The sequence below is a fragment of the Cibotium barometz genome, chromosome 10, assembly GCF_041138505.1.
Source record: "Cibotium barometz isolate CiBa-2024 chromosome 10, ASM4113850v1, whole genome shotgun sequence".
NCBI lineage: Eukaryota > Viridiplantae > Streptophyta > Polypodiopsida > Cyatheales > Cibotiaceae > Cibotium > Cibotium barometz.
Window position 1 is genome coordinate 26694516 of NC_141055.1, and position 144179 is coordinate 26838694.

Here is a 144179-nt window from a genome sequence, read left to right on the forward strand (position 1 = left end):
ATTGAATTAAATTCAAATCCTATGCCTTGATGAAAAGGCCACCCCCTTCTCTTCTTTACATTCCACCCTTTCTTAATCCTAAAAAGATTAACTAAAGGATTAATTATACTCTTCTTATTGTTTACTCTCTTGAATTTAGAAAATTATGTAGATTAGAGTTCTATGAATGTAATTTGGGTTGATTTAAGTTAAAAATAGATTAGAGTTCTATGAATGTAATTTGGGTTGATTTAAGTTAAAAATAGAATCATAAAAATGAGAAATGGTCAGCCATACAAAGAAGGTTATGGCAAAATTGTCCAAAATTTTGTGGAAAAGAAAGATTGTTTTTATGTTATTCCAAAAGAGTAATTCCCACCATTTTTGCATCTAAAAGAAATATTGTTATTACTCCATGTACATATTCACCTATGAATATGCATGGATATCACTGATATTAATTATTAAAATTGATTTTTATGCATAGAAAGATGTATAAAGGAATTATTTTTATTTTAAAAGTGTTATTCTCATTAAAATTAATTTTTATGCATAAAAAGATGCATAAAGAAATTATTTTTATTTCAAAAGCGTTAATCTCATTAAATTGATTTTTGTGCATAGAAAGATGTATAAAGGAATTATTTTTATTTCAAAAGTGTTATTCTCATTAAAATTGATTTTTGTGCATAGAAAGATGCATAAAGGAATTATTTTTACTTCAAAAGTGTTATTCTCATTAAAATTGATTTTTGTGCATAGAAAGATGCATAAAGGAATTATTTTAATTTCAAAAGTGTTATTCTCATTAAAATTGATTTTTGTGCATAGAAAGATGCATAAAGGAATTATTTTTATTTCAAAAGTGTTACTCCCATTAAAATTGATTTTCATGCATAAAAAGATACATAAAGAATTTTTATATCAAAATTAGAATTCTCTTAAATTCTATATTTAAATTCTATGAATAGATGTGATGAGATGTGATGTGAATCAAATAGATGTGAATGGATGGGCGGATGTGATGTGAATAGAGGTGATGAGATGTGAGGTGAATAGATGTGATGAGATGTGATGTGAATAAGATAGATGTGAATGAATGGATGGATGGATGTGATGTGAATAGAGGTGATGACATAAGAGAGGTGAATAGATGTGATGAGATGTGGTGTGAATCAGATAGATGTGGATGGATGGATGGATGTGATGTGAATAGAGGTGATGAGATGTGAGGTGAATAGATGTGATGAGAATCAGATGGATGTGAATGAATGGATGGATGGATGTGATGTGAATAGAGGTGATGAGACGTGAGGTGAATAGATGTGATGTGAATCAAATAGATGTCAATGAATGGATGGATGGATGGATGTGATGTGAATAGAGGTGATGAGACATGAGGTGAATAGCTGTGATGAGATGTAATGTGAATCAGATAGATGTGAATGAATGGATGGATGTGATGTGAATAGAGGTGATGAGAGGTGAGGTGAATAGATGTGATGAGATGTGATGTGAATCAAATAGATGTGAATGAATGGATGGATGGATGTGATGTGAATAGAGGTGATGAGATGTGAGGTGAATAGATGTGATGATATGTGATGTGAATCCGATGTATGTGAATAAATAGATGGATGGATGTGAATAAATGGATGGATGGATGTGATGTGAATAGAGGTGATGAGATGTGAGGTGAATAGATGTGATGCGATGTGATGTGAATCAGATAGATGTTAATAAATGGATGAGATGTTATGTCATGTGAGCCAGGATGTAAATGAATGATATGGGATGTGAGTGGATGTATGTGAAAGAATGGATGTGAATGTGTATGTGAAGAATGGATGTGAATGAGTATGTGTGAAAGAATGGATGTGAATGTATGTGATGAAAATGGATGTGAATATGTATGTGAAGAATGGATGTGAATGAGTATGTGAAAGAATGGATGTGAATGTGTATGTGAAGAATGGATGTGAATGTGTATGTGAAGAATGTATGTGAATGAGTATGTGAAAGAATGGATGTGGATGTATGTGAAAGAATGGATATAGATGTGTATATGAAAGAATGTGATGTGATGTGACATGAATATATGTGGATGTGAAGTGATAGATATGAATGTATGGATAGATGTGAGAAGTCGTACATGTGAAAACGATTGGATGGATGTGGATGAATGAGATGAGATTTGTGTGAATGATATATGATGTGGATAGAAGTGATGTGATATAATGTGGATAGAATGTATGTGATGGGATGGTTATGAGAATGTATGTGGTAGATATGAACGAATGAATGTGATGGATATAAATGAATGTGATGTGATGTAAATGGAGATAGATGTGATGTGTGATGTGAACGAATATGATGTGATGAGATGTGGATATGGGTAGATGCGAGTGGATGAGATCTGATGCAGATAAATGAGAAAAGATGTGATGAGATAGAAAATGATGTGATGAGAATGGGAATACATATGAAATAAATGAGAATTGATGTGGAACAATATGGAAAGACGAGAGTTCGTTATAGAAACTGTATTTATGACACGTTTTTAAATGATTGTTTTATGTCAAGAATGCTGGGAAAGCATCTTGACCGTCTTGTGAATGAGGTCGTGGAGACCTAATCTGATAAAGTTGCAACAACTGACGGAGAGTCAATGGAGGATGTCTTGGGTAGCAAGGTCGGTCGAGGTCTTGACCAGCCTCGGTTTGATTTAAATAGTGAGCTTCTGGTGCGGTGGATGAGGGACCAAGGAAGCGGCCTATGAGTGAAACGCTAGGTGACCTGCAAAGGATCCTAGAGGGTGCTAACCATACGGTGCTCAGGCTCTAGGTCACCGAAGATACCCACACGTACGTCGTGGAAGATATTGGAACAAGGAGTAAGAGTTGTTTTTTGAATTCGGGCATGGATCTGGTTGATTAACCTTGTTGGTCCTCAACGGATGTGTCCATGGCTCCTTTATATGGATCTATTGGTTGATCTTACTGATCTTCAACGGAGATTCCATTTTGTTTTATATAAGTGAATATATTGCCAGGTACTATGAGCTAGGAACTATCGAAAAGGCCCCTGAGTGGACAGGTGGTGAGCGTTCTGGTTGGCCAATGATGCCATAGGTACACTGATGAAGGAAAAAATAGAAATTAGGATTCAACCGGATAATTTTGGAGGATTATGATGAGTGATACTATAGTTTCATTAAAATATTGTTTTAAAGATAGCTGAATCTGTGAAAAAGGCAATTTCATATTGGGTGTGTAAGTGGTGTGCCTAGTTTTAAGTTTACATGAATATCCGGCTAGGGGGCCTAGGAACTCTTTTCCCTGGTACCCGGGACAAAACCTAACCAAATTCTTAAATGGATCCCATCACTACAGTGGTTGGGTGGTTGGCTAACCCACAGGACTGGATGGGGTTAGGTTGGAGTGATGGATCCCTAAAATGAGACTCAATTCTGTTATGGTACGATAGATGAAGTAAATCCCGGATAAAAATTATTCTATGGAAAAGAATCAACAGCTGTGCCTCTCAATGAGAAAAAAAGCATTGGTCTCTACCTATGATCCAAGTGTAATCTTTTCCTTGATCTGACTATGGGACTTACAAGTTCGGTCAGATCAGTTCAGTTAGTTAAGGCTTTTGACTACATTAGAGTAAAATTATCCTGGAGGAATCGTCGTGCTTTCCAAGCGAGGAAAGTTTTTTCGGGTTCGGTTTTGGAAGAACCGAGGGATTAGTCTCTTGTCTGGATATCCGTGGGCAAGGCCCCGAGTGAGGGACCCTGCCCCACCGAAGAAGTGCTACTTCCGCTCTAGCACCCCTGAATTCATTGTGCGGTGGGGACAAGGATCTTTCATGTACCTTTTTTTTCTTGTGTGGGTTTTATGGATACCTTTTGTTCTTTCTGTTTTGCTTTTGTGGGTTTTATGGGTACCTTGTTTTTTGTGTAGGTTTTATGTGTACCTTTTCTTTCTTTCTTTCTTATTCATAATGTTTTTTGTTTGTTTGTGTTTTTTAAATTAATGTGTGTGTGTGTGTGTGTGTGTGTGTGTGTGTGTGTGTGTGTGAGAGAGAGAGAGAGAGAGAGAGAGAGAGAGAGAGAGAGGGGTTTATAGCTTCATGTGTGTAAGGTTTTTTTTTTAAATTAAGTGTATATATGTTTCTATGCGGTGTACCTTGTGGGTGGGTGGGTTGGTGGATTATTGTGTGTGGGGGGGGGGGGGTCGGTGGGTGGGTTACTTTGTGTGTATGTGGATGTGTGTGTGTGGGGGGGGGGTCGGTGGGTGGGTTACTTTGTGTGTATGTGGATGTGTGTCATGTTAATACGTGGGTGTGTTTGGATTTATGTGTATACGACTAACTAACTATGTGGGGTGTGTCATGTGGGAAAGGGGACTAAGGGGAGTGGGTTGAAAGGGAAGTAATTATGTTTGGATTTATGTGTACAAATGACTAACTATGTGAGATGTGTTATGTGGGAAAAGGCACTAGGAAGGGAGTGGGTGGAAAGGGAAGTAATTGTGTTTGGATTTATGTTTACAACACAAGCTCGATAAGTGGACAATATATATAGGTGGAACTATTGCCACTAATGAGGATGGACAAAGGGATCACGACTACTCTTAGTGTCAATCACGACTACTCTTAGTGTCGATCACCTCGCGGTCTTTTGCTAAAACGGCACCATTGCTACTTTACAAGGATGGACAAAGGGATCACGAAAAAAAGGTCTTCAAATGGCAAGGTGTTTGGGAATTAGGCAAGCATTGAATATAGAGCATGGTGGGCAACATCCTTGAAGAGTGGACATGTATACATAGCAAGTCAAGCAGCATCCTTGAAGAGTCGATAGACATGGTTACCTAATCCTATGTAAGTCTTCAAAATAATATGGACCAAAGTTAATACACATAGGTAGCATCCTCGAAGAGTAGACATGGATACCAACATCCTTGTGTTGGAATGGGAAGGGAGGGATACATGCATATGCCAATGCAATTGTTTTTAAGTACAAACTTGAAATGGAGGTGAGGTACACATGGAGAGGGGACCACCGTGACGTCCCACACTAGAGAGAGGACTTGATGAAGAGGTTAGAATATAAACCTCCCAAGGAGGAAGTAAGGGAAGAAGGGGTGCTTAAGGACAAGGTTAACAAATGGTACACATAAGCAGGTGATAAACAATTTGAAGAATATCGCCCAAGGAGGTGATTGGTAGTATAATAGGAATAAAGCCACCCAAGGAGGTGGAAATCAACTTTTTGAACAAGGTTTTCTAAAGAAAATCCAAGCCAAGATTAGGGAACCAAAGGCCCTTTTTGAACAAGGTTTTCTAAAGAGAATCCAAGCCAAGATTAGGGAACCAAGGCCGGATTGTAGGATCGAGATCATGGTGGAAGGAGAAGGGTAGATGAAGTTGACAAGAAGGTGTTTCTCCCTTTTCCCTAGCCGAGGTTCCTTGTGGTGGAAGGGAGTTACCTCTTTTTCCTCCACAAGGGTGTGTTTTTTTAAACATGAATGATAAAATTAGGGAGTAGCTTGAATAGGAACACCTTGAGATATTGAGCTCAACTAGTGCGGATATGAGTGATAGGCCAACCTGATAGCTCCCCACTTATGCCAATGGCATTGTTGTTTGATAAGATGATGGGTGATATGTTACTAATTGTTTACAGATTGTGTGATAGCCACTTTGGTGTACTAAAGTTATGTCATAGGTATAGTGCCAGCTCAAGTAGTCGAGTTCACACTATGGACTAACCTTTGTATGTTACAATAGGAGAGTACTTTCCCTTACAGTATGTACTCTTATCTTTATGTTATGGTTGTAGAGAAGAGAAGAGAATAGAAGAAAATTCAACCGTCCATCTCTCTTGTGTGTGCTTACCTACTCTTATGTGCTTGTCAACTCTTGTGTGTGTGTTTGCTTGTCTCCTCTTATGTATGTGTTTACCTACTCTTATGTGTGTATGTGCTTGTCTACTCTTATGTGCTAAGATCCATTTTTTCACTGAGGATGCAACACAAGTAAAGCAAATCACAATTAAATTAAATAAAAACACACTTTTAACCTTGATATGTGGCTCTAGCTCAAAGAGGTTTCCCTTGTAGTCTAGCTTGTAGTTGTCGGTCGCTACCATCACAACGTGCTCTTGCCATTGTTGTGCTGATGCCACTTGCAACTGAGGCGTTTCCCTTGTAGTCTAGCTTGTAGTTGTGGCTACCATCACAACGTGCTCTTGCCATTGTTGTGTTGATGCCACTTGCAACTGTGGCCTTCAGCACAATAGTTACAAGTGGCATCAACACAACAATGGCAAGAGCATTGAAGGCCACATTTGCAAGTGGCATCAACACAACAATGGCAAGAGCACATTGTGATGGTAGTGACAACTACAAGCTAGACTACAAGGGAACCCCCCCCAGTTGCACGTGGCATCAACACAACAATGGCAAGAGCACGTTGTGATGGTAGCGACAACTACAAGCTAGACTACAAGGGAAACCTCTTTGAGCTAGAGCCACATATCAAGGTTAAAAGTGTGTTTTTATTTAATTTAACTGTGATTTGCTTTACTTGTGTTGCAGCCTTAGTGAAAAAATGGATCTTAGCACCAGTGTCAAAAATAAACTGTTTTTCTAACCAATGAAAAAAAGGATGGCATTCAGGTCTAACCGGTTTTATTGAAAAATATATAGATTAATCGGATTTATAACTAAAACTTCAAAATTTTGAATCTTTAAATTCAAGACTAAGCAAAATTGTAACCTTTTTTAAATCTTTAAATTCAACGTTAGACAAAATTATAACCTAACTGATTTTCCTCAATTTAAGCTGTGAAAATTACACTAAAGGATGGTTTTTTTGTGAAGCTTAAATTTAAGCTGTGAAAATTACACTAAAGGATGGTTTTTTTGTGAAGCTTACTGCTTAGCACCAACCCGTCCTTGAGCAAATGGTGTGACCCACCTCCTCCGGACGGGTAGCTCGAGAATAAAACAACTTTGTCGTCCAACGAGACAAAAGTTTTGTGTAAAAAGTAAAGTGGCGGCTATTCTCTGGTGGCGACAGCCGCGAAGGGCGGCGCTGCTGGGTAGCGGTGGTTGCTAATGGGCGGTTTGAGAGAGAAGGTCTAGGCGGTGAGGGCGACCACCAGGAGGCAACTTTTGCGGCGGCAGTGCTGGCGAGGGCGGGGAGACGGCAACGCGGAGTCATCGACGACCAACATTCCACACTACAAGACAAATTGGTCCCGCCCAACTGGAGGACAAGTATGAACCGAGAAAGGATGAATCGTGTTGTGCATGTAAAAAATGTGGAGGAATAAATACTAACACCACAAGCTCGATAAGTGGACAATATATATAGGTGGAACTGTTGCCACTTACGAGGATGGACAAAGGGATCACGAGTGTCAATCACCTCGCGGTCTTTGCCAAAACAGCACCATTGCTACTTACAAGGATGGACAAAGGGATCACGAAAAAAAGGTCTTGAAATGGCAAGGTGTTTGGGAATTAGGCAAGCATTGAATATAGAGCATGGCGGGCAACATCCTTGAAGAGTGGACATGGATACAGAGCAAGTGCAGCATCCTTGAAGAGTAGATAGACACGGTTACGTAATCCTATGTAAGTCTTCGAAATAATATGGACCAAAGTTGATACACATAGGTAGCATCCTCGAAGAGTAGACATGGATACCAACATCCTTGTGTTGGAATGGGAAGGGAGGGATACATGTATATGCCAATGCAGTTGTTTTTAAGTACAAACTTGAAAAGTAATGGAGGTGAGGTACACATGGAGAGAGGGGACCACCGTGACGTCCCACACTAGAGAGAGGACTTGATGAAGAGGTTAGAATATAAACCTCCCAAGGAGGAAGTAAGGGAAGAAGGGGTTCTTAAGGACAAGGTTAACAAACGGTACAGATAAGCAGGTGATAAACAATTTGAAGAATCACCCAAGGAGGTGATTGGTAGTATAATAGGAATAAAGCCACCCAAGGAGGTGGAAATCAACTTTTTGAACACGGTTCTCTAAAGAGAATCCAAGCCAAGATTAGGGAACCAAGGCCGGATCATAGGACCGAGATCGTGGTGGAAGGAGAAGGGTAGATGAAGCTGACAAGAAGGTGTTTCCCCCTTTTCCCTAGCCGAGGTTCCTTGTGGTGGAAGGGAGTTACCTCTTTTTCCTCCACAAGGGTGTGTTTTTTTAAACATGAATGATAAAATTAGGGAGTAGCTTGAATAGGAACACCTTGAGATATTGAGCTCAACTAGTGCGGATATGAGTGACAGGCCAAGATGATAGCTCCGCACTTACGCCAATGACATTGTTGATAAGATGATGGGTGATATGTTACTAATTGTTTACAGATTGTGTGATAGCCACTTTGGTGTACTAAAGTTATGTCATAGGTATAGTGCCAGCTCAAGTAGTCGAGTTCACATTATGGACTAACCTTTGCATGTTACAATAGGGGAGTACTTTCCCTTATAGTATGTACTCTTATCTTTATGTTATGGTTGTAGAGAAGAGAAGAGAATAGAAGAAAATTCAGCCATCCATCTCTCTTGTGTGTGCTTACCTTCTCTTATGTGCTTGTCGACTCTTGTGTGTGTGTGTGTTTGCTTGGCTACTCTTATGTATGTGTTTACCTACTCTTATGTGCTTGTCTACTCTTATGTGTGTATTTGCTTGTCTACTCGTGTATGTGTTTTTTTTTTATGGAGCTCAAGCTCACCCTCTCCCCCACATGCTTTGTATGGTATCAAAGTGTCGGTTAATGTAAAAAGCCCAAGAGATAAGTAAGAGGACAGAAAAGGAAGCAGTACACCATAGGTAAAGGTAACTCAATCTTTTATACTGTAATTTAGAAGCAATCTCTACACGTAGCTGTAGAGATTCACTAGGCAAGTGCAGTAGGCAAGCACAACAGCAATAACATGCAATGTCACATCTTGAGCTGCCCTTCGCGTGATTTTAAAATTTGGATTAGAGGCCATTTTAGGCCCTATTTTAGCTCTATAATTTTTTCCGTAGGCACTCTATAAAAGTCTTGATTTTGATTATGTATGCCCAACTTCTAGATCGGTGTAAAGTTGCTTTACATAGAGAGTTTGAGATTTGGAGGTTGTTGGTGGATGTATGTTCATGTGATTGGTTCATGTATATAACACGTTTATAAAAGGTGAATGTGTTGGAGATTAGCTATGTGTAGAAGTTTCTACAAGCACTATTTAGTAAGTTGCTATAGGGAATCATGTCTGATAGTCTATTCCAGATTGTGAGCAAGAAACTGGGCAAGAATAACTTCTAAGCATGGAAGTTGAGCATGAGAAACTTCCTTATGGGAAAAGGATACTTGGAGTTTATTTTAGGTAAGGGAAGAAGAGGGGAAGAAGCCGAAGCTTCTAGAAGAAAATGTCTTGGCATGAGAGAGCAAGAAAAGTGATTTACTGGTTGTCTATTAGGGTGTCGATGCTATGATTGGTTATATACAAGAAGCATCGATGCATGAGATACCTAGGTTAAACTATATAGCATAAGGAAAGAAAGATGCAGCAGTTAAAAAAGACTTACATATTGTGCAAAGGAATAATATCATTGAAAGCTAAAGGACTTACAAATGCCCTCAGCATCATTGAAAGTTAAAGGACTTACAAATGCCCTCAGCTCTATTGGAGCTCCTATATATATTGATGATGATGACTTGGTGTCAGTCACATTGAATGGGCTTGGCAAAGACTATGATCAGCCTTGAACATCTATCCAAACTTGGGAAAACTTTCCAAATGTCAATGATCTTATAGCCCTTCTTATCAACTGAGGAGATAAACGTTGGAAGTAAATCATCTTATAGCCCTTCTTATCACTGAGGAGATAAATGTTGGGAGTAAATCATCTTTAACAACAAAATTTGATAGAACTAGAGAAGTAGAAATCTAGTGTAGTATATCTAGAAATTTTTATTCAAATTCATAAAGCTTCTAAACATATAAACCGCCAAATAAAAAACATGGTTTTTGACTTATGTCTTGATGACAAAGCAAGTAAATGGTTTTAATCACTCAATTCCATTGAAAAGAGTGACTACCATCCACCTAAGTCCACTTTTACTAATGGTGCTCCAAGTGGAGAAAGATGAAGCCCAATTTCATGTATAAAATTGATGACCATTCACTTAAATCCACTTTTACTAATGGTGCTCTAAGTAGAGAAAGATGAAGCTCAATTGCTCGGCTTTACAACCTTACATAAAAAGTAAATGATAAATTACCTTATATGTAAATGGCTACTATTCAAATGGCCAAATTACTTTATATATAATTGGCTTCAAATGGCTAAATTACCTTATAACAAATGGCTAGTGTTCAAATGGCTAAATTACCTTATAACAAATGGCTAGTGTTCAAATGGATAAATTACCTTATATATAAATGGCTAGTGTTCACCCTCCCTAATCTATCCTAGGTAAAGGCTACCTAAGGTTAAGCTAATTCTAAAGCTACGCAAGGTCAAGGTTAATGATGCAGTGCTCTTAATGCCTAAAGTTTATAGAGAGCTACTAATCCATGCAATTGCTTATGCGCCTCAATGCAATCATGAATCCCTACAACTAATGCAATGCTAATCGTAATGCAACCAAACAAAATATAGACACTCAATGCAATTAAATTACAAAAATCCACTTCTTTTCCAACCATTAATCCACAAATCAAATCCTCTTATCAACAACCTACCTATGGATCTCTCACCATAGGGCACGAAGTGAAACCCTTGTTGGTGTGGCTAGAATCAACCATAATGGGCAAAAGCTATCCCCGATAGGTGGCACCAATGGAAAGATAAGATTCATACTTGCAAGCATGCATAGAGACATAAATCTTACCTCTCTTTTGTAATGGGGTTCAAGCTCTCACCAACCATGCATAAACATCCTTGTGGGTAGCTAGTTGCTAAAAACCACATTGCATCATCACCATGGAGCACCCAAAGAAGAGTTGGTCCTCTTTACTCCAATCTGGTTCAAGGAACCTCCAAGACAGCAACACTCCACATGGGATATCTCACAAACAATGACTCCTCATGAGAGGCTAGTAAACTCACACACACTAAACCACCAAAGAGAGAGAGCAAGAGAGTGGAGAGCTAAAGCACAAGGACTCCTCACACTGGCACTAAGCCACCAAAGAGAGAGAGAAAGAGAGTGAAGAGCTAAAGCACAAGAGAGCAAGAGAACAAGCACAAAAAACTAGACCCATACATGCCACTTATTGGCCTCAGGCATCCATACTTAATAATAAGTCGGGTTCCCATCACTTAATTAAAAGTGAACCAATGTGAAATAATGAATGATATTTTATGAAGTGCATGAGATACCGGCATTTACATGGCCATTCCATCCCTTTGGGTACTTCATGAAGTACATTTATGTGGGCTAAGACTAATATGTCCCCGCCCCCCACAAGGGTGGACAATCCCAATCCTGTATGATCGAAGCATGTTCCTTTGGTTCTGTGGTGACCACGTCGTTAAGACCATTGGTGTCTCACTTCCTTATGGTGCTCATAAGCCAGATATCTATGTGTAGTATAGTCTTTACTGTGTCCAATGTGTAGCTATATTTAGTAGTGATGTGTGTGAACACACTAGGGCCAACCGGGACACTTTTTCCCTCTTTAGAAGGTTTTTTCCCCCATGCTAGTATACACCCATCTTGGGGTATACTTACCATCTTTGTAAAACAACATTCATTATCTATCTATCATCTCATTGTGTGCTCCCTTGAGCTTCTCCCCTGCATGTGTGTGTGTGTGTGTGTGTGTGTGTGTGTGTGTGTGTGTGTGTGTGTGCATTCTTGCAACCCTATTTCTAACGTTTGGTATCAAAGCATACGCTCCTCACCTCTATGCTATAGTCTACTCTTCACTCCGAGTCGCATGTCTTCTTGAATCAGATCAAGAAGCCCTTCTAGGAGAAGAAAGAGGACTTTGAAGTGTGTAGTACTTTGTACTGCAATTTTCTTGTCAGATTTTAGTTTCGAGCGCATTTTGGGGGCATCCACACAGTTTTTAGTTTTTTGCAGACATCTTCAAGGATTGGATTTGCATTGTTCTTCATCAAATTCTAGAGTAGTATAATTAGATCTACTACAGACGGGTGTGCAGATACACGAGAAATTACCACGCCGGATCTTGTCTACGAGCTGCACTTCAGCAACATCGATCTCTACGTCTTACGAGTAAAATTTCTACTGACTTTACTCTGCATTTCCTTCATACACCTTGTAGGTCTCCATTGTTAGTGGTCTTATTAGCAGCCACCTTTGTTGCATCTCCACTGAGGGACCAACTACCCGTTATGGTCCTAAATGATGCAGCATGTATTGGTAGCCAAAGTGCTATAGAATGTTGTGGTTGGTACTAAGAAACGTCTTGATTCCTTTGATGAACATGATGCAAAAGAAGGCACATCACGGACTCAATTTCACATGGCACATTACCACAGGATAGCATACCTCCTATGCAAAAGCAAACAAAGTGGGAGAGAAGAGATGCGCGGGCATATGCATTGCTTGCTTTGTTAGTCAATAGGAGTATCATTCCTCACATTCGTTCATGCAAGATTGCTAAACATACTTAGGATGCACTTACGTCATTATACCAGGTACATAATAAAGCACGTGTTGCTTATCTATGCAAGCAATTAGAGTTAGAGCATATGAATGAGAGAGACTCCATGGACAATTTCCTTATAAAAATCAAGGATTTTAAGGAGCAGTTGGCCCATGTTGATGAAGTATATTATGATAATTCATTGGTGCCCTACTGTCTTGAATACATTGCCAAACTCATATCAAAGTTTCGCTTCTACCATCAGACTCATGATGAAAGGAAATCCAAATGCCTTGAAATTTGAGGAGTTAGTTTCTATTCTATTGTAAGAAGAGCACAGAAGAGCAATCCAAGAAAAACAGAGAAGAGCAATCTAAGAAAAATAGATTTATCATGTGTACAGGAGATCCGGCTTTTGTTGCTAGTCAACAAAGAGGCAAACGTAAATCCTTTCCTCAGGGTAGCCGAAATCAGAGTCTTCGGGTAAGCCTACAGACAAGGAAGACGACAAGCCAAAGAAAAAGGAAAAATGCAACTATTACAAGAAACCTAGTCTCACTACATTAAATGAGTGTAAGAAATGGCTAGAGAAAGAGAAAAAGAAAGACTCAGGTATGGCTATAGAAAAGAAATACTCGGGTATGGTTGTAGTAGTAGCTGATGCATCAGCATCTAATGCGAAAAACAAAAAATCTGCAAACTGTGCACATGATGATTGGGCCTTCATTGTGCAATGTAGTTTTCACCTTTGCATAAGGATGTATGCATGGCTTTTACAGATGTACATGTCTGGTATTTTGACAGTGGTGCTAGTAAGCACATTACTTCTCATCGCAGTTTATTCTCATCACTTGAATCTGCTCCATAGGGAAACACTATTACATGAGCAAACAACTCCTCATATCATGTAAAAGGAGTTGGTAAAAATTTTCTCACTACTGCAAATGATGGGATAATCACACTCTCATATGTATTATTTGTACGAAAGACCAAGAAGAACTTGTTATTTGTCTCTGCCATTACTAAGGTTGGCTTAGTGGTTTAGTTTGTGGATGCCAACAAATGTATTGTTCATGATCATAGTGATGGCAATACAATTGCTACTTCTGGTACTTTATCTCATGGCCTTTATAGGCTAGATGCATATGAAAGACAAAAGCATGTTATATGTACAATTTTGCCACAAAGATATGGCATGCATGCTTTGGTCACTTGAACTTTGGCAGTTTGTTGTGTTTGCATAAGCATGACATGGTATATGAGCTATATTCTTGGAAAAATGCAGCAGGCATCATTTCCCAAAGATGGTTCAACTAGAGCTGTCCAAAAATTATAGCTTATACACAGTGATGTATGTGGTCCTATAAGGACACCATCTATTGGGGCTGCCTCTATTTTATCACATTCATTAATGATTATTCCAGACATACCTAGGTATATCCACTCAAACAGAAATCAGGTTTTTATGTGCTTTAAGCACTTCGTTGCTATGGTGGTTGAAAATGTTTATGCATGTAAGATTGCTAACCTATGTACTGATCAAGGGGGGGAGTATATGTCTAAGGAGTTCATGCATACATGGTTGATCATGGGATAAAACACCACAATGTATTGTGCCCTATACACCTCATCAAAATAGTGTAGTTGAACGTAATCTCTCATGGAGATGGCACATTGTATGGTCAAAAGTTGAGTTACCTCATGGTTTCTCGCTAGAAGTAGTCAAGTATGCAACATATGTTTTGAACAAGTGTCCTACAAAGGCTTTGTATAGAATTATGCCTTTGAAGCTTGGAATGGTAGAAAGCCCTGGTGGTGGTTGTCTTGCTTATGTACGTGTGCCTAAACAAATTTGCAGAAAGCTTAATGATGAGGCTGTTAAATGTATTTTCATGGGGTATAGCTTGAAAAATAAAGGTTACCGTCTCTATCATCCTACTCGACATAGACCCCCAACTCTCCACTCTTTTTTAGGAGACCACTATGATTGGGTAAAACCCATTCAGTGTGTTTGATTTCATAAATGAATCCAACTGTTGAAAGCTTGTGTTTGATTTCATAAATGAATCCAACTATTGAGAGCTTATCGATCTCTCTCCGCATGAGTTTGCCATACTTGGGATTCATTTCCCTTGGCCTTGATCAAACAGGCTAGGATCCCACAGATGGGGATGGTGTGCATTACCATAGAAGGAGGTACACCTTTCATTTCTTCATAGGTCCAAGCGAATACATCTTTATATTCCTTGAGGAAGGCTATCAATTCTTGCTTCTCATCCTCAGAGAGGTCTAGTATAATGTTTACCGGTTTTTGTTCCTCTCTCGTCCACAACACGATCTATCTCCTTAGTCTTTGCAAGTCCGTCAAGACTTTGGTCAAGATCACTTCTTTTGCTAGTGATCCAGAATTATCACTACTTTTTGCCTTTTCAAGCTTAATGACTTGTTTGCCTATCAAAGTTATTTCTAAATTATTAAGCACCTAGTGAGGGTTACCATCGTCGTCGTTTCCTTGGCAAAAGCCTTGTCCTAGGCTTTTGCTTCATGTTCCCTTTCATCCAACTCTTTGTTACATCATCTTCATGTAGAGAAACTTAGTTTTTTAGACTGGGGTTATCCATAAAAGAAACGGTTGCCTTAACCTTAGCCACCAGTAAAACTATGTTAAGCTAATCTCTCCCCTCCCTAGAGGTTTCCCACTTGCAAAAGTCATCCTAAGATTGGCATACACCTAAGTAACATAACTAATTGTGGTCATCCTCGACTACAAGAGCTCCTTCTCCTTAAACTCTTAAAGGTTTAAGAGCCAAAGTTGGGGCTTCCTTTGATTGTTCCCCAGGTTCCCACTCAACATATCTCAATTTGAGCTCCAAATTGAGATACAATAGAGTCTCTATTTCTATCTTCAAGGTCTTTTTAGTACATGCTTCCAAGACACAAATTAGTGTAATCAAGTCTTCATCACAGAAGCAAGTTTCACTCGTCTTTGGTCTAGTATTAATGGTGGCAAAGCAAGTGCAACCACTTTTCATCAAAGCCTTTTACAGGTAGATTCTCATCTAAATGTCAGTTTGATGGAAGAAGTCTCTGATTTCATCCCTTCTACCGAGAAGACACTAAGAGAATCAGGCTCCGTGCTACACTCTATAGTGTTAGATTCTTCATCGCGTCAAATAGGATGTTTTAACACAGGGTGATGAAATTGCCTTTAACACACCAAATTTAATTTATGCATTTTCTAATTAAAGTACGATAAAAATTCCTCTTTTAAATAATAAAAATACCCATGTTTTGAAATATGCCAAGAGATCCTCTTTTAATATTTAAATTATTTGTATCTAGAATATTACGGGAATTCCTCTTTTGCATCTAAATTTTAATTTTCTTGCATGAAAAAATAATTATAACAAAAATTCCTATTTTCTCTATTTAAACAATTATGCATAAATACTATAAAAGTATTTTCCATAAATATGACAAAAATCATTCTTTTAGCATAAAAATATCTATGCCTAGAATATGATGGGAATTCCTCTTTTCTCTATTTAAACAAATATGCATAAATACTATAAAAGTATTTTTCATAAATATAACAAAAATCATTCTTTTAGCATAAAAATATATATGCCTAGAATATGATGGGAATTCCTCTTTTCTCTATTTAAACAAATATGCATAAATACTATAAAAGTATTTTTCATAAATGTAACAAAAATCATTCTTTTAGCATAAAAATATCTATGCCTAGAATATGATGGGAATTCCTCTTTTCTCTATTTAAACAAATATGCATAAATTCTATAAAAGTATTTTTCATAAATGTAACAAAAATCATTCTTTTAGCATAAAAATGTTTATGCCTAGAATACAATGGGAATTCCTCTTTTTGTATTAACAAAATTATGCATAAAAGTAAACTCATTTTTTAAAAAAAATTTACCATAGTTTTGCTGTATTTTTTGAGATTTCTCAAAATTCTACTTTTTAAAAAATACCCATAATTATGAAATGTGATAGGAACTCCTCTTTTAAACTAAAATTTTATTATGCATACATAGCATAATTATAAACATAATTATATTTAAACCTTTTGATTATTCTTAAAGTATCCATTCATCATTAGTATATGAAAATACTTACAAAAATATTAGCATAACTCTCTTTAAATCTTAAAATGAATTAATATGATTTTTCTTAATCATAAACAAGCTTAAAAGAATTAATCATCATTTTTAACTAGATTAAAATCATAAAAATATTTAATTTTCTTCTCTAACTTATCAAGCCTAGAGTTTTGATTAAGATAATGAGATTATCATTAAGATCCATCCTTATAACAAGGATCTATATCATTAAGATCCATCCTTATAACAAGGATCTAACCATAAAGATTATTAATCTTTCAAAAGGAGAGATTTACTAATTAAAAAATGTTATAATCAAGCATAAAGATTAGCATTAAACCATTTAAACATTATGAATCTTGATTTTAAAAAAAACCATTGATTAAAAGCTTCCCAAGCATTAGAGGGGTTGGGAAGAATATTATCATTGAGAAAGATAGAAAAACACCATGGATTAAGGCTTACCCTTGATTTTTGGCTTGATTCTTTCAAAAAGAAGTGAAACCTACAAAGCAAGCTTGGCCACCAAGATGGGGAGGGTAATCTCCAAGAGAGGATGGAGATTTGTGAAGCTCCAAAGCTTCCCAAAGTAGAGGCAAAATAGAGGGATAATAGAATTACACTAAAATGAAGATAATACTGGCATGTAAATACACAAAGATGAAAATAAAAAGAAACGAGGGTCTATTTATAGGTGAAGGAGGCCACTAACCAAGTCCAACTGGGTTCTAGAGGCTTTCAGCTTCAGTTTGACCCAATTTGGACAAGATTTGGACCAGTTTGGCTCACTTTTTGATCTAGTTTGCAGGAGGAGAGAGAAGAGATAAAAATATCTCATTTTTTTGAATTAAAAATGCAAGGTAATGATGAAAAAAATGTACCTCCTTCATGAGCCCTCTCCCTCCTTACTGAGGTGTCAAATTTTGATTTTTTTACTAATAAACCTTAATTTTTAACTAATAAACCCAATACTTGGTCAACTCTTCATCTTATGTGAGCATTTACTCATTTTTGGGGTATTTTATTTTATTCTTTGTATTTTAATTATCCCAACACTTGGATTAATCCTATTGTCCCTTTAGAACCTTATTTGGACCTTAGTCAAAAATTTCTAAAAATGTGGACCCTTAGGCTAAGGTCTTTAATACACATATTCAATTAATTTCTAATGCACATTGGAAAATTCTTTTTGAACTTCTATTTTAGGAGAATTCATCTTAGATATTAGGAAAAACTTTGTATCCAAAAATATCTCAAAATTGAATTATCTCTTTCTAGAATATTTTCTCTCTCTAGGCCAAAAACAAGGGAAAACAATGTTTTCTTGCATTCTGAAATAAGGAGAGCTTATACATATTTTAGGGCTAAGGAGGAACCTTACATTAATCACATCCCAATCAGGGCAGTGCGTCACTTGTTTATGTGCCATGTCTAGGATCTCATCTTTTAGGAATTTACCTTGGTTACTCCATCATACTCCTTGATGCACTCCAGGTCCTAAAAAGAGGATTTTGTTTACTTTCTGAGTTTCCTTACCTTGGATAGTTTTGTAAAATTTGTGATGCCTTGTTTGCATCCTTGGGACTGTGGTTTTTTGTGGCTTTTACTTGGGCTCTTATCAAGGCCAAGACCTCTATCATCTTAAGGATAGCAACTGTGCCCCTTGCACATAAAGCACTTATTATGCTTAGCGGTGCGACTAGCTGTTATCCCCTCTTGAAGTCATGGGCTTACTCGATCAATTTGCAATCATATGCTCAATCCCACAACGTAAATCGCATAGCCTAGGCACCATCTCTATAGAGAAGCAACACCTCTACTAAGGTCACCAGCCTCTACTAGATGGGGGCACTCCTTTTCAAGTGTGAACCACACCACACATGTAACAAGATGCTCGTGCAAGCCTATAGATAGGAGCCGTGGAATAGTCAATGGGGGTGGTAGAGGCACCAAGTGGTATTCCAGTGTTGGGGTGTAGTTTACATGTTTTAGCTCTAGGACAAGGATTAGGTTGCCATAAGGGTTTCTTGGCAAACTTGCATAGGGTCTCCTTGATCTAGTGGGCTACACATACATGTCTGTTACATCTTCAATGATTGAGTGATACAACCTCTAGTTGCTTAATAGGTGCATCTCTAGGAATGGGTGGAGGGCCCTCTATTCTCATCATGCCACGAGGAATAAGAGCACCAAGTCCCATAGGGGGCCCATTTCCCATTCCAAGAGGAGCGGGTAGGGCCATAATCGGCAAGGCAGAGGGTTATACAATTTTGTTAGTAGGATTGTACCAACGTGCCCTTATGACATGGTTAGTGTATCTTTTGTAGTGGCCACACTAAGGCATAGTTCTTCCCCATGCATACAAGTAATCTTTTGCTAAGTGGCCATACCACCACAATAAGGACACACCTTCCTGGATTCTCAAGGAGATCCTCTCCACTTTGCCTCCATATGTTCGATCACTTTGTTTGCCACCTCACCCATGGTTTTCTTACCATCCTTCTTGGAAGATATACTGGGGGTGTAATGGAAGAAGCATCCGAGCGTGAATAGTTTTGATCCTAGAGTTCCTTTCATGTTATCATCAAAGTCAATGGTGTTTAGACAACACTCTTTGAATGTATAGCTTTTTTGCATATACAAGTAATGATTAAACATTTTTGCCTTTAAGCAATCAAGGAAGAGTGCAATTAGCCTTTGCGAGCTCAACTTCTCCTTGTCTGAACACTGGGAGAAATAATATATATCTTGTAAATGTACTCTCATAAAGTTTCAGATAAGCTTTGGGAGACATTATTCAACAAGTGGAGAAAACTCCATTTATCTCCAACCTTTGAAAATTCCACTTGAAACGTGGTGAGAATAGCCTCATATGTAGACTTTGTAAATTGATTCAAGAGTATTGAACCATCATCTAGTTGTTTCCCCCAGGATTAGACCCAAAGCAAGGATCTTAGTTAGGTCATTAGTGATTCCCAAGCCTTTAGAGATCTGCTCAAATACTTCTAGGTGATCTAGGGCATCATGGTTTTCATCATATCTGTTCATTATCTTCTAGAATTGATGAGCTAGATCTAGATTGAGACTAGTTTCTCATATCCCTCACAAGAATTATTGGCACACTTATTTGCATTCCTCTACCCATAACTTCTGTAAAGGCTCGCACCTCTCTAGGTAATTCTTGGAGGCAGACATGCACGACTGAGGTCGGAGCCATAGGGACATGTGGTGGTACTTGTGTTGGCATAAAAGGGGATTTGTTTTGTCCAAGGAGGTATTGTTATTGAGATGTTGAGCTTACCTAGTGCTATGCTTTGATGACTACCTAGGTGATACCTTCTACACTTATGCCACTAGCATGATTAGTGAGTGGTTAACATGTTGTAAACAACCATATTTGGAGTACTAGAGTATGGTATAGTTATAGTGCCAGCTTATATACTCGAGTTCACACTATGGGATTTCCATTATATATTATAGTAGGAGGGTACTTTTCCCTATAGTGTGTACTCTTATCTAGAGGTGTGTGTGTGTTTTTGCTTTTGCAAGAAGGAACACGAGTAGATGATGATGATGATATATTGTTGGTGACCTTAAATGATCTTGGTAAGGAATATAGCCAGTTTTAGACCTCCATTAGAGTTCGAGAGAACTTTCCTAATTTTCAAGAACTAAATGTTTTCCTCATTTATAAGGAGATTAATATTGGGGAGGGAGGTTCATCCTCTAGAAATTCACATAAGTAGCTCTTCTACTCAAATACAGGTGAGGTAGAAGTAGATCATCATCTAGAGACCAAGATGAAGGCTATTTTGGAAATAGAAATCACGAGTAGCAAAAATAACAACAAGAATCTAATGTACAAACAAGTGGAAGAGACCACTCTAATGCAAATAGTATAGAGTGCTATTACTATATGGAAAACTAGGGCACACAGTAAAGGACTACTATAAAAAGTAGAATGATATCCAAAAAGGAAAGTTACAGCAAGGTAACTATGTATATCATCAAGTAGACATGGTGAAAGAAACAGAAGTGAGCAGCTGTTTATGATGACAGAAGCAAGGCAAAACATGCTCAGTTCTACGATAAGAGACATGTAAGGATAAAAAGATATTTAGTATATGGATTCTGGCACCTCTAACCATATGACCAGCCATGGTGTGAGTGGTTTAGAGATATGTAAAAAATGAAAAAACTAGGGGATATGTGGAAACAAGTGATGATAGTGCGTATCCCATTACGCATGTTAGTGAAGTGCCATTGCCTATATAGGATTGAAAAATAAAGTACTTGGCAGATATACTTCACATTTTAAGTATTACAAAGAACATGATTTCTATTGTACAGATGGTTGAGGAGGGTCTACAAGTGAGGTTCAATCCTCAAGGGTGTTTTGTGTAAGACTTCAAAAATCAGTGCCGCTTGGTTGCAAAGGGTAACAGAAATGGTAAGAAATTTACTTTGGATATTCATATACCTGAGGTAAAGGTTACCATGTTTGCACATATGGGACATATGTCTTTTTTACAGATATTAACATATGGCACAAGCGCATTGGTCATGTAAATATACAGCACGCAAGGGTATATTTTATACACGCCCAAAATATTATTGCACTTTGTCGAAGTTTAAAGTTGATAGTATGTAAAGCATATCACCTTCGTAAGTAGGCCCAACATGCTTTCCCACATGAAAAGCACATCAATGCAAGGCCATTGGATGTTATACATTCGGATATATGGAGACCGACCAGGACTACAATAATTACAAGTTACAAGTATTATGTTATATTTATTGATGAGATCAGACTAGGAAAGTGAGTTTATTTTATAAAGGAGAAATATGAGATGTTTGCTCACTTTTAGAGATTAAAATCAAATTCTTGGTCAAGAAGAAAAAAGGTATGCAAATAATATGACTAATATCATATGGTGGGAAATAGTATTTTTCTAATGAGTCCTTACTGATTTAGAAGTGGCATGTGCCTTAATGTCTGAAAAGAATATGCCCAATTACTTTTAGGTAGATGCAACAACAAACAACTACTGTGTTTACATTATGAACAGGACCCCCACCACTGCAGCTATTCATGGTATGATTCCTGAATAGAAGTTTACTTGCATAAAACTAGATATGTCTCACTTAAAAGTATTTGGGTGTATTACATATGTGCATGTTCCCAATGAAGTGAGAACGACGTTAGATCCAAAGGTAGATAAATGTATCTTCATTAGTTATGCTTTGGAGAAGAAAGGTCATAAATGTTATAACCCTACCACGTGAGGTGTGAATAAGCAGAGATGTTTTTCATGAGATGTGTAGCTAATATGCACCAGTGAAGATAAAAGAAGATGCATATGTAAAAATTTATAATGCTACCCCATATGTAGAGTAGCAATCACACAGGTGCTTAGTGGGACCTATAGAGTCCTCTAGCAATGGATCCAATGTTAGTCCATGGTTCAAGTAGGTTGACAACAAATGTAGGTACCAATGTATCATGTAAAGGGAAGAAAAAGGTAGATTAAAATTTTATGTAGTTCACTCATATGTGGATGGTGACTCTAGTGTCTCCAAGCACAACCTTGATGAGGAGCTTGGCATTTTGTTAGTGGGTTACTCCTAGTGTAAGGAGAATTGGAGCTATTTTAAGGACACTTGGCAATGATCCAGGTGTACATAGGTCTATGAGAGTTAGATACCCTATTGATAGATTAAAATATGATGGATATATAACCCATCACTATGCTTACATGGTTAAAGAAATACAGGAGTCGGAGCCCACTTGTTTTGAGTAAGCACTTAGAAATAAAAAATAAGAAGACGCCATAGATGAGGAGATGGCAGCATTTGATGCAAATGCAAACATGGGAGTTAGTGCCATTGCCTAAAGAAAAGAAGACAATTAGATGTAAGTGAAGCATAATTTAGATGGATTACTAAGCAGGTTGTTTAAGGTAAGATTGGTTGTGCCAAGCATTATACATAGATTAATGGCATTAACACATTGGGCCAGGTTATGAGAATGTTGCATGAGAGCTTTCATTGCTATAGCAATAGGGAAGGGTTAGACTTTACGTTAGATGGATGTAAAGAATGCTTTCTTGCATGGTGATTTATAAGAAGAAGTATACAAGATGCAATCATCGGCGGGTTATGAGAGTAATGCACACCCAAATTTTGTATGCAAGTTATGCAAAGCCTTATATGGCTTGAAACAGGCACATAGAGCATGGTCAAACAAGATCATGACGTATCTTATTACCATTGGATTTTAGATATCCTAAGGATTTTTCACTTTATGTGAAAAAGACAGATAGAGGAATCATGCTATTAGTTAATTATGTGGATGACTTAATTATCACTGGTGATAGTGATGCTAACATACATGATGTCAAGTTACTTTTAAAGCAAAAGTTTGAGATCAAGGATTTAGGTGAGCTGTGATATTTCTTGGGTATAGAGGTGATAAGATCACATGTTGTTATAGAGATAGTATAGCTTGGACATGGTGTGTCCAAGTATGGTATAATAGGCTATAAGCCTATTTCAAAAGCTACCTCACTATGTATAAGTACATAGTGGGTAGCTTGATCTACTTGACCATTACTAAGCCAGATTTAAGCTATGTTATTGGACTTGTGAGTTAGTTTATGTAGGCCTCTAAGAAGCCACACTTGGATGTGGCTAAATGGATTCTCAGGTACATAAAGTCCACGATTGATTATGGAATTTTCTATGAGGCTGGCATAGAGATATAGCCACATGGGTATGTAGGTGCCGATTAGGTTAGTCATGTCACATAAAAGAGATCTACTAGTGGCTTCATGTTTTCTTTTGAGAGTGTTATTGTGAGTTGAAGCAGCAAGACACTTGCCTTATAGAGTACAAAGGCATTATTATGGTAACTTGTGAGGTAGCTTAGTTCCAAAAGCTACTTGTAGATATGAATGAGCCCATGGATAGGGTCCTAGTCATTTATTATGATAACACAAGTAGCATATAGCTGGCGAGTAATCGAGTCTATCATGTTAAGACAAAGAAAATTGAGGTGCATTATCACTTTGTGAGGGAGAAGGTTCTACCAAGTAATGTAGATCTGGTATATGTTAGCACAAAGGATTAGGTAGCTAACATCTTCACGAAGGCACTTGGTACAGAGAAACTCCACAAGTTTAGAAGCTTACTTGGAGTACAGTGTGTGGGGTTGAGCTCGAGGGGGAGTGTTGAGATATCGAGCTCAACTAGTGCTAACCCATTTGGGTGATAGCTTCACAGGTTTAGGAGCTTACTTACTGTGTAAGGCACTTGGTACATAGAGAAGCTCCATAGGTTTAGGAGCTTACTTGGTGTATGTGCACTCTTGCCGCACGTGTCAGAGCTAGGAACTTGCCAAGCACCATGTGTGAGCCACAAATGGTTGCAAGCACACAACCAGGAAACCAGCAAGCTCAAAACAGGGAGCAATGGTGTGTCACTCACCGCTCAGACCACCGTCGTGAAGGATTCTCACGCCGCGATGAAGAAGGAACCGCCGTCGCTCGCTGCTCTACCGCCTCGCCGCCGCCGTGCCGCCTCGCAATGCTCGATCACTACACTCTCTCTCTCTCTCTCTCTCTCTCTCTCTCTCTCTCTCTCTCTCTCTCTCTCACACACACACACACACACACACACACACACACACACACACACACACACACACATGCTGTGGAGAAGGAGATGGAGAAGATGAAGCAAGAGCACTACTTGTATTCAACACTCAGATAATGAGAGGTTTTAGGTTACATTTGACTTTTATATGTGACCTGGTCGTTCACACATGGGCGCCCACACATGGCTGGTCGATCCTGACCCTTATCCTGATGAAATTCGAGGTGCGCCTCTCATCGACGATCACCCAATCCCCTTACCCTTTACATGTGGTGCCGACAAGCCCGGCCCATGACTCAAAATACGTAATTATATGACATAAAAAGTAATACGTCTCAATGTCCACCACTATAGGTTAACATGCCCCCCTTCCTGATGTAGATTCCATCCTCGAAAGCTATGGTATGGTGAGCTCAACAGGGTTTGTTGTGGTAGATTGTATCTGCAAAATAGGGAAGTAGAGTGAAAGCATGCTTGGTCTTCAAAAGATATAGAGTGTATCAAAAATAAAATCAAGCATGTAAGACCACAATGGAAGTATTCCATGAGAACCTAGTTTAAGAGGTCACATTAAGGAGCTAGCGTAGCAAATCAATAGGAGTTTAAAACTATTGAAAGTAATTCAAGAGTTAGTAAGGTGTCGAAGGTTAATTAAGGTCTACAATCCAAGCTTAATAAATAAACAGATGACCACAATGTGTCTATTCTAAGAACAAGCTAATCCCAAGAGCCTAAGGACACAAGAAACATCAGAGTCATAGGAGTCATAGGAGTCTTTTGCCTTTATTTCTTTTATGCACGTGACAATTTTTACAAACAATGGCGACCTCCCTAAAGCAAAACTAGCATCGACCCTGGTGCCATGTTTACCACAAGGCCTTCTCCAAGAATCTACTAGCTCACCTTAGGCAAGGCTACCCCCTACCAACCCAGGGCATCGGTCTGGAGTGGAATACTCTTCGCCTACCAAGTGTCAATAGGGCGATAGGCCGACATGAAAGCACATAATAGACATACATTGCCATTTTTTGTAGGTCTTTCTTTTTATTTTTTATTTATCTCTTTGGATTTTTGCTCCCAAATTATCATGTGTTCTTACATCCTTTCGACAAAGGGGTAGAAGCTATGTCTTAGAGGTCAACACACACGGCCAGGTTGTTCAAGCATTAAGATGGTTTAACCCTAGACCTAAGACAACCATATTCCAAGGTTAACTAAAGACATCATGCATTCCCAAGAATTTCTAAAATAAGGTTAAACTCAATTAATGATTTACACAAACACCTTAGGCAACTTCAAAAACTAAGTAGTGCTTGACAAATTCCATGTGGTCATGCATTATAGTTCATGCAATTAATTGAATAGTAAAAAGGAAAGAGAGGGTGGGCATGGAAGAATTACAGCTGTATTTTGGATATCTCCTTGATTCGATGAGAAATGCTCGCAATTTGATGTAGATATCCATGTATGAACATTGTGGCAGTCCCAGGACTATGAAAGCGAACCCACCTCAAACTTTTCAACCTGTACAATTAACTAACAAGCACTATACCTCGAGAGGCAGATTAATGGGAAAAAATAAGGACTCGTTTAAGGACACAAAACTAGAAACAACTTGAAAACACTAACCTACCTCTACCAGTCACCACACTAATACTGAGGATCAAGGTAAGAGGATGTTGCAGAGTTCTAGCTATAGCCCTAAGGCTAAGCCTCTATCCGCATCATCCAAATAAATAAAATCAGCCTCGGTAGTGCAATGAGTCTCATCCGTCCATTCATCATCAGATATATCTTCTTCATCCTCCCATCCACATAGACTCGTCAAGAATGTAACTATGCGAGGATAGTCATCCTGTGGAAAAGTAAAGACTTGGGCTATCGGAGATACATCCTCTATGGAGTAGGGGTCAGTCGCGGTCAATAGGTGAATTAGCCATTCTAATTTCTCAACATTTCTCTCGCTGGCTAGTACATCTATATGACCCAATTTGGTTTTAATTACACGATAGCACATGTGAAATATCTGAGAAAGGTACAGATGATACCTCTCACCAAAGGTGGGAGTGGATGAAGTGTGTGATGCTCGTGCATCTGCCATATCTACAAACACAGATATAGCATCAGTAGGTTCATGAAGATAGGTCAATCTTGTTTCTAGTTGTGTGCGGATAACTCTCCTCTTAATATGCTCTTGCTCTTTTTACTATTTTTCTTTTCTTTTTTGTGTATGAAGCTATATATATACATTCCCTTGAATTTGGGAGTTACATGGTTAGGGGAGAAGGTTAGGGAGGAAGCAATAGAATGTCGAACGTGAGTACATGCTCCCCCCTTCCTTGGGTAGATCATTTTTTTTGCAACAATGATGTGGTCGCCCCCCCTTGGAACCAATTTGTCCAGTGGGTTATAGGTGGTGATGTGGGCATATAGCTTTTTACGACCCTTATGGCCACATCAAGTTGCAAAGATGGTGGTGTACGCTCCCATGAACGAACGGAGAATATGGCTTCCGACGATACATTTACAAGGGGAGACGTAGACTCATTGGTTTCTTGGTGGGTATTGACAAGGATAGGTGTAGAGCATGCAGAAACTTCTATATCAACGTGTGAATGGCATGAGGAGCTAGAAGCTTCCTGTGACTCCCCCCTTCCTGAGCTAGTAGGTGGTATCGATCGATATCGTTTAGAAATCCAAACTAGCTCTGGAAGAAGTGGTGTGGAGTACTCTGTTACCTTTCCCTTACCACGGTCTTGAATTGTCGTTGGGGTGGCAACATTTGGCTTACAAGATTTTACAAGCGACGCAGAGGAATTCAGCTTATGTTTAGGGACCCAAATCTGGTCATTCCCTTCGTAGTATCCTTGGGCTGCTAATAATATTTTAGAAATCCAACGTGATGTAACCTTGCCTTTTCTAGGGCGGGTAGCTGCTTTCCTACTATGAGGCTTCTTGTTTGAACGAGATTGAGCAATAGAGGTAGCCGTTAACAAAGCTTTTGGGACCCATTTGTATGTACGGATAATAAGGAGTAGATTTATAATGGGATATCATGAAATTTGTTGTGAGCTCCTTAATCACTTCATTTATAAAATGCGTACCATTGTCGCCCACAAGTTCAAAAGGACAATCGAAGCGTGTGATTATATTTTCAAAGAGGAACTTGGCTATTGTCCTCGCATCTGCCTTACGTGTCTCTTTCGCTTCAGCCCATTTGGTCACATAATCAGTGGGCCACAATAATATAGCGAGATTGTGTTATGGGCCGCTGGGCTAATTGGACCTACAAAGCCTAAACCCCACTTTTCAAACGGTTGGTTTACTTTAATTGGATGTAGGGGCATCTAATCTTTCCGCTGGGGTTTCTTGTAGCATTGGCATTCATCATCACAACCCTTCACAAAAAGTGATGCATCTTGGAACATAGTGGGCCACCAATACCCTGATTGCAATATCTTTTGCGTAGTTAAGTCTCCTGAAAAGTGACCACCAGCTATGCCCATATGTGCCTCTTGCAAAATATATAGATACTCATCCTCTCGGGCACAACGCCTAAGAATGTCATCCTTTCCTCTTTTATAAAGAGTCCCGACCATTAGGCAATAGGGTTCACATTCCTTGATCAACTTTTGAGCTAGATCTTTACGAAGCTCTTTGTGTGGAAAACCATTAACCAAGAAGTTAACAATCTTCTCACTCCATTCAGGCATTGTCTCCACCATGAACAAGGAAGTGTCAGGTAATTCATCAACTCTCGTAGGAGCTTCACCATTAGGTATGCAAGACAAATGATCAGCCCCATGACATGTTTTTTGCCAGGTCTCACAACAAGAGTGAAATCAAACTCAAGAAGAATCAACAACCATCATATGATTCTTCTTGTGGAGCGTGGTTTGTTCACCAGATACAACAATCCTTGATGATCCACATAGAAAACAAACTTGGTGGCAAGAAGGTAATAACAAAATTTCTTTACTGCATATATCATTGCCAACCCTTCTCGCTCCGTAGTCGTGTAGTTCATTTTAGCATCGTTCAACTGGCGACTGGCAAAGCTAATGGGATAGTCTAGTTTATGTTCTCCAGGTTTTAGTACACACCAAATAGCAAAGTTTGATGCATCAATATGCACATGGAAGATTAAATCCTAGTTAGGCATTCGCAAGATTGGAGCACTTGCTAGGGTCTTCTTTAATAACTCATATGCACATGGAAGATTAAATCCCAGTTAGGCATTCGCAAGATTGGAGCACTCGCCAGGGCCTTCTTTAATAACTCATATGCACGGTCACAATCTTCGGTCCAAATAAACTCGATGAGAAGCTTGTACAATGGTCGAGCTATCTCAGTGAAGAATAAAATTTACCTTCGATAATAACCAACATGCCCCATAAAGCACTGGACTCCCCTAGAGCAGAATGACCTTGATTTTACTTTCGTCGGTGGAAATTCCATTTTTGGACACTATATGCCCTAGAATAACTCCGTGTTTAACCTAGAATTAGCATTTGAAAGGATGAGATGCGATATAATCTACACCTTTCAAATACTTTTCGTAAACACATCAAGTGCTTGTCCCAAGAGGAATGAACACAAAGATCATCTAAGAAGGCTTCACAAAAGTCCCTTAGATATTCCTTAAAGGTTGTGTTTATCAATCGTTGGAATGTTACAGGTGCATTGGTTAAGCCAAAGGCCATGACGCGAAAGGCAAACACTCCAAACTCCATTATAAAAGCTGTTTTAGCTTGGTCCTCTACTACAATTGTGATCTGATTATAACCAAAGTACTCGTCTAAAAAGCTATAAGCCTCCTTTCCCTACAACTCTTTCAAGCACATGTTCTGAATACAGCAAGGGGTAATGATCTCTTCTGGTGGGTGGCTGCATTAACCTTTTTGAGATCAACGCATACTCTGAGTTTTCCATTCTTCTTTGGTACAATGACTATCAGAGAAACCCATTCTGAGTGCTCAATAGGGTATATGAATCCACATTTTATAAGCTTTTCAATTTCCTCATGTACAATCTTTGCATACTTAGGATTCATTGGGTAGGGACGTTGCTGGATTGGTTTAGCAGTGCTAAACCAATCTTTGCATACTTAGGATTCATTGGGTAGGGACGTTGCTGGATTGGTTTAGCAGTGCTAATCATTGGAATTGTGTGTTTCACCACATTGGGTGGAACACCCTTCATATCATGGTATGTCCAAGTAAATGTGTCCTTGAATTCTTTAAGAAGCATCTTAAATGTAGCTTCTTCCGTCTTGGTGAGGTCTTGAGTAATAAAAACTGGTTTATACTCCTCACCTGGATCTGCTAGTTCTATCTCCTTAACTACCGTCGGGCCATCATAGACACCGCTACTCCCATTGGTAGTTGGGCTTTTGTGTGGATGACTTTACGTTGGTGGTAAAAGATTTGAAATGCTCGGGTGCGGGGTGTAAGTCTACCAATTCTTGTTGTGCCGTGCTTTTTTCTTTAAATTCTGCTTCCTTTTGTTACTGAGCTAACTCTCGATTTTGACGCCTTCTCGCAGTACAACTTAGTTTCGACTTCTCTTCGATTTCTAATTGGGCGATGTCATGAGGTTGCGGACTACACCACACGACACTTTGGAGGTATTCTCCCCAATTATCCACTAACTTCCGCATCATATGCTCCTACATAACTAAGCCATTCTGCAGTGGATCTCTCTTTATTTATTCTAGCTCGTACCTTAGCTCGATAGCATTGTCGCTTATGTCTCGTCTTCTTCTTACCTAGTTTCTGATTTTTGTTTATATCAGATTCAGACTCACTTGATCGATCTTCACTTGTGTCCCCCTCACTCTCGGATGAACTACAAGAGGTTACTATCGTAGGTCTTGAGCACATGGCTTTCACACTTGGGTGAATATTCAATTCATACCCCCTATCAGGCTCAGAGTCAGTTTCTTCTTGAGATTCAGACTCGGAGTCGCATTGGTCGGAGTCTTTGCTACTTTCAGTGTCAAGGGAGTTTACCACTTTCTTGCCATCAGAAGTCAAGTGCATAACACCTATCATGTTTACTGGCACTAATGGTGGCATATCTTGCCCCAACTTGTGCCTCTATTTTCCCATGTGTCTATGGTTGCTGCTAGGTGTATCCAATCTACGTTATCTGACTCAGTCACGCCCGGTAGGACATCCATATAAGGAGAATCTTCCTCATCATTGGTCTCTTTTTTACATGTATAGCAATACTTTAATGGGGTTGAGTGAATAGTGGTATCCGATCGATTATCAATGATAACCTTGCTTCCTAAAGGATGCACGCGACCATTCTCAAGATCAACTCAAATGACAAAGTCCTAGAATTGTAAGTAGATGGTTTTTCGACCAGTCATGCACCATTTGTGCTTCCCTCATGAAAGGACATCCTAAGATCATTTGATATGACATAGGATGCTTAGAGAAATCCATTACAATGAAGGTATGCCCTACCTTATATCCCAAAACCTTGATCTTAAGGTCCCTTAGCATTCCAATAGGTTTAGCTATAGTTCCGTTTGCCATCTTAACCACTATGTTTGTGACTTCTAGGTGAGGTCTTCCCATAGATTCCCAGCAGTTTTTAGTCACAATGCTCACTCGAGCGCCACCATCAAGGATTCCCTTTAGAGTTAATCCCTTGGTAGTAAATGGGAGGGTTGCATTAGATTCGTCACCTTCAAAGTACTGTCCCAACTTGTTAAAAGGTATTTCAATGACCGAGTCTTCATCTAGGTTGGGCTGTAGATCCAAATGTTCCTCCACATCTTGAAGCATGTCGGGTCTATCCATATTTGCAAATTGTGGTAACCCCACCTTCAGTTCTCCATTGAGAAATGCCCGAAGAGCTAAGAATAGCTCAGGATCTCCGTATAACTTGGATATGATCATGGTTCTGATTTCAAGGGACATGAAATCCATTAGTTTGGACACATTCAACGGTACTTTTTGAGATATCGGCCCTTAACTAGGGACTGCTGAGGATGGAATCACTTCCTCTTCGATGGATTGGTGAGGATGGAATCACTTCCTCTTCGATGGGGTCAGGCATTCCCTCACTAAACATTCTTTCAAGCAAGAAGGGTGTCTGCCCACTTCCTGATGTCCTATCCTCACTTCCTTCCCGAATGATACTAGGTATAGCTAACGGTTTATGGCTCCTGTGAGGCTGAACTCGTGTAGGAAACATTGTGTCTGAGATCTTGATTTTTCTAGGTTCTGGCTCCAGTTCTCTTTGTGTTCTTCCACCCAACCCCTTAAGTGTTGCACTCGTTCAATATCCTCTATTGGGTAAGTCCCAATCTTTTTCTTGAGGGTTTTTGGCCCACGTGGCTTGTCTTTGAGAGTCTCAGTCAGTCTAGGTAGCCGAGAGGGCATTAGCTGACTTGGTTGTTGTGGGGCTGCAGAAGGAGTTTCCTTTTGTTTCCCCCAATTTATGTCTTTGCTTGATTCTCCTTCGTTGCGCTCTCGAGTGGGTTCCTCCCTTAAAGTAGTGGCTTTGGTCTCCAGGGTTTCTATTGAAATAGAATCATCTTCAGGATCATTTATATACACAGGGTCGTCTCTTGTCCCTATATTAGTCTTTGAACTAGGTTTGAAGCTTGTGGCATTAAGCAAATCTCTTCCATCATTTATATACACAGGGTCGTCTCTTGTCCCTATATTAGTCTTTGAACTAGGTTTGAAGCTTGTGGCATTAAGCAATCTCTTCCATCACGTTTTCTTTTTCTTTGCTCAAGCAAATGATGTAGTATCCCTCTCTTCAAGAATATAGTTTTGATTTTGAAGCATTGACCGTGTGACTACATTTGCAGGTACAACAGGTGTGGTTCCTAGTGCCTCATTGGTGACCTCAACCAAATTCAATGGCGTAATCTTGGGTGCACTTGGATTATGTGGACATTGAGCAATCAAATGATCTATGCCACAAAACGATTACATGTAAGTACCCGCATTCTCAACGTGCTCCCTTGATTTGGTTGCATTTGAGTAGTAATCTTCTATAGCCTATTAGGGCACTCTGCTACACGATGCGGTCCACCACAATCGTAGCATTAAAGAGGTGGTCTCCTGGAAACCACTCAAGGTTAAGCCTAAGGCTTGACACTTATGTAGCTCATTGTGCTCTTCCAAGGAATCACACACATGTTCAAAAACTTCAACATGCTTCCTAACATCTTCGTTACCCACCCACTGAAGTTCTGAGTGAGCTTGGCAACTTGTACCGCCTTGCTTCTAAGCTCTCTCTCAGATATGCCATGCATGTTTTTCGCAATAGATCGTCCGATCGTTTGAGCAAACACTACTAGATCACCTAAGTGAGCAAGCATAGCTGGTGGAGGCACTTTTGGGATGGCTTGGTTGACAAGAGTTGGCATTGGTCTTGGTATGTATACAGCTGATGCGGGATATGATATGTGACTAGGCATAGCTCCTCTTGGATAAGGTTTCTGATAAGGCACTAGTACTACGCACTGTTGTAGGTACTGTACCACTAGGTAGCGGTGTTTTACTAACTACATTGGTAACGGATGCACTTTCCATCATGCTCATCATCGGAGTAGGCATTGTGGATTCCCTAATGGAAAGTTGAGCCAAAGTTGGAAAGCTAAAGTTACTGCTCGTGGGCTCAACCTGCTTTGAGACTCCAGGCAAAACAACATACAAAGGATCTACGGGACTCACCGTGGGAGTCTCCAATTGTGACAGGGTTGGTTGTTTAGCCTTGACCGTATCTAAAAATCTCATAGGGCCAGTTGAAACTAGGTTCACTCCCCTATTCTGCCTCTTGAATTGGATAATTTTATGGATAACTTCATATATCATTTGTTGTTGTTCATCTAGATTGGTGGCACTAGATGTAGATCATATGACTTCTAACCAACCCACATGGTATGTGTAACTCGTGTATAGGTCAGTCAGAGTCTCCGTGTGTAGGTCATATTCCCAATTTTCAATGAGAAATATCCCATCTAAACTTGACGTGCCAAAAGGTTCTCTCGAAGTGGACGCAATGTCACTTCTTGTGGTTTGACTTCTAGAGGCCTCTACTTTAGGAAGAGCGTCAGAAGGTGGTAGCTCAGTAGGGCCTTCATTACATGAAGTGGGTAGAATATCCACATGGACACTCTTTGGGAGGGCAGGGTCTACATGAGATGTGAATGGCGAATCTACTTCCCCACCTCCTTTGTTTACTTCACTTGTCCCTCGCAGGTTCAGAGCACGTAGCTCTACTAAAAGTGTGGGACTCAAGCAGGGTTCATGGTTCGTACTCGACCACTTACTCTAACACTACCTTTAATTCGACCTTTACCTTCCTCACAAGCTCTTGGGATTGTTTCATTCTCTCTTTCTCCAACATGGGGTTGGGGTATTCCTTGAGTTTCTTTGGAATGTTTTCATAGTCTATGGGTGTCTTTTCTTTGGTAAGATCAAGTTTAAGCGGGAGATTGTCACTAGCTATCTCCACAAGGGAGGTAACTTTGGAGCTCTTTTCCAAACCACTTTCGATGGTCATGATATGATTTCCCTTGACAAAATGATCATGCATTACGTTTACGCATGCTCTTCAAGGTCTTGTTTCATGTTTTGATCAACATTCCATACATTATTACCCTTTTCTTCTTATATTATACTCTTTGTCTTAACCATTCTATTGATGTCTATCTCCTTCTTGGAACAACATCCCATCACTCATAACATTCTCGTAACCTCGGTGTATACCTTACTCCAAATTTAAAAATCTAAGGGCTCATTGACATGTATGCATTCGACAACCTTGATTTTGTGGCTAATGCTCAAGCAGAACAACAAAAGTTTGGCATGGGTTGAAGGTCTGTTATGACTCACCCTAACCCCCCTTGAAACACAAACTCCTTGAGAAGCAATTCCACCGTGTCTCCCACGAACGTTGTCACACCGCCGCCTTGCACTACGTATATTCATCCCTCCTCTCACCTCACTTCACTCACACACACTCACTAGAATGCATTGGAGAGAGAGAGATTAGCAAGAGGATTAGCAAGAGTAAGACTATATTGCACAATGGGAGAGTCCCTTGTATTATGAGAGATATTCACTTCTATACATGACCATAAGTGTTCACACTCACTAAACTGTGGCCTACCGGGCACTTTAAGGTCATAAGAGGCCTAATACTATTACAATGACCACTCTCATAATATATCCATGAAGAACACCACTTGGTACCTTCATCCTAACTTACTACCACATGCTCTTAAAGTAGAAATCACCATAAGTATTCCATAGGACCATTACATACGCCCGTCCATTAAAGTAGAAATCACCATAAGTATTCCATAGGACCATTACATACGCCCGTCCAAGTTGTAGATTTGGACACCATTACTTCATATCTTGAATGTATGACCTTTTAGGGTATCTACCTTGACTCCTTGATATAAGATAATGGTAGTAGCTCTTGTTAACCCTAGGAATGAGTTAATATTCCCCATTCCTGATGCCGATTGTGTCCTAGTTGAATGGCATTCAATGGTCTTTGTTCCTACAGAAGGAATAAGAAAGGCTAGTTAGTAAATGAAAAGGTTAGAGACTAGCATAAATTCCTAATGAGAATGGAGGATGGGGGTTTTTGTGAGTGATTACATTTTTATATTTTTGTGAGCTTTTTTTTTTAAATATTTTTTGCTCATGTTTTTTAGCAATCATAAGCAGGGTTACATGGGATTTGTGTTAGTTGAAAAACTAAGAGATGTTAATAATGGGGGAGAAGAGAAGGAGGATCCGAAGGAACATAGACAAAATCATCAGAACGAGATTGTGATTCTTAGTTCCTCATCTGATTCATTGAAGCGACATTCATCATTTAAAGAAATTGGCCTTCAACGATGTCCCTTTTTGTGGCAACATTCTTACCAAATGTTGTTGAGTAAGACATGTTCCTGAATGCTTCTTTCCATGTGTTTTTAATGCTTTTATGTATATTTAAGTGCTCTTCTGAAACAAATATACATGAAGTACAAGAATTGAGTCACATAGACTCTTATTGAGCTGCTGCTTGTTGAAGTAGTAGCCACTTATTGGCGAAGCATTAAAGAAGTACGTCGACTTGCGAGGCTAATTTATATATCTTCACCAAGGATTTAATGTGTTTGTGAAGACATGTGTTTAGAGAGGTTTGCAATTCGAAGGAAAGTTCCAGGCGATGGGTTGTACCATTGACCAAGCTTTCGCCCACCATGGCCCCCCCCATCTAGAGATGTACTTGGAAAGTTGTATGATAAGGCCTTGGTGCAAATGTCCTCCAATGCATGAGTATGGATTTAATTCATGGAACAGCTGCTACATTAACTTAGCCAAAAGAATGTGCAGTATGGTATTGTCAACTTTGTGTCGTTAACCATCATGATGACCTTATCGCTCGCTAGCAAAGCACAGTGGTGCTTGGGTAGCAATAGTCCAATATCAAATCTGCTTCCAACACATACTCAACCACAAAAAACTTGCAAGAAGTAAGGGGGGTAGTTTCAATATACATTGTATGTTCAAAGTACCCTAAACATGTCATGTTCAAGTCTTTTGTGAATGGAATTCTATCAGGATGAGCCGTGAGTGTTGGTTGACCTAACAAATCCATAACTCGAGGGTCATGAGATTGTGCTCTCGTGTTGGATAAAGTTATGCTTGAATTGTGGTGAGTTCAGTGGAAAGTTCTAATCCAACTATAATTCTTGGGATATTCTCAGTAAGATATGTTAGAAGTTTGAGCTCCTCTAAGGTCTCTTCCTCCCGTAAGCAATTGCATAATGCCTACAGGAGTGTTCAAGGTGACTGTTTGAATGGATTCATCAATTGAATACAATGAGTCACGTATCTACAGGATGACATCATACTCAAGGAAATCTAGGGTAACATGGAATCTAAATTCCACATTTCTACCGATTGTTTGAGTAGCATAGCTAAAGTAACCTGGAACTTCAATGTTTTGTCCATTGGCACCTTTTGCCAGACCATTGTCTTTAGGGAAGATTTAAGGTTGTCCCAATGACACCCAAGTGCCTATTGTCATGATGTTATGACTAGCTCAAGGGCTAATCAACGCGCGTTTGTGCTTAACATCATTACCCGTAGGGAAATCCAACCATACCATGATAGAATCTTCAAGAGGAACTATGGATGTTTCAATTTCTGTTTCAGCTTTAGATCCCGTTTCGGTTTCATATTCCCATTCACTTTTATCCTCTTCTTGGCTTTCAGCTTTTTCAAGAGTACCCAATGTGTACAATGGCACACCCGGTCCTCTGACACAATTTTAATTGAGGTCTGTTTGGAAACTTATGAATACTCACAGTCTTGTTCTATGTAGCACTTTATGTCTTGGTATAACTCATGTTTAGCCTTTAAAAGTATAAGTGCCAATGCTATACTGGCTTCACCACCACGAGAGAAGAGCACTCCTCCCCAAACAAGGATTTGAGAGAGTGCTTTAATTTTGTAAGGGAATTATTGAATTCCTCACATGCTTTTTCAACTGCATAATTCGTGCAATTTGCCTCTAATGACTCTTATGTAAAGAGTACGACTTCCTCTTGAAAGGGGAAGCGATACTCCTCTAGTTTTTATATTTTGGTTGCTTTTTTAGAATTGGCATTATGAGATTCAATCACAACCAATGATCCTGTATAACACTCAACAATGCTAAGCATGCTCTCTTGAGCTTACTTTTTATGTTCCACATATGTCGTGTGATCATGATTTTCAATTTGGGGTGGTTGGGCAGGTTCTAGTTTCTTGATTAGTCTATGTTATGCACCTAGTAACGAATTAGAACTTGGTTCATCCACACAAAGTGACGTACTAGAACTTATATCATCTTCTAACTTTCCTTAGATCGTCAAGTTTTCATTAGGTTTGCCTATGCGATAAGAATGAACTTTCTTTTGTGTTTTTTTGTTCTCTGTCTTACTCATGGGTTTTGTGGTTTGAGTGGTAGCCTTTAAGGTGGATGCTTTTGCATCATGTATAGCTTTTGGCTCTTTTGGGTTTATGTCCTCCACAGGCTCTTCTTCCTTGTCCTTTATTTCAACCTTGGTTTCGACAGTTTGGTTGCCCTTGTTTTTTCTTGAGTTTAGAAGGTTTTGCTTTCTCTTTTGGTTCTTCTACCCATTTTGAAGTATTTTCTTTTGCATTCTTTTTTACCGTATCCCATGCCTTAGCTTGTAAGCGTGTAAGCACATTCAAGGGTACCATAGACAATTGCCTATTTTGTACACTCAAGATGTTAAGAGTTGTATTCTGTGAGACAGGTTGTAGGGAAGCAACTCGCCTTGGGAAATCTTGGAATATGTGATCGATTCCACATCGTTCACACATGGGTTACAAAGCGTCACTGATTGTGGGCATGGAAGTATTCCAAACTGTGCAGTCTGCTACTTTGTGCGATCCACGACAATAGAAACATTGAAGTGTTCATTGAACTGTTTCTTGAGCAGTTTCGACCCTTTGAACTATGTTTGTTTGGGACACGGGATATGGAGGTTTTGAGTTAAATGTAGGTGAATTGTGACATTGGGGTGTGTCATGACGAAAGGTTTTGAGTTAAATGTAGGTGAATTGTGACATTGGGGTGCGTCATGACCAAAGGTTTTGTAATAAATGCAGTACAGAAAGATAGGCGCGTTGTATGCACAATGGCGATTAGGATGGACATAGTGATTACATTGAACGCAAGGCATCTCGCCCATCACTTGGAGAGGCATTAAGGATAATTGGTTTCGGGGGGGCTCATCCTTTCTTGGATATTCTGATTCAAGCCTTTTAAGCAATGCTACGTAGGATTCAGGGAATGACAATTTCAAAATTAAATTTTCTTTAGCCATTGCTTCACTTGGTTTAGATGAGGGACATCTCATATCATGATCATCCTCCATCATGTTGTCATCTAAACGTATTGCTTCTTTACAACATTGATCGAAGATCTCTGGATTAGATACAATGATAAAGTTGTGTAAGCTATTATTCTTTAAGCCCATCATGAAACATCTCTTCAATTGAGCATCATTTAGTTTCTCCCATATCTCACATCATGAGTCCAAGATTTTTATCCGAAGGATAAAATCTCTAATGGTTTCGTTTTGTTTCCGCTCAATTGAATAGAGTTCTTTCGTTGCACTCCACCGATCACCTTGTCTTGAAAAGCCATGGGTAAAGGCTGTTCTCAAGGTCCTGAAATTTGTTTTAATTGCTGGCATCAATGTGATGAACCATCGACTAGCCTTTTCCACTAAGCATAGGTTCAATGCATATACCTTGGTGGAGCAGTTTGGATTTCCAAAGGCTTCACATCGTTGTTCAAACATTTGTAGGAATTGAACAGGATCAGTTGTTCCATCATATTTGCCCATGATTTTAGAAATCTGTATGGTTGTGTTTTTGTATGAGTTATTGAGGCCCCGTGTGAGTGCTAATGTGGGTAGGGACTCACTTAGTCCTTCGGCAACCCCCCTTCCTAGATTAGTCAATATGTCCACGGTGTGGGAATCTAAGGGTTGGTACCTAGCATGTCTAAAGGCTTAGGACTTGTGATAATGCTAGGCAAGGGGCCAAATCTTGGAGAGATTGATGTGACAGGGGGTGTAAAACCCGATGATACACTTGTTGTAGGCATGGCAAATAGTATTGGGAGATGCCTTTGGGGCATGGATTTCAATGGCTCGAAGATTACAGCCATTGAGTCTGGGTGTGAGCCCACGTAATCCCTCTATTGTTGCCATATCTTTGACGTTGTCAATAGCTCTTTAATGGGCAAGCACATGTTTCTTTTTCTGCTTTTTAGGTTTTCTTATAGCTCGTTTATAGCCTCAGGAGGCCTAGCGTACCCTTCACTGAGTCATACAGGTGTCTGTTTGCCCTAATTAGCTTAGGCGCTACACGCACGTGACGACCTCTTAGATATATTTTTCTGAAAAAAGTGCATGGCAGTATATGGAAGAGGAGGTCTTAAAACCTATTTTCCATCACTATCTCAAGATGATTTTTTTTCCTAGAAAGATTTTTCCTATTTTGTAGCTCATTTTTTAACATGTTCCAAAAGGAATTTGGAAAAACTTTGTATGAGAGAGTTGTAGCATTTTTGGAGTAATACAACTTTGTCTCTCTAAGTTTTTTGTGATTTCGTCGTCTAAACACTCAAAAAGTAGCTTAAATATGGTTTGCAATCATTTTCGCCCCATTTTGGGCGATTTTTAGTGTCATTTTTTGCCTCAATTTTTGGGTCGAATTTTGAGGTTGTTGGTCGAAGACCAAAATGATGAATTTTGCCCTCGGACACACACCAATTTTGAAGAGCTCGATATTCGCTTTAAGCACTAGAAAGTGTTCATTGGATTCACAATTTAGGAGATATGAGCCTCCAAATAGGGTTGTTTTCCTGTTTTTTTTTCTCGACGAACCCCTTTCACGATGTGAAACAACAGGGTGCGGTTCACGGCGTGAAACAGACTTCATAAATTTTATTAAATTTGATTTTTTTGGGCATGAACCGCTAAATTCATGAAATGCTTAAGGCATGAACCACTTAACGCGTGAGACACGTGTCTCACGGATTTTTATTTTTATTTTTGGCCGCAGGAGCTGTTTCATGACAGCAGGTACGGTTCACGGAGTGAACTGGGTGGTTCACGATTTTATTTTTATTTTTTAAAGGCGTGAGACATGTGTCTCACGGAAATATATTTTTTGGCATGAGACCTTAAGGCATGAACCGCTTAACCTGTGTGAGAAGAGGGAAATTCGAATTTTCTTGTTTGGGGAGAATATTTTTTAAATTTTAAATTGGATAGATATGTGCATTTGCCCAAAAAGGTAAGTGGAATAAAAAAAAGTCAACCCTTTTATGACATACCCTTACACCCTTCATAAATGAGCCCCAAAATGGACAATTTGACAACTCATTGGAATCTTTTCATTCAAAGCTCATTAGCCTTAATGAGTTATGTAAAAAAGTGCTTAGAAATTAATCAAAGATTAATCTTACCAATAATCTTTCTCCATTTTAGACTAATCAAGGACTCTAATTAACCACTAATCTCACTAATTATTTCACACCATCGAACACATCATTGGATAGAGCATGAAATTGCTAAGCTATGTGTATCAAACATGTAAATTAATCTATAATTGGAGGGCCAATCAATTGACACACAAGATGTGAATGTCTAATTGACTAATCAAAAAGATATCAAGAGTAGCACAAGTTTCTCAACCACTTGTAATGGTTATTTGAGGGAGAAACATAGAGAACTAGCTTTGTCAAATCTAGTTAATGATCCACAATGGTGAGAATTTTCAAGACTATACAACTTTGTAATTGTTCAACATAAGATTAGATAACTTTGTAATTTTAAGGTTAGACAACTTTGTAATTGTTCAACGTAAGATTTGTGTAGATTACAAATCGACTATTATGTTAATGGATTTGTGTATTGAAGTTCTCATTGAATGTCAGAATGTGTATAACATGAGATAGAATCTTCAAGCACATTTATGATGCAACTTTTGTGTTAGTCTAGAAAGATAACACTGAAAGACCTAAAAGTGTCCTTTTATAGATCATCTCTCCTAGAAAAGAAGTGCACTCATAAATTCCTTTTCTAGGATAGACCTAGATGACCAAGAAATCATGGAAAAAATATAAAAGTGAGTAAACAAAAACATTCATGATGGTGAGCCATCCCAAATAGAAGTATGTATAGTATTACAAGCACGACAGGATCAGAACTTGCAATTTCTTGTCCTATACACAAGAAAAAAGTGCTTCTAACATGCCAATATTTTTCTATGAAACTTTAATATCATACAGGCATGGGATGAATAGTGCACATGTAATAAAAATCTATACTCTAGAATTTTAGATCACCAGGTAAGGCATATTAGAAATCTTTTATGGATGGAAATTTTACAACATATGCTTGACATGTTACTACATATTCATACCATGGTCCAAATTGCATGATCATATTTCTACCATAATAGTAGCTCAGAATAACATTAAAAAATTCAAAGAACTCACAATGTAATAGTCTTAAGCTCTAAACCCATCTACATAATAAAGCTGCCTATGGATCAACTTGCATATATTTGGAGCTCCCAATTGAATATTCATATAAATCCTTCTAATTTACATTAGACTCATCCCTTTATCACTTGAACATGCATATATGTATCATTAAAATGTTTTAATATGTCCAAAATAGTGCCTAATGCTCTACTTTACCCAGCCCACACTAAAGAAAAAGGTTTCAAAATGGAGTCGTAGACATGATTGGTTTTCTTAAAACTTAGAAATGATATGCACCATCCTATAAAGACTATGTGCAATGTGTCGCATAAAGGAAATGCTGAGGGCATATCCGTAGAGCTCAAGTGAGCTAGTCTTTGAAAGCTATGTCTAGAGAGTCTATGTGTTAGTGGACCAAGAGGGTCAAGAGGACCTAAAAAGCACACATGTGTAGGTCAAGAAGACTTTAGTAGGTCAAGCATGCCTCAGATAAAGGCTGAGTAGACCTATGATGTTTGTGTGAAGTGATGATAGGCCATTATGCTTGACAATGGGAAGTCTAAATAAAAGCAATGTGCTTGAGGATAGGAAGTCTAAAGGAGAGAAATAATACCCAGAGCACCATGAGATATGTGTATCATCACCATCACAAGTGTGAACGTTAGGCTGTGGTTGGAGGCCTAAGGAAGGCCAAATGAAGATCAAGTTTATAGGCTATGACAAGTAGGCAAACGAAGGTCTATTGGTATATACACATCGGGGACCAATTGATAGGCCAAAGGAAGATTACGTTTATAGGCTAAACTAAGTAGGCAAAAGAATGTCTATTGACATGTACACATTGGGGACCAATTGATAGGTAAAAGATAGAGAGCAGGCACAATTGTTCACATTTTGGCTGCTCAAAGGTTGATAATGAATGGTTGGGTGGTTAATGTGTTTCGTGCCATGCTATTTTCTCTTTAGCTAATGACACTACATGAATGTGCATGATGAGGGCAACATTCTTCTTCTCAAATTTCTTGCATGAATGCTTGGTTAAGATTAGGGTTAGTAATTAAGGGTATGATAAGTGATTAGGAACTTAATGTTAGAACAAGTATTTAAAAAAAATAAACTTTTAAAAGAGTATAAATAAACATGAAAAAACATAAGTAAATTGAAGTCTAGTTAAGAAATCCCTAAAAAATGATCAACTCATCATTTGATTAAAGTGTCATTACTGAGCATCTCTACAAAATATTTACCATGCCAAAAAGTTAAAAAAAATAAAAAATGCTAATAAAATATAGAAGATGTAATAAATGGGAAAAAAGGAAAGAGAAACCTAATCAACAGGGAATGGAAAGAAAATAATAAACTCCCAATATCCTTTTCCCATGAGAAAGTTTGTCATCTTGAACTTCCATACTTCAAAGTTGTTTTTCTCCAACTTCTTACCCATAATCTAGGATAAACTATGAGACATTGCTACATGCAATAACTCTCACATGCACTAAATATGGTATACTATGTAGGCCAAACAAAACTTGGAGTAGCTTTTGCACGAACACAAATCTTGCAATCTCCAATAATATATCACGCACATACTACATATAAACTTTACCAATGGGTACTCTAAACCTATTATGCAGCCACTTTATGTGAACTAATCAGATAAACTTTACCAATGGGTACTCTAAACCTATTATGTAGCCACTTTATGTGAACAAGTCACATCAACACGCATCTACCATACATGTGTCGATCCCAAGATCTTTGTAGACACTTCAAATCAACCATTGTGTATAATAGTCTATGTGAAACATAGACTACATGCAGCATAGAAGCACTACATGTCTAGAAACTATCATTATCGACAAATCAACCACTGTGTATATTATGCGAAACATGCAACAAAGAAGCACTACATAACTAGGAACCATCATTATCGACACTTCTGTAGAGCATTTGCAAAAACCTCTCACAAGAGTCTACACAAAAGCATTGCACAGCTAAAAATTAACATTATTGATGCTTCTATAGAATGTCTGTAAAAATTTGTAGGATGGCCAAAATAACACTAGACACGTCCTTTGGGTGCTCCAAACACAGTATACACTCACTTTTACTTCATTAAAGAGGGCTTATTATCACTTATTGTCCTATTGTGCCTATTATCACTTATTGTCCTCCTTGACTTCCAAAATAACACTAGACACGTCCTTCGGGTGCTCCAAACACAGTATACACTCACTTTTGCTTCATTGAAGAGGGCTTATTATCACTTATTGTCCTGTTGTGCCTATTATCACTTATTGTCCTCCTTGACTTCCAAAGGTTTGCTTTTGAATCAAAGGGATGGCCAAAATAATGCTAGACACGTCCTTTGGGTGCTCCAAACACAATATACACTCACTTTTACTTCATCAAAGAGGGTTTCCTAAGATATGTCCACTCCTGTTGTGTGTATTATCACTTATTGTCCTCCTTGACTTCCAAAGGTTTGCTTTTGAATCAAAGGGAAAGATATGGTTTAGTTACCTTTACCCGTGTACTGCTTGCCAATTGAGCTTGATGGAGTTACCCTTACATGTGTACCACTTCCTTTGCTTTCCTCTTGCTTGCCATTTGAGCGTGATGGAGTTACCCTTACATGTCTACCTGTTCCTTTGCTTTCCTCTTAATCTCATTATGCAATGAGAAGAATAAGGGGGAGAGGTTGGGCTTGTGCTCCTTGTAAGTAAACTTCTTCACACAGACAAACAACAACAAGAACAATAACAACAACAAAAAAGCACACAAGAGAGAGATGGATGGCTGAATTTCGTTTTTTCTTCTTAACTTCTCTACAACCATAACATAAAGATAAGAGTACATATAACAAGGGAAAGTATTCTACTAATATAACATACAAGGTCCATAGTGTAAACCCGACTATATGAGCTAGTGCTATAACTATACCATAACTTTAAAAATTAAACCTATAAGGCAATGGCAACATATCAACCATAATCTCACCAACTATACCAATGGCATAAGAGTAGAGGTGTCATCTTGGCATGTCATCCATACCCCATACTAGTTGAACTTGATATCTAAATAAACCATCGATTAACAACCATACATCTCTGGATGGGGTGGTATTAACGCGAGGTTGACTAGGGACCTTCTTACCTAGTTTGACTCCTCCTTGTCACATTATGGTTGGCATTGACATACAGTAGAAGATAGCCAATAAAATCTATACTACACACAAATATCTAGTTTTTACAAGAGCCAAAAGGGAGCAAGACACCAATGGTCTTAAGGACGCGGTCACAAAACCAAAAGAACATGCATTAGTCACCTAGGATCAGGATTGTCCACCCTTGCAGGGTGCGAACATATCAGTCTTAGCCTATAAAAATATACTTCATGATTGTTGCCATATACATAGGCAGTGATGTGTGTGAACACACTTAGGACCGCCGGGGCACTTTTTTCCTCTTTAGGAGGTTTTTTCCCCCGGCCTGTATATACGCCCATCCTTCTAGGGCTATCTCATCTTTTGTACATTGACACAATCTAATACACTTTGTGTTGTGTGCATTCTTGCTTCTTCTTCTCCAAGCTTTGTGTGCTTTCCTGCAACCCTAATTCCAACAATTGGTATCAGAGCAGGCATCGGCTCCCAGGGCTACGCCGCCAGCACCCTCCGACTCACGTTCTCCGATTGAGGTGAGTTTTCACGAGCGCTTGCAGGTCCCTATACTCTGCAAATAAGCTCGAAGGGCTTTGCGTTCTCAGAATTTGCATCTGAGGTCGTTTCGGGCTCCGTTTTTGCATTTCAAGTTCTGCACAGGTGTTTTCGTCATTTTCTGCAGAAATTTCGACAGTGCAGTTTTCTGCAAAACAGGCATACATACTCCATTGTGGACCGTGCTACATAGCACGAGTTGTTTTCTGTTCAGTCTTTGCTTCATTACAGGTAGCTTTTGCATCAGTTTCAGTCAGTGGCCATGGCTGATAACAGCAATGATGTATTTCGCATGTTGTCTGCTGAAGACAAACTGGATGGAGACAGCAACTACCCACTTTGGGCATACATGATGCAGCATGTTTTGGTTGCAAAAGGAGTGTGGAACATTGTGCAGGGTATGGATGTACGTCTAGGTTCTGTGGATGTAGGATCTGTTGAGGATGTTGCAGGTTCTAGCAGCTCTACTGTTGCTGCTGTTTTACCCACTGCTGAACAAGCTCGTTGGGATGGTAAAGATGCGTAGGCTCATGCCTTGATTGCACTTTCTGTCAAGCGTAACATCACCCCACATATTCGTTCAGCTAAAACAGCAAAACAGGCTTGGGATATTCTAGCTGGTTTGTATGCAGGTCGTAACGAGGCAAAAATCGCTTACCTGCGTAAAGAGCTAGAATTGAAGATTATGCAGGAAGATGATGACATGAATGTTTTTCTTGCTGAGATTAAAGATCTCAAAGAACAGTTGATTTCTGCAGGTGAGATTATTCCTGATCATTCTCTTGTGCAGACTGTTCTTGATGCTTTACCTGAGACATATCAGACTTTTGCTTCCACGTGGAGACTTCTTAATGAGGACAGACCTGATGCTGTCAAGTATGATACTTTAGTCAACAAGCTCTTACAAGAAGCGCAGTCCAGGCAAAACAGGGCCAGGCAGCGTGCAGTTGATCAAGCATTTATGGCTGCCCCAGCAGAGAAGAAGTGGTAAGGCAGCCCCTTCCACTGTTTCTTCTCCTATTAGTAGGTCTGCAACTTCTTCTACTTCCATAGGTAGCAACAATAAGTCTGAGAAGGCTCTTGATAAAGGCAAGAAAAAGACCAGGTGCAACTATTGTAAGGCAAATGATCATGTCATTAAGAATTGCCCTAAGCTAAAGGCTAAAGAGGCAAAGAAGAAAGAGTCAAATGCAGCCACAATAGCGGATGCTTCTACAAATGCAGATTCTGCAAATGTTGTGCAGGATACAGAATGGGCGTTTAGCGTGTATTGCCAGTATGACCCATCTGTACATGATGCATGTTTGGCAGTTTCTGTTGACTCTCATGTTTGGTATTTTGACAGTGGTGCTACAAAGCACATTACCTCGCATTGTGATATGTTCACTTCTCTTGAGGCTGTCCCTAATGGGAATACTGTCACATGTGCCAATAATGCTTCTTACCCAGTGAAGGGCGTTGGTAAAATTATGCTTACGGCTGCAAATGGCAGCGCTTTCATACTTTCAGATGCCTTGTATGTGCCAGGGATAAAGAAGAATCTATTGTCTGTCTCTGCGCTTGCTAGACTTGGATTTGTAATCAAATTTGTGGATGACAGATGTACTGTTCATGATTTGACTTCTGGTGATACGATTATTGTATCTGGCACCTTGTTTCGTGGGCTGTATAGGCTCAATTCTTATGACAAGTGTGTGGAAGATTCAGCAAATGCAGTTTCTGATGAAAAGGCAGTTTCAGATGCAAAACTATGGCATGCTCGTTTTGGTCATCTGAACTTTGCTAGTTTGCTGCGTTTGCAGAAATTTGATATGGTTGCTTCATTGCCCCCTCTTGAGGCACCATTGAAACATGTTTGTGAAGGCTGTATTTTGGGCAAAATGCAGCGTTCTGCGTTTCCAAAGGATGGTTCTGTGCGGGCCACTCGCAAATTGCAGCTTGTACATAGTGATGTATGTGGGCCTATGCAAACTCCATCATTTGGTAAACACTTGTACTTCGTGACTTTCATTGATGATTACTCAAGGCATGCATGGGTATATCCACTGAAGGCAAAGTCCGAAGTGTTATTGTGCTTCAAACAGTTTTTTCTTATGGTTGAAAATGTATCCAATTGTACTGTGGGCACCCTCCGTACTGATCGAGGGGGGGAGTACATGTCTAAAGAGTTTGATGCATTTCTGGCTAGTCGTGGGATAAAACACCAATGTACAGTGCCGTATACCCCTCAGCAAAATGGTGTTGCTGAGAGGAAGAACAGGTCACTTATGGAGATGGCACGATGTATGGTCAAGAGCCAAGCTTTGCCACATGCATTTTGGCTTGAGGCTGTCATGTGTGCTGCATATGTACTCAACAGGTGTCCCACTAAGGCCTTGCAGTCTATTACTCCATACGAAGCTTGGCATGGCAGGAAGCCTTCTATTGGTCACTTGCGTGTCTTTGGTTGCTTGGCCTATGCTTTAGTGCCTGTGCAACAACGCAGAAAATTGGATGATAAGGCTGTTAAATGCATTTTTGTTGGTTACAGTGCTGAGAGCAAGGGTTACAGATTGTATCATCCGCAGTCAAAGCGTATCTTGATTAGTCGAGATGTTGTTTTTGTGGAAGATGCTGTGCAGCCCTTGTTATCATGTACCAAAGAGACAGGTGTGAGCTCACGGGATGTATTTGATACGTTGTTGCCTCTCTTTACAGGTGGGAATTCAAATGTAAGTCCTAATGAGGCAAATATTCAGCCTACGCAGATTTCAAATGACATCATAGATCAGCCTATTTCTGATGCAGATTTACAGGATGTAATTCATGAGGATAGGGCTGAAAATGAGCAGGCTAGAGGTATGCCTAAATGGCTGGTGCAAACCTTGCGTGATAGTAAGATTGATGCACCTATGACTAGTCGTACTCGTTCAGGTTTTCAGCATGCCTCTTATACATCAGATTGTTATGCTTTGGCTGTGTCTAGTATGTGTGAAGAGGAAGAACCTCTTTCATTTGATGAGGCACAAAATTCAGAAAATTGGTTGGCTGCAATGCAAAGTGAATATGATGCTATAATGAAGAATGGTACATGGTCTTTGTGTGATTTGCCTATTGGTAAAAAGGCCATTGGATGTAAGTGGGTTTTTAAGTTAAAACGAAAGCCAGATGGCAGTGTTGATCGCTATAAAGCTAGACTTGTTGCAAAGGGTTATGCTCAAGAAAAGGGCATTGATTTTGATGAGACCTTTGCTCCCACTTGTCGTATGACTACCATTCGTAGCATTTGTGCATTGGCAGCTCATAATGGTTGGAATGTACATCAGTTGGACATAAAGACTGCGTTCTTGAATGGAGATTTGCATGAGGAAGTGTATGTATCGCAGCCTCGTGGTTTTGTTCAAAGAGGGCAGGAAAACAAAGTGTGCAGGTTGAAAAAGGCTTTATATGGTTTAAAGCAAGCTCCACGAGCTTGGTATGAAAAGATACATGCATATTTGACTGCACATGGGTTTCAGAATAGTCCAACAGAAAGCACTTTGTATGTTAAATGTGTGGATGGTGTACATCTAATCATTGCTCTCTATGTCGATGACATGCTGCTCACAGGACCAAATGAGAGTCATATTGCTGATTTTAAGGCTGATTTGAATGCCTCTTTTGAGATGTCAGATTTGGGGCATTTGCATCATTATTTGGGAATACAATTTAAGCAGTGTGATGGAGGTATTGCTTTGTGTCAGACAAAGTATATTGAGACATTGTTGCGGAGATTTGGCCTTGAAGACTGCAAGCCTATTGCTACTCCAATGGAGACAGGTTTGAAGTTGAGTCTTCATGATGCTGGAGATCACTTTGATGTCTCACTCTATCAGACAGCTGTTGGTTGCCTCATTTATGTATGCATTACGAGGCCGGACATTCAGTTTGCAGTCTCACAGGTGAGCAGGTTTATGCATAGCCCAGGGTCTCAGCATTGGAAGGCAGTTAAGCGCATCTTTCGCTACTTGAGTGGCACCATACATCTTGGGTTGTTTTATCCCAAGGGGGGATCATTGCCGCCAGATTTACATGCTTTTTCAGACTCAGATTGGGCTGGTTGCTATGACACAAGAGTGTCCACAAGTGGTTTTTGTTTCATGCTCGGTAGCTCATGCATATCTTGGTTGAGCAAGAAGCAACCTACTGTGGCCACTTCTAGTTGTGAAGCTGAGTACAGGGCAGCTTTCACAGCTACGGTTGAGTGTGTGTGGCTCAGACGGCTTATGGCTGACTTGGGTGTTGGACAGGAGTCTACCACCTCTATCTTCACTGACAGTCAGAGCGCATTGGCAGTTGCGAGAAACCCAGTTTTTCATGCTCGCACAAAGCACATTGAGGTGCATTATCACTATGTCAGGGAGAGACTCTCAGCAGGAGAGATCAGCTTGGCCTATGTGCCAACACAGGACAACCTCGCCGATCTTTTCACAAAGGCGCTTCCTCGTGAGAAGTTCGAAGCTTTCCGCAAAGCTTTGGGCTTGCTCCCCTTTGTGGATTGATCTACTTCGGGCATGGCACTCCCCTATACATGAGTGCCAGCTCTCGTTCACACCATCACTCCCAGGGGGGATTTGTTGCCATATACATAGGCAGTGATGTGTGTGAACACACTTAGGACCGCCGGGGCACTTTTTCCCTCTTTAGGAGGTTTTTTCCCCCGGCTTGTATATACGCCCATCCTTCTAGGGCTATCTCATCTTTTGTACATTGACACAATCTAATACACTTTGTGTTGTGTGCATTCTTGCTTCTTCTTCTCCAAGCTTTGTGTGCTTTCCTGCAACCCTAATTCCAACAATGATGTACCCAAGGGATGGCAAGACCATATAAATGCCAACATCCCATGCACTTCATAAACATCATCAACTATTTCTCATTAATTCACTTTAAAGTGATGGGCGCACCCAACTTATTATTAAGTGTGGACACTCGAGGCCAAAGAGTGGCATGTATATAAGTGACTTTCACTAATGAGAAAGGGTCATTCTCTTGGGTCTAGTTTTTTGTCCTTGTGCTCTTGGTATCTTGTGCTTTAGCTCTCCACTCTCTTGCTCTCTCTCTTTAGTGGTTTAGTGTGTGTGTGATTTTACTAGCCTCTCATGTGCCTAGTGCGAGTGAGGAGTCATTGTGAGAGATATTGTGTGGAGTGTTGCTGACTTGGAGCTTCCTTGGACTAGATTGGAGTAAAGAGGACCAACTCTTCTCTTTGGGTGCTCTATGGCAACAATGGAGTAAAGGTTTTCATCCACTAGAAGTTGCCTCCACAAGGATGTTGCTCCATGGTTGGCGAGAGATTAAACCCCATGATAAAAGATAGGTAAGATTTATGTTTCTATGCATTGCTAGTGTGCTTGCGAGTATGAATCTTGGCTTTCCATTGGCACCATTATCGAGGATAGCTTTTGCCATTGTGGTTGATGCTAGCCACCACTTGAGAAGGGCTTCACTTTGTACCCTATTGTGAGAGATCTGTTGTTGATTAAGATGATTTGATTTTTAGATTAATGGTTAGCAAAGAAGTGGGTTTTCATGATTTAATTGCATTGAGTGTCTACATGGTTTGTTTGGTTACATTAAGATTAGCATTGCATTAGTTGTAGGGGATTCAGGATTGCATTGAGGCATATAGGCAATTGCATGGATTAGTAGCTCTCTGTAAACATTAGGCATTAAGAGCATTGCATAATAAACCTTGACCTTGAGTAGCTTTAGAATTAACTTAAACTTAGGTAGCCTTTACCTAGGATAGATTTGGGAGGGTGCTTGGGAGAGGAGGCTTAAAGAAAAGCTTTATGCAAAAGCTTATTAAGCGTTAAGCTTTTGGAGAGAGAGAGAGAGAGCTTGGGATTAACCAGTAGGTTAGAGAGAAGGAGATCAAGCAAATTGATTTTGTTAGGTAAGTGTAATATCTCTTCCTTAATCTTGTTGTTAATCAAGTTCGATGAATGGTAAATAATCTCGTGCTAAGCTTGTCTATTGAGTGGTGGAAAAGCACATGAAGGTCACATTTAATGATAAAAAGTTGTGTGCTTAAGTGGGCTACTAGTGTTGATTTTGATAAATTGCCTACTTAATTTTTGTTACACTAAGACTGCGTTACATGCTTGATTAAGCTGTGCTTAATTCAAGTCTATGTTAGGTGTGATGCACGTAGATCTGCTAATCACGCTCGCTTGCTTACTCACTAGCCCCTCTTGGCATGCTCTCATCCACACACTTTCCCACCCACACACTTGGCCATCTCACACATGGCACAACCCATGGAGCTTGCTCCTCACACATGGCCACATCTTAGCAAGAAGTGGTGCATCATCATCGTGATACCATGTTAACATTACAATAGCTAAGTTAGCATCGGGATAGCCACATCAGCATCATGATACCGTGTTAGCAAGAGGTGCCACATTAACATCACGATACCACGTTAACATTGCGATATAGCCAAGTCAGCATCATGATAGCTGTGTCAACATCATTGTTAGCCACGTTAATATCATGATAGCCATGTCAGGAAGAAGTGCCACGTCATGAGTCATGATGTTTGAGGCCTTAGAGGCAATGTGAGATCCTATTTGTTGAGTTTGAAGCATCTCAACTTGTTTTAGATGCTCTCTTCCAAATAGCTACTCACTTACATCATCTATAGACACTAGACTGAGACTAACTCACAAGGTTGGCACTTGAGTCCTCCAATGCATAGGAGGGATGTAGGAGATCATGATACTCTTGCACCACTAGATGGCTCACCTTGAGGTATATCTAGATGGATTGTTTCCCTAGTCTAGAGTCTCCCTTTTTGGATCTAACAAACTTAGCAAGAGATCAACTGCACAATCCGACTAGTTTTGACATGAGTTGGACTAGTCCAATCCCATTTAAGCTTCCTATAAGGCTTTTTTAGAGTATTTGAAAGTAATAAGGGACGATTATGTGAGAAACTCGTATATCTCTAAAGATATATGTCTTATGGCATGAGGATTGCTATCGGTCAAATGAGAGTATTGTCCCATTATCTTGAGCGGAGGGCATACCATGAGAAGCACGAGCATGCAAGGTATGCACTAATGAAGAGATAAGGCAAAGGAACACTACTTTTTACATGCTCAGTTTATTATGAGAAACGAGGATGATTGAGGGATTTGGCCCCCTTTTATGGGTGATGCACTACAAAGATAAAAGAAGTTTGGGTATGTATCGATAGAGCTATGTTGAGCATAGAGATGCCTTCATGCGACTACACTCAAAGAGGTAGGATGAGTTGGAATTCTATTACAAATTTATTTAGCTTTTTTATCAAGAGACCACGGCTAGAGAGAGATAACAAGTCACGGGGCAATTCATCAGATCTCTATATTGCACTAACCTTTGGCCTAGTGCTATTACCACTCACTAGAGCCATGATTTCACTAGAGAGCGAGCACTATTTCTCCATATGGAGCTAGCAGTTATTCCATGTGAGATTTGGATCCTTATCTTGTGAGCTCTAGAGCAAGGACATACTCCAATTACACAAAGATTCATTGACCCCATAGGTGGATATCATGGCTATCTACTCCAAGTACACAAAGATTCATTAACCCAATAGGTGGATATCATAGCTATCTACTCCAAGTACACAAAGATTCATCAACCCAATAGGTGGATATCATAGCTATCTACTCCAAGTACACAAAGATTCATCAACCCAATAGGTGGATAATCGTGGCTATCTACTCTACTTATGATGAGGATGACACATAATTCCCTTTTCCCTTTGAATAGATTTTTTGAGTAGATTATTGTCATTTGTACTTGTCGGGTTCGTGTAGTGTGCAAACCCTCTTTTTATTTCTCCTCTTGGTCTCATAGGCCCTTTGGGTCTTTCATAGATCTCTCTCTCTCTCTCTCTCTCTCTCTCTCTCTCTTTGTGCTTTTTTTCCATCCCTTTGTCTTCTTGATCACACACGATGCACATTACTCTTCATAAAAAATCATCTAAGTCTAGTCAAATTCTTCATAAAAAACATCTTGCTCTAATGCTAAATCCATAATATTTTTTCTCTCTTTCCTTGTCCATCGGTAAGCCAATGTGTATATACTTGTTGACCCCGGCTCGAAAAAAAAAACAAAAACAAAAAATGTATACACTTGTTTAAGCAAGCTTCTCTATTCTCTCTTTCTCTCACACGCACACATAATAACACACTTGGTGACACGAGGAGACGCTAGGTCTCGGCTCTCTTTGCTTAAACAGAAGGCCTGAATCAAGCTTGCCCGCCTGCGTCTCATTATTATTTTGGCTTGTCTCTAGACGAATTCTGATTATCCATTTCTTGCAGATTTTCAACATGGGAAAGGACTCCAAGGCGAAGGAGAGTGCAAAAGGCAAGGGAAAGCAAGCTAGTAGTAGCGCTGCCGATGAAGGAGCTTCCAAAGGAAAAGGCAAAGGGGGAAAGGCAGCTGATGGGCTTGGCACATGCACATATGTGAAAGGTAATCTTGCTGGGTACAATCTCCCTCGAGGAAGTTCTGTTGTTTACTAATGTCTAGCGCTTATCATTATACCTTCAAATTGTGCGAAGATCCATAACGCTGTGCTAAATATTTACAGGTTTGGGTAGTGTCCCCAGTTTTAATACCCAAAGCTTTTGTGAGGTAGTATGTGAAAAGTCTTGTATTCTGTGGGAAAGGGTATCCATATCCATATTGATGATTGATAGTCTTTATATGTTCTTATGTCTTTGCATTTTTGTGAAAGTAGAGCTACACCATTTGAATCCAGCTGAGTTTGGTAGGATACATGTATCGAGAGAGAGAGAGAGAGAGAGAGAGAGAGAGAGAGAGAGAGAGAGAGAGAGAAGAGGCCAAATTCCAATTGATTGGCTGGTTTGCCTATATCGATATTGAGCATATGACTCTTGGCAACACTTTAGAACGGGTATCAACCGGGATTTTCCTGTGAATTTAGAGCATGAAGGTATAGAGCTATGTGCAGCAGGCCTTGGGAAAGGGTTGACCTACTCCTGGGGCTGATCTACTTTAGAGCCATTGAACTGTAATGCAGTAACAGATGTAATCGATAGAAGGATGTTAGCTTGCTTTAGAGGGATTTTATTAATGGTGTTCTAGCTGAATATAGTCTTGATATAAGTGTTCTTCTAGGGATTATAGGATGTGAGTGCTTGTGTATCTTTATGGATACTTTTGGATTGAGATACCCGATAGTTCTATGATTCTTTGATAGGGAAGTATTTTTTGCTTTCCCATAGGTACGACAAATTACCCAATCATGATGTGGATAGGTAGAATGATGTGACTAGTGTCGACACTTAGCCTCCGTGATTTCAGGTTGTCAAATTCCGTGCGGGTTGGATTGAGGAGTTGTGGTGTTCCTCATGACCTTGATTTGGTTCTAATTTTGTCTTTTGTTCAACCAAGATACTCTTGTAGGAACAATGGCTTGGAGTTAAGCTGGTTCTTGTACGTACCCGATGCTAACCACAGGGTTAGTCGGCCTAACCTTGGGTTAGGGGATCGTGAAAATTAGTGCAATTGGTTGATAATATGGGCCAAGGTGTTAATTAGTCATGGCTAAATGGGTCAAAGCTATTTATAGTGGGATGAGTCTATTGAGATTTTACCTCGTGCTCTCGGATGACATAGGCACGTGTTAGGCTTGGGACATGTCCACTCCAAGCTTTAGCCCTTGTGCTTGGGGGGTAGTCTACCGATGTAGACCTACGGTTGGGTGGTGAGCTAGCGTGCACCTGTTAGAAGTCATCTCTTGTCTAGTTTTATACACGAGGGCCTTTGTTGTGGGTGTGCCCGCCCTTATGAGGTGTTTTATCATTTTTCCCCACTCTCCGCATTTTCCCCCTATTTTTCCCATTTTTTCTTTGGCTTGGGAGGCAGCCCTGTAGTGGCAGGGGGACCCCGAGCCTGGCCGACTGCACCTCATGAGTCGTGGGACTCTTCTGCTGCTGGCCGACCCATCTTGATGGTGGCCGATTGTGTTTATCCAGTCGTGAGGATCCTTGTGTCCAGTCGGCTGTCTACAGCAGGTCGACTGCGCATATGGGGGCATATAAATAGGCCCCCAGCCCCCTTGCCACTTGTGTACCAACACCGGGATTTTCTTGTGTATATAGAGCAGAGTTAACACGCCTATTTCTCTCTCTCTCTCGTGCTGTATTTTTTCTGCATGCGTTTTGCTCTTGTGTTCCCAGATCTGGTCATCATCTCCGCTGCGTATTCTGACATGGTATTAGAGCCCTAGGCTCTAGATAGGTCTTGGGATTTGTGTGAGCAAGAGGGGGCTGTTTTGTGGCTGATTGGTGGACTGTTTTGGACTATTCGGGAAGAGGAGAAGCAAGAGGACGGCGGGCTGATTTGCTGGACAGCCACTTGTAGGTATCAATTCTTCTTTGTTCCCACCCACCCACCCTTTTCAGAGTACATCCCCGCAATGGCAGATCTGTTAGAGATGGCCGACAGGCACGTGAAGATCCCGACACTCCCCACGTTCCCGGTGGACCGTCAGTTGGACGGGAGCAACTACGGCATATGGAAGGTTATGATGGAATCTGTTTTGGAGTCTTACGACCTCGTTGATTTCGTCATTGTTGGTGTTCCACGGCCGGAAGTTGAGGAAGGGGAGTTACCGTCAACCCGAAAGGACCGGGAGGCTCAGACACAGATGTGGGATCGTGTCAACGCCAGGCTCCGTTCGTTTATCTTTCTCAACTGCACACCGCAGGTAATCAACCATGTAAAGCATATGACGCTGGCCAGAGGTATATGGCAGCATTTGGCCTCTCTTTACAACAGGGTATCGCCCATGAAGAGGATTTCCTTGGAAGTACAGATGCGGGTTATGAACCCTGCAAAGTCAACGACCCATGCGGGAGCATATTAACAAGCTGCAGGCTCTTCAGTAGGAAGTTCTTCAGGCTGGGAAGGAGATATCGTCAGAGGACATGGCCATCACGTTTCTGTCACATTTGCCCTCTTCGTACTCAGCATTTTACTCGTCTTTGATTACCAGTGGCAAGCTCAGCACCATCACGTGGGAGGAGCTTGTGCCCATGGTCCTGGACCAGGAGGAACGATTCACGAACCGTCCTCAAGGTGGAGGTTCGGAGGCCTTAACTGGCCAACGGTCGAAAGGCCGAAACTCCGGCAAAGGGAAGGCTTCATCGGAGAAGTCTTTTGAGAAGAAGTCCGACGCTGACCGCGAGAAACTGAAGGCAGAGAGGACCTGTAATGATCGTGGTGAGAAAGGCCACTACTGGAGGCAGTGTCCCAAGCGGAAGACCGAGAAGGGTGAAGATTCCTCAGCAGCAATCATGAAGACTCCGGCTTTTGTGCACCTGGAGGTAGTGGACACCGATGTTTCATTTTCTTCAGGCAGGGAGGAGATTGGAGGACTTTCCCCAATGGATACTCGGGAGTGGATTCTCGATAGTGGTGCTTCCAGGCACATGACTCCTTCCCGTTCCGGTTTACAGGATCTCTGCAGGCTTTCTTGTCATATTCTTACTGGGTATACGTCCACTATCCTAGTTCACAGTGAGGGCAGGATGGAGATAGTTCCCGATGGCAGAGGGGGGAAGCATTCCTCCTAGGTGTTGTATGTTCTGGCACTTGGTTTTCATATATTGTCAGTGCATCAGGTTTGCAAGACTGGCGTACGGGTGGAGTTTGATGAGCATTTTGTTGCTCTCCGAGACAAAGCAACAGGCCAAGTGGTTTGGGAAGGCGGAGTGGAGAATGGAGTTTACAAGCTTTCAGCACTCTCTCTCCGAGGTCCTCAGGTTTGTGATGAGTGGCAGTCTGGTAATGGCCACTTAAGTGTGGATATGCTGCAGGTGCGGGCTTTCCGGGACCAGATGGAGGATAGCTTGCCAGTAGATGGCAGCAGTTGGCAGGAACTTTCCAGTACTGATGTTGGTGGTTCTTGTGTTTGTCAGTCAGAGGAAACTGAACAGGTCACTTATGCTCTGATGTCTCGTCGTGTTCGGGAAAAAGAACCTCTAGTAGATGAGGATGTTCTTTCCACGGGGACCTTTTGGAAAGCCAGGCAGGTGGCAAGTGATTACTTGCAGAAGGAGGTGGTTTCTCCAAGCTTTGTGGTTCCGGATTCAGAGGGGGTGGTTGACAGGTTTCAGAAGGCCTTGTGTGGTCTTCAACAGGTTTCCAGGACTTGTTTTTGCACCGTAACAGGTGTTGATCCTTGTGAGCAGTGTGATGCCTCTTTGACTCAGAAGCGGAATGGTTCATTGATCTGGTTGATGGACACTAGATTGGACGGGAGCTTCCTGATGAGGCAGTTGAGCTCATGGTTGCGGATTACTCTTTGGGAGGCAGGATTGCGTTTCCTGTGGTTTCTGCGGCATGCGAAGGATCATGGACTCTTGTACACAGGAGGGGGATTGTTGGATGGAGTCCGACTCCACGGTTGGAGTGACTCAGTTTGGGGAGAAGATCTGGACACAAGGGAATCTACTTCAGGCCCAGGAGCAGTTTTATGGAGCAGTAAGAGGCAGTCATCTTTTGCCTTGTTGAGGACAGAGGCAGAGTACCGGGCTGCTTGTGATGCTGCTTGTGAGGTGGTGAGGATGCAGAGGTTGCATTGCAGGTTTGGGCTTCCATTGGAGGAACCCATGGTCATCCAGAGGCATTTTGTTTGTGAATAGATCGTTGCTAATGACATCTTGCTAGAGTTCTGTTCGACGGAGGACAGTACGGTGGACCTCTTCACGAAGTCACTCTCTCAGGATTTGCTCAGGCGGCACCCTAGCTCCCAGTGGTTGGAGCCAGGAGCTGAGAGGGGGTGTTAGAAGTCATCTCCTGTCCAGTTTTATACACCAGGGCCTTTGTTGTGGGTGTGCCTGCCCTTATGAGGTGTTTTATCATTTTTTCCCACTCTCCGCATTTTTCCCCTATTTTTCCCATTTTTTCTTTGGCTTGGGAGGCAGCCCTGTAGTGGCAGGAGGACCCTGAGCCTGGCCGACTGCACCTCATGAGTCGTGGGACTCTTCTGCTGTGCTGGCCGACCCATCTTGATGCTGGCCGAGTGTGTTTATCCAGTCGTGAGGATCCTTGTGTCCAGTCGGCTGCCTACAGCAGGCCAACTGCTCATATGGGGGCATATAAATAGGCCCCCAGCCCCCTTGCCACTTGTGTACCAACACCGGGATTTTCTTGTGTATATAGAGTAGAGTTACATGCCTATTTCTCTCTCTCTCTTGTGCTGTATTTTTTCTGCATGCGTTTTGCTCTCGTGTTCCCAGATCTGGTCATCATCTCCGCTGCGTATTCTGACAGCACCGTCCTGTGTTCAGAAGATCTGCGGGCATTACACATAGGTCCTTTGGTCACATTAATATGTATGCGCGCACCTGTGCAGATGACAGTGTTCTGATTTTAGCCTATGCAGAGGGATTGTAGAGAAACTTGGATTCATTGCAAAGGTTTTGTGATGAGAGAGACTTTCTTTGATTACTCTATTAAGTTCTTGTCTTGTTAACGCATGGGGTTGTCCAAGGTATTAAAGTGGTGGCAAAGAATCTATAGAAAGATCATTTTTGTTATTTTTGGCATTGTTCAGGCATACCAACAATTGTCAACCCCTTGTGATGCAAGATGTGTGCATGCGGATTGGGCTAGCCTTGGGAGTCGTTTTCTTTTCTGGTGGTTTCAATCTCATGTATTCTATGTATGCAAGTAACTAGTCGAAATGAGGTATCTATGTGGGGAGGGTGGACTGCAAACTCTGCCAAATTGTTGTGATGTAGAATGGAGGGTTTTCTGATTATGTGTTGTGAGAGCATTATGATTGGTAGTCTCTCTATCAACTTGTAATATGAGCATAAACCAAGGAAATTGTGAACAATGGCTTCGATCTTTGTAGGATCCATTCGCACGCTATCACTATGTGTCCAAGATAGTGAATCTCCGAGAGGAAGAATTCACTCTTTTTGCCATTAATCATGAGCTCATGTTTTCTCGGTTCATTAAAGAAGCTTTTCTTATTCTTTGAAAACACCAAAATGTCATCGAAAAAACACTTGTAAATGCTCTATGATTTCTGAAAATTCGATTCATCATTCGCTTAAAGGTAGCTAGAGTATTTGTAAATACTCATAGAGACCAAAGATGCGTGAAATTTTACCTTGTGTACTTCCTGAGGCATCACTCTTACTTGATGGTAACCACTCTTGAGATCAATGCGACTAAAATATGATGAACCATCCTATTTGTCCAATCCTTGGAATCGAAAAACTGATTCTGAATGGTTGTCTTTTCAAGTGCTCTGTAATCCATGCACATGCGAAATGAACCATCATTCTTCATACGAAATGAACCATCATTCTTCATACTTCTAGACAAGAAGAACGGGTGAACAAAATGATGAAGAGCTGGTCGCACTAAACCATCCTTTTAAGAGTTCACCAACTTGCTTCATAATCTCCTCTTGTTGGGGCAAGCACTCATAGGATATGCTGGCCTATTAGGATTACTTGGCACCAAATCAATACTATTATCCTTTGGTAGTGGGGAGGCATTTCACTCAGCAATGCCTCTATAAAGCAATCTTTATATTCATATAGGAAACTTAGCCTATCACGAGTAAGAGAATCTACATGCACATTGCTATGTTCCACATCATCATGTACAAGAACCAAGTATGGAGAAACACTCTTTTTCATCGCTTTATTGATTTTTACATGAGATACAACAGGGATAGTTGTAACATGCGGAAGCTTATAGACAAGACTATACTTTGATAATGAATATTCAGCACCTTGGTTCTTGACGATTGCACAATGTAGTGGAGATAAGAGTGCAAGAGAGAGGGGGAGAGAGAGAGAGAGGAACAATAAAGACAAGGTACACCCGATTGGGTCCCAAATACCCTCTGAAGGGTCCCCACCAAGGATTGGTGTATTTGCTTTATTGAATGATGAAAAAGTGGAGATCTTCCTTGGTGTAATCCTGCAGCTTGAAGATGACCCGATTCTTGATCTTCAAGTTCACTGTTGTGTTAGGCTCCCTTTGTTGTCTTGGCTGTTGGAGTTTTTCAGCACTTCGTGAATAATACCTTTGGCTAACCCATGCATATATACTCTTCCGTATGTTGGTTGATGGGCTAAAAGAGGCTATAGGCCCATGACTTGTTTTCATACCCATAAAAGGGAGCTTTTCCCATGATGGTCACCGCCTTGAATCTGATGTTGGCTGCCTTGCTGCCTGGCTGCCCAGAGGCTGGCCGATTGCTGTGCAGGCCCCTTCTAAGGGCTGGTGGACTGGTTGTGAAGCTCCTTTGGCTGGCTGCCCTGCTGCCCAAGCTTGGTAGGGCTGGCCGACAGCTAGTCCATGCCCCTATGGACTGGCCGACTGGGTCTATGTCCTATAAAGGCTGGCCACTATATGTTATGTGGCTTTATGGGCCAAAGCCATGGCCCATGGGCTGCCCCACATGGCCCAAGTGTTGGTTACCACCCTACACTCTATGCAAATCTACATGCATCTACATGCTTTCTCAGGTGCCTTGCATCTGGCTACAAGCCTATCAATGCTTGGAACACGTGTCATCATTTCTCAGGTGACTCACAGTACGGATTGGCACTGCTTCATGTGCAGGACTTACACACCTAACCAAGACCATGTACGGGGCTTATACACTTGACCCTAGACGCTTAGAGTGGAATCTTGGTTGACTCATCCCAGACTGGGGTCCCTTGGTCTTGAAACTTCATGAGCAATTGTCTTTCTTTTCGGTTGGAGCCGTGCTTGAAACGATGCAAGATGATCTGTTCTAGAACCATAACTTAAGCGTCGTCCACTATGTCTGGTTCTTGTTCATCGTGGACATCGGAGAGAGGAGGTCTGATATAAGGCTTTGACCAACTCGCATGGAACACATCATGCATGGTCCGACTGGGAGGTAGCTTTAGCTTAATAGAAACATTTTTGGTCTTATTTAGAATGGGAAAGGGTGTGAAGCTCCGACATGATAACTTTGGGCATCGCTTGCTGACCTGTTTCAACCTTTGCTTGATTATCGTGAGATATACTAAATCTCCTTTTGAGAAGATCACATCTATTCTATCCTTTTAAAAGCCCATTTTGTGTTTAGATCATTTTAGCTTTTAGTTGTTATTTATCATTGGTTCTAGTCTTGCTAATCATTGCTTTAATAGGGAAGTTATTATTTTGCTAGTCTTGTTGTAAGTGCTAGCCTTCATCATGGCTAAGTCTGCCCTTCATCTTCGGAGAAGTGATAGAAACTTTGCTCGTTGGTCTCTGAATAAAAATTGTGTCCTCTTGGTTAGGACAAAATTTTTATAGGTAAACGTGCACCTACTCTTGGACACTGATGACATGAGTAGGGATGTCGTAGTACCTAGTCCATGCTATGCATGATGGACTTGATGATCTTATACTTCATGATTGGACAATCTTTGAGGTAAAGTTCATACTTTTTGTATTCTTGTCTTTGCTTGTTTTGTTTTAGTGAATTAGTCATTTAAAGTTTGTTTTGTCGTTGCTAATTAGTCATTCAAAATTTGTTTAGCTTGTTTGTTAGAAATTCTTTTGATGTGGTTCAATAAAGAATTTGTGTGTGTATGTGGGTGTGTGTGATTTAGTTATGTATTTGTCTAGTTCATAGTTGTCACGGTGCGAAAATACGATACATGGTATGATATGAAATTTTGTGATACCTTACGATAAAATACGATTAAAAAAAAAAAAAAAAGAACACTTACAAACATAGACATTTTCAACTTGGAAGGATAGAATCTAGAGAAGTTGTTTCAAACCAAAATTTCATTAAAAACAAGTTTGAAGTGAAACAAAAGTACATAAGCCATAGAGGCTATGATGTGTGCTAGGCACGAGAAAAAAGTGAGTGCAAAAAGAGGGTCCAGGGCCCAAGGATAGACTAGAGAAAGGCATCACTATCAGAGCTCTTGTTGAAATCATCCTCATAAGAAGAGGACACATGGGTGGCCTCATTGGAGTCACCATCGCTAAGGAGGTTGCCTTCATCATCGAACTCAAGCTCTCTATGCTCATGTGAGAAGCCAAAGGGAGCATCCTCATGTGCAACAGCAGGTGTGGAGCTACTTGAACCACGTCGCACATAGGTATGCACAATGTCCCTCGAAGCGCGACGAATCGTGCATCAACGGCTTCCTACTTGCACTCCTCTGCCACTACCTCCATGCCCATGACGAGTGCGAGTAGGTCGTCGATCAAACGACTGGAGCTCTCAATAGATCTCTGCATAGAGCCTCTCCTTCTCCTCATCTTGCTCTTTGTTAACACTCTCAAGAGTGCCCCCTCTGAGCTTGAATGCATCCACATTCACCTACATTGTACAATGATCAAGTGACAAGCAATGTATTAGAATTTAGTTTCAATAAACATTGAAGTTTGAAATTTGAATGCTTATAACTTATACCTGTCTCGCAGATTCCATCTTTTGCATCGCACGCAAGTTAGTGCAGCAATATACTAGCCGCCCTAACTGTTGCGTGCTCAAGCGATTGCGTAACTTTGTGTGAACATACTACTACAAGCAAGGTAGGACCAAAACGTACGTACGGATCCAATCCGTACCGTACATCCGTACAATACGGGGATCCGTACATACGGATCGATCCGTACGTGAATTTTTTTTTAAATTTTTTTGTGGGGTTTTCGTTGTTCACCTGTGATAAACGTTTTTTTTTTGGGGGTTTCGCATTTTTTTGGGTTTCGCCGATAGCGTTGGACTCCGTACTGCCGCCAGCAATAGCACCTGGACTCCGTACAGCCGCCGCCAGCGCACACCTTCCGGTACAATCTCTCCGTCTCTCTCTCTCTCCCCCCCCCCCGCTACTGTTGCCACCGCCTTTCCTTTGCTAAACCGGTACAATCTCTCTCTCTCTCTCTCTCTCTCTCTCTCTCTCTCTCCCCCCCCCCCCGCTACTGTTGCCACCGCCTTCCCTTTGCTTCGCCATCTCCTGTGTTGTTGGGCTGTCGGTGCCCTTTACCCACCCACCCTTGCTCAGGCCCCCAAGGCAGCAACATAACTCTCTCTCTCTCTCTCAGATTGTGGAGTATACAGATGCATATACATATCTTGGGGTAGTATTCAGTGGGCCAGTGTTTTCGATGAGGAGAGCAGCAGAGACTAGATTGACTAGAGCACATGCAGCCCTGGGTGGTTTGGAGAGGATGTGTTCGCAGGTTCAGTTTCAGGAACCTCGAACGAAACTCTGGCTTTTTGACACTCTAGTGACATCAGCTATGCTTTATGGAGTGCAGATATGGGGACCTTCAGTGGGCCATCACAGCGCAGGCGGGTGGAGAGGTATGGAGAGGCCTTTGGTATCTATGATTGCTAGGCTTATTAGAGCCAAGGCTGTGGTACCTCATGAGATTATTCGAGCAGAGCTGGCGGCTGCCCCTCTGGTGATTGAGGCTCTTACGAGATCAGTCTCCTACATACATGGCTTGTGGGATCTCCCCCGAGACAGATATGCACGCCTCGCCCTGGAGTCCTCCCGACAGTTGGCTTTACAGGGAGACACGGCTTGTTGGTATGGACAGATGACATCTTGGTTCCAGGCACATGGTTTTAGCATGGACAGATTGCCTCCCTTCCAGTATTCTCTAGAGGCACCCTCTCTCACTCTTACACGGACAGAGATTACCAGACTCATCCGTCAGGATTTAGTTCAGCTGGACATTAGGAGGACATGGATACAGCCGACTGAGGAGCTGGGCACGAAGATGGCTTTCTACAGAGAGCATTTTCTTCAGCTCACAGCAGATGGTTTTGTGATCAGACCCAGTTACATGGATGTACACTTGTCTCATGCAGTACGATGTGCTATTGGTCAGATTCGCACATCCTCACACCAGCTTGAGATTGAGATTGGCCGATATAGAGGTATACCAGCTGAGGCCAGGATATGCCGAGTATGCCATGGGGAGCCAGAGACAGAGCTGCATTATATATGCCATTGTACTGCATACTATGAGATACGTGGTCGTTTCCACTGTTTATTCAGAGAGGGTTTTGGACCACTTTCCAGAGTCATGGGGTACCAGGACCAGAGGTGTTTGGGATTGTTCTTGCTTGAGTTGCGGAGACATAGAGATAGCCTGCTTAGGCGCACAGAGAGCCAGACTCAGAGGCACATTACAGACTTCTTTAGACCGACCATCACTGCGCCAGATGGACCACAGCAGCAGCAGGACATGGATACCGCCCACACCAGGGGTACACTGATTGATCGTGCGATTGAGCTTGGGTGGTCCAGACGCCCACGACTACGGAGGAGGGCATCCCAGCATAGACGGAGGTTGCAGCGGCAGATTCGGATTATTCTTGCGAGGCATGCGAGACACCCAGTCAGGGTGCTGACCACAGAGGATATTGAGGAGATCCGCCAGTGTCCGATGCGGCACATATTATGAGATGGAGGTACCTCCATAGTGTACCTTCCAGTTCCAGTTTCATTTTCTAGGTGCCAGTAGTATCATCTTTATTTTTCATTTTTTGGGTTTTTTTATCCAGACATTGTATCAGATCCACCATGATGTAACTTTTGGTCTCATAGGTCATTATGGCCTTTTGAAGACGTTAATATAACATTTCATTTCATTTCATTTCTCTCTCTCTCTCTCTCTCTCTCTCTCTCTCTCTCTCTCTCTCTCAGCCTTAGGCCACCATCTGTGGACCATGCACTTAGCTCTCAGCCCCTCTCTCACTCTCACTCTCACTCTCACTCTCACTCTCAGCTGAGCTGCCCACTAAATATTATGCATTGCATGATTGCTGAATCCTGATTGAAATTGTATGGCATTGTGCATTGAATTTGTCAGAGCAATCATGCTGAAGCGAGAGAACCCATACTGGAAGGAGCCAAGGTTGATTCCGTACGTACGTACGGATCCGTACAGTACGGTACAGCGGTACGGTACGGTACAGTACCGTACTGTACGGATCCGTACGGTTTTTTTTTAAAAAAAATAATAAGTGGCGTGGCGTGGCGAATCGTGTGTGGCGACCATGCGCTTGCGGATAAGCGACCAGATTTTGGGCATTAAGCCAAAAAAATTTGGGTCCATGTGAATACTTGCACAATCGTGTGTACCTGCAAAACTCTGCAGAGTAGCTTCTTCGCTCTTCTTCGCTCTCTCTCACGCCCAGGCTTCATCATGCCGCGCAAGACTAACCCGAACTGGGCAATCCACACCAATGTCCTGAGGGTTGTTAACACCCCTTCTCAGCAAGGATCAGGTACTCGGCTATGGGCATGCAAGTATTGCGGGGAGCAGTACACTAGCACCATAACTCGCGTCATCAAGCACATGACAGGTATCGGGTGCACCAATCAATGTGGTCCATGTGATAAAATACCACAAGCTGTGAGGGACCAATTGATTGCGGAGAATTGTCCTGCAATGGGTGGTGCAAGCAGTGTTAGAGGTGGTTAAAGTACGCAAGATGCTCTCCATGATGCTTTTATTGGAGATGTTACAGGTTCAGGTACAGTAGATGAGGGTGAAAGTCTTTCGGCTTCAGCCCAATCCACCACAGGCAGGAAGAGGGCACGTATTGCTGATGATGAGGACCTCCTGCCACAAGATGCGAGAGGTACAGGGGAGGCATCAAAGCAATCCACTCTGCGTTCTTGTATCTCATCACAAGCTTGGGTAAAAGAGCGGCAAAGGGTGGCAGAAATGGAGATTTTGTCGCACTCTTATTGAGTGTAATATATCCTTCAATGTGTTAAGGACAGACCAATGGAAAAGAATGGTGAAAGCAATTGGACAGGTCTTCAGTATACGAAGATGCGTACATCCATGTTGGATGAGCAGAAGGCCTTGATAGACAAGGCGCTCACACCTGTGAAAGCAGGTTGGCAGGAGTTTGGATGCACTATTATTTCAGATGGGTGGGCAGACATTCGCAAGAGGCACATAATCAATATCCTTGTGTCATCTTGCTTGGGCACCTATTTCTTGCGTGCCGTGGATGCAGGGAGAGCAGGCGACAGGATCACAGGGGAGTTCATTTATGGCCACATTCGACAGGCTATCCTTGAGGTTGGGGAGGACAATGTTGTGCAGGTGGTGACCGACAACGCCTCTAACTGCAAGGCAATGGGTCAAATGGTCGAGGCAGAGTTTCCACATATAGTGTGGACTCCATGTGCTGCCCATTGTCTTGATTTACTTATGGAAGACATTGGGAAGCTTGTTTGGGTGCAGCCCATTGTTGCAGATGCTGTAAAGATCACCACCTTCTTCCGCAAGAAGCATCAGGCTCTTGCCATCTTTCGGAGCCATAGTCCTTTGGATATGGTGAGACCATCCAAGACCAGGTTTGCCTACATGTTCTTGGTCTTGGATAGGCTCTACAAGATAAGAGATTCACTATCATCAACAGTTGTGGATCCAAGGTGGCGACAGATGCATAATTCAGAGGATGAGCGTACAAAATACTTGCAGAGGCGGATCCTGGATGATGATTTTTGGCAGCAAGTTCATAGCCTTTCAGTTGCACTTAAGCCCGTGTATGTCCTTCTCCGACTTACAGACATGGAGGGCTCAACTTTGGGGCTGGTCTTTCATTTGTTTATGCAAATGAAAGACCATGTTGCTCAGTGCTCCATGATGACTGCTCAACGGTAAGCAATAGTTCTAATTTCTTCCTCTTTCTTTGATTTTTATGACTTCTCGATTCTCGATTCTCTTAGCACTATAACCTAAGACATGTATGTTCAATCTCTCATTTTCAGCCGAGGTGAGATCCTGGACATTGTAGACAAACGGTGGACATTCATGAGCCGTCCCATCCATGCGATGGCTGCCATGCTCCATCCTCTCTATAGGTCGCCAGAGCTATGGAATAATACTGCTTTGAGCATGAAGCAGTCAGAGTATGTGGGAAGGATGTTCTCAGAGGAGGAGCAACTTCAGATTGATAGAGAGTTCACCACTTACATGAGTGGTATTGGTGCTTCATTTGCGAGACCTGTGTCATTGAGGAAGGAAGCCATGAAATTCCCTTTGACATGGTGGCACTCTTATGGAAGGGTTGGTCTTCCAAACCTTTCACGAGTTGCTCTTCGTGTTCTATCTCAGGTAACTTGTAATTAATCTCTAAAGTATAATCTTCGGAAATGAAGATTGATGTTTTAGCATTGAAAGATTTACAAATTTGCTCGCATTGCACTCATTTTTGCACAGGATTGCTCAGCTGGAGCATGTGAGCGGAACTGGAGCTCATACTCCCTTATACACACTAAGATTCGGAATCGCCTTAGTACTTCTCAATTAGAGAAGTTGGTGTATTGCAGAGCTAACATGAGGCTCGTGCGAAGCTACCATGCTTTGGGGTCACCGAAGCAGGTATACATTGAAATTTGGACTCAATAAGAACTTAGAAGTAGAAATTTTTTTGTAGTTCAATGGATGTCCATTGTCCAATATGCAATTTGTGGCATGTTTAAACAGGTTGATCCAACACTACTCAAAATGGTAGATGAACCCAGCCCGGAGCTTGTGGATCGGCAGATTAGAGATGAGCAAGAGGAGATTTTGAGAGCTTTACATAGAGAGCTTGAGAGCGTGGATCGTTGTGTGACCCGCTCACGTGCACGATCTCTCAGCATTCCTCTACGCCCGGCAGCTCCAGATCCAGGCTCTGCGAGACGAGAGAGCATTCGCAGGGGAAAGCTTCCAGTTCGTCGCACCCAGCAGAGGCGTGCAAATGAGGCTGTCGAACTCATTCACACTCAGATTCCCGAGGCACATGATGAGGATGCACTGGAGCTTGTTGCTACTGAGCCAGAGTTCGATGAAGAGGGCAATGGTATCAATGATGGAGGCATGCTCTCTTCAGAAGACTCGTCATCTTCATCTGATGATGAGATTTGAGACTCTTGCGTCTAGACTCTAGAGTCTAGACAACTGTGTAGTGTTTCATTGTTTTGCTTTTTGCACTTGTGGACCAGGACATGTGCTGGCAGCTGTAGACATGATATTTGTACTCTCTTTTATTATCTATGACTTTCATGGTTCTTGCTTATATCACTATGACTGTTTAATGTTAACATGAGGTATTGTGTAATGGGCTTGGTAACTGATAATTGATTTAAACTTTAAGTAATGAGGTTCAGTCTCTTTATTTTAAGTATTTTGGTTGCTATGTCTACAAAATATTCAGGTTTCTAGGACTGTTTACAAATGGTACGTACTGTTTACGTACCTTAAAATTTGTTCCGTACAGAAGTACGTTCCGTACGTACTGATAGCGTACCGTACACTACGTACCTTACCACCTTGGAAGGAGCACACAAACGTCATTCGCATTGTGACTACTCCAGGGCAGGCAGGTAGTGGCACTCGACAATGGCAATGCAAGTACTGCAATTTCACCCTCACGAGTACAATTACTCGTGTCATCAAGCACCTCACAGGCATTGGCACCACCAACAATTGTGCAGGGTGCAAGAGAGTGCCAGAAGCATTGAGAGATCAGTTGATTGCTGAAAATTTCCCTGCAATGGGGGCAGCTGCAAGAGGAAGAGGCACACAAGAGACACAGGATGCGCTTCATGATGCTCTTCTTGGGGACTTGGCCGGTCCATCCACGCAGGTTGATGAATCTCAGCCTGCCTCTTCTGATGAGCAGGCATCGTCTGCCAGAAAGAGGCCTTCTGTCATGCAAGATGAGAATGAGGGTGATACACGTACGGACAGGCAAACCACCTTGCCTTCTCGTGTGCATGCACAATCTTGGGTCAAAGAAAGGCAAAAGGTGGCTGAGATGGAGATTGCTCGCACTCTCATAGAGTGCAATATCTCCTTCAATGTTTTGAGGACTAACCAATGGAAGAGGATGGTCAGAGCTATAGCCCAGGTTGGACACACGAAGTCATGGTCAGGGCTTGAGTACAAAAAGATGCGCACCACGATGCTTGATGAGCAAAAGGCCTTGATAGACAAGGCTTTGGTGCCAGTGAAAGCAGGTTGGCAACAATTTGGTTGCACTATCATTTCGGATGGCTGGAGTGACACACGGCGACGACACATCATCAATATTCTTGTCTCTTCATGTCTTGGTACGTATTTCTTACGCGCTGTGGATGCTGGGAAGGCAAGCGAACGCATCACTGCTGAGAGTATCTACGAGCATATTCGCCAGGCAATTGTTGAGGTTGGTTCAGAGAATGTGGTGCAGGTTGTAACAGACAATGCTGCTAATTGCAAGGCAATGGGAGACATGGTGGAGGCGGAGTTTCCTCGCATTGTGTGGACTCCATGTGCAGCCCATTGCCTTGATTTGCTTATGGAGGACATAGGCAAGCTGAGTTGGGTGCAACCCACAGTTTCTGATGCCACGAAGATCACTACATTCTTCAGAAAGAAGCAGCAGGAATTGGCTATCTTTAGGAGCCACAGCAACCTAGATATGGTGCGGCCATCCAAGACAAGATTTGCCTATATGTATTTGGTGCTACACAGGCTTTTCAAATTGAGAGATCCACTATTACTACAGACAGTTGTGGATCCAAAGTGGAGAGATATGTATCATTCACAGACAGAGCCCACCAAATACATACAGAGACGGATACTTGATGAGACCCTCTGGACGGATGTGCAAACTCTCTTAGTGGCTTTGCAGCCAGTATTTGTACTTCTGCGAGTCACATACATGGAGGGCTCCACTTTGGGCTTAGTGTACCACCTCTTCATGCAGATGAAGAGTCATATTGCAGCCTGTACGTCCCTCACACAGAATTGGTAAGTAAAATCTTGATTCTTGATGGCCGATTACAGAATCTTGATTCTTGAGTCTTGACTTACTAATTGCTCTACTTCTCTGTTTATTTTACTCTTGCAGCCGAGATGATATATTGGCTATTGTGGATTATCGATGGGGGTGTATGAGTCGCCCCATTCATGGGATGGCTGCATTCCTTCATCCTTTCTACAAGATGCCACTTCTCTTTCATGATAGGGAGCTGCTCACCTTATGAGATAGGTACATTAATAGTATGTATGATGTGGAGCAGCAATTGGAGATTGATGCGGAGCTCTGCAGCTGGGTCAACAACTTGGGACCCTCATTTGCTAGAGTTGTTGCTCTTAGACCAGAGGCCACCAAACTTCCTCTTACTTGGTGGCAAAGCTATGGAAGACAGGGTCTTCCACAGCTTACAGATATAGCTCTGCGAGTGCTATCTCAGGTATGTATGTCATGTATGTACTATGCCATTTGAACTAGTCTTGTGAAGCTTGTTGGGAATTGCCGAGCTCACATGAATGAAGCACTTTTTTTGAATTTTGGAGTGCAGGATTGTTCAGCAGGTGCTTGTGAGCGCAACTGGAGCGCTTACTCGCTCATACATACAAAGATACGTAATCGTTTGAGCACCTCTCAACTAGAGAGACTGGTCTATTGTAGGGCCAACATGAAGCTCGTACGAGCTTATCATGCTTTGGGCACCCCAAAACAGGTGAGTTTATCCTATTCATTCTCTTATGGGAATTGACCTCCCATTTACATAGCTTTTATACTAGTAACTATAGTATACAAAAAGTTGAGTCGTTGACACTCCACGTTCTCTTTGGTTTTACGTTGAATAGGTGGATCCAACATGTGTCAAGCTGGTCCCAGATCCTACCACCATTGATGAGGCAGAGCAACGGTTGAGAGATGAGCAGGACGAGATTCTTTGCCTCCTGCATAGAGAGCTGGAGAGTGTAGACAGGCGGGTGACGAGATCGAGAGCCCGGGCTTATAAAATTCAGCTACATGAGGGACCTGCAGATGCAGAGAGTTCTGGCCGGAGAGGCCCCCGGAGAGGGAAGCTGCCTATTCAGACTCCTCGAGCACGTGCGAATGAGGCCGTTCGCCTCATTCACACTACCCAGCAGGATGATGCAGAGGCAGGGACAGGGACATTTGAGGCAGCCCACCCACCTGTGCCCATGATGATAGGGCCTGAGTATGATGACGAGGGCAATGTCATCACGGAGGGTTATATGCTTGATTCTCCAGGGTCATCATCCTCATCGGATGATGAGTTTTGATTTGGATTACCTTAGTTTTGATTTGGTGTTGTATGGACATGGCACATTTTGTCATTATTCATAGACTCATTTTCAAATTTCATCATTTTTTGATGTGAATTGCGAGTTGTCACGACTCACTTGTGACAATGTGACTTGTCCTAAGTAATAAGTATTAAGTATTAAGTACGATTAACTTAAGTATGATTGACGACTTTGTGATTCTAATTTCTCACTTTTGAATTAGTAGGTTTTTGACCTTGTTGTGTCTCTATTTCGAAAGTTTTATAAAATTATATGTCAATGTGGATATGGACTGAAATTTTATGTAGGTGGCTGAAATTTCTGAGATTTTATGTATTTTTATGTATTTTTACCAATGGTACGTATTTTTACGTACCTAGCCAATCACAATCCGCATGGCATGGGACATGTGAACACTCAAGTAGCCCGACTGCTGGATGAATCCATCCTTAGTGAGTGTGAGGAAGTGATATCTGTAGAAGTGCATCTTCGTGGGGAGCTCCGGAGGTGTGATCCATGTGCAATGTGTGTAGAGGTTGAGAAGATCTGATCAAATAACCCGGTTGGTATCCTTGTGAGACAGCCGGAGAAAAGGGGAGTCCAAACTGTAGTGAAGGGGGGGGGTAGGCGGTCCATGCAGAACCCATATATGATATACTGAGAACTAAGTGGAAACTAGAGAGAGAGAGAGAGAGAGAGAGAGAGAGAGAGAGAGAGAGAGAGATTATTAACGTCTTCCAAAAGACTGAACTCGGCCTATGAGACAAATCGGAGTACCTGTATGAGGTATCCTCTATCATCCCAACAAAATGAAAAAGTACTGAACTAAAAAAAGCTGAATCTGGGTGTGCAATAAGTACAATGAGTGGTGAAGGGGATGGAGCTCTACTACTAGGAGAATGCCAAGCTATATGCATGGAGTATACAATCATGATATGCAACCTAGCTAGCTCCATCTTGTACCATACTGGGGGTATAAAATGGTATACATCAGTGAAGGGGGTGTCCACAGCTCCCTGAAGAACATGCTTGGGTGTGCTCTGAAGCGAGCCAGTCGCTCCGCACCCTCTCTGTGAAACTGAGCTCTGATCTTTGTCATCTCTCTCTGGTATAGGCGTGGTGTCCGAAAGCCAGGTGTCCTCTGTCTCCTGCGGGCTCTAAGTGTCTTTGCTCTCTGGAGAGTAATTCCCTGCCGTGTAGGGGCTAGGAGGGGGATGGATCTCTGAAAAAATGTAGTAATCTGTGTCTGTCGCCCCCCCTCTGGAGCTGTCTGAGCCTGTAATAATGTCTCTCTGTGGCGCTGTATGTCTAGAATGAATCTCCCCAGTATGCGTTGGTCTGCTGCCTCAAAGATCTGGCGTAGGGAATGTGGCTCTCTGAATAAAATGGGATATCTCTCTCTGATGGCTGTATATGCTCTGCATCTGCATACATAATGCTCCTCACTCTCCACCTCCTCTCTGCACAATCTGCATACCCTCTCCTCTGGGGGGATCCGTGCTGCTCTGCCAGTCTCAATCTCCAATCGGTGTGATGAAACTCTAAGCTGACCAATAGCCACTCGGGAGCCGTGTGGTAAAAAGCCCTCCATGTATCTAGGCCTCTCTATAAATCCATCATCAGTGATACTCATGAAGTGATCTCTGTAGTATAGCATCTTCAGTGGAAGAGGCTGTGTAGGCGATATCCATGTCTCTCGTGTATAGAGCTGCCATAGGTCCTGTCTCAATACTTTGTTCCTCTCACTATGAGAGAGACGGATATGTGGTGCATCCCTGTCATACTGGAATGGTGGTAGATGATCCATGTCTAGGCCATGCTGTGAGAACCAATGTGTGACCTGTGCATACCATGATCCTCTGTCTCCTGCCTCAGCCAGCTGTCTAGATGCCTCAAAAGCTCTGTATGACAATTTGTCCTATGGCATCTCTCTGAATCTGTCTAGCAGGCATATAGTCTGAAATATGGCCTCGACCATCATAGGAGACGCAACAAACTCTGCTCGGATAATGTCATGAGGTACTGACGGTTTGCTGCGTATCATGCGTGCCATCATGAGGGCCTGTGGTCTCTCTATCTGTGTCCACCAATAGGTAGCAAGGCTTGGCGCCCATACCGCTGCTCCATACATCAATGCCGATGTGACTAATGTGTCAAATAGCCACCCCTTCGTCCGGGGCTCCTGAAAATGCGCCTGGTGGCACTGTCTCTCTAGCATAGCCAATGCTGCATATCCCCGTGTCAATCTAGCTCTGGCTGCTGAACCCATGGTGAAGCGTGTGGCTGCTGCAGAGAAGGTAACCCCTAGGTACACGTATGATGTCACCACCTCCACCTGGCGTCCTGCGAGAGTGAATGTCAGCTGACTCCTACCCTGTCTCGATGTATGAAAGACCATAACCTTGGTTTTCCCAAGGTTCACAGTAAGACCTGAAGGGAGTTGAGAGTTAGGGTTTCATGTGGGAGACATACACAGAGAGAAGAAGGGAGAGAGAGAGAGAGAGTTGTGGGGATAAGTCAACTCATCAAGTGTGAGTGTGTGACTCCCCTATCACACATGTATATTTGCTCTAGTACACATAGTGCACTTAGTACATTAAAAGTACTAAGTGTACTATGTACTATAACTTATGGGCTTGTACACACTACAAGGGTGGGCATAATGCCTTTACCCCAACAACCTCCCACTTAAAGGCAAAGTGCCCTTAAATGAAGGAAAAGAAAAATCAGCATGTACATGATAATATACAAGGCCATATCAAGGCTGAAACTGGCCTCATCCAATGCCCATCAAGTGTCTGTAGTGAGCAAACCGCTCTGGAGGCAAACTCTTTGTCAACAGATGAGCCGGGTTGTCATCCGTATGAGTCTTGACAAGCTGAATCTGCTTGTTCTCTATCACCTCTCTGATGAAGTGATACTTCACATCCACATGCTTTGTCTTTGCATGAAAGTTGCCAACTGGATGGCACTCTGACTGTCACAATGCAACAATGGAATATCCCCTGTATAACCCAAATCAACCACTAACCGAGATAGCCATAATGCCTCCTTGCAAGCCTCTGTGGCTGCAATATACTCGGCCTCTGTAGTAGATAAGGCAGTGCACTTCTGCATCCTGGATATCCATGACACAGCACCTCCTGTGAATGTAAACACATAACCGGTAGTAGACTTCCGGTTATTTGGATGACCGGCATAATCCGAATCCGTGTAACCATGCACTAATGCATCCTGTTTGCCAAAGCATATGCACATATCCTGTGTGCCCTTCAGGTATCTCATGACACCTTTCACTGCTTCCCAATGCTTCTTGCCAAGGTTGGCCATGTATCTAGAAACCACTCCCACTGCAAATGCAATGTCCGGCCTGGTAGCAACCATGGCATACATGAGACTGCCACAAGCTGAAGCATACGGAATCTTGGCCATATCAGCCCTGCCACTATCTGACTGTGGGCTGTCCATAGCACTGAGTTTCACATATGGAGGCAAAGGAGTACTAGTCTTCTTTCCCCCGTCCATATTGAACCTCTGCAAAACTTTGCCAATGTATTCCTTCTGAGACAAATACAACACATGCTGATTTGTGTCCCGAAGTATCCGCATACCCAAAATGTGATTTGCATCACCCAAATCCTTCATATCAAAGGTCTGATGCAGCCTCTTCTTCAAGGCATCCATCTCTTTACGAGATTTCCCGGCAATCAACATATCATCAACATACAAGATGAGGATCAATAGATTGCCATCCAAAGCTTTCTTGGTGTATAAGCAGTGATCTATGTCACTCCTCCTGAAATCTTGGGATTTCATGAATGTATCAAATTTATGATACTATTCCCTTGGTGCCTGTTTGAGCCCATAAAGACTCTTTTTCAGCTTGCATACAAGCTTCTCCTTTCCATTCACTGCATAACCCTCTTGCTGATGCATATATATCTCCTCATGGAGATCACCGTGAAGAAAAGCAGTCTTCACATCCATCTGAATCAAATCCAGATCATCATGAGCAACCAAAGCTAATACAGCTCTAAGTGTGGTCATTTTGACCACTGGAGAGAAGATCTTATCAAAGTCCACACCATATTCCTGCTTGAAGCCCTTAGCCGCTAACCTGGCTTTGTATCTTGGCTTTGCATCAGGTGCAACTTTGAGCCTGTAAACCCACTTGCATGGCAAAACCTTCTTGCCTGTAGGCAAATGCACCAACTTCCATGTTCCATTTTTGTGCAGAGAATCCATCTCTGACTTCATAGCACGCTCCCAAAGAGCCTTGTCTGCCCTCTGTAAAGCCTCCTTATAACATGAGGGGACACTATTGTGGACATAAACTACTGTGGACACTACTGTGGACATAAACTACTATAGACACTACTGTGGACAGCTCCCCACAGTCAGTAAGCATCAAGTAGTCAACCCTTGGAACAAACCTGTCAGGGGGTCTGGAGGGTCTTGTGGACCTCCGTACCCAATGACCATCATTTGCAGGTTGCTGTCCAGCCTGCATATCACCTATTGGTGGCTCCTGTTCCATGCCATAAGGTTGAAAGATCATGCCCGGTATCTCCTCTAACTGTGGGATATCCATAGGGATATCTTCTGCCATCTCTGGCTGGCCATTTGGACCATTTTCAGCACCATTTAAGGGCTGGTTTTGATGCTGTAATGGCTGATTTACAGCCCTTGGTTGTTGTCCATGATGTCTCAAAGATGACTCTGCCAGGCTCTTGTTGCCTTGCAGGCTCCTTATACATGCATGTTTCATCAAATATGACATCATTGCTGCATATAATCTTTCTATTCACTGGATCCCAAAGTCTATATCCCATTTCACCTCTGTCACCATATCCTAGGAATATGCATTTGTGAGACTTAGGATCAAGTTTGGTGCGCATTTCCCTGCGTATGTGCATGTACGCAACGCAACCAAACACTCTCAAGTGCTTGTATGACGGAGGCTTCCCTATCCATACTTCCTCAGGCACTTACCCACCAAGCCTCGTGTTAGGTGACGTGTTTATAAGATGAACGGCTGTCATAACAGCTTCAGCCCAAAAACCATGAGGTAATGCAGCATGTGACAACATAGAACGGACCTTCTCCTGAATGGTCCTGTTCATTCTCTCTGCTGTCCCGTTTTGTGGAGGATCATAAGGAGTAGAGAGCTCCCTCTTGATGCCTTTAGCATCACAAAAGTCCTGAAACTGTTTGGACATATACTCTCCACCATTGTCGGAACGCAAAGCCTTCAGTGTTTTGCCAGTTTGATTCTCAACAAGAGCAACAAACTTCTCAAACAGTGAGAATGTATCACTCTTCAAACGAAGAGGATAAACCCACACCTTGCGTGTGGCATCATCAATAAAAGACAAAATATTTTGCCCCTCCCAAAGAAAGCTGAGGCATCTCACATACATTTGTATGCACAAGCTCTAACTGAGCATCTTTCTGTCCAAGAGCTTTCTTATGGGGGCACTGGAGTTGCCTGCCATATATACAATGCTCACAAAACTGAAAACTTGAAAACTTTAGAGAAGGCAAGTAACCCAAACGACACAATTGCTCCATTCCTTTGACACTCATGTGTCCCAACCGGCTATGCCACATAGAGATTTCCGGTAGCTCGGTCGCATTTACATTAGCATGGTGACAAACACCTGCATGCATGAAGTAAAGAGTGTCCACCTTAGAGCCTCTGGCAACAACCAGCGAGCCCTTACTAATTTTCCACTTTCCATGACCAAATGTGGTAACATAATCAGCATCATCAAGCTGTCCAGTAGAAAGCAGGTTCTTCTTGATCTCAGGCACATGCCTGCTGACATCATGGAGCATAAGCTGTGAGCCATCTGAAAACACAAGCCTCACATCACCTCTGCCAAGAATTTTGCATGCATGGTTGTCACCCAAATAAACTACTCCTTCATTGCCAGCAGTATACCTGACAAACAAGTCTCTGTAACCTGTGACATGAAAGGAGGCACCTGAATCAATGATCCATGAGTGCATACCATGACCATCTCCTGCAAGAAGTGAATGGGCATCAAGTGAAGACATGAATAGGACTTCATCCTCACTGTCACCTGCATGTGACACATTGACTTCTTCAATCTTGACTCCACTTTTGCCCTTTGGCTTCATCTTTGTCTTTGTCTTTTCCTTTGCCCTTTTCCTTTTGATCATTCTTCCATTTGTAGCATTGCTTTTTGATATGTCCCTTCTTGCCACAATAATGGCATTCCAAGTCCTTTTTGGAGCGGGACTTGCTCCTTCCCCGTTCTTGGCTTTTACCCCTTTGCTGGGATCTCCCACGTGCATTCATTGCATTGGACTTTCCAATAGAGTTGTTCTTCCTGTTCATCTCCTCTTGAAGGAGAGCACCCTCCACATCTGCATATGACAGCATAGCATTTGAATTGCTAGTGGCTGTCCTGAATGTGTCCCAACTCTTTGGCAAAGTGCATAAGAGAAAGGTGGCTTTGAACTCATCGTCCATTGCCAACTTTTGATTGATGACCTGGCTGACAATACTATTAAACTCATTTAGATGGGCTGTCATAGACGTCCCTTCCTTCATTTGAAGACCTATGAGTTTCCTCAACCAATACACTTTGCTTGAGGCACTTTGCTGGGCATACAAGTCCTGCAATCTTTGCCACATTCCCCAAGCTGTCTTCTTTTCACGTATGCTGAAAAGTAAAGACTGACACAGACAACATGATAGTGGATCTTGCCAGCTCATCCTTATCTTCCCATTCTTCAGCAGTAAGAGAAGCAGGCATTACACCCCTTTCTTTGATAGGCTTGTGCTGCTTCTTCTGGAGCAACACATTATAGCACTGGGTTTGCCAAATGTCATAATTATGTGAGCCTTCAAGCTTCTTGATGTGAAGCAATGAAGAGCTCTCACCTGTGGTTGCCATAGCAATATGCAACCTGTCACAGTCAATGCCTGACTCCCTGCAAGATGTGCAAACACTGCACCAAAGCACACAAAGTGCTCACAGTTGTTCTCCCAAAGTTTATCTCCCACTGTGGAAGCACGAATGCAACTCTACTCCCACTGAATGTGATAAAATCACCAAAATCTGGTTGCTGCAGATTTATGACAGCACCTTAAATGTGCTCTGTTCCCCTTCCAAAGTACTGTACAACAGTACTAAGTGCTCACCAATGATGTACCAAATCTGTACCGGCAAGTACAGCAGCTGAAAATGAGCCTTTTCCTCACTCAAATCAATGTACAGCCATGTCAAAACTTGTACAAAGTTGTACCAAATCTGTACCAGCAAGTACAGCAGCAATAAATGCTCTCCTGGCTGTCCAAATGAGTGAAAATCAGACCTTGACAGTCCCTACCACTGCATACAACAGTCCCGAACAGAAATTGAGCAAAAGCCCCTTGACTGCAAGTGGATTTCTGAGGGTTCAAGGCATAAAAGTCTTCCCTGCTGCTTTGCCAAGCTCAACAAGCATAAAATCTTGAAAAGCCCCTTGATTCAAGATCAATTTCTGATCATACATGGTACATTAAGGCACATGAAGGCATCCAGAGTCTTCACGATGCTTCCCCTTGGCCACATATACACCCAATACATAAAAGCCCCTTGATTTACAGGCACATTGAGTGCTTGACAGGCATCAACACATTGCCCAAAGCATCAAATGCCAGTGCCTGCATGCAAATCAATCCAATTGGCACAAAAGCCCTTTGATTTGCACTCCAATTTCTTGCAATTTTGCCCCAAATGTGAGATTACTCACATCATACAGCATGTATGAATGCCCAATGGCACAATAACATCAAAAGCCCCAAATTTTGACATCCAATTTCCTGCAAATTGACCCGGAATGTGACCAATGTCACCCAATTTCTTGCAAATTGACTCGGAATGTGACCAATGTCACCCAATTGTTGCCAATTGTGCTCAAATCTGAGCAATTTGGCACTTGTACCTGCTCAATTGATGAAAATGGACATGCAAATCCCAAAATTGAAGCAAATACCTCTGAAAATTTCTGATTTTTGAGGCAGAGAAGGGGGGTGTCTTCGTATTTGCTGACTCGTGAAGGAGGAGGTGCTGTCAATGGGCGGCGATGTTGGTGGAACTGTTAGGCTGTACTGTAGCGGCACACAGTACAGGCAGCAGCTGCCAGGCAGTTTTGGCGGCGGAGGACAGCTGCAGCAGCACTGAACAGTAGTGAAGTGGCAGATTCCAGGTGGCGCAGATTCCAGGTGGCTGCAACGTGTAGTAAGAGGCGGCGCTAGAAAAGCGTTGGCTTTGTCGAGACCCCTGAAAGCATCAGCAGCGATGCGGTCCGACTCCTCTATGGCCTGCTCAGCGATGTCCGCCAAGAGCTTGTAGCACTCGTCGATGTAGTCGGAAACCCTCACCTTGCCAGTCTCCAGGCGTATAATGTCCACCAGCTTCTGCTGCACATCGGGGCCCCTCGGGGACTCATTGCCTCCATGAGAGAACGCGCAACAGTAACGCCATCGCTTGTTTAAGTGCAGACAGCCATGCTGGCGCACTTGTCCAATATCTTCGATATAGTCAAGCAGTTGGTCCCCGAAGGATATCTTGTCCGGACTCCTGTTGGAAGCAGCGATGGGGGAGAGGAGGCCTCTCCGCTGGGACGCCCACGGGTGGATGCAGCCCCACCTTCTCCTTCGTTTGGTGTCGAAATGGTGAGAAAACCAAGGGATAAACGCAGGACTACAAGTAGCAGCAGAAGTCGTAGCAGTGGACGAAGTGGGCTCTGATACCAGTTGAAGGGAGCTGAGAGTTAGGGTTTCATGTGGGAGACATACATAGAGAGAAGAAGGGAGAGAGAGAGAGAAAGAAAGAAAGTTATATTAACGTCCACGGGAGGCCGAATCCGACCTATGGGACAGATCAGGTACATCCATTTACATTCCACTCTGGGTATCAATGCCAAAGAGGCATAAAAGTGAAAAAAAAATAACTCAAAATGAACTCTTAAGACTCTTAAGAGTTTAAATTACAATGGGTTCTATTGCATCTAGTTCGAAATTGAGGTTCAAAATAAAAATAGCTATATTTCATTCATGGATGGATTTGCTCTTGAGGGGGGGTGGGGTACGGAATTCTTTAATGATTGCTTGTCCTCCTCTGTATATTGCCCATTTGCCATTCTTTCAACTCATCAAGTGTGAGTGTGTGACTCCCCTATCACACATGTATATTTGCTCTAGTACACATAGTGCACTTAGTACATTAAAAGTACTAAGTGTACTATGTACTATAACTTATGGGCTTGTACACACTACAAGGGTGGGCATAATGCCTTTACCCCAACAAGACCCCTCTGTGTGCAAAAATCATCGAGTGCATGTAGATGCTGCTGTAGACCATCTGGAGACTCAGACACTAATACAATATCATCAGCATAGAGCATAATATGTACTGAGGTACGTGCTAAATCAACTCCATCCCCGCCTCCCCGTGTAATGAAGTCAGCCACCTCATCAATGTGGGCATCCTTGCTTCACACCAATGGTGCTAGCAATAGTCTTGGACATACCTCTTGGACATCTGACTCGCCCAAAAACCTGCTCATATAATGCATAGATGCCCCATGTCATATCTGCTGGTATGCCAAGAGACTGCAGGCGCTGAAAGAGCCTCTCTCGTGGTACTGTGTCAAATGCCTTGCAGAAATCCACAAAGCAGCAATAGAGCTTTCTCTTCCTCACTCTGGCCTGATCAATCATACATCTCAAAGTGAATACATGGTCAGTGGTAGAGAAAGCTCTCCTGAAGCTTGCCTGCCCTGATGAGCGTAAACTTGCTCGCTCAGCATATAAGCTAAGCTCTTGCTCTAGCACTGCACCATAGAGTTTGGCTAGCACGTGGCCAACCATAACTGTCCTGTAGTTGCTCAGATCGAGCATATCCCCTGTTTTGTGAATCGGCACAATGGTGTGCATCGTCCACTCCGCAGGCAAACCCTCTGCTAGTGCCCTGTTAAACAGGTGTGCAAGAAAAGGAGCTAAAGAATCTACTGCATATATGAGATGCTCACCCTGCAGGCCCATATGGTCGGCAGCCCGTCCATGCTGTAGGCGGCGGATAGCTTCCTGTACCATCGAGTGGGTAAAGAAGCTAGCTGTGGTAGGTCGAGGCTCCTGTGGCTGAGGTATAGGTGGCTGCTGTGGGGCGTGGTATAGGCCCTCTGCATATATGTGCCATGTCTGTGGGTCTGCAATAGGTGTCGGTGTTCGGGGCTCTCTGAAGTGCCGCCATGAGACACGGCTATCTCGACTCATGAAGAAATGAAAGATCTCTAGCTCCTGTATCTCTGCGAAGACCCGCCTTTTGCGGCGAGTAAGTCTCCTCATCTCTCTCCTCGACTCCTGCTCTGTGATGGCTCCCAAGGCTCTCTGTATGCGGAGCCGTGAGTATAGGGCTCTGCACTCGTCATCATACCATCTGTTCTGGGGCATAGTCCCAGGTCTTGCAGGCTCTCCTGAGTGTACACGATGTGGGAAGCTCTGTAATGCAGTCGTGTGTAGGAGTGATGCCAGCTGGGCTGTAATGGTATCCATAGGTGCCAGGGGATCCATGAGTAGGAGCCCATCCTCTACTCTGCCAGTGTATATGTCTGCCATGTCATGTGTGAAGTAGATGGTAGTGTGTGGCGTCGGTATGTGGGGGGCTGGTGATACTGGTGATCCGGCTAGTGAAAATGCCAAGTATGTATGATCTGCCCCAATAGGACGAGGTGGAATGGAGAATGAGGTGACAAGCTGTGATGCCTCCAAAGACCCCATAATGTAGTCTACCACCGTGCCTCCGGTCCGTGTATGACCCCCATTTGGGAAGCATGTCAGCCCTCCTGATCCCGGGCACTGTAGCATCCTGTTATAAATAACGAGATGATGCCTGGCTCCCAACTCTAGTAAGTGGTCCCCATAATGTCCTCTGTCTGGTCCAGTGTCCTCTGATGCCCGACTAGCCCCTATCTCCTCTGGATCCACAGGGTGGAGGATCTCCATGTCATCATAATCATACACCTCACACTGTCTGCTCTGTGTGTGGGCATTGAAGTCCCTCGTAAGAAATACTTCCCCTAGTGTAGAATAATGCATAATCTCCTTTGACAGACAAGTGTATGGCGAGGCTCCTGTCTCCTCCTCCTGTGGCATGTCCTTTGTAATGACATAGGAGGATCCTGATGGAGAAAAGTAACATAGAGCTATGTATATAACCCTGTCCTGTGAGAGCTGTAAGCTGATCCACATGTATCTGGCCTCTGGATCCTGTGCTACCACTCTCAGTCTCCCCTGTAGCTCCCGTTTGAATAGAACTGCTACTCCCCCCGACCCTCTCGAGGTACCCTGGCATGTGGTCCTCCTGTATGCTGACTCCCACTGGAATCCATCTACTCGAGGTAGCCCTCTCTCTGGGCTCTGATGTGTCTCTGTCAGAAGTATGATGTCTCTCCCCACCATAACATGCTCCAGTCGTCCAGGCTGCACCCATAGTGAACGATTACAGTTCCATACTGCCATGTGTATCTTTGTCAGTGGCCTGGTCTGAGAGAGAGAGAGCGAGAGAGCGAGAGAGCGAGAGAGAGAGCGAGAGAGAGAGAGAGAGAGAGAGAGAGAGAGAGAGAGAGAGAGAGAGAGAGAGAGAGAGTCATATTAAGCGTCTTCAAAGACCCAGTGGGTCCATGAGACCAAAAGTGATACAATAGTGTCCGTGCAATCTCATCATGGTACACAAGAGAACAAAAAACTAGAGCAATGAGCTGGGAATGTCAAATCTGAGTCATATGATACAAAGTGGGACCATCATCATCATACAACCAATGGAGCTAACCCCCCGGTAGGGGGAGGGGGCCATCAAGGATATCGAGCTTGGGGTGAGCTTGTAGTAGGCCTTGCAGGTCCTCCGGGCAAGGGACGGTGGCTTTGTGCCTCTGCAAGATCTCCTTTAGTTGGGGTTAATGTTTGTGTTGCGGGGGGGGGGAGAGAGAGAGAGAGAGAGAGAGAGAGAGAGAGAGAGAGAGATGAGGCCTATGAGATCAAAAAGGTTACAACAATTGGTGGATCTGATACAATGTCTGTGTAAGAAAAGCTAAAAACAACTAAACAAGTAACTGAAACTGAAACAACTATGAGGAAGAGTACGGTACTAGGAGCTCCTAATGGATAACATCTAGGAGGAAGACTCCAGCAACAAAGGTAAGCATCATATACATCACTATCCAAAGACGTCTCTCATCGGTCGATGGCGGATATCCTCAATGTCCTCCATGGTGAGTACTGACTGGACGTCTCCCATGCCGTGCTAGTATGGTCCTGATCCTCTGCTGTTGTCTCCGCCGATGTTGAGATGGGCCTCTCATCTTGGGGCGCCTGGACCGCCCCAGTTCTATAGCCCGATCAATCTCAGTGTACCTCTGGTGCGGCTATACTCTGGGGCTATCTGCAATGCCCGCTGGCCTGACTGCTCAATCTCTGGTCGAAAGAAGTCTGTAATCTGCCTCTGTAGGTGTCTCTCCCTCTCTGATCCCCTCCCTCTCAAGAGACCCTCTCTATGTCTACGAAGCTCCAGCAAGTATAATCCGAGGCATCTTTGATCCTGGTATCTCATGACTCTAGAAAGTGGTCCGAAACCCTCTCTAAACAGGCAGTGAAAACGGCCTCGTATCTCATAATATACTGGACAGTGACATATGTAATGTAACTCTGTCTCTGGCTTTATCTGGCACAGCTGACAAATCCGACCCTCTCTATGTCTACGAAGCTCCATCAAGTATAATCCGAGGCATCTCTGATCCTGGTATCTCATGACTCTAGAAAGTGGTCCGAAACCCTCTCTAAACAGGCAGTGAAAACGGCCTCGTATCTCATAATATACTGGATAGTGACATATGTAATGTAACTCTGTCTCTGGCTCCATCTGGCACAGCTGACAAATCGTGGCCTCAGCTGGTACTCCTCTGAATCTGCCAGTCTCAATCTCGAGCTGGTGTGAGGATGTGCGCATCTGACCAATAGCACACCGTACCCCATGAGAAAGATGAGTATCCATGTAGCTTGGTCTAATCACAAACCCATCCTGCGTGAGCTGGAGAAGATGATCTCTATAGAAAGCCATCTTCGTACCAAGCTCGTGTGTTGGCTGTATGTCCTCCTAGTGTCCAGCTGAATCAAGTCCTAGTGTCCAGCTGAATCAAGTCCTGCCTGATGAGTCTTGTAATCTCTGCCCGTGTGAGAGAGAGGGAGGGTGCATCCAAGGAGTACTGAAATGGAGGTAGCCTGTCCATACTAAAGCCATGCAGCTGGAACCAAGCTGTCATCTGTGCATACCAACATGATCCATCTCCCTGTGATGTACGTGCATCAGGGCAGGCAGGGTTCAGGGGAGGTTTCTCCACTCTTGATCATATCTTGACACTTAGAGCTATTATTGAGGAGGGCAAATTATATGGTAGGAGGATTTATTGTTGCTTTGTGGATTTCCGCAAAGCTTTTGACATAGTACCGAGAGCCAGACTGATGCGCAGACTACAGGAGATGGGAGTGCCCACAGAGCTGATTTGGGGAATCATGGCTTTATACAGGACAGTTGTGGGGCAGGTACGTACTACTCAGGGTATATCTGAGATGGTTCACTCCACTATTGGGGTGAAACAGGGCTGCCCCCTTTCTCCCACCTTATTTGGGATGTCTGTGGATGAGGTTTCGGACTATGTAGAGCAGGAGGGTGACAGAGGAGCACAGCTAGCAAGGACATGGATTCCGTTGTTATTGTATGCTGATGATATTGTGCTGATCTCAGATTCTCCAGAAGGGATGCAGCGTCATTTGGATGCATTGCACACGTTTGCACAGGACAATGGATTGTCTGTTAACCTTGGTAAAACCAAGGTGATGGTGTTTAACACCACAGCACGGTGGGTTAGGAGGTCAGTACCCACCTTTACATATGGTCAGGGGACAGTGGAGTATACAGATGCATATACTTACCTTGGTGTGGTTTTTAGTGGCCCACTATTTTCCTTGAGGAGAGCAGCGGAGACCAGATTGACCAGAGCTTATGCAGCATTGCGGAGACTAGAGAGGATGTGTTCGCAGGTTCAATTTCAGGAACCTCGAACAAAGCTCTCGCTCTTTGACACTTTGGTCACTTCAGCCATGCAGTATGGAGTGGAGATATGGGGACCCTTAGTGGATCACCACAGCCGAGCTAGTAGCACTGATGGATGGAGACGTATGGAGAGGCCCTTGGTTTCTATGATTTCCCGGATGATTAGGGCCAAGGCCTCCGTACCACATGATATTATCCGTGCAGAGATGGCTGCCCCCCCATTGGTAGTAGAGGCACTCACTCGATCAGTCTCCTTTATACATAGCACTTGGGCTCTCCCTAGAGACAGATATGCTCGCTTAGCCCTGGAGTCTTCACGACAGTTGGTGCCCTCTCTCTCTGCCCATCTACTCAACTCCTGCTCAAGAATAGATGCATATAATCTAGCCAATGTGTGACCAATCATGATGGTACGATAATTCCCAAGAAGCATGGGATCCCTTGACTTGAAGATAGGCACAATCGTGGACATATTCCAAGTCTCAGGAAAACCCTCACACATGGCTCGGTTAAACATCATAGCAATAAGCTCTGCAAGCATATCTCTGGCATGAATAAAGTGCTCTGCTACCAAACCATCATGATCATATGCTCTCCCCGTCCTCATCTTGTCAATAGCTTTCCTTACCATCTCAGCAGCCAGTAAAGAAAGCACATGTCTTTGGGCATGGCTCCGATGGGTCTGGCAGGGGCGGCTATCCTGGTTGGTGCTGTGTACAGGGATGCTGCATACTCACCCCAAACTCTGTGGAGGTAATGGCTGGTGATGGTGAATGCTCATGGAATAGTCTCCATGCCTCGCCTGAGTCCTGACTCATAAATAACTGATACAAATCCCTCTCTAATTGAGCAAGATAAGCCCTCTTCTTCCGTCGCACTTGGTGCCGGAAGGTAATCCGTGACTGTCTGTGAGTGGTAACACCCATGAGCACCTCTCTCTGTAATCTGATCTTCATCTCTCTACACTCCTCATCATACCAATTGTTCAGGGGCACGTTCCCAGATCGTCTCCGTGTAGGCTGACTATGGGGATATGCCTCTGATGCTGCAGCATGAAGCGTCTCTATCAATATCTGAGTGAGCTCATCTAATGGCCGTCCCGGCTCCTCGGCACATAAGCGTCGGTATATCTCATCCGTGTACACGGTGTCAGTCTCCCTCGTAAAGGTATAACGAGTGTGTGTGGAGACATGTCCCAATGGAGCGGTGCTGAACTGAAATGTGAGAGTGAAGGACAAGATAGCATGATCCAGTGCTATTCCAACCGGCCTAGTGCCTACCATAAAATCCTGAAAAGAGGGAATGAGACTGGGCTGAGCCATAATATAGTCCACTGTTCTAGCACCATGCTGATGTGGAAAGCTAGTGAAACCGCCCGATGTCGGGAATCTCTGTAGGCCATTCAGGATGGCCAATCCATGTGCAGTCCCCATGTCTATCAAATACCGCCCATACACTGTATGTTCCTCATCCTGTGAGAGTCTAGATAGGCCCATATCCCTGACATCAAGCTCCCTCAACATCTCCTCTGAGGTATCATAAAATACTGTCTGGTTATGGTTGGTCCTGGCATTGAAGTCCCCCAGGAGAATGATGTCACCATCCCTGGAGAACTCCCAAATGTCATCATCCAAAATAGAAAAGGGAGATTGCCCGCTAGGTGATGCATACACTGATGTACTAGGAGCAAAATAGCATATAGCAATGTAGAGATATCTGCCTGTCTCTGCCCTCAGTCTAACCCACATGTACCTAGCCTGCTCGTCTCTGCGGACTATATGTGTCAGTGGCTGTAGCTCCTCTCTAAACAATACTGCCACTCCTCCTGAGCCCCGTCCTCTATGATCTGAACGAGTCTCCTGTCTACAAGTTGTCTCCCATCGATATCCACTAACATGTGGCATGGACTGTCCAGGAGCCTGATGCGTCTCACAGTAGAAGATGATGTCCCTCCCAGTGAAACTATCCTCAAAAGCCCCTACATCAAGGCGTAGAGATCCATTACAATTCCAAGTAGCAACTTTGAGTGTAGTCCCATAGGTCTCGCGCCGTCATGAAGAGCGCCTCTCCATAATCACCACTCTACCATCTCTATAGAAGGCCACTTTCCCTTTCTCTCGGGCTGCCCTTATCTCGGGCATAACTTCTTTCATGTGGGCAAGTTGCGAGAGTGTGAGGTCATCTCCAAGAAATATTCCTGTCTTCTTGAGTGCAGGACGTCTCTTCAAGAAGTCCTTCTTCGCTTCCATGGAGGGAAAACGAATGATAAGTGCTCTCTCCTTAGAAGATTCGCAACTACCTTCTCTCTTCTTTCCCACTCTCCATGTCTTTGTGTGCGTGGCTTCAATGCCCATCATAGAGAAGAGCTCCTTGGTTTCCCCTTCCGCATCATCACGGTCTTTTAGACCGGACACTCGTACATGTAAGGCCCGGGTCTTCCTCCTTTGCTCCTCTTCAAGGGTCATGTTGATGATGGTGGGAGTGGGGATGGGTGGCGATTCTTTACCTTTCCCTTTCTTGGCGACCTCGATCCATTTCTCCGCCTCGTCCATCTTCTTTTGTGTCTTTGTGATCACCTCCACCCATGAAGATGTCTTCTCTTTATGTTGCTCCTCCTCCTCTCGAATGATCCTCATTTGTTCCTTGATGGTATTCAGCTCTTCAATAAAGGAAGGCTGAAATTTTCCATCCTCAAGCTTGCTTTTTGAAGTGGCTTCCAACTCCTTTTTGAGGGCTGAGATTTCAGCTGCTTGACTTTTAGCATGCAATTTGGCCTCCACTAGTTCCTCCTTTAAGGCTGAAATCTCAGCTACTTGGAAGATCTCTCTTTGAGCTCTTGGATTTTGTCAAATCCCTTCTCGAGTTTGGAGAGGCGGTTTATGATTGCGGTAACAGAAGAGTCGACCATCTTCTTGTTTTCTTTGATAATTGTGCCGAGCTTGTCCTCCACCTTCACGAGCTCCTCTTTAAACCCGGTCTTGGCCATGACTTTTTGCAGAACTTCCCACAGCCAATGGACTGAAAATTAATCCATGACACTAGCGTGAAACAGCAGCAACAGGGAGGGGGGGGTTTCAAGTCATGTAGGGGAAAGGGAAAGAGAGGAGATTCAGCAGAGAGAGAGAGAGAGTTATGTTGCTGCCTTGGGGGCCTGAGCTTGTCCTCCACCTTCACGAGCTCCTCTTTAAACCCGGTCTTGGCCATGACTTTTTGCAGAACTTCCCCCAGCCAATGGACTGAAAATTAATCCATGACACCAGCGCGAAACAGCAGCAACAGGGAGGGGGGGGGTTTCAAGTCATGTAGGGGAAAGGGAAATAGAGGAGATTCAGCAGAGAGAGAGAGAGTTATGTTGCTGCCTTGGGGGCCTGAGGAAGGGTGCGTGGGAAAAGGGAGTACGAGGAGGCGGAGGCAGGCAGCGGGAGAGAGAGCGAAGGGGGGCGCAGGTAGACAGGCAGCGAAGGGGGGGGGGGGGGGGCGAAGGGCAGGCAGGCAGCGGGAGAGAGAGCGAAGGGGGGACGAGGAGGCGGAGGCAGGCAGTGGGAGAGAGAGCGAAGGGGGGCGCAGGTGGGTGGGAAAAGGGAGGACGAGGAGGCGGAGGCAGGCTGCGGGAGAGAGAGCGAAGGGGGGCGCAGGTAGACAGGCAGCGAAGGGGGGGGGTGAAGGGCAGGCAGGCAGCGGGAGAGAGAGTGAAGGGGGGCGCAGGTCGACAGGCAGTGAAGGGGGGGCATAGGTAGGCAGGCAGCGGGGGGGAGAGAGAGAAATGAAATAAAATGAAATGAGAGAGAGAGGGAGAGAGAAATGAAATGAAATGTTATATTAACGTCTTCAAAAGGCCATAATGACCTATCAGACCAAAAGTTACATCGTGGTGGATCTGATACAATGTCTGAGAGAGAGAGAGAAAGCTGTATTAACGTCTACTAGAGGCCAAACTCGACCTATGAGACAAATCAATGTACAACTGTCAATGTCCTCTGGATGTCCAAAAAAAAAGGACAAAATGAACATGAAATAAACTATGAAAGTACTGAGCAAGTGGGAGGGTGTGATGGATGGAGCACTACTGCCAGAGGCTCAGTATGCAACCTATATGCATAGGGTATACAAGAATGCAATGCAGATCTGTCTAGCTCCAACCAGTACCATAATGGGGTGTAATATGCGATGGCGAGGCAAAAATCCCTCGGAGCATGATCTCCGGGTGTGAGTGTAAGTGAGCGAGCCGCTCCTGGATATGGTGCTGATGTCGAGCCCGTATCTCTGTGATCTCCCTCTGATGTAGTCTGGGAGTCTGGTAGCCTGGTGCTCTCGGTCTCCGTCTGGCTCGAAGGTCTGTAGCGCGCTGAAGTGTAACCCCCTCTTTCTCTTAGGGTAGGCATTGGGATAGATCTCTGGAAGAAATCAGTGAGCTGGAGCTGTCGCCCACCTCTCCCTGTGGTATGAGTTCATAGCAGTGTCTCTGTGGCGCTGTCTCTCTAGCAAGAACTGGCCGAATCTGCGCTGGTCTGCGGACTCCATGATCTGGTGGAGTAAGGGATGTGCACTGAAGATGGTGGTGTATCTCTCTCTAATGACCCAATGGGCCTATGAGACCAAAGTGATACAATAATGTCCATGGCATATCTCATCATGGAATGGAAAATAAAACAGAAACAAAACATAAACATAGCTATCTCCCTGGGGGGGGGGGGGTGTGTGTGTGAGAGAGAGAGAGATAGAGAGAGAGAGGCTTTGATGGAGGTTAAGGCAGGAAGGGGAATAGGATGAATGCATGTAGTAGATGGCTGCAATTGCCAATCCATAAGCCTGTCTGTGTCAGCCACGGGTGGAATAGGTAAAAAGGGATGCAATAAATCAACAGGCTTCTTCAGCCTGCCCCATGGATTCATCAACATGCTAATTCTCTGTGGCATATAAGGAAGCCCCTCTCATGGTGGCAGAAGAATCTCCGGATGTTGTGGAAGTGTAAAATGCCATTGAAACAAAGACTTTTTCTTTGGAGATGTTTGACAGGCACATTGTCAGTGGGGGTCATACTTGCTAAACGTCACATTGCACCTTCCACATGTCTAAGATGTCAGGCTCCCTCAGAGACTGTTCTTCATTTGCTTTGGCACTGCCCTTGTTCCAGGATCCTCCTCAGGAGAATTTCAGATTTTCTTCGGCTCCGTTTCCCTAGTCACGGATTTGGGAAACATTTCTGGCTTTTTGGCAGATATATGCGGTCCTTGTCCCAATACTCACTATTTCTCTCTTGGGTGAGATATTGGGCTCTTTGGACAATTTGGAGTGAGCATAATTTGGCATACTTGGGTCGGCAGAATCACCAGTCATATGAATCCTTCAGAGCCTCATTGTGGCAATCCTTATATGATGCCTGCCATGAGGGTGATATGGATGCTTCTTGTTTAGAGCTTTTCTCTTTATGTTTCTGACATTTGGGATACTCTCCGCTTCGGAGACTTCCCATCTTGTAAATTTATGAGCATATAAATATACTGCACTGGATATTACCAAAAAAAGTGTGTGTGTGTGTGTGTGAGAGAGAGAGAGAGAGAGAGAGAGAGAGAGAGAGAGTGAGTGCTTTTAAAGTTTTTTGAAACTTTTCTTTTCATGTGGCCTCAATCTTTAGCAAGGCATATTTTATGTGAAAAGCAAGGCAAAATAAATGAAGCATACAAAAAGCTACAAGATGGATGGTTAAACAATGGTGACAAAGTACCCCCAACAGAGTTTGCAAAGGTAATTCCTAACTTAAATCTCTTTTAGCAATTCAAATTGTTTTTTTTTTTTTGGCAAGAAAGAGACTTCTATTAAGTTTGAATCAAACAATACAAAATGAAGGCTAAAAGCCGGAAAATGAAAAGTAAAACCTTGTCCCAGAGTTTATGGAGTCAAAGAGAAGAAAACACCATGATCCCACTCTCTCGTAAACATTGCGCGCTTTGCCTGCGCAGATCTAGATGGCCCCTCTATAAGAGTCCATGTGGCCATAAGAGTGTTAACAATATCACTCATCATATATCTGAATACGCTTTTAAGCCTCTATGCATCTGGCTCTCCGAATTCAAATGGTGTTTTACAATGATAGCTTAAATAAAACCATGTCAAGTTACCATTTCAGGCCTTTGTGCACATCGTTGTATCAATGCGTACGTTTTACTTCTTATAGGCGGGGAGAAAGACAGAAAGAAAGATTTTCTTTACGTCTATGAAATATCCAAAAGGTCTGTGAGACCAATAGTAACAGACGCGATCTGCAGGTAACTGTATGCCAAGTTCCAACAAAACATAAAAGGGGTAAAAAAAACTAGCTACCCAAAGAACAGGACCCATGTACCAGGTGAGTCCTGCATGTACAATGTGATCAAGCGAACTAGACATGTTATATCTCGTCCTCCACACACACACACACACACACACACACACACACACACTTGTGAAGTCTATTTATATTTATGTTACAGTAAGCAGTCCACAGAAAGAGGACGAGCAGCTACAACGTCAAAACATAGCAATGTATGACAAGTATGCAGGGTAATCCAGATCACGGGCATGCACACACACCCAAAAGAAGTGGTATTTAGCTGGAGGCGGATCATCAAATACTCTATGGTTTCTGTCTTTCCATAGGGTCCAAAGAGCCCAGTAGCGAATCCAAGTGAAAAAAAGATCATAGCGCCATGTACTCCCGCGGGGCCATACATCTGTGACAAGTTGATGGACCAATGTGTCTGCGTGCCAAAACCTGTCCAACTGGGAAAACCCCAAGCATGACCCGCCATAAGAAAACTCGTTGGCGAAGCGACAGTTTGCAAGCCCAGAGATGCTGCAATCTTCTTCACCACCAACATGCATCACGAGTCATAGATCAAATGCGATTTGCATGATCGGAAATCCAAGGGGGTGGCAGCAAAACCTTATACAACAACTTGGCTACCGAAGCATCCGCCAACAGCAATGGATGGCAGCCCGGATCATCAGAGTAGAGGGCCGAGTCCTTGAGGCGATGCGTAAGCTCAAGACGGGGTATCAGCTGAAAGTCCTGGAGCATCTGTGAAAGTGCATGCTAAAGGGAGCGATAGTGCAGGCCCAATCCAAACTGTCTGACTGCTGCTGGAAATGACAATGCGTTTCCTGCATCATCAAGCACATCACTCACAATATGGATCCCTTTTGACTGAATAAAATATGAACGTCTGGGCTCCTGCGTGCAAAGCCAATGGAAGTGCAAACACCTTCGACCAATGCAAGCTCTCAGCACGCAAAGAGTTCCCATCAAGAGTGTCCCGTCCAGTCCATTTAAGATGAGAGAGAATGTGTTTCCAGTCAGAAAGCATACGGGTCACAAAAGGGCATCCCTTAACTTTGCCATCAATGTGTCCAAGAAGGAAATCCCACTGAGTTGGCCGCCAGTGGCCAAAGGCATCAGCAATCAAATGTGAGAGCAAATGGCGCATCATGACAGCCCAGGGCTGATCACCTTGCATGAACTCAAGCATCATTTTCCCCTTGGATATTGAGAATATTAAGTCCCCCATGCATCTTCGGTGAGCAGAGGTGCTTCATGGAAAGTAACCTAAGCTATGCCATACTAGGATGAATGCTCTTTTCTGGCTGCTATCTGCTGTGATGACTGTAGTGCAAGTCGGGGGAGTTGAAGTGGATCCATCTCCCTCACCCTCTGTATATAAGTGATTGTCTGGAACAGGGCCTCCATCAACATAGGAGCCAAAACAAACTTTGCTTGGATGATCTGGTGGGGGACAGATGGTTTGCTGCGTATCATCCATGATAACATCATGATCTGAGGACTCTATGATAACATCATGATCTGAGGACTCTATGCACTGCCAATCTGACGGGGATAAATCTGGTGCCTAGAAGGGCGCTGCATACATTAGAGAGAGAGAGAGAGAGAGAGAGAGAGAGAGAGAGAGTTAATCAAACCCTTAATTACAGGTGGCAACAGAGTATTCTGAGTGTCCATCCGGAAAGAAAGGTGGAGATCTTGGGTGGTTCCCACGTGGGAAAATGGCAGGTCCATTTCAAGATGTTGCATTTGCGACTCCTATTGGAGCTTGTAGTGCTCCTTTCAAATCTACGTAAGTTTTCGATGAAGCATTTTCATAACGTAGAACCTGTACAGTAAATGATATCATGTGAAGTTCATGAATGTGCTTGTAACTTCGAACGGTATGTACATGTTGATTCTTGTTGGGACTAATTTTTTAAAAACTCCCGAGCGTCTTTGGGTTGCTGAACTGGAGAACTTTTCTCTTAATACGATATAGATTAGGCTTGAATTTTTGGATCTGGCTGGATCTTATGAGGTTTTCCATTGGGCTGGTATTTTTCTGTTCCCTAGAAGCAGGGTCGTTGAGGAAACAAAGGTTTGCATGTATGGCTTTTTAAATAACACTTGCACTTGCTATGAGCATGATTATTTATGATTACAAGGGCACTCAGTCGAGCCACTTCTTTTCGTGGTTAGTTCTGTCTCAGAAAAGGAGCAATGAGAGCTTCTTTCATGTAAGGTTTTTTCTTTCTCCGCGCGCGCGCGCGCCGCCGGGGGGGGGGGGGGGGGGGGTTGTTTGAATGCAAAGAGGCTTCCGTATTTCAAATGTAGGAAAGACGAATTTAATAACTTGATTATCGATTGTCAAATTTTATTTTTGGGAATCTAGGGATAAAACAAAGAGAAGGGCAGCAAGCATGCTCTGTACAACCAAACAAAGAAACAGGGCAGAAACAAAAGAAAAAGGCTGCTGGGATGCAATTATCTGATGGCAGGGAAAATGAGGGCTGCTGGGTGCTTATGAAACATCATGAATGGGGAGCAGCCTGTGGGGCCCATGCAGAAGAATGGGGTCAAGGCGCTTTGCGCAGGTGCACAATGCAAGGAAAGGAGCTGCAAGCTTATGAACTGAGAAAGTTCACTTTATCTCAAAACTCGACAAGGAAGAGAGCACAATTCAGAACTTGCTCATGTCTCATCACAACCACATTGGATCACCAGTGCAATCAGGCACAGGGTAAAAAAGTGGCCTATTATGCCTATGGGAAGTTCAGGAAATGCTTGTTGCACTTGTCTTCTTCATCCCTATAAGGGATATTGGGCCCTGGTGTTTGTTGGACTTGGGCTTGCGTTTGATTGCCCCATGATCACAAGAAGTGTTTAGAGGTTTTTGAGGTCGTGTCCAAATGTTTGGTTTCTTGAGGAAAGAACCATGAGGTCCTAAAAACATTAAATTTATATAAAGTTTTGAGATACCACATTTTAGTGAGTAAAAGATACATGTGATTTGAGTTTTGAAAATTTGAGTGAATCTCCAAGGCAATACATTGGAGAAGTTAGAAGAGAAGAGAAGGAAAGAGGAAGATAAGATAAGGAAGAGAAGAAAGGAGAGAGAGAGAGAAGGAAGAATAAAAAGGAAAAAGAGGAGAAAGAAGCGAAATGGATTATGAAGAGAGGAAAATGAAGAAGGTGAGTTGAAAATATCACTGCGAAGGCAACCAATCAGTCAGCCTAGTGCTGAGTGGTCCTACTCGAAGACGTGCATTTGCTCATCTGGAGTGTCCACGACTCCAGCTGAGAAAACCTTGTGAGCCAAGGGTGACTCAAGTAGAGATGGCAACCTTTTCTCGTGCTGGCCCTGTACGCCCCCTTCCCTCATCACTTGCTCCCAGCCCCTTCCTCACCTGCCGGCGAGCACTTTGTGCATCTGCTTCTGCCATCCTGTTCCGTGCACGTCCTCATTCCTCCTCCTGCTCGCTGCCTCCTCCCCCGTCACTCACTTTCCTCTCTGCCCATTGTCTCTGCTGCATCGCCTTGGAGTGCCCACCTTGCCCCCTCCTCTCTTTCCCTCTTTCTTTTCCTTCACCCTTCTGGTGCTTACCGTCTTTCCCCCCAAAATCTCCCCTTAGAAGACTGCATGGTAGCTTCTCCATCTTACCCTAGAAAGGCCTCCCTCGAGTGCTCTTTTCAGAAGTGGACATCCAGCTCTTGTTGTCTTCTAGCCTCCTTGGGGGCCACAACCCTCATTGTTGTAACAGGTCCACGGGTGGACAGATTTACAATCTCCTGCAACCTACAGTCGGGATGTGCAAGCGCTGGAGGCGACGATGAGCAGGTACAAGCGACAGGTGCTGGGCGTCGACGACGAGCAGCTACAGTTGGCAGGTGCTGGGCGTCGACGATGAGCAGCTACAGTCGGCAGGTGCTGGGCAGTGACGAGCAGTGAATAGAGGCGCACCAGGAGAACTGCTGTGAGAGATGTACAAGGTGGCGGATGGGCAGGGGGCAGCCAGCACTAGGCGGGTGGAGATGCATGAGGGACAGCGGAGCTGGTGTTATGGCCACTGGAGCGCCTCTGCTGGCGGGTGGAGGACCCCAAGCCACTACAGCCACCTATTGTGGTGGGGCGGCACGGGCAGAGGTGGTGACCCAAGCACCAGCACCGCAAGCGGGCGGAGCGCAACCGGTGGACATCTTTGTGGGCAGTGGCACCCTCAGAGGTGCAATGATTCAAGGAAGTGCACACTGGGGAGGTGACAATTGCTTAGCATATGGTGAGAGGGGTGATGGCATTAAGTGATTAACCGGCTCTGATACCATGTACGGATTACATGGTGGTCACGAGCTGTGCACAAGGTGAGAGAGACAAATACGAGAGAGAGAGAGAGAGAGAGAGAGAGAGAGAGAGAGAGAGAACTATGGCATCTGTAGAAAGAGAAGAAAGGTGGAAGCATATTCTTCAATGAACACAACAATATATTCATGGACTTGGAGCTCTTGCAAAAGACAATGGTGGAGTTCTATGATATTACATTTGAGGAGACAGGAGGTGTACTTCAATTTGTCATCAAGCTTGATGAGTGTGCGATTATCAATATGATAAAGCTCAAGTGAGAAAGTATTGCCCGACTCAATGAGGGTTGATTGATTGATTATGAACGCACAAGTACATGCTTTTGTAGGCTAATAGCCTTATCTTTTGACCCATATAAATCACACACACATACTGATGACACATGGCACACTTTATCCTATCCTCTCATAAGAGGGTGTTCACACTGAGCCGCGAATCCTAATAGGTGTGCTGCCAATACAATGCTACACATAATGGTGTAGTTATACGTGATGTGGGAGAAAAGGTTTCATCATAGTCAGTGCCCTTCTGCTAAGCATTACCCATGCAACAAGCCTAGCCTTGTAGTGGTGAACACTAGCATCTGCCTTTCTCTTTAGCTTGTAAACCCACTTTGTTTCAATGGCTTTCTTGCCATGAGGCAAATCAGCCAAATACCAAGTGTCATTCTTAAGGATTGAGTCATACTTATCCTGCATGGCACGCATCCAATGATCATCTTTTGTTTTTCCGAGAAAAAGATCCTTCTATTAGTTATATGAAAAACCAGCCAGTAGGCTGAAATATAGACATAGAACTGTTGGCCTTAGGTTTAGCAGACCATCAGCTGTGGAGGTCATGGACATCCATAGTGTATGTGCAGAAAGTGTGAGATGTAACAAACTGAAGGCAGATTATTGCACCGTACAATGTAATTTTTGTATTTATGTTTTTAAGTTCACAAGGTACAATGCTTTTATAGGCTATGGAGGTCATGGATATCCATAGTGTGTGTGTAGAAGAGAGAGAGAGTGCGAAATGTAACAAACTGAAAGCAGATTATTGCACTGTACAATGTAATGTTTGTATTGATGTTTTTAAGCTCACAAGGTACAAAGCTTTTATAGGCTGAATGCCTAATCTTTTTCTCAACACTCTACTCATGGGGCAATGACACTTGACTAAACCAATGACATCACTGCTTACACTGAAAAACATTCTAGTGGCTGTAAGCCCTTGTTCACACAACACACTTATATATATTTTCACCTCTAAGAGGCATTCACAGCCACTAATACTCATAGGGAGTGTTCACACCCAAGAAACTCTGAATACCCAACAATCCCCCCTTTGGAGTTAGGGTGGTGTTATGAGGAATAGCCTTCATACTTAAGGTGATTTGGGCTCATTGGCACCACGTGATGCAAGATCATAGAGGCCATACATGAAGTGATACAATAGATCACATTCGAGCTTGCAAATGGATCTTGACTACACATAAGTTATAGTTTCCAAAGTTTACTCTCCCCCCTCCCTCCCCCCTCCCCCACGACTCAAAAGAGGGATAACATAGGAATGGAGCCTTTTATAAAATAGGGCGTTACAAACATATAAGAGAGAAAACACACACAAGGTTTATTAATTCCAACTTCAAGGGGCATCCCGAGCACAGAACCCTTGACTCAAACTTAAAGATTCTTCAAAAAGTCCATCCGTCATCTACCTTGGAGAGTGAGGGATCAGAGAATGTGGAAGTGAACGCTCAGGTACTAGAGTAGAGGTTTCTGGAGCATCTCCAAACTCTTCATCTTTCTCTTTTGCCTCTAGGTTGGCAAGATTTTGATCCTGCTCTTTTGCCATCCACTTGTAGCATCATTCTTTTGTGTCCAAGCTTCTTGTAGAATGTGCACTTGATTGTTTTTCCCTTCGGTCTACCCTTCATTTTGGACATGTAGCCCTTTCTCTTTAGGACTGAGAGAAACTTGCTCTCGAAGTCGATGATCCTCATCAATGAGGATAGCCACGATGCCTTCATATGGCATCTCTCTAGATACCCGAAGTGAAGACATCACCTCCTTGTACCTTTCCATCTCTTCCAAGCTAGAGAAGAGTACCGCTTTCTTGTCATCATCATCAATGTTGGAAGCAACTAGTCGTTGTAAGAGGGAACCAATGGAGCTGAGGTGATCTTGGAATGTGCGATGTTCTTTTATTTTCAAACCATAATGCTTTTGCTTGAGGAACACTTTTGAAGTGCTAATCTTATTCCTGAATAGATTTTCGAGCTTTTCCCATACCTGATTGACGCTTTTGTCAAAGTCGACGTGATGAATAAGATTGTCGGCAAGTCCTAGACGGATGTGAGCGAGTGCTCGATCATTCTTTTCTGTCTAGACTCACACTATAGACGTTGTAGTTGCACCTTCAGGCTTCTCTTCTATGCCATTGACAACACTCACTACTCTATCTCACGTGAGCAAGAGCTCGACTGTTGTTTGCCACGATAAAAAGTTTGTGCCAGAGAACCTTTCAAAAGAGATGTTGTTTCTATTGAGATCCATAGTGTTTAGAACCGTGTCCCCACGCTCAATCTAAAATGAGGCAATGGCATGGTATGGATAATCCACCCTCCTCTCCTTGATCGATCGAATCTCCGTGTAGGTGGTTTTCAATAAGGACTCCACCCACGGACTGTTTGAGGTCTGCTCGTGTAGTTGCTGGAGGGATGCAAGGCCCTTGCGGAGACACTTTTCTCGCTCTCTGAACATGGTGATTCTATCCTGCGCTGCGCTTTGTAAAAGTGTGCCAATCTCCTGCAATCCATAGTCGAGTGTGGGGGCCACCTCTCCTAGCCTAAAAGCAAGGGACTCTCAAATCTCCTCGACTCTTCTGGCAATCTTTGGGTATTGGGAGTAATGAGGGATGCGGACGCTCTGCTGATGCTCTAGTCTCCATGTGTCCTCCAAAAGCAAGACAATTGACGAGTGGTGTGATAATGTGGTGCCTGTAATCGATCGGGGACCCGGAACAATAGACAAACACTTCAAATATACCGAATAGAGTATGAAACACAGTAGGAAGCCACAATAATATAAAGACGCCACATTGAGCCGGAACGGCCGGCCCCCCGTAGGAACTTCTTTATTCAGTAGAGAAGCTTTTACAAGAACTCAAGGTGCGGGTGCATATAGCACCGGATTTTCCACAAAGCATCAGCAAGGCTCTTGCCCAGGTCTCAATCCAGAGCCAAGATAAAAGAACAACTCCAATACGATCCCAGAACAGATACCAAATCAACCCCAAACATTGTCAGTTGTATGGCCAGATTTGTGAGAAAATCACCAGCTGAAAAACCTCACATGTCGCTGACTGTACGGAAGCTGTGTGGCGGTTCTGCTCTGCTGTATGGCTGACGTACCGCTGTTGCACTGTTGTCAGGTCACCAATAGTGCAAGAAAGAGATAAGCAAACAGCTTCTGCCAGGACTGCGAGGAGCAGGAGAGAGAACAACAACAACTGCACATTGTATGACCACGGGACAGCTGCGTACGGCCAGCTCTGAGAGGAGAGAAAAACAGTTGCAGTCGGCTAAATCTCTTCAAGCGCATGATGATCAATAACAACCCTCCTTGCTTTTAAATAGAGTCGACCAGCACCCCTTTTGAAATGTGCTTTTTTCCCTTTTATGCCTAAAGCGGCTTGGTTGCCAAAAATATCTGCTTTTATGCTTTTCCCAAACTTGCTCCCCAAGTTTTAGCTAGGCGCCTCCTTTTGTCCTCTTGTACATGCCCAATAATAATAACATGTCTAGCCAGCTTTAATAATGTGTGAACACACTGACTTATAAATCTTATAAGTCACTCTAACGATTAAATTCCCATGTTACTCATGCTGTATTGCCATCTTTCAGGCCAAACTTTGCCAGTGAATGCTTTAGCTTTCTTCGCAAAATCCCGTTCTCACCGTGGTTCTGTGGGTGTGCTTGCTCCAAAACAGTGATGAAGATTGGTGAAGGGACCAAATGGTGAGAGTGCTTGCAACAATACCAATCAAACCTCCTTTGTTGCACACCCACTCATCCACATAAAATCTGTCAATGCACGAGAGGTTCGGTCCTTGAATGTCGGGAATCAAGGTCTTACCTATGTGTGAACCCACTCTTATGAGTGTGGTAGTGTTTGTGTGTGAACCACCTCTTAGAGGGGTATAATATCTAGATATTTGTGTACTTTGGCATAAGTAGTGATGTCAGAAGGTCAACCTTTTCAACCTATAAAGGTACTTGCACTTCATTGAATCAATAGAGCAAACAGTCACATCATTCAATCGTGTACTTCACTCTCTCTAAGAGCTTTTTTCTCTCTCTAACTCTCTCTCCTTTACTGTTTACTGTTTACACTCCATAGTCATGTACCTCTTCGACCCTCCATAGCTGTAGCTCTACCATGAACTTCAACATGGTATCAGAGTCGGTGCCTACTATCACCATTTGGCCACCCAATTGGTCCACCCGTGCTTTCTTATCATGTATGTACATTGGACTGGTGTCCATGGCAGTTGTATATGCCGGGGATTGATGCCACTCATGTGATACTGTGGACTTGGCTTTCCGTTGGGACTTGTGCCTCCGTGTACATGCCCGGAAATGCTTGGTGGATTGGTGTTCCATTGGGTCTGGTACCTCGTGTACTTGCCTGGAGCACGTCTATTTTGGTATAGTCTCATGAACGGGGATTGTCCATACCAATGCCGCATTGCATAGCATCTTTATGTGCTTGCTTGCAATTGAAATTGCATGCTGTTTTCATGTTTGCTTGACCAATGTGTAGTTTCGGGTAAGGGGACACGCCCGCCTGTGAACCGTGCGTGTGAAACTCTCTGATGACATGGTTATGTGGCATGTGACAGATGGTAAGTATTGGTCATAAACCTAGCCTTAGGAGTTAGCACTAATTTATAAGTGAGTGTGTACACACTTCATTAAGTTTTGGGTGACCAAAACTCACTTATAAATTATGACCAGCCCGGTGTTCACACACACTGATGTCCCAAGGTGGACATAACCCAATGTCCACCGCCTAGACCTTATCCCCTTTGTACAAAGGGAGTAACCAGCCATGTGTCCACTCTAGCTTGCTCCACAAAGCACTTGTCTGCCACCTACCCTGGACAACTCACCACCTCTCTCCTCCTCCTCTCTCTAGAGATTGGCGCCTCGTTCATGAGGGTTGTTGGGCTGCATTTTCTGCACATTCTCCTTCCCAACTCCATTTCCAAGCTTGCTAAGGTGATTTTCAAGCTTCCAGAAGTGATTCCGGATGCTAATCACTCTCTTGTAATTTCTGATCTTTTTGCTGAAAACCCTAATTTCAGCCCTCCTTTCTCAACCTAAACCATAGGGGAAGCTTTCCCAAGGTTCCCTTCATCCTCTTGAAGACTTTTGTCGTGAAGAAAGGCGACAAATCGAAGATCTCAACACTCCAAGAACTTCCATCGCGAAGACTTCTGCTGTCATCGACTCTACTTGCTATTGGTAAGCTTTTACACTTAAATATGGAAGCAAGTAGCAGGAGGGAGGAACCGGATTACAAGATCACATACCCTGTGTAGTGTTCTCTTGTCCTACGTGCTCTCTTGCAGATTGTTGCTACCATGTGTTGGTGGAACAATAGAGAGCAGATGGTAGGGAACATGGGCACTTGAGAGGGTAGTGTGGATTGCAAGTCTACAACGACAACCACTTGTTTGCAATATTGTATTCATATGCATTGGTATAGAAATCTGGTAAGAAATGCCCATGACACTATGTACTTGATTCTCCCAAGATCAATATACTTTATTTGGGGGAGGGGTCAACCGTTTCGGCTCATTGTGTGTCTCTTGTCAATTCAGCAATTTACTTCTTGTATTTGAGCAAGTGTCCATCAAATCTTAGTGTATTTAAGTGTATTGATTAGCATTGTGTTCAACCAAGTTACATTGGTATCAGAGCATACGGCTCTCTTTCACTTCTATCGTGAGAGACGATCACCGTGAACACTAGCTATCTCTACAATTAGAACATTTTGGACAACCATACAATGAATGTTGGAGATGCTAACACAAGAGGCAGGGACAATGAAATGCATGCTTCCAATGCTTTACAAGATGAGCAAACTCATGTGGTGCACAATAGGGAACATGAATATGTGGGACACCCTTTCGGTGGCAAAGAGAAGATGCAGGAAGAAGAGTCCATAGTCTTGAGGGCTGAACTTACTCGTATGCAGGCTCTTCTCCATGCAGAACAAGAAGAATTGAACCTCTACCGCCGCGAGGATCCATTGGTACATTACCGTTTGAAGGCCAAGAAAGCTGAATCTTATATGGATCATGCAATGGCAATGATTGCTCAAGAGTTGCACATGTAACCGAGAGATGCAGCACGTGCATACTTGGCTCGTACCGAGGATGCCTATGCAGAAAAGGCAACCATCCCACATGTCTTGGAATCCTCACAGGTGCCCGAACAAGAACTTATGTCTAAGAGGATGAATCTCCATGCTATGGGAGAGGAACAATCAGTGACTTCACGCCATGCAGGAATACCTCATGTAGTCCCTGAAGGATACAATGTTTATGGCAGTGGTCAAAATGTATGTCAAATGCCATTGCCTGCTGAAGATGTGCATGCACAACACATGCATCATGGGCTGCAATTTTCTGTTGATGCAGGTATTCCACGTATCTCTCATGCCACTCATGCCTTCGAGTGTGCTCGTGAGGGAGAAGCTATGGCTGAAAATGTATCAATGCATGTTGAGGGGCCAGCCATGCCTCATGCTTACAGGGCACATGTATCTATGCCTTATGCATTACCTTTTGGTCCTAAAATGATGCTAGTCACAAGGGCTGTCCCAATGGACAAACATGAGGGAAAGCATGTTGAGATGTAGGCACATGCATCAAAGTCACGTGACTTCAAAGCTGGAGATAAATCTGTGAAGTTTGACACATATCATGGGGAATATGATGCATCAAAGGCACTTGCTTTTATTGCCCAGCTTGATATTGCTTTCAGTGATGAGGATTTCACTCAGAAATCCATGATCCGGCATGTAAGCATGTTTATGAAAGGCACTGCTGCCCATTGGTGGCTCACGGAGAAGCTCTCACCGAATCATGTTAGATCATGGGAATAGTTCAAGGAGAGGTTCTATGCTCTTGCCTCCCAATGCATTGAATGAGATAACAATGAAGTGGGATTGGGTGGAAGCAAAATGAGGGGGAATCGGTAAATGCATATGTATAAAAGTTTTGGAAAGTGCTTTTGGAGGTGTCTCCATTTATGCATGTCACCGAGGCGGAAAGGAAGAGAAGGTTTCAATCAAGATTGCAACCCGTGTACAAAGCGGGACTACAAATGTATCTTGGTCATACCTTACACCAACTAATCGCAGCCGCCACCGCCAATTGGAACTTAAATTGAGTCGATCCAATAAGGCTAAACTCTCATTTCAAGGCAAAGAGAGGGCTGTCCGAAACTTGCAAAATGATGGAGAGCCACCTAAAAAGGACCAAAACCAAGAGAAAAATGGTCCAAAGGCTGAAAATAACACTACCAAGAAGCGTCTCTTCAAACTGAGAGACTATGGTCTCACTCCGGAGCAGAAAAAGCAATATATGAGTGAGGGGAAATGCTTTACTTGTGGTAGCACCGAGCATATTGCAAAGGCATGCCCAAACAAGAAGCAGCGTGATAATGCAAATGCATCAAAGCCTAATGTGCATATGGTTCCGGATGTGCAGGGTAAAGCTTGGGGACAGCTCAAGGATCAGCCCGCTTTGTTCATGTTTGATGATTGTGCATCTGAAAATTTAATATCCACACAGACAGTTACAGTAGATTGTGTATGGTTGAGGAGATTATTGGCTGATCTTCGTGAGTGTCAGCAACCACCATTCTCACTGATAGCCAAAGTGCTATGGCCGTGGCACAAAATCCCGTATTTCATGCACGTACCAGGCACATTGAGATTCATTATCACTATGTCAGAGAGAGGCTACATGCAGGGGAGATCAGTTTATCTTATTGCCTTACACAGGATAATGTTGCAGATCTATTCACAAAGACTTTACCTCGAGAAAAGTTTGAAGCTTTCTGCAAAGCTTTGGGCTTAGTACTTACTCTCATACAGAGAGTGATCTGTTACCTTGTACAAGTTCACACTTTCACTACATGGGGGATTTGTAGGCATATGCTCACTTATGGTAGTGCTATGTGTCAACAGGGCTTAACCAAGGGCACTTTTTCCCATGTGGTTTTTTCCCTTGGATATCAAGTGTGAAAAGACACTCTATGCATATAATATTTTGTACTTCTATATTATATCGATGTGACACACATGCAAGGGTTGACTTGCATTTTGTGGCTACAACCCTTTTGGCTCTCTCTCTCTCTCTCTCATTTCTGTGTGAGCTTCTTCTTCCTGCACCTAACCCTAATATGCAGGATTCTGTGTGTGTGTGTGTGAGTCCAACACCAACATAAAGGTATTGTACATCATTGAGTCATGTACTTCACTCTCTCTCTCTCTTTCTTTGCTCCAATGCCATAGCAATGTACCTCTTCGACCCTCCATAACTGCAACTCTACTTGGCCAGGGCTGGCGTAGCACTGCCGTGCGCCACCCAAATGCTTGCATGCGCGCCCGCACACACACCCCTTGGGGTGGAACCAAGGTCACCACAAAACGTTTCATTGCTGAAACGTTTCGTTGTCGAAACGATCTATTTGAAACATTTCAAATGTGGATAGGTGCACAATGAAACGGTAGATCGAAACGATATATGCATGACACTATGAAAATACATTGCTATAATGTCACCATCAAAGAAAGGAGAGCAAAAGAGACATAAAAGAAGGGAAGTGAAAGGCTTAAGAATATACAGAGAGGTTAAACCATAGAAAAAATTACAACATTTTGTTCCACATGAAACGAAATGGTTTCAGTGACGCGCACGAAACGTTTCAACACCGAAACGTGAAACGAGTTTCAAGGCCACCGAAACAAGTTTCATGGTGACCATGGGCGGAACGGAGGTGGGCCCCCGACGGGGTGGGGTGGAGGTAGGGTTCCAGAGCCGTCGGGTCGGGGACGGAGCGGGGATGGAGGTGGGAAGCGAGGTTGCAGATGGCAGGCCCCCGGGGACAGCGGCGAGCCACAGACAGCAGGGCTGCTAAAGACGTTGCGCCCGGTAGGTTCCCAGGAGGGGATCATGTGCTGCAAACAGAGGTGGAGCTCAGGTGCAGGAGGCTGGAACCTTGACAGCTCCAATACCAAATGTTGCGGTCGGGAATGGAGCAATGCATGCACACACAAGCCATTACAACCTTATCTTGCCAAGGCATAGGTGTACAAAGAAAATTTGCCGTTTTTGAAATTTCTTCTCCAAATTAACATTAGATATGTTGTATCCTAGCGGTGTGGATTTGTGACTGGGTAGGGGGAGGTCCTGAGATCAAATCCCTGTAGGCTCCCGGCAGCATCCAGGCCACTTGTGGCCATAATTGTACCACCTTCGGTAAATGGGCACTCAAGTGAAAATGTTAAAGAAGATATTTTAATCTATACATATCTGCTACCATATCAAGGAGAGGTTTTGCCAAACCGCACTGAAGCATCACATAATTTGATAGGTATTGGCTTTTGCCTGATAGTCATTCGGCGATATCAAAAGAATAGCATGACCCTCTCATGTATAGCGACTTTGGCAAGAATTAGAGGTTTCTGCTGGGCGTGATGGTTGGTTGTTGGAGGCTGGAGCATGGAGGTTGTACAGGCTATATGACACAGGTGTAGAGGACATTTAACCTGAAACATAACTAGGACGTTGTTGCCTTGTGTTTAACTCTAGAAGTGATGTGGAGAATTATGTTGTGGTGCATGGTTTATGTAGAAGACTGAAAGCCAGTTCTATGTGATGATACAAACTAACTGCACAAGTGATATAAGATTCAGGGGTGATTTACTCAGTATATGCAAAGCCTTTTTATGGGCATGTATGTGCTCTTCTTTTTCAACTCATGAAAGTTGTATTGACACTACACATTTTTTTTAAAACAGGCATGGCTACCACATTATTTTGGCAGAAGGGAGGAAGAACTGATTTTGTAAGCAAGAACATCACCGGTCACATGTACACGGTGGGAAAGGTGCGGAGTGGGAAAGTATCTGACTTGTTTGAGGAGTTGCTGTCAGAAGAATATGTAGACTATCTAGATTGAAAGGGGAAGACTTTTCTTGTGTCTTGGATGTTTACAAAGTATTGCTTGTACATGACACGGTAATACTAAAATTAGTCATCAGGGGCGTGTCTATGTCACCTCTCTCCTTAACCTACGCAAAACGTTGTAACTTTCAGGTATGCTTTATTGCTAGTACTTGCTTCTACTCCAAACTTGGAAGTGCAGCTTAACCTTAGTTGTGCTAAGTTTTGTTAAATTTTCCGTTTGCCAACCTTGCACCTTTTCTCCTCTTAAATAATACAGTTTACTTTATCTCTGCTAGGCAAGCTTTTCACTACTATGATCGATTTTGAGCTCACTAGGTCCTTTCCTTGTTTGTATCCGCTCTAAAGATAAACTCTTATAATATATGTTCTCAAAACAATTCATACTTGAATCATCAATTGAACTCACAAGTATGTCTTCTCCACTTATTAGTGCACTCTCAAGCCTTCTTGACCTCCTCTGCCAAATAATTAGTGTCTAGACATTATTTCATAGCCTAGCTCACTTGACATACTCTCATTAGTTCCACTTAGTGATTGAGATGATTAATCAAAGAGAGCTGATTAATCATCTACATAGCTTTCTTGAGCTTGAGCAACATTCTCGCAGTAGTTCTAGTTAACTGTAGAGATTTTGCCTTTGACCACACAAATGAACTGCCTCTGTTCCTTGAACCTCTTGCCTCTTGAAGTTTTAACTTGGGTTTCCTAAGCAACTTGCTATGTGTACCATGATCCAACGCATCTCCTTGTTCCTTGGCATGAAGTTAGAAGCTCTAAACCAAAAAAAAAAGTTCAAAATGAAATGCATCAAATGGGTTGAGTGATTACAAATCCTTGGCATGAACATAGGCTTAGTTTAATTCAAACAGCATCTTGCCCTTCATTGTCTAGGTTGGCAACTTGTCTACATTGTGTCGTTTTCATCCGTGAATAAAATTACCCAATTTCCACAACTCTAAATATATCAGTACACAATTGCATGCTTGGCATAAACCTAACCACATCAAAAGCTTAGCTCATTAGCTCAATTGTAAGAGCATCTTGCCCTTCTTTCTCTAGGCTTGGTAACTTGGCTTGCATCTTCTAACAATGTATCCTTTTCATCCATGAATAAAATTACCTAATTTGTCAAGTCTAAATGTATCAATACTTTATACTTGTGCTTGGCATAAATCTAGCCATGTCAAGAGTTAGCAGAATATTCAAAACTATAACCACCATAAAAGCGGCTTTAGCTTGAAGAATGGCTTAAGATTGGTTTGCATAAAAAAAGGCAAGTAAACTCAAAAGACATGAAATTACTTGATTATGGTTGGTTAGAATATATTTGAACATGGTAAGAGTTATGAAACCAAATCATGTAAAAGGGCATGCGGGGCTTTGAGAGGAGTCCTCTACTCAACTAGGAATATTAGTTGCGCAGTTTTATTTTATTTTTTTAAAATGAATTCAAATCATGTACCTCAGATGTATATTTTAACAAAATTTGTTCCAATAATTCAAAGATATATCATCAATTTGAAGTAATTCATTTTGAGCTTGACATATCGTTCTCATCGATTTTTTGATAGAATATATCTGATGATAAAATTATGCACGATAAAATTATGCCAATATATATACCCACCATAATTGCCATTTGTACTACTTTTGAACTTCATTGAAATTTTTCTCTTTGTAGAGAAAGACTATGAAATCCAATATGGATATTTAAATATTTTGAAATAATTTTCTTAAGAATATTTTTGCATTCATAAGTAAATAATAATAATATTATTTTAGATTATATTAGTTAAAGGATTTCTTCTATATTTTAAATATTGTAATGAATAATTTTTCTCTTTTAAAAAATTTAATATAATTGAATTTTATTAAGCTTATGCTTTACTATCATAAGTATATATATTATTAAAGTTAAAATTTTTAAAACATTATATTTCTTGGTGCAAAACTTTTACATTTGTAAGAAATACTTAATATTAAGAAATATCTTTAAATTTATATAGAAGTTTTTAGTAATATATGTAAATATTCAATGTAATAAGAATAATATAATATGTTTTTTTGGTAAAATTATAAAAAGTTTAATAGAATATTCATCTATTTATTATTATAACTAATATTAAGATAAACGATTTAATAAAACTTATTTTTAAGGTAATCAAAAATATTCATTTATGTATAAATTAATTTTTAAAAATTTAAATTAGAAAAGTTTTCAAAAATTGTTTTATTATAACTTTAAATTATAATATTTTTTTTAAATGTGAAACACTAGAATACATACTATAATAGATTCTATTACAAGTGCTATATCCGTGCATGCTGAATAACTTTGATTTTCCTTTTTAATGTAGTAAAAATGTCGTAAGGAGTGGAGTGGAGGTACATCCACTCCACTCCTTGCGGAAGAATTACAAATGAGAGTAACGTTACAACGTCAAAGCTGTGTTGTAAATCATGTAATCATGAAATTAGTGGCAGAGCGACTCGCATCAAAGAACATTAATGTGGCATTGGTTGTAATGTGGAGAAATGTTTTGATCCACCTCATGATGTAAATATATTAAAAAAACAACAACATGAAAATTCAAATTTAAAAAATATATATACATATATGTCATCTCTCATGTGAGTCATTTTGAGTCTTAGTTTAAGAGGAAAACATAGATAATGTAAGTGTAGGCTTGCACTTACATTGTAAGTGGTAAAACATAGGTAACAAAAGTGTAGGCTCGCACTTAGTTGAAGAGGAAAACGTAGGTAGTGTAAGTGTAGGCTTGCACTTACATTGCAATGTTCACATAGATAGAGATTTAGCATGGTGACAGTGGAAAAATGAGGTGAAGTAATTTAACGATGGGTTTGAAGAAACAAAGTAATTTGTAGTTGCATCTAGATACATTAATGTTAATGGTAAAAGCAAGCTTAAACTTCCATGTTATAACAAGATGCGTACATAATAATTGAATAAATTAAAGGAATAAGTGGAACAAATCTTGAAAAGAACAATGTTTAATTATGTACTTTGATTATGTGAATATGGCACCAAAATGTTTTTTGCACTGCCATTAAATACATTTTGTGAGATTTTCAAGAATAAGAGTGTTTTTCTACGGTTTCATTTTACTATGGAATGAGTAATGCTTGAAAAAGTCAATGAAATGCAATGAAATGATGACCCTCCATATCTTCTCTATTCAAGGCAATTAAATGATGACCCCCCATATCCTTTCTATTTGCATGCATTCACCTATATTCTTTCTATTTAAGTCCTCACAATTAGCTATTAAAGGCCTCAAAAAGGGGAAAGTCAAACTCTTGGAAACCAAGAGTTTCCAACACACCGATGGGACAATTGTTATCCAACAAATGTGCCCAGCGTGCCCTTTCTCGCGAGAGCCACTAGCATCCATGAAGGCACACACATCTGCATGGGTCTGCGGAGACACTCACATGCTAAGGGCAAGTCTCCACTATAACCAACCAGCCCTCTAGTCTTCCAAAAAAGACAAGCTTCGGGGAGTTAAAGACAGAAGGGGTGCCACTCTACGTAAGGCGGTAGGGAGTTCCCCACTCTATCTATCTAGCCCTCCGATCTTCCAAAAAAAACAAGCGTGTGGGAGTTGCATATAGGAGGGGTTTGTTTGGACTATATATATCCTTTCATCTTTCGCACTACCTTTGCATTTGGGGTGTGTTGGAGGTGCAAGATTTGCACCTCTAACACACCCCATGGAGAGAAGTGACCTAAGACCATGAACTAGGGCTCTAATACTATCTTGGAAACCAAGAGTTGCTGACACGTCAAAGAGGAGGGTGATGGTCCTTGTCCTTGGAAATCTAGTCTCCACTGCCAATAAATATCTATGATATTCTCACATCCTCAAAGATGTACAACCATAGGTATAATGGGATGTGTGAACCTTGTAACACTCAATATTAAACTTGATTAACAATATAACAATAACCACACAATTAGAAGCCGTTAAACATCCACAACACAATTGCACCATTCTAGGAATTCAAGATGCCTCCTCCCCCTCCCTCCCTCCCTCCCTTGTCCTCTGAAGGTATCTCTATTTACCAAAAGAGAGTGTTTGTCCTTGTGTAAGATCTGGCTAATCCTCAATCCACATAACACCAAATTTTCCAAACATGCATAATAGATGAAAATAAAGCAAATCATGAATTCATGTGGAAATCAGCCTAAGGAACAAGGAGTACTCCTGGAGTTATGACAACAACTTTCCATATACATCAAATAGAATAAAATAAGTAAATCATGAATATTCAACCCACAGGACCAAGGGAGTACTAATGCACTTATGACTCACGATAGTTATATCTATAAACTCTCTTATGCTTCCAATTGTTATGATAAAACCCTCCAATGCTTCCAAGGTCAAATTCGTGTGACAATTGGTCTCAGAGGACCTATCATGATCCTTTGATAGTTGGTCACGACCATGTGACCTATCATGAACTTGTGATGGGGTCGCATAGCTTACAATTATGATAATTATGAGGGTTACAACCCATGAGGGCTTCCAAAGTGTTCATACGTTGCATGACCTTGCTTTGTTCATGTAGAAACACGTTTCTAGTACCCTTACACTTGTTCCTACACCATTGTCTTTGTCTTGATCTCTCCCAAAAAATTTAAGACAGCTCTGAAATCAACTTTGACCTTCAAAATCGGCTTTGACTATCTTGTTTTTGTTAGTATACATTCAATGCCCACCTCTCAGCATGTGTCTCACATTAATGTATGGTGCATATTTGTATAGCCCCTATTATGAGAGAAGCCATTGGTGCACATATCTTTAGTGGGAAACCCAGCTTAGATACTGGAAGGGGTCGCAGTTGTGGCCATTGATGGTTAGGAGATGCTGAGCCTGAAAAGGTATAGGGAATATTCCTTATAATATTCTAGGAAATATTCTCTAGAATATTTCCTAGAATATTCACTCGGATACTAATTTCATCATTAATGGGTGTGGTGGTTGGTTGGGACATGTTATGGATACACGGGCAGTGTCGTGTCAATGCAACGTAGCCGACGTCTTAAATGCGTCCACTACACTACCTGCAACACTATAAGTGGACATAGTTGACACAAGCTAAGGCATCCAATGCTTGTGAGCATATATTCCCTATACTCTCAGTATGCCCTCCAGCTAGGGTTTGTCTAGATCGCCATCTACGTTCTACACTAGAGCACATGGGTGAATAGCACCATCATATTGTACCTATCTCTTGTTTGGTATAATTAGAATTTTAAAATTCTCTATATTGCAATGTCTAGTGTACTTTCTCTTATTGTATCTCTTTCCACTATGCCATATTCTTACATGGTATTAGAGCTATAGGTGCTCTTAGTACACAAAGTCTAGTCTTTCTTTACATAGAAATAGCTTGGAATGATGTCTACTTCAAGGTCCGGGTGCTGCTTCTTGCTATTCCAGTGTTGCGCATCCATCCATTTGCCTTCACTAAAGGCAAGTTAGATGGGATAAACTACACTCTTTGGAAGTTCAAAATCCACACCATCCTTGATTTCTATGAGCTGTTGGAGACCGTTCTAAGAACAGACCAAGAACCGCTAAAAACCATTAACCCTAACATAAGAATGATTCGCTCTTCTTCAGGCATGGAAGTGGTGCAATGAAAATGCACTTTGCGCCATTGTTACCAGTGTAAGTGATTCTATTCTTACTCTGATTCAATAGACAACCAAGGCATATTAAACAATCAGTATGAGACACGAAATCAGACCAAGATTCAAAACCTGAAGAATCAACTTGCTCCTGAAAAGTTTGTTGAAGGAGACGTTAGAGAAGCATTTATCTCTCGGATAAAAAACGTGCGAGACCAGATGGCTACTATGGGAATTGTGAAGACTGATGAAGAGTTGTCCAGAGATGCATCCAAATTCTACCACAGAAGTATGATGGCTTGGTTACGGCACTAAGCACCTAAGTTAGAGTACCACCTCTTTCTTTTAAAGAATTTAGTGCTATGCTATTTGAGAAGGAGATGCGGCTGAAGACCCGTGATGGTGGTGACACCGCATTTACGGCCAATATAAAAGGCAAAGGTGGGGCTAATTCTGAATACAAGAAGAAGAAGTCCAACTGTGACAAAGGGTCATGCTATCAAAGACTCTAGAAAAAAGCAGGTTGATGAGAAGAATGTCATCATGAAGACTTTATGGAAGGGAAAGGAATCAACCAACAATGCCCAAGCTGAGCTGGAACTTTGGGTTTCTCATCAGCTTAGGCTCCAGTTGTTGATTGTTCATGGATTTTGGATAGTGGGGGCATCCCGACATATGACCAACAAAAAGGATTGGTATAGTTCCTGGCAACCTTTATAGGAATCCATCAACGTTATTGTCGGTAGTAATAATGCTAAATGGATCTGAAACCATCTCATTTATGGCACCTATAGGTAAAGGAAAGAAGCTTTATGATGTGCTCTCTGTGTCTCAAATAAAGAGAAACCTGCTATCAGTTGCTATAATAACAAATTGTGGCCTTGAAGCTCGCTTCAAGAAAACATGAGCAGAGATTCTAGATGCTGACGGGAAGATAGTTGGCAAAGCTGTGAGAAATAACAATTTGTATAAGCTAAGTGCTCTTACAACTGTTGTAAAGGGCATAATCAAACTTTAGCATGAACGATTTGGTCACAACAGATTTGTTGTGCTTAAGGAGATGCAAAAAATAAGGATGGTGGAAAGTTTATCTGCATTGCAGAATTGCAAGAACCATGTAAAGCTTGTATGATAGGAAAGCAATAACGGAAGGCATTTCCACACGAGAGAAACAATCGAGTAAAGTCTCCTCTAGAGCTGGTACATGCTGATCTTTGTGGTAAGATGTCTAGTGCTGCATTGGGGGGATCTTCTTACTTTAGGTTGTTAGTTGCGAGGACGATTACAGTAGGAAGATGTGGGTTTATTTCCTCCACATGATAAGGTTGAAGCTTTTGGCAAGTTTAAACAGTGGCATAAATTTGTGGAGAATGAGACATGACAGAAGGTGAACAAGTTCTAGACAGATCAAGGAGAAGAATTCACTTCGGGTGAATTCAATGAATACTTCTAAGAGCATGGCATCAAGCGCCATCTCACTGCACATACACCTCAACAAAATGGAGTTGTGGAACGTCACAACTGCATACTCGTGGAATCACAAGGTCTATGATGAACGGGAAAGGGTTAACAGACTTTTTTTGGGCTGAAGCAGTTAACATTGCAGTTTACATTCTCAATCGATCCTAGATACAATATAGAGTCGAAGGCATATCGACTATTTGATCCAAAGGCTAAGAAGATAATAGTTAGCCAAGATGTGGTGTTTATGGAGCATCCATATTCAGTGGAGGATAGGGATCTGTCCACTTCATCATCAAATGGAGAAATAATCCACCATGTGCCCAACCCAAGCACTAGAAAAGTGGAGGAGGAGGAGTTTTTGGATGATGAAGACCCTCAAGAATCACACCAGCTTGCCCTTGCACCTAAAGGACAACCACTTCCTACATGGTTAAGGAAGCTCTTTTTGATGATCACAACCCCCCACCTGATGTTGTAAAAACTTCAGCACATGGCTTACGCAGATCAAAGAGAATAGAGGAGCAGAGAAGGTCTTCTAAACACATTGTCAAAAACTCCTCCTCCAAAAATGTAGACAAAGCTTTGGCACATCCAAAGTGGAAGGCAGCAATGCAATTAGAGTATGATAACATCACCAAAAACAACACTTGGGAGTTGGTTAATCAGCCACCAAAACGAAAGGTAATTGGCACCAAGTGGGTGTGGAAAGCTAAGTATAAATCCCATGGTTCATTGGAGAAATACAAAGCTAGGCTAGTTGTAGAAGGTTTTTTCACAAGTTGAAGGTTTTGATGTCAGTGAAACCTTTGCCCCAATAGCTTGAATGACCAAAATTTGCACAGCACTTGCCTTGACTGCTAATAAGAAGTGGCCAATTTTTTAAATGGATGTAAAATCAGCTTTTCTGAATGGACATGTCAAGGAGTAGGTGTATGTCGCCCAACCGCGGCTTTGAGCTGCCCGGATCAGAAAATAAGATTTGCATGTGTTGAAGAAGGCTTTATATGGGCTAAAACAAGCCCCAAGGGCATGGTACCAACGAATAGATACTTTTTTCAAAAATATTGGTCTTTCTAGAAGTGCATGTGATGCTAACTTATATGTACTCAGAAAGGATGGTAAATATGTGATAGTTGTTCTCTATGTGGATGACTTGATTATCACAAGCAACCATGAAGACTTAATTCAACAAACACGAGAAAGGGGCTTGGCTCTAAGTTTGAAATGACAGACTTGGGGCTCTTGCATTATTGTTTGGGATTGAGGTCTTGCAAGAGTTTAACAAGATATTCATTTCTCTGCAAAAGTATGCAACAGAGATCTTAAAGGCATTTGGTATGATAGACTACAAGCCAATAAGTACACTGATGGAGGTAAACTCTAGGCTTTCTTCTGTGGACATGTCACCTTTGGGTTGACATCAAGATGTACAAGAAGCTCATTGGGAGTTTGATTTTCTTGTGCGATACTAGACTAGAAATTTGTTATGCAGTTGGTGTATTAAGTAGGTTCTCCAACAAACCAAGGGAAAGTCATTGGAATTCAGTAATGTGCAGCTTGTCTACTACATATATTTTTACAAAGGCTTTGGGAGAGATTTGTTGGAGCGCCTTCTTTGACTCGATGTTGAACTGAAGAGGCAATTCACTTATGGATGGACATTGAGGGGGGGTGTTGGAAAATCATTTGCTCAATGCTCCATCCTTGTGTTGTGTAATGTGGGTGATATGTGCTCTATTTTTTAAGCCCTCCTATATAAGGAGTAGCTATTATGGTGGTGAGCACTCAAGCACTCAACAATTTCTAGATTATACATTGGATGGTGGCCAAATGCGGCCTAATGGTTAGGAGATGGCTTATGTAGTCTTGGCACTTTGCCAAGACTCAAGTAGGATGTATGCTTATGTGGGCTATGTGACCACATTTGTGAGTGTTGGATAAGCAAACTAAACTCACTGTTCACGGATTGCGAGGGGGGCCATATGAGGGTCTAGATGGTCATGGGAGCTACGCAAAGTCCCCACAAGATCTTGTTGTAGTCTAGTATGATCTTAGTTGGATGATCTTATTGTAGTGTAATAGGGTCTCAATTGGATGATATGTTTAGTTAGTCATTTTTTGGACGAAGTCATGGGGGGTGGTCAACATGGCCAACCTCTATGTCTACCTGTGCTGACCATAGGCACTATATATAGATTAGTTTGGCAAACTTTGTTCATCATCGAGTTCATTGTATTGTATTCAAGTGCTCTTGTAAGCAAGACATCCTCCATTTAGAGTCTGTCTAGATCACCATCAAAGCTCCTTACACAGAGTACACGATGTTGGATATTTTGGGGATAGTCTGGAGTCTAGTCTACTGTGTTTTGTGGTATGAACACCCCCTTATTTAGGTCTAGGTCAAAAGATAAGGCCTTGGTGCCTCTCTCACACTTGAGCTCTTCTTCTCTCACACAATATAAGTACCATTTAAGTTGTGCAATCTCTCTCTCTCACTTGAGCTCTCCTTCTCTCTCCTTTTTCTCTCTTTCACACACTCTCCCATCCCATGAGGATGATACTTCATCCTCCATCCATAGCTCCATGTGTGATCCTATGGCTGCCAACATGGTATCAGAGCTTGGATTGCTATCATCAACATCGTCTTTGGTCTATCTGGGTGGTGGCTCTGACGTCTCAACCAGTGGCCTGCACCCTTGCATTTTTCTTTGTGAGCTTCGCTGCCCAGAGCCTGGCGCCGCTGTGCTCAGCCGCCCCAAAGCCTGGCTGCCTGCGCTTGTCGTCGTCTCGCAGCTACCCCAGGGTCGACCGAGCTCTGCCGCTTATGCAATCGCAACCGGGCGGCACTACTGTCGAGAGCACCGCCACTACTTGGCCTCCACCTCTCGCCTGCCTACAAAGGCTCCTGCCCGCCGTTGCCGTTGCCGTTGCCGTTGAGCCACTGGCTCCTACGTGCTGTCTCGATAAAGCCGTCGACCATCACCTCCTTATCTTCGGCGATCTGATGTTCCGAACTGGCAACCTCTCAACAAGCTTCTACTCTATTTTTTTTTGGGAGGCGTACCTTCTATGCTTCACAACAACAAGTCCCGCATGGCCCTCTCCAGCGTGTAATAGCTGGCTAGCCACCTCCTCGCTACCAGCCTCCTCTCGGCTACAGGCAGGTTGCCTCCTCACAAGCTGTCCTCGATACCATCTCCTGCCTCGGATCTTAATCGTTGAGGGGTGACTTTGTCAGGCACTTTGGGTCTTCTCCAACAGGAAAACCAGTGCTCTTTGGTGGATCTCTAGCGCTCGACTAGCTCCCACCATCTAAGCCAACGAGCTGCTCTTCATTGGGGTGAAAAAAAAAAAAAAACAAATGCAACTTTGACATTTGGAGATAAGGGTTTAGAATTTATTTTTTTTATTTATGAGGTATTTTCGTCAATGCATGTAGGCTTCTGTTCACATGGACACCTCCATGTGCCTGGCTTTTGGGCCCTTTTACAACGTATATGAGATCCATCACTCCACAACACCCGTCTTTCCTGCCGTTGGATCTTCTTTGACATCTTCTATATTCATGCTTGAGCTCCCAACTCAAGTATCCATCACTTGGAAACAAAGGCGCAAAAGGAACTACACCGACATCGAGGGGGATTTCTTCCTCTACTTCTAGTTTCCATTATGATTGAGTCAAGGGTTCTTTGCTCGGGTAGTCCCCTAAATTTGACTTATTTATCTTTTGGATCCTTTTGGATTTTGTGATGTCTTCTTTTTTATATAAGGCTCCCCTTCGTCATACCCTTTTTGCCCTTGCTTTAGGTGAGGGGGGTTGTTTTGGTATGCTGATGTAGGGTGTCTTTGTCACTCGAGGCAGGACCTGACCTCTGAGTCTTTCACCAAGACCATGCTTGTTAAGCCTCTAAGTCACGCTTGTTGAGCCTCTGAGCCTTTTGTGCCAGACTCATTGGCCTCTGAGCCTTTTGTGCCAGACTCATTGGCCTTTGAGCCACGCTTACTGGCCTCTAGGTCTGAAATGGGGAACATGTCTTATGTCTTTGCTTGTGTTGGTGTACGAGACTATTGAAAGGTAATGCATGCAACTCCACCATCACTCCGAAGGGGGGTTTGTTGGATATTTCGGAGTTAGTTTGGACTCTAGTCTAGTGTCTTTTACGGTGCGAACATCCTCTAGGTGTGAACACCCCTTATTTAGGTCTAGGTCAAAAGATAAGGCCTTGCTTCCTATAAAAGCATGTACTTGGGTCCTTCATTCCCACACAATATGAGTACCATTTAAGTTGTGTAATATCTCTCTCACACTTGAGCTCTCCCTCTCTCTCTCTCACACACACATACACACACCACCATGATGATGATATTTCATCCTCCATAGCTTCATGTGTGATCCTGTGGATGCCAACACACAGGTGGGCTGATAACCATATGTTTTAAATCAAAGTTTGCAAAAGCAATAATAATATTTTTTTCCTCCACTTCCTTCTACAATTCAGTGCTTTGTATTGTGATGAAGATCCTAATTTTGCTATTGTGTTTTCTTTGTGTATATGGGAACTAGTGGCCCAAGACTATTTTTAAGTTATGGTCAGCTAAGTGTGAACATTAGCCATTTGTATGTAAGTCATTTTTGACATTGAACAATAGACATTCATTCCCTTGCAATGTAATACTTATAGCTCTCCCTCTTCTCTACTTTCTTCCTTGCTTATATTGTGTTGGAATCTTACATGTGCTTGATAGTTTGCTTGCTTGAATAGGTTGTGTATTGTGTTGGAATCTTACGTGTGCTTGATAGTTTGCTTGCTTGAATAGGTGGTGTATTGTGTTGGAATCTTACATGTGCTTGATGGTTTTCTTGCTTAAATAGGTTGTGTAATCTTCTTCCTCTTATTAGATTCTTCTTCACCCACATCTTGCGAGAGAGAATCACCACAAAGGATTTTCTCTTTGTGCCTCCATCTAAGTAAAGAGAGCCTCTCCTTTATCCCCATAGCCATGGAAGCATTTTGGTGGGACAATGGAATGAGCACACCACAAATGAGCTAGTGCACTCACAAGGGAAGTTGCATTTGTAGCTCTACAACAAAGTACCAAATGACACTTGTTTAGGAAAGGCTAAGGTAAGCACTTGACTTGAACATATTTGGTGTGCAACTACTATCGCGATGACTAGCCTAGGGCTTTTGCTCCATTTTTTCGTCCATTCCAAGCTATTAGGATATTGCTTGATGTTGATTAGGAAGTCACACTTCGAAAAACATACGGTTTTAGAGGTTTGGTTTTGTTAGATTTGCTATTTTCGGTTTTGTTTTTTTAAAGCTTCTTTTTGTAAGGTTATTTTATTTGCATACTTGGAAAGAAAAAACTCTTAGTTTCTTGGTGATTTGCATGATTTTAAAGGCCATCACATTGAGCAAGTAGTGTCTCAGACGTGAGATTTACTAGCGGCTTCATGACCAATGGACCATGTAGGTGCTAGAGTGGACCCCTTCCTTGACGTGCATGATATCTTAGTGTCTCAGACGTGAGATTTACTAGCGGCTTCATGACCAATGTACCATGTAGGTGCTAGGGTGGACCCCTTCCTTGACGTGCATGATATCTATCCTTAGTTGTGCTTTTCCACCCCCTCCGCCTTCAGCTTGAGGGCATGGTGGTCACTTTCTCGAGCTTTTCCTTGATGTACAACACCATGTACTCTCTTTCGAAAAGTGAGTGTAGCCAATGGGTAGAAGAGCAATAAACATCATTAATGAGTGAAATTCACATCAATATTGCTGCCACGTTGCAATATTGATGGTTATTTAAGTGATGCAAATATTGCTGCCACGTTGCATGCTATCGTCTGATGCCACTTGGTTGAATGTGATTGACTATACCATTGTAAAGAGTTACTTTTATAATTGGTGTTGACAACCGCGGCCTTGTTGGAATGCACTGTTCTTCTCGTGGCAGAGATCGCATCGAGCTAGCATTGATGGCGGGCGTGTTGGACATGGAGGCGCTGCTTCACCGGGTGGCCAAAGCCCCCGGAGGCACCCCGAAGACGAAGATCGTGTGCACGCTTGGCCCCAAGTCCAGGGACGTGCCCATCATCGAGCGACTCCTCAAGGCCGGCATGAACGTTGCCAGGTTCAATTTCTCCCATGGATCGCATGACTACCACCAGGAAACGCTTGATAACCTCAGGGCCGCCCAACACAACACTCAGATCATGTGCGCTGTCATGCTCGACACCAAGGTTTGCTCTAATTTCCTCGTCAAATTCTCCTAAATCACATCGCTTTCACCCTTGATTTCTTGAGACGTTTGGGAACATCAGAACTACTAGCTTACCGAGGTTAGGAATATGGTTAACGGGGATGTCCATTTGGATGGTTGTAGCATGGTTTGTACCAATCACATGCTTTATGAGAGTGCGAGAGAGAGAGAGGGAGAGAGAAGAGACAAGTACACAGGAGAGGGTCCCAAATATCCCCCCCACCAAGGACTGGTGTATTTGCTTTATAAAAGACTGACACCTTGGAGACCTTCCTTAGTTGGAAAACAACAGCTTGACGATGTCCCATTCTTGACCTTAAGTTCAACTTGGCTTTAGTCTCCTTTTGGCTGTCCTGGCCCTTGGAGTGCGTCAACAATTGTGAATAATGAGATGCCTTAACCCTTTGCCAAGCCCATGCTTATATATGACTTCTTATATGTTGGTGAGAGGCTATGGGCCTGCTGCTTATTGCTCCATGACTAGAACACACCCCATAAAATAGGTGCCTTTTGACATGTGGCTTCATGGGCTGGCCGACTGAGGCCTAGCCCTCCTGTGGGCTGGCCAACTGTGACCTATGCCCTTCCATGGGGTGGCCGACAATGCCTAGGGTGTTTATGGGCTCAAAAAATGGCCCATAGGCTGCCCAGGGTAGCACAAGTGTAGAGCAACATAGACATAGGCTATGGTCTTGCGCTTCATGCTACTACATGCATCGATATACTACCTTAGTGCCCTTGCATTTGACTGAAAGCCTATCAATGCTTGGAACACCACATCATCATTCAAGAGGGGGACTCACAGTACAGACTGGCGAGCATGACCATGTACGGGACTTGTACACATGACCATGGATGCTTAGAGTGGATCCTTGGCTAACTCGTCTTGGACTAGGACTCACAAGGGGCGAGTTACCACTCTAGGTCATGCACCTACTTTATGTCCTTGGCTGTGGTTGTGTGCTTGCATCATGGAATGAGCATGCAAATCTTACTGAATTTGTCTACAATTGTCATAAATTGTGTGTTTCTAGATCCAGCTGAGGCGGGAAGGGGGCCTTTGAAGTCCATATTGATGTCTTGAAAAGGGCCCTCAGGAATAGGCAAAGGTTGAAGGAACCCTGCCTGTTTTGTAGGAGGAATACTTCATGCTACTACATGCATCTATATGCTGCCTTAGTGCCCTTGCATCTGGTTGAAAGCCTATCAATGCTCGGAACAGCACATCATCATTCGTCGAGAGGGGGATTCATAGTATAGAGTGGCACTGCTCCATGTGCGGGACATGCACATGTGACCATGACCATGTATGGGACTTGTATACCTGACCATGGACGCTTAGAGTTGTTGGAGAATGCACATGCGGAAGCATAAACTGAACAAGAGAGAGAGAGTAGAGAGAGCTTGTGAACAAGATCACCTTTTATAATGGCAATTGGCAATAGCTAGCAAGAGATGTTGAACAATGTGCAAGGGAAATGGATCCAACTATGCCCATCGGAAGCTGCAAATGCAGATCTGGTTCATCCACAAGGGTTTGTGGGATATTGTTCAGGCAATCAGAAGAAGCCAGAGTGTCCTCAACTCTATGTGGTGGACTCAGGATCAAGAGGATGAATTCCTTGCAGAATTACAAGATTGGGAGAATTTGGATTGGAAGGCGCATTCAGTGCTTGTGTGGACCATCACAGAGGAGGTCTCACCGACGGTGCAAACTCTCACCAGTGTTCATTAGGTATGGTCTAAATTGGAGGAGATAAGTGCAGCCAGCTGAGCAGAGGACAAAGCAGCACCCATTGCCAGTAATTGGTCATGGATAACCTTGGCCTTCATGAGGAACGATTGCATAGAACTACTTGAAGGAAATAACAAACCGTAGAGTTGCCCTTCCAAGGTAAGTGCCCTCATCGGCAAATCTTGAGCAAAGAGATCCTCCAATTTAGACCATACCTAATGAGCACTGGTGAGGGTTTGCATGGCCGGTGAGACCACCTCTGTGATGGTCCGCACAAGCACTGAATGCACCTTCGAACCCAGTCTTGTAATTCGGGAAGGAATTCATCCTCTTGATCCTGAGTCCACCGCCTAGAGTTCTGAGGATGCTTGGGCTTCTACTGCCATGAACAATATCCTACAAACCCTTGTGGATGAACCAGATCCGCATTTGCAGCTTCCAATGGGAATAGTTGGGTTCTTTCAACTTGTCATCCTTGTTCGTACAAGGGGGAGCCATTATCAACTTGTCATCCTTGTTCGTACAAGGGGGAGCCATTATCCACCACAGCAACAAAGAACACAAATCTCAGCTCTCTAAGACTCCTCTTAAGTGCTTTCCAACGAAGCAAGGCTCCAAAACCAATCAGCCCCCTCTCAAATCTGAGAGAGAGAGAGGCTGGACAACAGCAAAACAGTCCTAGAACCACTGGGAACCTCCTACCGGAAGGGACTGGACTCGTGGAGGAAGACGAAGATGTAGAGCCACTTGTTTGGCATCACCACATGCAAGAAACTCACCACAAACAGATGCTGAAATAGAAATCGTAGCCAAAACACTTCACAATCTGCCTCTGTAGAGAAAAACGCAGCCTTGAGGGCTGGCCGTGAAACCGATCCCGTCAAGTGGGAAGACTCCGTTGGACACCCACACGCGTAATAGCACAACTTTAAAACCACAATTTGAAATGGACAACTTAATACAATTTGAAATGGACAACTTAATACAACTTGAAATTAAAATGAAATGAAATGGAAAGATGGACACCAGCACTGGGGCCGGAACGGGCCGACCCCCCCCTCAATATATGATATATTTATTGGGAGTATTTAACAAATACAATGCTCCATGGGTTCCAAGAACCAGATGATGTCCATGTACATATGAAAACAGTACCAAACAAATAGACTCGAAGTCGACGTTCGAAGTAGATGTTCGAAGCAGAACGACCACTAGCGTGGTCCAGTCTCTACGGTCTTGTGCTTTCACTGGACTCCGCGGAGAGCGCCTCACTGGTGTTCTGAGACCACGCACAAACAAGCGCTCTCGTACTAACGCCTGGCTCTCCCGATCTCAGCACCTTTGGACCGAGGTTCTCCAATAGAGCTTGGACTACCCGGCATCGAACGGGTGTTGCCGTGGAGAGAGTCCCTTATCAGATTTAACACATAGTACTTTATTTAAATCTGAAAATTCACTTACTTGTGGTTGGCAGATAGAGGACCAATACCCGTGGTATTTGGGTAGAAGGTGTAGCCACCCAGGAGATGTGAAGTCCTCTTGTAGTCGCCAGTGGAGAAGATGTGCAACCTCTTTCAAAGAAAAAAATAGAGAGGCAGTCTTAGGAGAGGTAACACCTTGCTGAAGAAGCAGCTACCTTGTTGAGATGGCACAGTCGCCTCGTAGAGAACTTAGTGCAGCCACCAAGATAAGTACAACCGCAAAGACCACAGCCACGTGCTGTGAAAGGAGGAGCACCCACTTGCAAGGGAGGAGAGGCCTGGCTGCAGCGTGGAGAGAAGATGGCGTGGAGGAGCAGCCGGCTGTATCCTTCTGGTGATGGCAGCTGCTGTGCAGAGGAGGAGAAGGAGGCGGCGCACAGCTCTCTGGAGTGTATGCACAGCCTGAGAAGGAGGAAGCGTGCAGAACCCGCCTGTTATGGCCGCCTGTAGAGGAAAGGGCAGCCGCCCGCTGGAGGTGGAGGGCAGCCGTCTGCTGTGAAGGACAGCCGCCTGCTGGGGATGAAGTGCAGCCTGTTATGAAGGGAGTGGACACACACAGCTGCCTGCAAGAGGAGGCAGCGCAGCCTGTTATGAAGAGCAATCACCACTTGGCTGCATAAACGCAGCAGCCTGCAGTGCAATCGATAGGGCAGCCAGCCGCCTGGGAAAACAAGCGCAGGAGGTGGTCGCCGAATTGTTTTTTTCTTTTACGAAAGATGATGGAAGCCAATCGCCGGGCGAGACTACGATGGAGGTGAAGGCTTTTTTTTATAAAAAATAAAGTGGAGTTAAACCATTAGATTTGGGCTGGCTCCCCACGTTTGCATGTGGGTGGCCAGTTCCAAGGTGGGTTGGGAAGGTGCCCATGCACCCACCCCCACACACACTTAAGTGGGGCTCCCCTCCTTGGCCCCAAAGGGGGTGCCCACTTTTAAATGAATGTGAACATTTAACCTTATAAAACAAAAGGTTAGAATATGAAATATTAAAATAACATGTGCAATATACTTACCACCTGTTCACATGCACTAAAACTCGTCAGAAGACAGAGCAGACTTCACGACTCACTGGCAGGCATCCCCGCTCAGTAAGTGACGTCAAGCAGGCAAACACAAAAATACAAGTCATGCGAAAACGGTTTCAAACATGCAAAACGTGTGTGCATGTGCAAATAGTAACATGGACATATCTCCCGTTCATGGAACAAGTACAAATATCTGTCGGCACAAATTGGCACGACGTAAAACATAGAAACCTGGTCTTCCTATGGAGTGACAGTCCCATAGGTAAGACACAGTTCCAGGCACGAGCCTCCCTATGGTGTGACAGTCCCATAGGCAAAACACGGCACGAATACTGGCTCTTCCATGGCGTGACAATCCCATGGGTCGAACACAGTCCAGGTCATACATGGGTGGCACCAGTCTGGCTCCCGTCCATATGACACCATCCTGCTAACACACGGGTGGCACCAGTCTGGCTCCCGTCCATGTCAGCAAAATACTGGCCTCTTCACATGAGACACCGGCCTGGCCTCAAGTGAACGAGACACAAAAACTGGAGATGGACCAAATGGTCGGCCAATTGGTGACATCCCCCCGGGCTTCTAAAGAGTTGTCCTCAAGTGAAAAGCCTTAAGATATGCCTGCAACAACTATGGGTAATCAACAAAATAGTCCTCATTTACTCACTCGGCATCAATAGGCAAATAAATCTTAAACTTCACAAGGTATCTCCTGGAAAGCTTTCCTACAGGTAGCTGTCTCTCCTTGTGAAAAACAATCTGTTCTGGCTAGAGGATCTCCTCAAGCTCTTCAATCTCTGGCGGATCTAGTGTGACAGGCTCATCAGGATCTGGCCCCACATATTTCTGAAATAGACTCACATGAAAAGCATTGTGAATCTGCGAGTGACTAGGTAAAGAAAGCCTGTATGACACTTCATTGATCTTTTGAATCACCTTGAAGGGTCCATAATAGCGAGGAGAAAGCTTAGGATATGATCCTTCTCGTCCTGGCCTCTTCCGAAGCCTGGCTTTCTCAAATTTCAACAAAACCCAATCACCTTCTTTGACTTCCATGTCCCTTCTATGCTTGTCAGCAGCCATTTTATGCTTATCCTGAGACCTTGCAATGGCTGTCCGCACCTGACCAAAGGCTACATCCAAGTCACGAACATATTCATCAGCTGTAAAAATCTCATCCTTTGTACGAAGGATGGGTGGCAATACCACTCTGCCATAAATAATCTCAAACGGAGCCTTTCTCATGGAGGCATGGATCGTATTGTTGTAGGCAAACTCAACAAGTGGAAGATACTTCTCCCATGCAGTCTTTTGATCTGCCACATAACATTTCAATAAATCCAACACGGCTGAATTTGCAGCTTCACTTTGGCCATCCGTTTGGGGATGATAAGCTGATGAAAACTCAAGTTTAGTACCCATATTATCAAATAAAGCCCTCCAAAAGAGGCTTGTAGTCCTGGGATCTCTATCCCCAACAATGGATTTAGGCATGCCATGATGTTTGAAAATATTAGCAAGGAAAAGCTTTACCATATGATCAGCTTTGATGGTTTTCTTGACGGGCAAGAAATGAGCTTGCTTGCTAAACCTGTCCACAATGGTCCAAATAGCATCATTCCCATGCTGGGATCTAGGCAAATCCATAATAAAATCCATCGTAATACTTTCCCAAGGTTGCGAGGGAATAGGCAATGGCTGAAGCAAACCTAGAGGGTTTTGCCTGTCAAATTTCACCTTTTGGCAAGTAATACATGCACGCACATAAGCCTCAATGTCTTTACGCATGCTCGGCCAAAAGAAATACCTCTGAATCATATGTGTAGTAGGCATGATACCTCTATGACCAGCATATGGTGGAGCGTGACATTCGTCCATAACCTTTGGACGCAAATCCTTCACCACACATAGGCAATTATCCTTCATAAGATAACCCTCGTTGATAACATAAGAGGCATGTGAATGACCAGCCATCAAATCAGTCCATATATGGCAAAAATCAGCATCCAAATGATACAAATCTCGCATAGCAGATAAGTCTCCATGTGAGGCCACTGAGACTGCAGCTACATAAGGCCTCCTGGATAGTGCATCGGCCACTACATTTTTCTTTCCTAGAGTATGCACAATCTGAAAATGAAACATGGAAAGAAAGTTTGCCATTCTCATCTGCTTCTCTGAAAGCTTTGTTTGAGATAGAAAGTATCTCAAGCTTTGATGATTTGTCTTGACTACAAATTCAGCCCCAAGAAGATAATGTTTCCGTATCTTTAAGGCGTGAATTACAGCCAAGAGCTCTTTCTCATAGATATCCATATGAAGCTCAGCATCATGCAAACGACGGCTCTTGTATGCAACTGCATGCCCTTCTTGATTTAGGACAGCTCCTATGCAATTACCACAAGCATCACATTCAACTACGAATGACTTGTGCAAGTCAGGAACAATCAATACTAGACCACATATGATAGCATGCTTGAGTTGCAAGAAAGCATCCTGTTCCTTTGAAGTCCATTTGAAAGCAGTTTTCTTCTTTGTGAGATCATGTAAAGGAGTGGCTATCATAGCAAAATGCCTTATGAAACGTCTATAATACGAACATAATCCCAGAAAACTACATACTTGATGTACGTTTTGCAAATCGGGCCAATTCCGAATGGTCTCTATCTTTGCAGGATCCATTGTTACGCCATCTTTGGATACAATATGACCCAAATAATTAATCTCTGAAAGGAAAAACTCACTTTTCTTGGCATTAATGAAAAGGCTATCATGCACAAAAACCAAGTACGCAGACTCTTTTTCATCGCTTTATTAATTTGGATGTGTGATACAAGTGGGATTATATCCCCTTCTTTGCCAGCATCAATAAAATGCATGCGGCCTTTATGCATAAATGAAATCATATTAGACTTGTAGTCTTTGCAGGGCTCAAGCCTATGGTGCCACGGCTTGCCCAACAATACATTTCATCCATTTAGTGGAGCAACTAGGAAATGTTCATTATCAAGGTAGCCCTGGATATGGATGCGCGACTTCCCTATCAAAGGGGTAACCTGCACCTCTTTACCAATAAATGCAGCTTCAGCTTCAATCTGAGGTCCCATGTTCTCAACCTCAATACCCAATACAGCTGCCATTTGCATAGAGATGAAATTATCAGTTGCACAGTCATCAAACATGAATAAGGCTGGCTGATCCTTGATTTGCCCCCAAGCCTTGCAAACCATTCGCTCTTTTGCATCATGACTAGTATTTCCTTGCACATCAGGAACTGCATGTACATTAGCCTTGGTCTGCTTGTCCTCGTGCTTTGGTTTGCGATTTGGGCATTGTCGAAACATGTGGTCTTTGCTACCACAAGAAAAGCATTTTCCATCCTTGGCATATTGCTCTCTTTGCTCCGGGGTTAAGCCGAATTTGTTCTTCCTTGGGCCCTGATCTTTAGATGTGTTATTTTCAGCTTTACCACCCTTGTAGGGCTCCTGGAAGTTCTTTTTAGGTGGCTGTCCACCCATTTGCAGATTTGGGACAGCCTTGTCCTTCCCCTTTGAACCTCCTTAATCCTGTTTAATCTTGAGCACCAATTGCTCCGTAGCAAGAGCAGAAGCTGTGAGCTGTTGCAAAGTATGTTTCGGGTGCAATTCAATGCCCGAACGATATGCTGGTTGCAGTCCAGAGCGGAACTTCCTTTTTCTTTCATCCTCAGTGATTTGCATAAAGGGAGTTTGAAACCGGCCTCTGATAGAAACCAGAGTGCGGTAGACTAGCAGTCACCCGTCCACTTGTAGTCTAGATATGAAAACAAAACAGATTGGAGCTAGAGCGCCCGAATCTAAAAACAAAGCGACACCTGTTGGCCCCAAAGCTTGGCGCCCCTTGCAGTATTTCTTTATTCAATTCCAAAAATATGAATGGCTGAGTACAACGAAAATCAGCCAAGAGATTACACTTGTATGTCCAATCTGACGGCCCACAATACCTCTTAGCACAGAGGATCTATGCACACAGATCTGTGTCTCAAAATAACACACTGTGCCTCCCTCTGATCAGCCAAGACCACTAAGCAGGGCAGCCATGAGCATACATCTGGCATAACTCAAGTACATGATTCAACATCTCAGCTCATACAGACATGCACTGTCCAAACTCTGTCTCAACCCTTGTCAATCTGCCATACCCCTCCTCTCACAAGGGGCCAGATAGCTCATATCTGCAAAACAGACATCAAGCAGTAGAAAGAGAGATAGATGAACAGATGAGGAGCTTACCAAAATCAGCTCCTAAATCAGCACTGGAGGAAGCAACGGTACCACTCTGTACTTGCAGGCACTTGTTTCCACAATCCTGCCTCACACGCATGCACGTACTTGTCTGTACCCTCCTCCTTGTGTTCACTTCTATGCTGTCTTGACTGTACAGATCTGAAAAACAGCCCCGTACCCATCTGTACTACCTCGGGATACGTGCCAAGAGTTGTACTTACAAACGCCGCCTGCTGTCCTGATACTGGTCGCCTACGCCGACTGCAACAGAGGAGGCGCCTGCACCTGTACTTGCTGTTGTACAGCAGACACCACCTGTACTTGACTGTACGGCCACCTGCTAGCAGTCGTACAGGTGTCAGAACCTGCCGTACAGCCCCTGTCAGAGCCCACAGCCCCTGTACTTTCTCTGAATGTCTGCGCCGACTGCACCCAGTGAAGAATCTGCAGCAGATTACAGTATCCCACTGTACTTGCAGTCGTACAGTGCTGTACGGACTGCACACGTGGGGTGTACGGCTGAATCTGCAGAGGAGAAAACAGCAGCAACACAGTTCCAGCAGTCGACTCCTCCTTCACAGCTTTTCCACGCTTCCCCACAAGGCATGAAAGCTCCACGACTCCTTTTCCCAAAAAGAAGAGAGAGAGGGAGGAGAGAGAAGCACACACTCCAAAAGTGGAGTGGCCTCCTCCCCATAAAAATCCTAGGGCCCCAAACTTTAAAAGTCCCTAGGGGCCACTAAGGCCTAGGGGCAACTTTAATAAACATTAAAAGTTTAATGTTCTAGTTTCCCCCTTCACACCTAGGGATGTCCATACATCTTTAACTGTGTCCGGGCACCCCCCATGTGAATCATTCAATATTCTGACTCTGCAACCACCATGCCCACACTTGTGCTTCTATTTTCACAGGGCCATGACATACCCCCCTCTTGAAAAATGGCAAGCGTCCTCGATTGCATTCTGGTGATAGAGCAAAATATCCAAAGTGAAATATACAATATGGCAAGATCAGCGTCCCAATCTCTCTAAGCCATGCACATGTATCAACATTCACTGCAAACCAATGGCATAGTAATAGTCCAAGTTGTATACCACTGTGAACCATACATATCCACAAAAATTCCATGTGACTAGTACACATATATCATAGAAGTCCCATAAACAGATGTACTGTCAGCCTCAGTACCTTCGGGTGAGATAAAAACTGCACCAAGCGACCTCTAGATGTCGTCTGAGCCTGTCTGTATCAAGGGAGTGAAGGTGCTACCCCCCTCTTGAGCATCAGGTAATGCTCCAGACCCATGCTCTGCTGAACCTGAATGAGCCACAATAAGAGTCGGCTCTAACTCAAAGGCATCGAGATAAAGCTGCAAAACCTGAGGTGAATCTGTTAAGTCACCTCCTCCATCCACTTCGCATCCATCGGTGAATAGTTCTTGAACTTCACAAGATAGCGACGGGAAACTTTACCTCGTACCTTCCTTTCTTTATGTGCCAATATCTGCTCTGGAATCAGAACCTCATCAAGTTCCTCAACTTCCGGCTGAGCCTCATCTGATACATCCTCAGGCACATCCCCACAGAAAGGTCTAAGAAGACTCAGGTGAAAAGCATTGTGAATCCTCCAATGATCTGGTAACTTCAAACGATAGGTTACCTCACCAATCTTTTCCAAAACCTGAAAAGGCCCATAATAACGCATGCTCAACTTAGGGAATAAGCGCTCTTTACCCTTCATCTTCTTGAGTCTAGCCTTTTCAAAGCGCAAAAGAACCCAATCACCGAATGCAAACTGTAAATCACGTCTGTGACGGTCTGCGGCTTTCTTTTGCTTCGGATGAGTTATCTGGAGTGCCAACTTAACCCTCCGATAAGCTTCATCCAAACTTTCCACATACTGATCAGCCTCAAAGATCTTATCCTTTGTATGCAAAATGGGTGGTACCTTCTTCCCTCCTTCCACAATCTCAAAAGGCGCCTTGCCTGTCGAGGTATGTACAGTGTTGTTATATGCAAACTCCACCAAAGGAAGATACTTTTCCCATTGTTGCTTGTGCTCTGACACATAACACTTGAGAAGATCCAACACTGTAGAGTTAGCCTCTTCTGACTGACCATCTGTCTGCGGATGAAATGACGATGAAAACTTGAGAGTTGTATCCATGTTGTCAAACAACCCTCTCCAAAACAAACTCGTTATCCGTGGATCACGGTCACTAATGATAGATGTAGGCAAGCCATGGTACTTGAAGATGTTCGCCATGAACAACTTCACCATATGATCCACTTTGATCGTCTTACGCACGGGAATAAAATGAGCCTGCTTACTGAACCTGCATATGATAGTCCAGATGCCATCATTTCCCGTTTGTGTCCGTGGAAGATCAAATACAAAATCCATGCAATGCTCTCCCAAGGTCTATCCGGAATAGGTAAAGGCTGTAATAACCCTGGTGTCTTCTGACGGTCAAACTTTACCTTCTGACATACGATGCATTGCCTCACAAAGGCATCAACATCTCTTCTCAAGGTTGGCCAATAAAAGAAAGTCTCCACTGCTTTGACCGTGGCGTCAATACCTCTATGACCAGCATACGGTGGAGCATGACTTTCAATCATAACCTTGAGTCGCCATGGCCTGGTAACACACAGTCTGCCATGCATCAATAAAAACCCATCTCTGAGAGTATAGTGCTCATGCCGCTGACCCTCAGACATCTGATCATATAACCTTTCAAAGTCCTCATCATGGGCATACTGCTCTTTCATTTCATCAAGCTCATGATGATAAGCAAGTGAAACTGCAGAGACCTGTGGGGCTTGCGTGACAAAGCATCTGCCACTACATTCTTTTTGCCTTCTACATGCACAATTTGGAAGTGAAACATTGACAAAAAGTTTGCCCAACGCATATGCTTCTCTGAAAGCTTAGTCTGCGTGAGGAAATAATGCAAGGTCTGATGATCTGTCTGTACAGTGAAATCAGCCCCAAGCAAGTAGTGTTTCCATGTAGAAAGAGCGTGAATTACAGCCAACATCTCTTTCTCATAAACCTGTAAATGCTTCTCAGCATCTTGCAATACTCTACTCTCATAGGCTATGACATGTCCCTCTTGCATGAGAATTGCACCAATGCTACTTCCACATGCATCACACTGGACAACAAAAGCCTTTCGGAGGTCCGGTAACACCAATGCTGGGTCCGAAGTAAGCTTTTCTTTGAGCTTTTTGAATGCTGTAATTTCCCAATCAGCCTATCTAAACGGAGTTGCTTTCTTCGTCAAAGCATGAAGAGGCAAAGCAATCTCAGCAAAGTGCCGTATGTAACGCCTGTAATAGGAACACAATCCTAAAAAACTGCGTACATCATGCACGGTCCTCAAATCTAGCCAATTAAGTATTGCTTCCACCTTCGCTGGATCCATACGGACTCCATGCACAAACACAATATGCCCCAAGAAATGTATCTTCTGCAAAAAGAACTCACTCTTCTTGGCCATTAACAACCAACCTATGGTTTCTGAGTTCTACAAACACAATGGCCAAATGCCTTCTATGCTCTTCCTCAGTTTGTGAATGCACAATCATATCATCAAAGAATGTGCCCACAAACTCTCTATGAGGCCTGAAAATCCTGTCCATCATTCTGTTAAATGTGGCAGGCGCATTTGTCAAACCAAAGGGTATAACCAAGAACTCATACAACCCAAACGTGGTTCGGAATGCTGTCTTATGCACATCCTCGGGTCTAATGCGTATCTGATGATACCCGCTTTTCAAGTCAATACAACTAAAAACTGTGGAGCCCTGTAAGCGGTCCAAAATGTCATCGATCCTCGGTATGGGGAATCGATTCTTAATGGTATTCTTGTTCAGCGCCCTGTAATCAATACACATGCGCCAAGAACCATCCTTCTTCTGCACTAAGAGCACAGGTGAGCAAAAGGGTGATGAGCTAGGCTGTATCAACCCTTTATTCAAAAGCTCCTGCACCTGACTCATAATCTCTTCCTGTTGGGCTGCACTAACACGGTGCGGCGGTCTATTTGGTGGAGTACTACCAGGAATTAGATCTATGGCATGATCTTCTAGCCTCTCAGGAGGAAGTTCTCCTGGCAATGACTTGGAAAAACAGTCTTGAAACCCACATAAGAAATCAGTCCTGTCCTTATCTAACATAGACAAATTAGACTTAGACTCATCATCCTGTGCATCCTTTACATAAATCAAGTACGCGGAAAGATGCTTTTTCATTACTGATGAAATCGCAGAAGCGGATACAATAGGAACAGATTCCCCTTTGAGTTTTACATCCAATACATGCTCTTTCCCTCTATGAGTCAGAGTAATTTTCCTATTGTAAGTATCCACCACTGCATGTACTCTGTGGCACCATGGCATCCCCAACAAAACATCATAGCCATCCAAAGGCATGATGAAGAACTCTTCGCTATCCACATAACCCTGCAAATGAAGCCGAAGCTTCCCAATAATAGGAGTAACGGGTTCTGCATACCCTGGGCAAGCCATATTAGCCTCATGTAACGGCCCCATCTCCTCTGCACGAATCCCCAATCGGCCAGCTAAATCTGGTGAAATGAAGTTGGCTCTAGCACCTGTGTCAAAGAAGATCAAAGCATTCTGATCTATCACTTTGCCCCATGCCGTGCACAACTCTGTAGCTTCACCACCTGGCTGTTCCCCCACAAGATCAGGAACTAAGCCTGCAGAAGGTTTTTGTTTCTTTGGCTTAGGCTCTCCTTCATTGTCAGAGTCCTTTTGGGACTTCCTCTTGGGACAATTGAATGACATATGCCCCTCTTCAGTACAGTAAAAACACTTACGAGCATCTCTCAAAACCTGTCTTTCCTCAGAAGTCCTCTTGGGCATTGGCAACTTCTTATACTTCGTCTCTGAAGACCCTTTAGCATCACGAGAAGCATGCCCAAATTTTTCAGCTTTCTTGCTCAATTTCTTACTGCCTTTAAACCCAAATGAACCACCAGTGAGTAACGCATTAGCTGTCATAGCATTTTTAATCATCTGTGACATGTTCGTTACTCGTCTTTATACAATAATCTCGTACCTCTTTGGGTAGCCCACAACAATACTTCTCTACCTGCTCAGATAATGGCACGGCACGGTAAGAAGTCACTGGGAGTAAAGCTTCCCAAAACTTCTTGTTATAATCCTCCAAACTATCACACTTTGAAGCATCCAATTTGTGCCATGCGGTCATAACATCCACCTCGAATGTAGATGTGAGCCATACGGAAGAGAAAATGTCATGGCCCTGTGAAAATGGAGCAGGACAAGTGTGGGCATGGTGGTTGCAGGGTCAGAATATTTTATGATTCACATGGGGGGTGCCCGGACAGTGTTTAAAGATGTGTGGACAACCCTAGGTGTGAAGGGGGAACATTAAAACATTAACTTTTAATGTTTATAAAAGTTGCCCCTAGGCCTTAGTGGCCCTAGGGAACTTATTCAAGTTGGGCCCTAGGGATTATTATTATTTTTGGGGGAGGAGCCACTTTTGGAGAGTTTCTCTCTCTTCTCTCTCTCTCTCTCTTCCCTTTTGGGAGTCGTGGAGCAAAAGCATGTGCTCATGCGTGGAAAAGCACAGAAGGAGGAAGGCGCCTGCAGAAGACTGTTTTTTTGTGGCTGTTTTCTGGGAGCTGTGTGCTGGAGCAGGCCGTACAGGTCCGTACGACAGCAAGTACTGCTGTGGACAGAGGCGGCGCTGAGCTGTGGACAGATACAGGCTGCAACAGGCGGCTGCAGCTGCTGAACACAGGCTGAACAGGTTGTACGACTGCAAGTACAGTCCTGTACCTTCTGCAGGTACACTGTACGGCCAGTTTTGGGGTAAGTACAAGAGCTGGACAGTACTGTAGCAGTCGGCGCAGGCAACCAGCAGCAAATCAGCAGGCGGCTACTTCTGAATTCTCTGTAGAAACAGCCCGTACCGTCAAGTACAGGCAAGTACAGGCAAGTACAGGCAGGTACAATCAAGTACAGTGCTGATTTTCAGATCTGTGCTTTACAAGGACAGCATAGGAGTGAGCATCAGAAGGAAGATACAGGCAAGTGCAAGCACATGTGTGAAGCAGGATTGTGGGTTCAAGTGCCTGCAGGCACAGATTAGTGCTGTTGCTTCTTCCAGAATTGTTTCACGAGCTGAACTTGGTAAGCCTTGACTCTGTTCATCCATCTCTCTTTCTATTGCTTGATGTCTGCTACAGGTATGTGTTATCTGGCTCCTTGTGAGAGGAGGAGTTTGGCAGATTGACAAGAGATTAAGACAGGGATTGAACAGCATATGTATGTTGAGCTGAGAAGATGTATCATGCTTATGAGTTATGCCAGATGTATGCCCATGGCTGGCCTGCTTTGTGAACTTGGCTGATCAGAGGGAGGCACAGTGTGTTGCTTGAAGACACAGATCTGTGTGCATAGATCCTCTGTGCTAAGAAGGATTTGTGGGCAGTCAGATTGGACTACAGGTGTAAACTCTTGGCTGGTTTTTGTGTTGTACTCAGCCATACATATTATTTTAATGGAATAAAGAAATACCGCAAGGGGCGCCAAGCTTTGGGGCCAACAGGTGTCGTTGTGTTTTCAGATTTGGGCACTCTAGCTCCAATCTGTGTTTTGTTTATCATCTAGACTACAAGTGGACGGGTGTTAGCTCTTACCGCACTCTGGTTTTCTATCAGAGGCCGGTTTCAAGGTTCCGTTGCCGGGACCAATCATCAACTTTCTGAAGGGGGTGAGCTCGTGGTTGTTTTGGAGAAAGCCATCGCTGAAAATTCAGCAATCATGTCTGATACAGAGGAAGAGTACTTCTATCATGAAGAAGAAGAGCAAGAGTCTTCTCCTGAAAGAGATGTATCTGAGGATATTTTTGCAGGAGAACAGGCAGATGTTGAGCCTTATGAGGATGTAACACAGCCAGAAGATGTGCATGGTAAAGAGGATGATGATGCTCGGTTCAAAGATCGCTTGGCTGGTGTTATGGATACTTTTATGCAGCTCACTCAGAGTGAGAGATTTGCTGAATTTATGAGGTCTCGCACAGAGCCCCGCACAGAGCCCCAGAAAAAGAAGAAGGTTCGTTCGAAGAATCTTTCTCATGGTCATAGTGGTACCACTCCACAGGATCCATCTCCTGCACAGTTTCCGAACATGCAGCATGCTTTTGGTGCTAACCCACAGAGTTCCTTTTATGGACAGCCACCTATTCCTCAGCAGAACATGCATCCAGGGTATTTTGGTGGTGGCTCAGTGTTTCAATCCATGACTGGGGGTTATCCTCAGGGAGGCATGGGTATGTATGGGCCTTTTGGAGCCAATTTTCAGCCTGGCATGCAGGGGAATATGTATGGTGGTATGCAGTCCGGTATGCAAGGAAATGTGTTTACAGGCATGCAACCTGGGATGCAAGGCAATATGTTTGGTGGCATGCAGCCAGGTATGCATAGTGGAATGTATGGAAACATGGCTGGGATGTATGGTATGCCTGGTGTTGGAATGGGAAATGTTGACCCAATGATGGGTACGAATGTTGGGGGCAGCAATCTCACGAAACCACTTCCATATGATAACCTAACGCCTATGGGCAAGGCGAAGGATTACAAGGAAGGGGGAGCTGCAGTGAAGTTTGACACTTTCAGTGGGGCCAAGGATAAATTGAAGGCACTTACCTTTTTACAGCAGTTTGATGCTGCTTTTTCTGGTGGGAATTACACAGAGTCCTCGAAGGTGAGGAAAGCTGCCACTTTTCTCAAGGGCAATGCTTTGCAGTGGTGGTCTACTCTTCTTTTGCAGGGCATAGCACCCACTACATGGGTCCAATTCAAACAGGTTTTCTCTTCCGTTTGGCTCACATCTACATTTGAGGTGGATGTTATGACCGCATGGCACAAGCTGGATGCTTCAAAGTGTGATAGTTTGGAGGAGTATAACAAGAAGTTTTGGGAAGCTCTACTCCCAGTGACTTCTTATCGTGCCGTGCCATTATCTGAGCAGGTTGAGAAATATTGTTGTGGGCTGCCCAAGGAGGTACGAGATTACTGTATAAAGACAAGAGTAACGAACATGTCACAGATGATTGAAAATGCTATGACAGCTAATGCGTTACTCACAGGTGGTTCATCTGGATTTAAAGGCAGTAAGAAATTGGGCAAGAAAGCTGAAAAATTTGGGCATGCTTCTCGTGATACTAAAGGGTCTTCAGAGACCAAGTATAAGAAGTTGCCAATGCCCAAAAGGACTTCTGAGGAAAGACAGGCTTTGAGAGATGCTCAAAAGTGTTTTTACTATACTGAAGAGGGACATATGTCATTCAATTGTCCCAAAAGAACGTCCAAGAAGGACCCTGACAATAAAGGAGAGCCTAAGCCAAAGAAACCAAAGCCTTCTGCAGGCTTAGTTCCTGATCTTGTGGGGGAGCAGCTAAGTGGTGAAGCTACAGAGTTGTGCAGGGCATGGGGCAAAGTGAGAGATCAGAATGCTTTGATCTTCTTTGACACAGGTGCTAGAGCCAACTTCATTTCACCAGATTTGGCTGGCCGATTGGGGATTCGCGCAGATGAGATGGGGCCGTTACATGAGGCAAATATGGCTTGTCCAGGGTATGCAGAACCCGTTACTCCTATTATTGGGAAGCTTCGGCTTCATTTGCAGGGTTATGTGGACAGCGAGGAGTTCTTCATCATGCCTTTGGATGGCTGTGATGTTTTGTTGGGGATGCCATGGTGCCACAGGGTACATGCGGTGGTGGATACTTACAATAGGAAAATTACTCTGACTCATAGAGGGAAAGAGCATGTATTGGATGTAAAACTCAAAGGGGAATCTGTTCCTATTGTATCCGCTTCGGCGATTTCATCAGTAATGAAAAAGCATCTTTCCGCGTACTTGATTTATGTAAAGGATGCACAGGATGATGAGTCTAAGTCTAATTTGTCAATGTTAGATAAGGACAGGGCTGATTTCTTAAGTGAGTTTCAAGACTGTTTTTCCGAGTCATTGCCAGGAGAATTACCTCCTGAGAGGCCAGAAGATCATGCTATAGATCTGATTCCTGGTAGTACTCCACCGAATAGACCGCCGTATCGTGTTAGTGCAGCCCAACAGGACGAGATTATGAGTCAGGTGCAGGAGCTATTGAACAAGGGGTTGATTCAGCCTAGCTCATCCCCCTTTTGCTCACCTGTGCTCTTAGTGCAGAAGAAGGATGGTTCTTGGCGCATGTGTATTGACTACAGGGCGCTTAACAAGAATACCATCAAGAATCGATTCCCCATACCGAGGATCGATGACATATTGGACCGCTTACAGGGCTCCACAGTTTTTAGTCGTATTGACTTGAAAAGCGGGTATCATCAGATACGCATTAGACCCGAGGATGTGCATAAGACAGCATTCCGCACCACGTTTGGGTTGTATGAGTTCTTGGTTATGCCCTTTGGTTTAACGAATGCGCCTGCCACATTTAACAGAATGATGGACAGGATTTTCAGGCCTCATAGAGAGTTTGTGGGCACATTCTTTGATGATATGATTGTGCATTCACGAACTGAGGAAGAGCATAGAAGGCATTTGGCCATTGTGTTTGCAGAACTCAGAAACCATAGATTGGTGGTTAATGGCAAGAAGAGTGAGTTCTTTTTGCAGGAGATACATTTCTTGGGGCATATTGTGTCTGGTCATGGAGTCCGTATGGATCCAGCAAAGGTGGAAGCAATACTTAATTGGCCAGCTTTGAGGACCGTGCATGATGTACGCAGCTTTCTAGGATTGTGTTCCTATTACAGGCGTTACATACGGCACTTTGCTGAAATTGCTTCGCCTCTTCATGCTTTGACGAAGAAAGCAACTCCGTTTAGATGGGCTGATCGGGAAATTACAGCATTCAAAAAGCTCAAAGAAAAGCTTACTTCGGACCCAGTATTGGTGTTACCGGACCTCCGAAAGGCTTTTGTTGTCCAGTGTGATGCATGTGGAAGTAGCATTGGTGCAGTTCTCATGCAAGAGGGACATGTTATAGCCTATGAGAGTAGAGTTTTGCAAGATGCTGAGAAGCATTTACAGGTGTATGAGAAAGAGATGTTGGCTGTAATTCACGCTCTTTCTACATGGAAACACTACTTGCTTGGGGCTGATTTCACTGTGCAGACAGATCATCAGACTTTGCGATATTTCCTCACGCAGACTAAGCTTTCAGAGAAGCATATGCGTTGGGCAAACTTTTTGTCAATGTTTCACTTCCAGATTGTGCATGTGGAAGGCAAAAAGAATGTAGTGGCAGATGCTTTGTCACGCAAGCCACAGGTCTCTGCAGTTTCACTTGCTTATCATCATGAGCTTGATGAAATGAAAGAGCAGTATGCCCATGATGAGGATTTTGAAAAGTTGTATGATCAGATGTCTGAGGGACAGCGGCATGAGCATTACACTCTCAGAGATGGGTTTTTATTGATGCATGGCAGACTGTGTGTTACCAGGCCATTGCGACTCAAGGTTATGATTGAAAGTCATGCTCCACCGTATGCAGGTCATAGAGGTATTGACGCCACGGTCAAAGCAGTGGAGACTTTCTTTTATTGGCCAACCTTGAGAAGAGATGTTGATGCCTTTGTGAGGCAATGCATCGTATGTCAGAAGGTAAAGTTTGACCGTCAGAAGACACCAGGGTTATTACAGCCTTTACCTATTCCGGATAGACCTTGGGAGAGCATTGCCATGGATTTTGTATTTGATCTTCCACGGACACAAACGGGAAATGATGGCATCTGGACTATCATATGCAGGTTCAGTAAGCAGGCTCATTTCATTCCCGTGAGGAAGACAATTAAAGTGGATCATATGGTGAAGTTGTTCATGGCGAACATCTTCAAGTATCATGGCTTGCCTACGTCTATCATTAGTGACCGTGATCCACGGATGACGAGTTTGTTTTGGAGAGGGTTGTTCGACAACATGGGTACATCTCTCAAGTTTTCATCGTCATTTCATCCACAGACAGATGGTCAGTCAGAAGAGGCTAACTCTACAGTGTTGGATCTTCTCAAGTGTTATGTGTCAGAGCACAAGCAACAATGGGAAAAGTATCTTCCTTTGGTGGAGTTTGCATATAACAACACTGTACATAGCTCGACAGGCAAGGCGCCTTTTGAGATTGTAGAAGGAGGGAAGAAGGTACCACCCATTTTGCATACCAAGGATAAGATTTTTGAGGCTGATCAGTATGTGGAGAGCTTGGATGAAGCTTATCGGAGAGTTAAGTTGGCCCTCCAGAAAACTCAGCAGAAGCAAAAGAAAGCCGCAGACCGTCACAGACGTGATTTGCAGTTTGCATTGGGTGATTGGGTTCTTTTGCGTTTTGAAAAGGCTAGACTCAAGAAGATGAAGGGTAAAGAGCGCTTATTCCCTAAGTTGAGTATGCGATATTATGGGCCTTTTCAGGTTTTGGAAAAGATTGGTGAGGTAACCTATCGTTTGAAGTTACCAGATCACTGGAGGATTCACAATGCTTTTCACGTGAGTCTTCTTAGACCTTTCCGTGGGGATGTGCCTGAGGATGTATCAGATGAGGCTCAGCCGGAAGTTGAGGAACTTGATGAGGTTCTGATTCCAGAGCAGATACTGGCACATAAAGAAAGGAAGGTACGAGGTAAAGTTTCCCGTCGCTATCTTGTGAAGTTCAAGAACTATTCACCGATGGATGCGAAGTGGATGGAGGAAGGTGACTTAACAGATTCACCTCAGGTTTTGCAGCTTTATCTCGATGCCTTTGAGTTAGAGCCGACTCTTATTGTGGCTCATTCAGGTTCAGCAGAGCATGGGTCTGGAGCATTACCTGATGCTCAAGAGGGGGGTAGCACCTCCACTCCCTTAATACAGACAGGCTCAGATGACATCTAGAGGTTGCTTGGTGCAGATTTTATCTCATCCGAAGGTACTGAGGCTGACAGTACATCTGTTTATGGGACTTCTATGATATATGTGTACTAGTCACATCGAGATTTTTCTGGATATGTATGGTTCACAGTGGTATACAACTTGGACTATTACTATGCCATTGGTTTGCAGTGAATATTGATACATGTGTATGGCTCAGAGAGATTGGGACGCTGATCTTGCCATATTGTATATTTCACTTTCGATATTTTGATGCATCACCAGAATGCAATCGAGGACGCTTGCCATCTTTCAAGAGGGGGGTATGTCATGGCCCTGTGAAAATGGAGCAGGACAAGTGTGGGCATGGTGGTTGCAGGGTCAGAATATTTTATGATTCACATGGGGGGTGCCCGGACAGTGTTTAAAGATGTGTGGACAACCCTAGGTGTGAAGGGGGAACATTAAAACATTAACTTTTAATGTTTATAAAAGTTGCCCCTAGGCCTTAGTGGCCCTAGGGAACTTATTCAAGTTGGGCCCTAGGGATTATTATTATTTTTGGGGGAGGAGCCACTTTTGGAGAGTTTCTCTCTCTTCTCTCTCTCTCTCTCTTCCCTTTTGGGAGTCGTGGAGCAAAAGCATGTGCTCATGCGTGGAAAAGCACAGAAGGAGGAAGGCGCCTGCAGAAGACTGTTTTTTTGTGGCTGTTTTCTGGGAGCTGTGTGCTGGAGCAGGCCGTACAGGTCCGTACGACAGCAAGTACTGCTGTGGACAGAGGCGGCGCTGAGCTGTGGACAGATACAGGCTGCAACAGGCGGCTGCAGCTGCTGAACACAGGCTGAACAGGTTGTACGACTGCAAGTACAGTCCTGTACCTTCTGCAGGTACACTGTACGGCCAGTTTTGGGGTAAGTACAAGAGCTGGACAGTACTGTAGCAGTCGGCGCAGGCAACCAGCAGCAAATCAGCAGGCGGCTACTTCTGAATTCTCTGTAGAAACAGCCCGTACCGTCAAGTACAGGCAAGTACAGGCAGGTACAATCAAGTACAGTGCTGATTTTCAGATCTGTGCTTTACAAGGACAGCATAGGAGTGAGCATCAGAAGGAAGATACAGGCAAGTGCAAGCACATGTGTGAAGCAGGATTGTGGGTTCAAGTGCCTGCAGGCACAGATTAGTGCTGTTGCTTCTTCCAGAATTGTTTCACGAGCTGAACTTGGTAAGCCTTGACTCTGTTCATCCATCTCTCTTTCTATTGCTTGATGTCTGCTACAGGTATGTGTTATCTGGCTCCTTGTGAGAGGAGGAGTTTGGCAGATTGACAAGAGATTAAGACAGGGATTGAACAGCATATGTATGTTGAGCTGAGAAGATGTATCATGCTTATGAGTTATGCCAGATGTATGCCCATGGCTGGCCTGCTTTGTGAACTTGGCTGATCAGAGGGAGGCACAGTGTGTTGCTTGAAGACACAGATCTGTGTGCATAGATCCTCTGTGCTAAGAAGGATTTGTGGGCAGTCAGATTGGACTACAGGTGTAAACTCTTGGCTGGTTTTTGTGTTGTACTCAGCCATACATATTATTTTAATGGAATAAAGAAATACCGCAAGGGGCGCCAAGCTTTGGGGCCAACAGGTGTCGTTGTGTTTTCAGATTTGGGCACTCTAGCTCCAATCTGTGTTTTGTTTATCATCTAGACTACAAGTGGACGGGTGTTAGCTCTTACCGCACTCTGGTTTTCTATCAGAGGCCGGTTTCAGAAAACTTGTTTGAATTGGACCCATGTAGTGGGTGCTATACCCTGCATAAGAAGAGTAGACCACCACTGCAAAGCGTTGCCCTTGAGAAAAGTGGGAGCTTTCCTCACCTTAGAGGACTCTGTGTAATTCCCACCAGAAAAAGCAGCATCAAACTGCTGTAAAAAGGTAAGTGCTTTAAGTTTATCCTTGGCCCCACTGAATGTGTCAAACTTCACTGCAGCTCTCCCTTCCTTGGCATCCTTCGCCTTTCCCATAGGCGTTAGATTATCATATGGAAGTGGTTTCGCAAGATTGCTGCCCCCAACATTCATACCCATCATTGGGTCAACATTTCCCATTCCCACACCAGGCATACCATACATTCCAGTCATGTTTCCAAACATTCCATTATGCATACCTGGCTGCATCCACCAAACATATTACCTTGCATCCCAGGTTGCATGTCTCCAAACATATTTCCTTGCATACCGGACTGCATACCACCATACATATTCCCCTGCATACCAGGCTGAAAATCAGCTCCAAAAGGCCCATGCATACCCATGCCTCCCTGAGGGTAACCCCCAGTCATGGATTGGAACACCGAGCCACCACCAAAATAACCTGGATGCATGTTCTGCTGAGGAATAGGTGGCTGTCCATAGAAGGAACTCTGAGAGTTTGCACCATAAGCATGCTGCATATTCGAAAACTGGCCAAAAGATGGTTCCTGTGGGATGGCACCACTATGACCCTGAGGAAGATTCTTTGAACGAACCTTCTTCTTCTTTTTCTCGGGCTCTGTGCGGGGCTCTGTGCGAGATCTCATAAATTCAGCAAATCTCTCACTCTGTGTGAGCTGCATAAAAGTATCCATAACACTAGCCAAACGATCTTTGAACCGAGCATCATCATCCTCTTTACCATGCACATCTTCTGGCTGTGTTACATCCTCATAAGGCTCAACATCTGCAGCATGTTCTCCTGCAAAAATATCCTTAGATACATCTCTCTCAGGAGAAGTCTCTTGCTCTTCCTCTTCAAGATAGAAGTACTCATCCTCTGTATCAGACATGTTTGCTGAATTTTTCAGCGATGGCTTTCTTCAAAGCAACCACGAGCTCACCCCCTTCAGAAAGTTGATGATTGGTCCCGGAGACGGAACCTTGAAACCGGCCTCTGATAGAAACCAGAGTGTGGTAGACTAGCAGTCACCCATCCACTTGTAGTCTAGATATGAAAACAAAACAGATTGGAGCTAGAGCGCCCAAATCTGAAAACAAAGCGACACCTGTTGGCCCCAAAGCTTGGCGCCCCTTGCGGTATTTCTTTATTCAATTCCAAAAATATGAATGGCTGAGTACAACAAAAATCAGCCAAGAGATTACACCCGTATGTCCAATCTGACGGCCCACAATACCTCTTAGCACAGAGGATCTATGCACACAGATCTGTGTCTCAAAATAACACACTGTGCCTCCCTCTGATCAGCCAAGACCACTAAGCAGGGCAGCCATGAGCATACATCTGGCATAACTCAAGTACATGATTCAACATCTCAGCTCATACATACATGCACTGTCCAAACTCTGTCTCAACCCTTGTCAATCTGCCATACCCCTCCTCTCACAAGGGGCCAGATAGCTCATATCTGCAACAGACATCAAGTAGTAGAAAGAGAGATAGATGAACAGATGAGGAGCTTACCAAAATCAGCTCCTAAATCAGCACTGGAGGAAGCAACGGTACCACTCTGTACTTGCAGGCACTTGTTTCCACAATCCTGCCTCACACGCATGCACGTACTTGTCTGGACCCTCCTCCTTGTGTTCACTTCTATGCTGTCTTGACTGTACAGATCTGAAAAACAGCCCCGTACCCGTCTGTACTACCTCGGGATACGTGCCAGGAGTTGTACTTGCAAACGCCGCCTGCTGTCCTGATACTGGTCGCTTGCGCCGACTGCAACAAAGGAGGCGCCTGCACCTGTACTTGCTGTTGTACAGCAGACACCACCTGTACTTGACGGTACGGCCACCTGCCAGCAGTCGTACAGGTGTCAGAACCTGTCGTACAGCCCCTGTCAGAGCCCACAGTCCCTGTACTTTCTCTGAATGTCTGCGCCGACTGCACCCAGTGAAGAATCTGCAGCAGATTACAGCAGCCCACTGTACTTGCAGTCGTACAGTGCTGTACAGACTGCACACGTGGGGTGTACGGCTGAATCTGCAGAGGAGAAAACAGCAGCAACAAAGTTCCAGCAGTCGACTCCTTCACAGCTTTTCCACGCTTCCCCACAAGGCATGAAAGC

The 144179-nt window shown here is 43.1% G+C and overlaps 5 protein-coding genes across 6 annotated transcripts in view; all 5 read left to right on the plus strand.

Annotated features, from left to right (window-relative positions):
* The first annotated feature begins 53304 nt into the window (after positions 1-53304).
* LOC147634719 (FKBP-like peptidyl-prolyl cis-trans isomerase family protein) lies at positions 53305-106491 on the plus strand. Of its 2 annotated transcripts, none has more exons than XM_086803878.1 (5): positions 53305-53401; positions 53512-53665; positions 91046-91155; positions 93376-93518; positions 106151-106491. In XM_086803878.1, exons 2-5 carry the CDS (start codon positions 53521-53523, stop codon positions 106191-106193), a joined length of 441 nt encoding a protein of 146 aa, XP_086660004.1. In that variant the 5' UTR covers positions 53305-53401; positions 53512-53520; the 3' UTR covers positions 106194-106491. The 2 variants fall into 2 exon arrangements, with proteins under 2 accessions (XP_086660004.1, XP_086660003.1); XM_086803877.1 differs by having other exon boundaries at positions 53311-53429.
* Positions 65988-68527, plus strand: LOC147634720 (uncharacterized). Its single transcript, XM_086803874.1, has 4 exons — positions 65988-66867; positions 66979-67324; positions 67430-67591; positions 67697-68527. Exons 1-4 carry the CDS (start codon positions 66029-66031, stop codon positions 68117-68119), a joined length of 1770 nt encoding a protein of 589 aa, XP_086660000.1. The 5' UTR covers positions 65988-66028; the 3' UTR covers positions 68120-68527.
* LOC147634721 (uncharacterized) lies at positions 68533-70025 on the plus strand. Its single transcript, XM_086803875.1, has one exon. It carries the CDS (start codon positions 68748-68750, stop codon positions 69990-69992), a length of 1245 nt encoding a protein of 414 aa, XP_086660001.1. The 5' UTR covers positions 68533-68747; the 3' UTR covers positions 69993-70025.
* On the plus strand, positions 70115-71512 carry LOC147634722 (uncharacterized). The gene is made up of 3 exons (XM_086803876.1): positions 70115-70434; positions 70543-70704; positions 70835-71512. Exons 1-3 carry the CDS (start codon positions 70243-70245, stop codon positions 71279-71281), a joined length of 801 nt encoding a protein of 266 aa, XP_086660002.1. The 5' UTR covers positions 70115-70242; the 3' UTR covers positions 71282-71512.
* A 12866-nt stretch (positions 106492-119357) lies between the features above and the next one.
* The window catches only part of LOC147634723 (pyruvate kinase, cytosolic isozyme-like), a 54335-nt gene continuing 29513 nt past the window's right edge, over positions 119358-144179 (plus strand). Inside the window, exon 1 of the mRNA XM_086803879.1 lies at positions 119358-119689. Coding sequence (XP_086660005.1) covers positions 119381-119689 — 309 coding nt within the window. The 5' untranslated portion in view covers positions 119358-119380. The remainder of the gene's footprint in view (positions 119690-144179) is intronic.

What these genes read in the sequence shown, in the direction of transcription:
- LOC147634719 (XM_086803878.1), top strand. Translation starts at nt 53,521, where the DNA reads ATGGGAAAGGACTCCAAGGCGAAGGAGAGTGCAAAAGGCAAGGGAAAG. An exon ending in CCCCAACAGAGTTTGCAAAG is followed by an intron (nt 91,156 to 93,375) that starts GTAATTCCTAAC and finishes CCTTAATTACAG; the next exon opens with GTGGCAACAGAGTATTCTGA. An exon ending in AGTGCTCCTTTCAAATCTAC is followed by an intron (nt 93,519 to 106,150) that starts GTAAGTTTTCGA and finishes TTTTTAAAACAG; the next exon opens with GCATGGCTACCACATTATTT.
- LOC147634720 (XM_086803874.1), top strand. Translation starts at nt 66,029, where the DNA reads ATGCGTACATCCATGTTGGATGAGCAGAAGGCCTTGATAGACAAGGCG. An exon ending in TCCATGATGACTGCTCAACG is followed by an intron (nt 66,868 to 66,978) that starts GTAAGCAATAGT and finishes TCTCATTTTCAG; the next exon opens with CCGAGGTGAGATCCTGGACA. An exon ending in CTCTTCGTGTTCTATCTCAG is followed by an intron (nt 67,325 to 67,429) that starts GTAACTTGTAAT and finishes ATTTTTGCACAG; the next exon opens with GATTGCTCAGCTGGAGCATG.
- LOC147634721 (XM_086803875.1), top strand. Translation starts at nt 68,748, where the DNA reads ATGGGGGCAGCTGCAAGAGGAAGAGGCACACAAGAGACACAGGATGCG.
- LOC147634722 (XM_086803876.1), top strand. Translation starts at nt 70,243, where the DNA reads ATGTATGATGTGGAGCAGCAATTGGAGATTGATGCGGAGCTCTGCAGC. An exon ending in CTCTGCGAGTGCTATCTCAG is followed by an intron (nt 70,435 to 70,542) that starts GTATGTATGTCA and finishes TTTGGAGTGCAG; the next exon opens with GATTGTTCAGCAGGTGCTTG. An exon ending in CTTTGGGCACCCCAAAACAG is followed by an intron (nt 70,705 to 70,834) that starts GTGAGTTTATCC and finishes TACGTTGAATAG; the next exon opens with GTGGATCCAACATGTGTCAA.